The sequence below is a fragment of the Engystomops pustulosus genome, chromosome 6, assembly GCF_040894005.1.
Source record: "Engystomops pustulosus chromosome 6, aEngPut4.maternal, whole genome shotgun sequence".
Lineage (NCBI taxonomy): Eukaryota > Metazoa > Chordata > Amphibia > Anura > Leptodactylidae > Engystomops > Engystomops pustulosus.
This window is the reverse complement of record NC_092416.1, coordinates 149,181,814-149,325,992: the sequence shown is the minus strand read 5'-3', so window position 1 is coordinate 149,325,992 and position 144,179 is coordinate 149,181,814. Positions and strand designations below refer to the sequence as shown.

The 144,179-nt window shown below is 42.8% G+C and overlaps 2 protein-coding genes across 3 annotated transcripts; one reads left to right on the top strand and one right to left on the bottom strand.

The window, feature by feature from the left end:
* The first annotated feature begins 31,604 nt into the window (after positions 1 to 31,604).
* On the top strand, positions 31,605 to 68,301 carry EZH1 (enhancer of zeste 1 polycomb repressive complex 2 subunit). 2 transcript variants are annotated; one of them, XM_072111745.1, is made up of 23 exons: positions 31,607 to 31,885; positions 36,577 to 36,685; positions 41,081 to 41,201; positions 42,273 to 42,401; positions 42,719 to 42,838; positions 44,360 to 44,480; positions 44,761 to 44,871; positions 47,750 to 47,914; positions 48,602 to 48,706; positions 50,212 to 50,314; positions 51,299 to 51,462; positions 52,145 to 52,236; positions 52,587 to 52,755; positions 53,588 to 53,784; positions 54,303 to 54,394; positions 58,387 to 58,427; positions 60,123 to 60,248; positions 60,517 to 60,695; positions 60,787 to 60,882; positions 60,973 to 61,054; positions 61,592 to 61,672; positions 63,413 to 63,497; positions 64,640 to 68,301. In XM_072111745.1, exons 2-23 carry the CDS (start codon positions 36,642 to 36,644, stop codon positions 64,698 to 64,700), a joined length of 2,484 nt encoding a protein of 827 aa, XP_071967846.1. In that variant the 5' UTR covers positions 31,607 to 31,885; positions 36,577 to 36,641; the 3' UTR covers positions 64,701 to 68,301. The 2 variants fall into 2 exon arrangements, with proteins under 2 accessions (XP_071967847.1, XP_071967846.1); XM_072111746.1 differs by lacking the exon at positions 44,761 to 44,871 and having other exon boundaries at positions 31,605 to 31,885.
* Positions 68,302 to 73,404: 5,103 nt separating this feature from the next.
* On the bottom strand, positions 73,405 to 138,755 carry CNTNAP1 (contactin associated protein 1). Its single transcript, XM_072111744.1, has 24 exons — positions 138,508 to 138,755; positions 117,995 to 118,096; positions 117,694 to 117,890; positions 115,288 to 115,435; positions 114,765 to 114,968; positions 114,471 to 114,655; positions 113,020 to 113,160; positions 110,941 to 111,202; positions 109,298 to 109,447; positions 100,637 to 100,808; positions 100,270 to 100,376; positions 97,881 to 98,000; positions 96,890 to 97,093; positions 94,828 to 94,984; positions 94,168 to 94,295; positions 93,865 to 94,038; positions 92,651 to 92,869; positions 91,969 to 92,208; positions 91,245 to 91,472; positions 88,696 to 88,826; positions 87,953 to 88,046; positions 81,352 to 81,582; positions 80,990 to 81,034; positions 73,405 to 79,962 (listed from the first exon to the last, which is right to left on the bottom strand). The coding sequence occupies exons 1-24, from the start codon at positions 138,569 to 138,571 to the stop codon at positions 79,772 to 79,774; spliced, it is 3,894 nt and encodes a 1,297-aa protein (XP_071967845.1). The 5' UTR covers positions 138,572 to 138,755; the 3' UTR covers positions 73,405 to 79,771.
* Between the last annotated feature and the right edge of the window lie 5,424 nt (positions 138,756 to 144,179).

The window sequence follows — 144,179 nt, the reverse complement described above, 5'->3', positions numbered from 1 at the left end:
AAGGCCATAGATAACAAATATAAGAAGATCACCACAGTCACGGTGCCTGGATCTAAGAATAAGTTTATCATGGCCGATTTTGATGGTAGATTTCCCTTAAGGAGATCGTAAAGCGAAAACCTTTTTTTTTTTTTAAGAATGCAGTTTTCATCAAAGAGTTTGCAAAAAATATTTAGATGATTAAATTACAAAGTACTTGAATGAATATCACAGAAATATTTCTCATGATCTTTTCATACCTAGGCCTGTAATCATAACTTGGGCTCCAGACCTAGAGCATCAGTCTTCTCTTTGGGTAGTCTTGACAAGCGTGTAGAAGGAAATGCTAGTATGGAGCTGTTCACGGACTAGAAGCCTTCAGAATATTAGTTTCAACAAGGACAGATCACCCTTATTCTATTTTTGCCATAAACATCTTATAAACAAAGTGTCAAGAGTGACAAGAACAAGTAACTTCTTCTAATTTTAGTTCATGGTAGATTTCTTTTCTCACCACTGTCCTGCTCTCCCTCTTTATGATTTAGTTGGTCTCTGATGTGAGATTTGGAATATAAAGTCTCTGGATTAATAGACCACAATGTTAATCCATCCGGGTTTAGGGAATCTTGTAGCACACGTTTCCTCATTGTGATAAGATGTGTCTATTTGCAGTTCTGTTCCGTTTGTCATCCTGGGCTAAATAGTTTAATGTTCCTTGGTGCTGATATTTTCGTTCTTATTCACCCAGAATACATATCATGGAAAGACATTGGGGGGAATTCATTATAAAATTCCCCCTGCTGGCGGTTGTGCACCCTTTTTCACTAAGAGGTTTCGGCGCAAACTCTACCAGTTCGGATCTGTAGACCAGGGTTTTTTGCTATTGCCAGTTTTCCTCCGTGAGCCCCACTCCCCCCGCCAGTCTCCGGCCCGACACGCTCAAACTGGTGTATGGGTCAGACAGAAAACTGTCGGGGAAGGGGAGATTCATGTGCTTTCTCCACCAGAAGGTAAGTGTTAACTGATATTGGAAAACATTAAAGGAGTTTCCCACGAAGAAAAGTTAGGCCCTCGGCAATTTCCGTCAGAGCCAGGGGGGTCTGAGGGAGGATCGTGGGACCCCTTGTTTTCGTGATCTGCAGTGGTCTCAGCACGGAGACCCCCACTGATTAGCAAGTTAGGCCCTATGGCGTGGATAGGGCCTAACTTTTCTTTGTGGGAAAACCCCTTTAAACTTATGTTAATCCAATATTAATCTTAAAATAAGATAATTCTTTAATAGTCCCACAGTAGGGAAGACCTAACATGTTAAAGTGTGGGTTCCACCTCATTTATATTGTTGGCCTACACTTGCAATATCATATACTGTAGGTTTGTAGACCAGCACAAAGTTTTTCTCTTTACAGTGGTGAATCTGTGTGACTGCAGCTCAGCTCCCATTAGCCTGAATTGGAGGGAGCTACGGTTACCCATAATGACCAAATCACATCCATATTGTGCATAGATATGCTTACACGGTACATCTGTAACTGATATGTTTATATTAAAGGGATTAATTCACCATTTTCTGTAAATAATTGTTACTGTTTGTAAAATAAATAGTTATACAATTTTCCAATATACTTTCTGCATCAATTCATGATGGTTTTCTAGATCTCTGCTTGCTGTTATTCTATAGACAGCTTCTATGTTTACTTCGTGAGAATGAAAACAGGTCCCTGGTCATGTGATGTCACACAGGTGCATGGCTCATTATAACACACAGGTCTGATTACTCGCTGTGATGCTATTGACCCGTGCACCTGTGTGACATCACATGACACTGGCTTTTAGCTATGGGAAGTAATGAAAGAAGCTTCCTATTGAATCACAGAAGCAGAGATCAAGAAAAAAAGAATTGATACAGAAAGTGTATTGGACAATTGTCTAACTGTTCACTATACAAACAATAACATTTACTTGCTGATAGTGGATAACCCTTATAAGGCATCTCAAAGATGACAATGACCCTTAAGTCCAACTGCACTTAATAAATGGTCTAATGCTCATTAATTCAAAGGGTTTTCCCACATTTAGCTTTCTACCTCTGGGATTCCCAAGCCCCAGTGTGAATATGGTAAAAATGGTGCATACTCAATGCCACACTTTTCCAATCTTTGCCATTGATGAAAAAGCCAACTGCACCATTGACTATGTCCATCAATACCATAGACTTAACATAAAGCACCAGTATGAATCTGTAACTAACATTCCATAAATTTCCATATAAAATCTTTGTTCTCGTTAAAAACAGCCTCCCCCCTCCCCCCATACAGTGGAACAAAACTGAGAGATTGGCATTTAATGTAATAAAGGTTGTATGTCAATAAGATTTGTAGAAAAATGATAATGTGCAAAGTACCTTGAGAATTTACAGGCGGTCCCCTACTTAAGGACACCCGACTTACAGACAACCCCTAGCTACAAACGGGCCTCTGGATGTTGGTAATTTACTGTACTTTAGCCTTAGGCTACAATAAACAGTTATAACAGTTATCACAGGTGTCTGTAATGAAGCTTTATTATTAATCATAGTCCTTATTAAACATTTTTAAAATCCAATTGTCACAGAGACCAAAAGAATTTGTCTGGAGTTACAATTATAAAATATACAGTTGCGACTTCCATAGAAATTCAACTTAAGAACAAACCTACAGAACCTATACTGTACGTAACCCAGGAACTGCCTGTATAAAGCAATATAGAAAGAACCTAGAAATATTAAAGAAGCTATATAGAGTGGCAGTTCATATACTAGACCTGCTGCTCGTTTGGGGTACAATCCCCCCCCCTCTTCTTTAAGGGTCCCCACTAATTAGCATGTCATTCTCTTTTCAGCGGATAGGGGGAAACTTGTAACCAGTTTACCCCTTGAAGGTAAGATTTATTTTTAGAGAAACTAAATATATTGCTTCGGACATTTGGAAAATGACTAGAAATCCACTTAGCAAGTTAATATTCTTGGAAATTATTTTAACGTGATGACAGCTGTGATCCTAACAGGATGATTGATCAATAAGATTTTCCATATTTTGGTGTGATTCCACCTGAAACTGCATGCTCTGTGCCAGGAGACTACTCTCTGTTGGTAACAAATGTGTATATGTTTCTGAGGGCTCATAAATCATCTTGTGGTGTACCGTGTCTCACAATGTGTTGGGTTACAACCCATATATTGCTTACACACGGCTTGCTGTATTTTCTTCCCAGAGATCCCATCTAGTTAATGAAAGTAAACAAATGTAAATTTGCACCATGGACTGAATTTTGGGATATTTGATCTATCAAACACCAGAGGAATAGAAATTAAACTTCTTTCTGCAATTCAGAAACTCAACTCTGCATTTGTTTTGGCTCAGGCTGCTGGCTCTGTAGACTTTGGATTGGATAGAGAAAGCCTATCCATTTCTTCTCCAGTTACCAAGAGAAGGATTCAACAATGATTAATTCTACTCCCCGAGTGCTACTTTCCCTTCCCTCAACATATAAAACAATATCAATTTAGATAATTGACCATCCTATCCCTATTTTAATGTATAACAGACGCTTCTATCAACTCCTACAACGCCATATCCAATTATATGTGTCTACCACACCATGTTTTATCATAGACATGACCCTGATGGTTTGTCACAATCCAGGAATTATAAACTATGAAAAAGTTCTTTCACTATTCATGTAAAGGAAATAGACTTAAAATGGCCATAGGGAAAAAAAATTGAAAAGCACCTTTTACTTTGAGGGGGGGGGGGGGGTTCAACATCTCCTATTGTTCACAATCCTTCACTGTAGCTGTAAATTCAGTTCTGAAGGTCCCTATTACTACCAAGTGGGGTATATGGAATATAAGGGAATAGGTGAATTAGAGTACACAAGCATATTGCCAAGTGTGGGCTTAATAACCCCTTCCCGCCGCAGCCCTTTTTCATTTTTGCGTTTTCACTTTTCACTCCCCACCTTCAAAAATCCATAACTGATAGCACATTGTAATGAATGGGTTAATACAAAGCGACGGATCGCCGCTCCCCGATGGCGTCATGGGGACTTCGCCTGTGCCGATCGGCGGGAAAACACCCGGTTGTTACCGGTAAGCCTTTGCTGAAATATGCAGCAAAGACTTACCGGCTATGGAGAGGGCTCCGCCCATGACGTCACGTGTCGGTAAGGGGTTAAACCTGGTGGCTGTGGGATAATTTGAATGCAACATAAATGTCAAGGTAGGGACATCCTATGAACTTGCCTACTTCCTCTCCCTGCACTAAACTGACAATTGTATAGTGGTCTTCACCCTAGACAAGTGCATAGTACAGTGAGACAGACAAACAAAGACACAAGACACCAAGATGATGAAAAGGTACAAAATCATTAGGCAGAAGAGTAGTCAAGGTACAGGCAAAAGGTCATAATCATAGCAGAATAAATCAGAAAATGACAGTGGAACCAAAAGATCATGTCAATAACAGGCAAAGCTATAATGAACAAACAGGTATATATGGAGTGATAGGGTACCACCCAAGAGGCAAATTGGCACAGATAGCATCATAAGCAATAGCAATGATAGCAATGTTAATGTCAAAATAGGGAACAAGTGCACTTAGCTTCCCACAACCTATGGACCTGCCTACTTCTCCCTTCACTAAACTGGTAACTGAGTAGTGGTCTTCACCCTAGACAAGTGCATAGTACAGTAAGACAAACAAACAAACACACATGACACCAAGATGGTGACAAGGTACAAAATCATTAGGCAGAAGAGTAGTTAAAAGGTCATGACCACAGCAAAATAAATCAGAAAATAACAGTGAAACCAAAAGATCAAGTTAATAACAGGCACAGGTATAATGAACAAGAAGGTATATATGGAGTAATAGGGCACCACCCAATAGGCAAATTGGCACATGAACCAGCAGGTGCTCAAGGAATTAAAAACAGTAATTGGCAGACACTAATTTCCAAGGTTTAAGGTTTCCTTATGGATAGTATATGTGCCACAGTACTGGCGCATAGCAAATGCTGTGCCAATATAAAAAAAATGAGACAGTAACTTTATACCTGTAAGCCTAAGCTCTGCAGTAAAAAAATATTTGAGAAAAACATCTCTATTGTTAGAACATTGAATTTGTATGGGTCTGTTGTGGATTTTATCTGATCCACCTCTAGGAGGTAAGTTGCAGACATAACTGAAGAGAGAGCTATGGGTTTTGTATGTGTGGACTATCAATTTGATACTGCACCACAAAAAGGTGGCATATATAATATGAGACTGCTGGGACTAGGGAAAAATATTGTCAGGCTGTGAGGTTGTGGATCCTCTGAACCACTGCGGACGATGACACAAGCCACTACCTGGGACCGGAGTCTAAGTGGTACCCGGTTTTCACCAGAGCCCACCGCAAAGCGGGTTAGACAAGCTGCGGCGTGGTACCACCAGGTCGTTCCACCGGCGTGACTTGTCCGCAGTTGCAGCCAAGATTGAGGTACAGAAACGGCAGGCAATCTCGTAGTCGAGGACAGGCAGCACAGGATCTGAGTCAGAGACATAGCAACAGGTCAGGGCAGGTGGCAAAGGGGCGACCCTTTGAGTCACAACGGGAATTCACAGGAAGAGCACAAGGCATCAGAAAAGCTTTCTCTAGAGCGCTAGGCATGAAGATCCGGCAGGGGCTTGCAGGAAGAGGCAGGCTTAAATAGATTTAGCAAAATGGCCAGCGTCAATTAATGGCGCGCTGGCCCTTTAAATTTCGAGAAGTGACCGCGCGTGCGCCCTAGCATTGGGAGCGGGCCAAGATCTCCCAAGATCTCTCCTCTGGTCCAAACCCCTTCCAGTCAACCAAGAAGAACCGCTTCCTCCTTACAGTTTTCATGTCCAGGATCTCCTTTACCTCATAGGTGTCGGTGGAGTCCGCCACTGGAGTGGGGGGAGGAACTTGCCTGGAGAAGCGGTTCAGGAAGGCGTAGCTTATAGGCCACGGGGTTAATGCACTTCAGCACCTCAAATGGAACCAGATAGCGGGGACCAAGTTTGTAGCTGGGAATCTTCAAGCGAACATATTGGTGCGAGCAGATGCCTGAAGCAGGGACTGATGAGTCTGTTCCCAAATAATCTTAAGATCTGCTACCAACTCCTCCACAGCTGGGACATCAGCAGACACGGAGACTGGTAGAGGTGGACGTGGATGTCTTCCATACACAATAAAGAAAGGTGAAGCACCGGCAGACTCCGAGTCCAGGGAGTTATATGAGAACTCTGCCCATGGTAGAAGAGCTGACCAATCGTCCTGATGGGCAGAGACAAAGTGACGCAGGTAACAGCCCAAAGTTTGGTTAACTCTCTCCACTTGTCCATTTGACTGCGGATGGTACGCAGAAGAGAAGTCCAGTCTCACTTGTAACTGATTGCACAGGGATCGCCAGAAGCGGGAGACAAATTGGACACCATGGTCCAAGACGATGTGCAACGGAAGTCCATGCAAGGAAAAGATATGGGTGAAGAACTGGCTGGCAAGGTGTGGAGCAGACGGCAGACCTGACATTTTTGAAAAACGGTCGGTTACCACCCAGATGACGGTGTTGCCTGATGAAGGCGGCAAGTCTGTGACAAAGTCCATCGCCACGTGAGTCCACGGGCAGCTGGGTATCGGCAACGGTAGAAGAAGACCAGCAGGCTTGAAACGTGATGGCTTATTTCGGGCACAGAAGCCCACAACCCCCGAACATCCTTGGCCAGCTCTGGCCACCAGTAGAATCGGGAAATGAGGGAGAGAGAGCGCTGCACCCCAGGATGCCCAGCCACACAAGAGCAATGTCCCCAAGACAGAATCTTCCTCCGTAGAGCAGGTTTTACATATGTCTTGCCAGGGGGAAGCTGACAAAGAAGGTGTGACCAGTACCAGTCGATTAGGAGGAATGACATGCTGAGGAGCCGGTTCCTCCCCAATGACATCCGAGGCACGAGAGAGGGCGTCTGCCTTGATGTTCTTCTCGGCGGGGCGGAAATGAATAAGGAAGTCGAACCGGGCAAAGAAGAGTGACCAGCGAGCTTGACGAGGATTGAGTCGCTGAGCAGTCTGGAGATAGAGAAGGTTCTTATGGTCCGTATAGATGCTGACCGGAAACCAAGCTCCCTCCAGAAGGTAGCTCCATTCCTCTAAGGCGAGCTTAATAGCCAACAGTTCTCAGTCCCCTATAGAATAATTCCTCTCTGCAGGGCAGAATGTCTTGGAAAAAAATCCACAAGTGACGGTTCGGCCTTTGGAACTTTTCTGTGTCAGCACTGCACCGGCCCCTACTGAGGAGGCATCTACTTCCAGATGGAAAGGCTTCTCAGTGTCGGGACGCACCAGGACTGGAGCAGAAGCAAACATAGACTTTAATTTTGTGAATGCCTCTTCAGCAGACGAAGGCCAGAGACGGGCACCCTTCTTGGTGAGCGCCACAATAGGAGACACCAGCGAGGAGAAGTGTGGAATGAACTTCCGGTAGTAATTTGCGAATCCCAAGAACCGCTGTATAGCACGCAGTCCTACTGGACGGGGCCACTGAAGAACCGCATACAGCTTTGCAGGATCCATCTGGAGACCTCTATCGGAGATAATGTAGCCAAGAAATGGAATACTTCGCTGATGAAATTGACACTTTTCAAGTTTGGCGTAGAGACGATTGGCCCTTAGACGATTGAGAACCTGCCGTACATGGACTTGGTGTGTCTCTAGGTCCGGAGAGAATACCAGGATATCGTCCAGATAGACCACAACGCAGACATAAAGAAAGTCTCTAAAAATGTCATTTACGAATTCATGGAAAATAGCTGGAGCATTACAGAGTCCAAACGGCATTACCAGGTACTCAAAGTGTCCATCACGGGTATTATGCCCTTCGAAGGGGACCGCGGGACCACCCGTGACAAATATATGTATTTGAAATAACAATGGAGGTCATTTACTAAGGGCCCGATTCGCGTTTTCCCGACGTGTTACCCGAATATTTCCGATTTGCGCCGATTTTCCCTGAATTGCCCCGGGATTTTGGCGCACGCGATCGGATTGTGGCGCATCGGCGCTGGCATGCACGCGATGGAAATCGGGGGCGTGGCCGAACGAAAACCCGACGGATTCGGAAAAACCACCGCATTTAAAACAAAAAAATGTGTCGCGAAAACTACACTTACCTTCACCAGGTGAATTTCAGGGCATTCCAGCGCGCCTCCGGGGAACTTCAGCGCAGCGGAGGAACTACCTTAGTGAATCCCGGCCGGACCCAAATCCACCGCAGAGAACGCGCCGCTGGATCGCGAACGGACCGGGTAAGTAAATCTGCCCCAATATGTTTAGTAATAGAAAACAGAGTGTTGTCATAGATGGTACCAGTGGTATGCCACAAGGATTAGAATTGTGTCCTCTTATTATTGACTTCATAGACAGCTTACAGAGCAGAATTTGGACATATGCAGATAATACTAAGCTCTGTAAAGTAATCCTATAAAGGATAGTATATTATTACAGATGCATTTTTGAAAGCTGTAGGCTGATAAAGTTTAATAAAGAAAAATATGCAAAAGACAAAAAGTACAACTATGTATTATTTATTAAAACGGTGTTTGAAATTGCAGTGCACTTTGAGGGATATTGGTGAACTTTAAATGTACAGTAACTTGAGTCATCAGTGCTAGGCAGCTGCTGCCAAGGCAAATACAATTATGGTATGCATCAACAGAAACATAGATCATCCATGATAACATTATAAAAGACCAGACTTGGAATATTGTGTACGATTCGCTGTCGCTGGTCTAGTTCATGGTTTAAACACTAACACGTTCAATGAGATTTTCGGATGGGATGTTCATTATGCAATATTTACACTACGATTGGACAACTATTTCGCTTTGCTTTAGATCAACATTGGGATTACAGATTAGACTTGATGAACCTACTTCTTTCACGAAACAATGATGCAGATGGTTTCACTGTGTCATAGATAGGGGTTCTTTACTGTAAGAGCACTGAGACTGAGAAACTCAATAGACAAACCAATCCAACAGGTCATTGTATTGAGCCTGGGGTAATAATAATTGGTACAGAACTTGCCAAATCAGTCCCTGTCCCCAATGGGGTTCACAATCTAATCAACCTACCAGTATGTTTTTGGAGTGTGGGAGGAAACCGGAGGACCCGGAGAAAACCACACAAACATGGAGAGAACATACAGACTCTTTGCAGATGTTGACTTGAATGGGACTTGAACCTAGGATCCCAGTGCTGCAAGGCTGTAGTGCTAACCACGGAGCCACCATGCTGGCAACTGGGTTAGGGATCCATGACACTTCTTGGGGCCTCTTAATCTAACTTCTATTTGTACCTATTAAATAAAAGGTCAATTTCAATAATTGTGAGAATTCCACCAGTCAATTGTCCTGTTATGTTTGTTCTATGTTATAGAATTAAGCATTTCTCGTGTTGATTCCCATCGGTCTAAGACCTTTCCATGATGTGACATTTTGTGGCAGTCTGCCTCCTTTCATTTCAGTGCCATCAGTCATTTTAGACCAAACAAACACAGGATTTTCCTTTTCTTATGGTGCCAGCGCTATCATTGGTGAAATCTTTGTACCCCTAATGACTGGACAAAAAGTGAAATGAACTTATCTTAAATTCTCCTTAAGTGCTGTTTATGTTTCCTTTCTGCTTTGCTGGTGATTGTGACTTTCATGTTATTACTTCAATCATATCATTCAAGTCGATCATGTTCAGTAACAAGTAAGACCTTATCTATTATGTTTTTGTCCCTAATGTTATAATAGCCATTCAAAGAGCCTTTTCCATATATTTCCTTTTTACTGTGAATCACATTTTTTGCATTTGGCACAACACCAGGTAAAGGCTCAAATGTTTCTTTATAAAAAAAAAAAGACTATTATATATACCAAGTTTTTATGTTAACCATATTTTTAAAGAATTAAGGAATTTGATTATCCCCTTCGCATTTTAATATATTATTATACGTAGTACATTTTACTACATTGTATAATATCTTACTGAATGCTTATTTTCATATTCTAGAATATTTCAAATGGACAGTTCAATGCAGAAAACGCCAATATTACATCACTACCGACAATAGATGATGTCACAGCTTATCCCCTCCCCTTCCCTGTACAATGACCTCTATATAGATAACACTGACCCATCATTACATCACACTGACAATAGATGATGTCACAGCTTATCTCCTCCTCCATGTACAATGACCTCTATATAGATAACACTGACCCATCATTACATCACTACTGACAATAGATGATATCACAGCTTATCTCCTCCCCCTCCCTGTACAATGACCTCTATATAGATAACACTGACCCATCATTACATCACTACTGACAATACATGATATCACAGCTTATCTCCTCCCCTCCCTGTACAATGACCTCTATATAGATAACACTGACCCATTATTACATCACTACTGACAATAGATGATGTCACAGCTTATCTCCTCCCCCTCCCTGTACAATGCCCTCTATATAGATAACACTGACCCATTATTACATTACTACTGACAATAGATGATGTCACAGCTTATCTCCTCCCCCTCCCTGTACAATGACCTCTATATAGATAACACTGGCCCATCATTACATCACTACTGACAATAGATGATGTCACAGCTTATCACCTCCCCCTCCCTGCACAATGACCTCTATATAGATAACACTGACCCATCATTACATCACTACTGACAATAGATGATGTCACAGCTTATCTCCTCCCCCTCCCTGTACAATGTCCTCTATATAGATAATACTGACCCATCATTACATCACTGCTGACAATAGATGATGTCACAGCATATCTCCTCCCCTCTTCCTACTTGCACAATGACTACTAAATAGCTTTGTAAGTATTTGACTTTTTAATTTGTCACCCTTTTTGTATGATAACCCCTTTTTGTGTGTAAGCACTGTCATTTTTTGATATTACAATTAATAAGAGCCTTCTTGTGTTCTAATGATTCCATATCTCAGAAGAGAGATATTGGGGCACATTTACTTACCGGTCCAGGGGAGTTCACCTAAAGTGCATTGTCCATGTATAATGCGCTCTGCCACGATTCACTAAGATCGTGTGCCCGATATCCTGCATGTGTTGCTTCCCAGCTCAGCTCCGCCGGAGTTCAACTTCTTCTTCCCGGTGCATTTAAGTGCCTTATCTTGTTACACAATTTGAAAGTTAAATCCTGCGCTCAGTCGAAATCCCTCGGTTCGTCAGACGGCACGCCCCCCGATTTCTGTCGCATGAAAGGCTCGTCATTGTTATACATGATGATTGGCGGCAGATAAAATAACTCAGGTTCTAGAGGGCGAAAAGCTGTCAGAGGGCGACCCAGCGTGACTCAATAGTCTCCTGAACCTTCCTGATGAAAGTCTGTAATCCTGGCAGGTGCCATCACCGATCATGGGTGTTAATAGAGTTTCATCAAATTTTCATGTGTGGATAGATGGAAGCATTTTGATATTTCTTTTTCCATTATGCCAACCACGTTATGGTATAACCATTTTTTATTTGTATTTACATTTAACCCCTCAACGACCATTTCATTTTTCACTCCCCACCTTCAAAAGTCTATAATATTTTGCATTTTTCCATTTAAAGAGCTATGTATGGGCCTATTTTCTGCCTGACAAAATGCACTTTATAGTGACGGTATTTATTATTCCATGCCATGTACTGGGAAGCGGGAAAAAAATTCTGAATACAGTGAAAATGATGAAAAAATGCATTTTCGCCATTTTCTTGTGGGCTTGGATTTTACAGCTTTCACTGTGCGACCCAAATAACATGTATTCTTTATTCTTTGGGTCGGTACGATCACGGGGATACCAAATTTATATACATTTTATAATGTTTTCATACGTTTACAAAAATTAAAACCTCCTACACAAAAAAATGTCTTCATTTTGCCGTCTTCTGCCGCTAATAACTTTTTCATACTTTGGTGTAGGAGCTGTGGGTGGTGTCATTCTTTGCGACTTTTGATGATGTTTTCAATGCTACTATTTTGAGGACTGTATGATTTCTTGAGGACTGTTGATCACTTTTTATTTTATATCTTATATTTAGCAAAATGGCAAAAAAGTGGCATTTTCAACTTTGGGCACTATTTTCTGTTATGGGGTTAAACAACAGGAAAAAACCCTGAATTTTGATAGACCGGACTTTTTGGGATATTCGGCAATACATAGCATGTTTATGATTTTCACAGTTTATTTATATTTATATCACTTCTAGGGAAAGGGGGTGATTTGAATTTTAAGGTCTTTTTAATATAATTTTTTTTAAACTTTCCTTTATTTTTATTATTTTTCAGCCCCATAGAGTACTTTAACCCTAGGTTGTCCGATTGATCCTACCATATACTGCCATACTACAATATCTGGAGAAATCACCTGGAGACCTCTTCCGGAGTTCTTAAAAACCCCAGATGTAGATTAAGTATCAAAGACAGAAAAAAGACAGAAAGCGCTGTCCTAGTGTAGCATATCAGCTTTAGCGATCAAAGTAAATTAATGGTTATGCTCTCACCTTCTGGCGCTTTCTAAGCGCTTTATGTGATGTCTTTAGGGTGGCTGCCAACTTCCACTTCCTAGCGATAAACTGCTCCAGGAGGATCAAACTCGCTATCTTGATGCAGTGAAATCTGTCTGGAAGTGTAGAGTGTGGTCGGCGCTCAAGTCAGATTCTCTAAAAGCGGCTTCGACAGGATTCCGAGCCGAAACGCGTTGCCATCGCTTAATACACATATTCAAAGGAAGACGCTTTTGGAGAATCTGATTTGAGCGCCGACCGCACTCCACACTTCCAGACAGATTTGGGCCGTTTCACTGCATACTACAATATGGCAGTATTTGGGGATTTTGCACATCATCTATTACAATGTGCAAATTGCACATTGTAATAGATAGCCTAAAACAGTGATGGCGAACCTTTTAGCAGCCGAGTGCCCGAAAAGCAAATTCAATTACAGCAGTAAGTTATTGCTCCCTGTTCTTCAACAATCATATTGGCCTCCTGAGGACAGCAATACAAAAGAAAGATGGAAAATTTGCATCATTGTAGCTTCTTTCCAGTGTCCCTCTGTACACAGAGAATCCTGGGGCCAGCAGAAGGTCCTCCAAAGATAATTGAATGTCTATTCATTCTCCCTCTTCCTGCAGTCCCAAGTAGCAAAGTAAGTATCCAAATATGACTGAAAGCAGCATCTTTTAAGTTCCCGGAACTGCAGGAAGATTCTTTGAGTCCTGTCTGGTGTGCTGGGGCGATGGCCATAGGTTCGCCACCACTGGCCTAAAACATGATAGCCTTTGTGTGACCAGCCGCTCCCTCATGATGTCACGGGGAGCCATGCAAGCCATTTGGACATTACTGTACATCCATTAGCAGAGGGGGGAGTATGAAGCTGGCTCATGGGCAGAGCCCTCTTCATACTCAGCGGGTGTTTACTGCACAATGGAGCAAACACCTGTCGCTAACACCCACCATCCTTGCTCCACAGGTGATGGCAAAGCTACTAACGGCATTAGCGAGCCGATGGCGCGTGGTCGCCGTCGTTTTGGCTTGCATTGTTTCTCCCCGTAACATCATGTTTTAGGCTATTACAATGTGCAATTTGAACATTGTAATAGATGATGTGCAAAATCCACAAATACTACCATATTGTAGTATGCAGAAAAAACGGCTCAAATCTGTCTGGAAGTGTGGAGTGCGGTCGGCGCTCAAATCAGATTCTCCAAAAATGTATTTCTTTGAGATGTGTATTAAGCGATGGCAACGCGTTTCGGCTTGGGATCCTGTCGAAGCCGCTTTTAGAGAATCTGACTTGAGCGCCGACCACACTCTACACTTCCAGACAGATTTCACTGCATCAAGATAGCGAGTTTGATCCTCCTGGAGCAGTTTATCGCTAGAAAGTGGAAGTTGGCAGCCACCCTATAGACATCACATAAAGCGCTTAGAAAGCGCCAGAAGGTGAGAGCATAACCATTAATTTACTTTGATTGCTAAAGCTGATATGCTACACTAGGACAGCGCTTTCTGTCTTTTTTCTGTCTTTGATACTTCTGATACATCTGGGGTTTTTAAGAACTCCGGAAGAGGTCTCCAGGTGATTTCTTTACATACTGTAGTATGGCAGTATATGGTAGGATCAATCAGACAACCTAGGGTTAAAGTACCCTATGGGGCTGAAAAATAATAAAAATAAAGAAAAGTAAAAAAAAAAATAAAAAAAAAAATATATATATACATATATATATATATATATATATATATATATATTAAAAAGACCTTAAAATTCAAATCAACTTTTTTTTTTTTTTTTTTTAGCAAAATGAGTCTTGCTCTACTAGGTCTGCTCTCCCCGCCAGTGTTCATTGCATTATCTGCCCCGCTGGCCACTTTGGGCGTGTTGGGGTGCGGGTGGTTGGGGATTCAAGCCCCTGCCCACCACATTTGCTATAATCTGTGCTGGAAAATCAGTGGGAGCTATAACATAAATTTTCACCAGGTTAGACCTGGAGAGATTGCATCCTGCTGGGGCAAATTTCAGCCTGTCATTTAAAAAAAAAATGTTCCTAATAAATTGCCCCTTTATGTTATTTATAGGACCTGTTGAACGGTGCAAAATTTGTTCTTCAATTTCCCCAAAAATATTTACTGTACTCGATAATAGTATAACAAACATACACTGCACATAAAAACCCTCATACAATGATAGAATGATACAGTAGCAAAATCTGCAACTATAAAAAAAAAATAAGGCAAAAATTTGCACTTGTAATAAAGCACCTTTACTACATTTTTGCTGTCCCTCCAGGTTTTACTGTGATTTCCATCTGTAAACCTTCGGCTTGAATTCTTCCATCAACGACTCGTCAGTTTACACAGGTTGCATTAGGAGAATTAGGAGAAGCCGCGGGGCTGCCATTGTTTCCAGTAATGTTTATCTCCAGTTTTATCTGGTACTTGTCTAGAGTACTGTTTGTTTTACAATTGTTCATGGGTAGAATATCTCCAGTTCCAGCGTCAGGCTCCCTCATATACCTCACCCATCCTGCTGTTTCTTATTTGTAAAGAGCGATTGGCAGGGGCGCTGCATTGCTGCCAAATACTTGGTTTATTACATTAGGAACATAGTGGACCATTTGTAGAGGGGTTGAAAATTATTGCTATTACTCTAAATAGATTTATCCCAATTCAGTTTAAATAACTTTACAATTTGATCTTGTTTCTTTGGAGACCAGTCTTGCTTAACTTTTGCCCCTATGGGTGATAGTACTTCCGCATCAGTACGGGCTCTGTACAGGAGTACAGTTTTTCCTTGACTTAAGGACACCCGACTTACAGATGACCCAAGTTAGGGTCCTCTCTGCCCCCTGTGACCTCTGGTGAGGCTCTTTGGATGCTTTATGTTAGTCCCAGGCTGCAATGATCAGTGGTAAGCTGTCTGTAATGAACCTAATTGATAAACCTTAGATTCTTAAATTTAAAATTTAACAACTTCACGCACCAGGACGAACTAAATCGTCCTAGTGTTGCGGTGGGTGTATAGAGAAAGCTCATGGGCTGCTGGTGTTGGCTGTATAATATAGCTGACACCCACCTGTTACTGCCGCGGTCGGTGCTAGCACCGATCGCGGCAGTTAACCTGTTAAGTGCAGTGGTTAAACCCGACCTCGACACCTAACTGACCATTACAAGGGCGCCACCATCTTGGATCAGTTGCCATGACAGGCTATTAGAAATCATCGTAATTTTGCTATATACTGCAATACAGTAGGTTTGCAGTATATAGTATTAGAAATCAGACCCTGCAGGGTTAAAGTACCCTGGAGGGTCTGAAAAAGTGGTAAAAAAGGTAAATTGTTTTTAAAAATTTTGAAAAAATATTAAGGAAAGTAACAGTTTAAATCACCCCCCTTTCCCTAGATCACATATAAAAGTAAATAAACAGTAAGAATCATAAACATGTTGGGTATCATCGTGTCCCAAAATATCCGATCTATCAAAGTATAATAACGATTTTTCCCAGTGTTTAACACCGTAGCTGGTAATAGCGCCCAAAGTCCAAAGTGCCACTTTTTTTACATTTTGAAAAATATTAAAAATTCTATAAAAAGTGATCAAAAGACCGTACAGTCCTAAAATGGTAGCATTAAAAAGGTCATCAAAATAAAAAATTACACCACCCACAGCTCCGTACACTTAAATATGAAAAAGTTATTAGTGCCGGAAGATGGCAAAATGAAAAAAAAAAATGATGTAAAAGTATGAAAACCATTATAAAACCTATTTAAATTTGGTATCCCCGTGATCCTACCGACCCAAAGAATGAAGTAGAACTGTCATTTGGGGCGCTCAGTGAAAGTTGTAAATTCCACGCCCACAAGAATATGGCGCAAGTGTGTTTTTTCATCATTTTCACAGCATTCATAATTTTTTTCTGCTTCCCAGTACATGGCGCGGAATATTAAATACCGTCACTATGAAGAGCAATTTGTTGTGCAGAAAACACTTTAAGTAGAAAAATGAAAAAGTTATAGATATATGAAGGTGGGGAGTGAAAAATGACGGGGTAATACCCTGAATTGGTTAATAAAGAAAGAATTAAAGAGTTTTAAGAGCATGTTTGAAGATTTGGAAGTTGGGTATTAGTCCGATAGACCAGGGTAGGACATTCTAGAGAATTGGTGCAGCTCAGGAGAAGTCCTGGAGAAGTGAGGGAGAGAATCGAATTAAGGAAGAGAATAATTTAAGATAGCAGGAGGATCGAAGAGCATGGCTTGGGTGATAGACTGAGATAAGAGGAGAGGTAGGGAGGTGCAGCATTATGCAGAGCTTTGAGGATAAGGGTGATTAATTTAAACTGTACTTGGAAGGAGACAGCAACCAGTTACCAAAGGTTACCAAAAGTTTAGGGAGTACACTGTAAGCACTTGAATTAAGTGGTTGAAAAGTAGAAATCAGGTTCCACTTCCTGAAAAAATGAATGTAGGAATGAATTCACATAGGTGAAAGGTCACTGTTCAGACCGTTGCCTTCACAAAATGATAAGACGTTCAAGAACCTTATTATTAAAAGTAGACTTATGTTTAGAAGTATTATATTTAATTTTTATGTCTATTTTCCTTCTACTTTATAACCTTGGTCCAACTGTTATTCAAATGGATGCACCTCCCCACAAAAGTTTCTTGCTCTTTCTATCTTTATACAGGACACTCGACTTACAGATGACCCATAGTTACAGACAGACCCCTCTTCCCACTTTGACCTCTGGTGATGCTCTCCAGATGCTTTACTATAGTCCCAGACTGCAATGATCAGCTGTAAGGTGTCTGTAATGAGGCTTTATTGATAATCCATGGTCCAATTGCAGCGTAAAATTTTGAAACTCCAATTGTCACTGGGACAAAAAAATTTGGAAAAATATACAGTTTCGACTTAAGAACAAACCTATGAAACCTATCTTGTATGTAACCCGGGGGCTGCCTGTATATGATATTTAGAAATCTGACCCTGGTCACACAGGTGCACAACTCGTTATAACACACATCTGATTACTCACTAATACTAACGAGCCGTGCACCTGTGTGACCATGGTCAGATTTCTGTCCAATAGAAGTAAACATAGAAGCTTTCTATAGAAGGACAGCAAGCAGAGATCTAGAAAACCCGTGAGAAATTAATACAGAAAATATATTGGAAAGTTGTATAACTTCTCATTACACAAACTATAACATTTACTTGCTGAAATTGAACAACCCCTTTAATTGATTGGTAGAAGTACCACATCTGGCACCCCTGCCCATACCCACACAAAGCTACACTGAGGAAGACACCTCTGTCTGTACAGTATTGTACATTTCCTATGTAAAGTTTATGTTCCTATGTAGTCTTTGTCAGCTCAACATTAAAAGACAACTACAAAATTCTATTTACATGCGGTGAATAGTGTGTTCTTTTAGTGCTCTTTCTTCACCATCATCCCCAATACATGGGATTTAAAAACCCAATCAATATTTAGTTGGAAAAATGTACAAAATTCAGGGCCCTCCGGCAGCTCCAAAAGAAAACCTTTCATCATGTAGTATACATATAGCGCCGGAGCCTATAGCCACATTATGCAGAAGTGTTCTATTAATGTCAACCCATTGTGAGTAGACCCTACACACGGTTCACATCATGAATGATAGAATAATCGTGTGTTACACTGACCTCTAGGGGTAATACAGTGTACAGCTATTCACGCAGTAAATTATTTTTCGGTTTGGTTGCCAGCAGATAATAAATGGATATTAAATGACTTATAACGTGTGTTGGCAGTAAGTAGAATCCTCTTCATTGTCTTGCCATCATATTGGTGTTACGCTCACTATCTGGCTATCGCTTAGAGATAGATATTACTTACTAAAAGCCTTCAATAGTCTGTAACGAACAGGATATTTTGCTTTTGCAAAAAAAAATTTGTGTTTAATCCAAAGATCTACAAACAGAAATAGAACATGTTGTGTGCACTCTATTCATTTCACATATACAAGTTATTTTTGTGCCTTTTCACCAGCGTTTCCAGCAACATGACTTGTCAATGCTATCTACATTGTCTATAGAAACTCTGTATAGCATTCACATCTGCTTTACTGAGATAACAACTACAGGCGGTCCCCTACTTAAGAACACCCAACTTACAGACGACCCCTAGTTACAGACGGACCTCTGGGTTTTGGTAATTTGTTGTACTTTAGCTCTATGCTTCAATAAACAGCTGTAACAGTTATCACAGGTGTCTGCAATGAAGCTTTAGTGTTAATCCTGGTTCTGATGACAACCCAAAATTTTTCAAATCCAATTGTCACAGAGACCGAAGCAAGAATCTCTGGTGCTACAATTATAAAATATACATTTCCGACTTGCATACAAATTCAACTTAAGAACAAACCTATGGAACCAATCTTGGACATAACCTGGGGCCTGTCTGTAGACTGTACATACCCATCTGCTGCTGAAATGTGATAGAAGAAAAAAAGTTATATGAACATTACACAGTCAACCGAAGTTTTTTCTGAAAATTGTATAACAAAAAGTAAAAAAAAAAAAAAAATTTGTAGAAAACATCCATAAAAAAATATAAATACAATTTGTATACTGTATTTCTATAAAGCAAAACCAAATTCTGATATACACCAATGAACAATGTCACCAAATGACAATGTTCAGGTATCCACAGAAATCAAATTTCTTTGTTGCAAAGGACACAATGGGGCAGATTTACTTACCCGGTCCATTCGCGATCCAGCGGCGCGTTCTCTGCGGTGGATTCGGGTCCGGCCGGGATTAATCAAGGTAGTTCCTCCGACGTCCACCAGGTGGCGCTGCTGCGCTGAAAAGCATCTGAACGCACTCAAGTTCACCGGGCCGGACCAAGTGAAGGTAAGCGCGTCCCAAACGACACTTTTATTGTTTTAAATGCGGAAGTTTTTCCGAATCCGTCGGGTTATCGCTCGGCCACGCCCCCCGATTTCCGTCCCGTGCATGCCGGCGCCGTTGCGCCACAATCCGTTCGCGTGCGCCAAAATCCCGGGGCAATACAGGGAAAAATCGGCGCAAATCGGAAATATTCGGGTAACACGTCGGGAAACCGCGAATCGGGCCCTTAGTAAATGACCCCCAGTATGGACCATCACTGGATCAGGACCTCCATACAAAAACCAGCCTTTGGTTACCCTTAGTTCACCTTACAACTGTTAGGCTGAATTCACACAAACGTATGCCTACCAATTTGTAGCGTAAAGAAGGAGGGGTGGCATGTCCTATCTTTTTCCTGTGCAGTGCAAATCTGCCTTTCTGCTTTCTCTAAGCATTTGCATTACAATATAATTGTGTGTTATAACTCACCATGGATCCTGACAAAATCCTGGGATAGTCACAGGGGTTGGGCTTTGGTTTGGATGCATTTCAAAAAACAACATGTGACCTGTCTGTGCTGCAGACTGCTCAGCTCTTGGCCCCCACCTTTGTGCTCCTGTACAGGGACAATGTAACATTCAAAAAGTAAAAATGAATAAAGTTTTGAGTAAAAAAATAATAAAGTGCAAAAAAATCAGCAAACAAAAATACCCCCCCTTAAAAAAAAAAGTAAAAACACAAATTTTGTACCTCTATGCCCGTACCAACCCAAGATAAAAAAAAAAAATGTACTAATATTAATTCCATACAACAAAAAACAGTTAGAAGGGTACCTGTTACCAAGAGACCCATTTTAACACCCCCAGTGCCCACAGAGAATGGTACATACACTGCCAAAGAGTTTTTGTTTAAAAAACGTTATATAGTACCTTTCAATGTCAAGTGCTGTGTGACTGGGCACTTGTCACCTGGGAGTGACTATAGAGGAGCAGCCCCCCCCTACCTGTTTTCATATATTTGAAAAGGACACATGGAGGAGTGGTTTCCCAAGGGTGGGGGGAACTGCTCCTCTATAGCCACTCCCAGGGGACGAGTGCCTAGTCACAGAGCACATGGCATTGAAAGGTACTATATAACATATCTTTTTTTCTGTAAAACCTAATATTTAAATAAAAAAACTCTTTGGCCTTGTATGTACTATGCTCTATGCTTCTGGTGACAGGTTCCCTTTAAAAAAAAATAAAGGAAAAACAATGCACACATTTACATTTAAATTATTCATCACACAAAAAAAATTGCAATCAAAAAACTTTATGAACCCCAAATGTTTACAAAAATATTGAACAGTCTTTTCGTAAACTATAAGCCCCTATACAGCCACATCAACAAAACAGCCACAAAAAATCTCAAAAGTTATGGTGCTGGGAAGGTGGCGATGCAAAATTTTTTTTTTGGTGACAAAAATTATTCCATTCTGCGAAAGAAGCCTATAAATTTGGTATCGATGAATGTGTATTAACCCAGAGAAAAAATTATGATGTTATTTAGGTTCGACGATGTAAGCAGAAAATTCTTATTAGAAACAATGTCAGGCTTGCTTTCTTTTTTTATATATACTGCACAGAAAGAGTTGTTATATGAAACCCACAATTATGCCATTAAAACTGAATCTTGCCCCCCTTTCCCCAAAAAATGAGACACCAGATAGTTAAAGTAACAGAAGAATATCAAACTTATAGCTTGTGGAAGGAATTGATGAAAAAAAAAACTAAAAAATGGCCTGGGCATTACAGGACATCTACCAGCAGGATGAAGGATTATAAACCAAGCACACTGACATAGAGGTGTGTGCACCCTCTGGCAGGATCCGCTCTTCCCTAAGCTTTCTAAAGACTTTAAAAAATTATACAAATGAGCCCGAGGGGTTCCAGGCCCCTATGGAGACCAGAGCCCCTTAGGTTATACTCGAGTATAAGCCGAGGTGCCTCATTTTACCACCAAAAAACCTATTGACTTGAGTATAAGCCTAGGGTGGGAAATGCATTGGTCACAGCCTCCCCAATACATAGCCAGCCAGCCCCTGCCCCCCCCCAGTATATAGCAAGCAAGCCTTCAGTGGTTTATAGCTAGACCCCTATAATATATAGTCAGCCCCCTGTAGTATATAGCTAGCCCCCTGTAGTATATAGCCAGCCAGCCCCCTTTAGTATATAGCCTGCCAACCCCCTTTAGTATATAGTCAGCCAGCCCTTTTTAGTATATAGCCTCCCAGCCCCCTTTAGTATATAGCCAGCCAGCCAAAACACAAAAAAACAGGGCATAAGCAGATAAAAGAAGAGCAGCTCCTGCCAGTGGGGGCACACACCAGTATGTCAGTGTGCCTGGTTTACAAAATTGCAAGCAGAAAAGCAGCACTCCGTGGTATTCAGTGTTTATTCACAAGTGGAAAATACAGTGCAATGTTTCGGCTAGCTCAATGTAGCCATCTTCAAGCCTGGTGGTAGATGTCCTTTAAAGGAAATCTACCATCATAATCCAGCATGATAAACCAGGGACACTTACTCCTAGATCTAGGCACTGTAACTGTGGTAATCTTCTTATATTTGTTATCCATGGCTCCGTTATCTAGTTTTAAAATTATGTCAATGAACCAGAAGGGCCCCAGAGCCCCCCTCCTGCTGTAGCTTCACAGCAGTTGTTATATTCCCCTCTGCATCCTCAGGATTTCCCCCCTCCCTCTGCCTGATGTAATCTCACAGCAGCAGAGGAAGTTTCAGCACACAGTGGGAGGGGGAGTGTAACAGCCTGTGAAGCTGCATCGTGGTGGGAAATGACCCTAGAGTCCTTGGGGATAACAAAGCTCCTGTGCCAGTTTTCTTCTTAAATACATGTGCAAGCAGTTTGGTGCAAAGTCCAACAGAAAACTGGTGTACGGCCCTTAGTAAATGTGCCCCAAATTTATCATAAATGTGCAGTTTGCCTGTGGAGGGTGCAGTGTGTGACAAATTCATGAATCGCAGACACTTTATAAATACATGTGAGAGCAGTTTGCACCAAAAAGAATGTGCGCCGGGGCTTTAATAGGTCTGGGCCAATATGTATAGTCTTGGGCAAACCGGGAGACTATTGCAATGTTTTTTGTACCATAGTGGGGGATTTAAAAAAATATATATATTTGGAAATGTAAATGTATTTTTATTAACATTTATTAATATTTGTGTATGTGTGTTTTTACTTTATACGTCTCCCAAGAGCTCATTAAAGACCCCACATTTTCAGTGTTTTTTTTCTTTTACAAATTTTTCCCTGTAACTGGGTCATCTATAAGAGTCACAGTTCACAGGAAAACGACCCCGTGACTGCTGATGTTGGTCACAGCTGTACGGAGTATCAGCTCCGGCGCTGCTCCACTCTACTTCATTGCGATGCTGTGAGGAACGGAGAAATCAGAAGGAATAATAAACCTCTCCCGCACTCTCCCGCATTCTCCCGCGGGTCCTGGGGTTCCAACACCTGGTCCTGCTCCAGTGACTAGCGCAGGAGCAGAAGACTATCAAGTGATTCTAGAGAGAAATGTGCTGCCCAGTGTCAGAGCTTGGTGTCGGATCATTACTGTAGGTCCTCTAACGGCATAATGACCACAAAGACAGCTAAAAACCATAGTCTGGAGAAGACACTCTTCATATCTACGACAGCTGGGACAGTATACTCTGTGGACCGAGAAGGTGGATGTTAAATAGCTCAATGTAAAGATCTCAACAGTGTGAGGACATAACACCAGTGCAGTTGGAGCACCTAAAATCCAAGTCAAGTTTTAAGTCAATTTTTCACAGCCCTGCTGCTACTAACAACACACCTAAAATCTATGGTTACACATCTCTCCAGCAGTGCTACCTAACATAACAATGTATGAGGACATTGACAGCACAATGGGGGTCATTTACTAATGGCCCGATTTGCGGTTTCCCGAAAATTTCCGATTTCCCCTGAATTGCCCCGGGATCGGGCCAAACGGAAACCCGACGGATTCGGAAAAAACGCCGCATTTAAAAAACAAAAAGTGTCGCAGAGCTTGCACTTACCTTCACTGGGAATAGGCCGGTGAACTTGAGTGCGTTCCGATGCTCTTCAGCGCAGCAGCGCCACCTGGTGGCCACGTCGGAGGAACTGCCTTAATGAATCCCGGCCTGACCCAAATCCACCGCAGAGAACGCGCCGCTGGATCGCAAATGGACCGGGTAAGTAAATCTGCACCAATGTGTATGCAATGATGGTCAACACCTTCCTGTGTGGGTAAGACCAGCTGCATATGAATCCATTGTCACATCATACATTTTTGGTCAAGAAAAAACATTTGACTTTGATGCCTGATGATGTTGGTCCTATTGATGTCCAATTTTGTAATTCTAGTGTCATTCGAGTTTTGTAAGATACCAACCTCATGGCCCTCTCCTTCTCAAACATCCCACACCTCCTGTAGTACACAGCCTCCTCCTCTACCTCACACCTCCTGTAGTACACAGCCTCCTCCTCTACCTCACACCTCCTGTAGTACACAGCCTCCTCCTCTACCTCACACCTCCTGTAGTACACAGCCTCCTCCTCTACCTCACACCTCCTGTAGTACACAGCCTCCTCCTCTATCTCCTGTAGTACACAGCCTCCTCCTCTACCTCACACCTCCTGTAGTACACAGCCTCCTCCTCTACCTCACACCTCCTGTAGTACACAGCCTCCTCCTCTCCCTCACACCTCCGGTAGTACACAGCCTCCTCCTCTACCTCACACCTCCTGTAGTACACAGCCTCCTCCTCTCCCTCACACCTCCGGTAGTACACAGCCTCCTCCTCTACCTCACACCTCCTGTAGTACACAGCCTCCTACAATACCTCACACCTCCTGTAGTACACAGCCTCCTCCTCTACCTCACACCTCCTGTAGTATAATACAGCCTCCTCCTCTAACTCACACCTCCTGTAGTATAATACAGCCTCCTCCTCCTCTACCACACACCTCCTGTAGTACACAGCCTCCTCCTCTACCTCACACCTCCTGTAGTACACAGCCTCCTCCTCTACCACACACCTCCTGTAGTACACAGCCTCCTCCTCTACTTCACACCTCCTGTAGTACACAGCCACCTCCTGTACCTCACACCTCCTGTAGTACACAGCCTCCTCCTCTTCCTCACACCTCCTGTAGTACACAGCCTCCTCCTCTACCTCACACCTCCTGTAGTACACAGCCTCCTCCTCTACCTCACACCCCCTGTAGTACACAGCCTCCTCCTCTACCTCACACCTCCTGTAGTACACAGCCTCCTCCTCTACCTCACACCCCCTGTAGTACACAGCCTCCTCCTCTACCTCACACCCCCTGTAGTACACAGCCTCCTCCTCTACCTCACACCCCCTGTAGTACACAGCCTCCTCCTCTACCTCACACCTCCTGTAGTACACAGCCTCCTCCTCTACCTCACACCTCCTGTAGTACACAGCCTCCTCCTCTACCTCACACCTCCTGTAGTACACAGCCTCCTCCTCTACCTCACACCTCCTGTAGTACACAGCCTCCTCCTCTACCTCACACCTCCTGTAGTACACAGCCTCCTCCTCTACCTCACACCTCCTGTAGTATAATACAGCCTCCTCCTCTACCTCACACCTCCTGTAGTACACAGCCTCCTCCTCTACCTCACACCTCCTGTAGTACACAGCCTCCTCCTCTTCCTCACACCTCCTGTAGTACACAGGCTGCTCCTCTACCTCACACCTCCTGTAGTACACAGCCTCCTCCTGTTCCTCACACCTCCTGTAGTACACAGCCTCCTACTCTACCTCACACCTCCTGTAGTACACAGCCTCCTCCTCTACCTCACACCTCCTGTAGTACACAGCCTCCTCCTCTACCTCACACCTCCTGTAGTACACAGCCTCCTCCTCTACCTCACACCTCCTGTAGTACACAGCCTCCTCCTCTACCTCACACCTCCTGTAGTATAATACAGCCTCCTCCTCTAACTCACACCTCCTGTAGTATAATACAGCCTCCTCCTCCTCTACCACACACCTCCTGTAGTACACAGCCTCCTCCTCTACTTCACACCTCCTGTAGTACACAGCCACCTCCTGTACCTCACACCTCCTGTAGTACACAGCCTCCTCCTCTTCCTCACACCTCCTGTAGTACACAGCCTCCTCCTCTACCTCACACCTCCTGTAGTACACAGCCTCCTCCTCTACCTCACACCCCCTGTAGTACACAGCCTCCTCCTCTACCTCACACCTCCTGTAGTACACAGCCTCCTCCTCTACCTCACACCCCCTGTAGTACACAGCCTCCTCCTCTACCTCACACCCCCTGTAGTACACAGCCTCCTCCTCTACCTCACACCCCCTGTAGTACACAGCCTCCTCCTCTACCTCACACCTCCTGTAGTACACAGCCTCCTCCTCTACCTCACACCTCCTGTAGTACACAGCCTCCTCCTCTACCTCACACCTCCTGTAGTACACAGCCTCCTCCTCTACCTCACACCTCCTGTAGTACACAGCCTCCTCCTCTACCTCACACCTCCTGTAGTACACAGCCTCCTCCTCTACCTCACACCTCCTGTAGTATAATACAGCCTCCTCCTCTACCTCACACCTCCTGTAGTACACAGCCTCCTCCTCTACCTCACACCTCCTGTAGTACACAGCCTCCTCCTCTTCCTCACACCTCCTGTAGTACACAGGCTGCTCCTCTACCTCACACCTCCTGTAGTACACAGCCTCCTCCTGTTCCTCACACCTCCTGTAGTACACAGCCTCCTACTCTACCTCACACCTCCTGTAGTACACAGCCTCCTCCTCTACCTCACACCTCCTGTAGTACACAGCCTCCTCCTCTTCCTCACACCTCCTGTAGTACACAGCCTCCTCCTGTTCCTCACACCTCCTGTAGTACACAGCCTCCTACTCTACCTCACACCTCCTGTAGTACACAGCCTCCTCCTCTACCTCACACCTCCTGTAGTACACAGCCTCCTCCTCTACCTCACACCCCCTGTAGTACACAGCCTCCTCCTCTACCTCACACCTCCTGTAGTACACAGCCTCCTCCTCTACCTCACACCTTCTGTAGTATAATACAGCCTCCTCCTCTACCTCACACCTCCTGTAGTACACAGCCTCCTCCTCTACCTCACACCTCCTGTAGTACACAGCCTCCTCCACTACCTCACACCTCCTGTAGTACGCAACCTTCCCTCTACCTCACACCTCCTGTAGTACACAGCCTCCTCCTCTACCTCACACCTCCTGTAGTACACAGCCTCCTCCTCTACCTCACACCTCCTGTAGTACGCAGCCTCCTCCTCTACCTCACACCTCCTGTAGTACACAGCCTCCTCCTCTACCTCACACCTCCTGTAGTACACAGCCTCCTCCTCTACCTCACACCTCCTGTAGTACACAGCCTCCTCCTCTACCTCACACCCCCTGTATTACACAGCCTCCTCCTCTACCTCACACCTCCTGTAGTACGCAGCCTCCTCCTCTACCTCACACCTCCTGTAGTACACAGCCTCCTCCTCTACCTCACACCTCCTGTAGTACACAGCCTCCTCCTCTACCTCACACCTGCTGTAGTACACAGCCTCCTCCTCTACCTCACACCTCCTGTAGTACACAGCCTCCTCCTCTACCTCACACCTGCTTTAGTACACAGCCTCCTCCTCTACCTCACACCTCCTGTAGTACACAGCCTCCTCCTCTACCTCACACCTCCTGTATTACGCAGGCTCCTCCTCTACCTCACACCTCCTGTAGTACGCAGCCTCCTCCTCTACCTCACACCTCCTGTAGTACACAGCCTCCTCCTCTACCTCACACCTCCTGTAGTACCCAGCCTCCTCCTCTACCTCACACCTGCTGTAGTACACAGCTTCCTCCTCTACCTCACACCTCCTGTAGTACACAGCCTCCTCCTCTACCTCACACCTGCTTTAGTACACAGCCTCCTCCTCTACCTCACACCTCCTGTAGTACACAGCCTCCTCCTCTGCCTCACACCTCCTGTAGTACAGAGCCTCCTCCTCTACCTCACACCTCCTGTAGTACACAGCCTCCTCCTCTACCTCACACCCCCTGTAGTACACAGCCTCCTCCTCTACCTCACACCTCCTGTAGTACACAGCCTCCTCCTCTACCTCACACCTCCTGTAGTATAATACAGCCTCCTTCTCTACCTCACACCTCCTGTAGTACACAGCCTCCTCCTCTCCCTCACACCTCCTGTAGTACACAGCCTCCTCCTCTACCTCACACCCCCTGTAGTACACAGCCTCCTCCTCTACCTCACACCCCCTGTAGTACACAGCCTCCTCCTCTACCTCACACCCCCTGTAGTACACAGCCTCCTCCTCTACCTCACACCCCCTGTAGTACACAGCCTCCTCCTCTCCCTCACACCTCCTGTAGTACACAGCCTCCTCCTCTACCTCACACCTCCTGTATTACGCAGCCTCCTCCTCTACCTCACACCTCCTGTAGTACACAGCCTCCTCCTCTACCTCCTGTAGTACACAGCCTCCTCCTCTACCTCACACCTCCTGTAGTACACAGCCTCCTCCTCTACCTCACACCTCCTGTAGTACACAGCCTCCTCCTCTACCTCACACCTCCTGTAGTATAATACAGCCTCCTCCTCTACCTCACACCTCCTGTAGTACACAACCTTCCCTCTACCTCACACCTCCTGTAGTACACAGCCTCCTCCTCTACCTCACACCTCCTGTAGTACACAGCCTCCTCCTCTACCTCACACCTCCTGTAGTACACAGCCTCCTCCTCTACCTCACACCTCCTGTAGTACACAGCCTCCTCCTCTACCTCACACCCCCTGTAGTACACAGCCTCCTCCTCTACCACACACCTCCTGTAGTACACAGCCTCCTCCTCTACCTCACATCTCCTGTAGTACACAGCCTCCTCCTCTACCTCACACCTCCTATAGTACACAGCCTCCTCCTCTACCTCACACCTCCTGTAGTACACAGCCTCCTCCTCTACCTCACACCTCCTGTAGTACACAGCCTCCTCCTCTACCTCACACCTCCTGTAGTACACAGCCTCCTCCTCTACCTCACACCCCCTGTGGTACCAGCCTCCTCCTCTACCTCACACCCCCTGTGGTACCAGCCTCCTCCTCTACCTCACACCTCCTGTAGTACACAGCCTCCTCCTCTACCTCACACCTCCTCTAGTACACAGCCTCCTCCTCTACCTCACACCTCCTGTAGTACACAGCCTCCTCCTCTACCTCACACCTCCTGTAGTACACAGCCTCCTCCTCTACCTCACACCACCTGTAGTACACAGCCTCCTCCTCTACCTCACACCTCCTGTAGTACGCAGCCTCCTCCTCTACCTCACACCTCCTGTAGTACACAGCCTCCTCCTCTACCTCACACCTCCTGTAGTGTAATACAGCCTCCTGCTCTACCTCACTCCTCCTGCAGTACACAGCCTTCTCCTCTACCTCACACCTCCTGTAGTACACAGCCTCCTCCTCTACCTCACACCTCCTGTAGTACACAGCCTCCTCCTCTACCTCACACCTCCTGTAGTACACAGCCTCCTCCTCTACCTCACACCTCCTGTAGTACACAGCCTCCTCCTCTATCTCCTGTAGTACACAACCTCCTCCTCTACCTCACACCTCCTGTAGTACACAGCCTCCTCCTCTACCTCACACCTCCTGTAGTACACAGCCTCCTCCTCTCCCTCACACCTCCGGTAGTACACAGCCTCCTCCTCTACCTCACACCTCCTGTAGTACACAGCCTCCTCCTCTATCTCCTGTAGTACACAGCCTCCTCCTCTACCTCACACCTCCTGTAGTACACAGCCTCCTCCTCTACCTCACACCTCCTGTAGTACACAGCCTCCTCCTCTCCCTCACACCTCCGGTAGTACACAGCCTCCTCCTCTACCTCACACCTCCTGTAGTACACAGCCTCCTCCTCTCCCTCACACCTCCGGTAGTACACAGCCTCCTCCTCTACCTCACACCTCCTGTAGTACACAGCCTCCTACAATACCTCACACCTCCTGTAGTACACAGCCTCCTCCTCTACCTCACACCTCCTGTAGTATAATACAGCCTCCTCCTCTAACTCACACCTCCTGTAGTATAATACAGCCTCCTCCTCCTCTACCACACACCTCCTGTAGTACACAGCCTCCTCCTCTACTTCACACCTCCTGTAGTACACAGCCACCTCCTGTACCTCACACCTCCTGTAGTACACAGCCTCCTCCTCTTCCTCACACCTCCTGTAGTACACAGCCTCCTCCTCTACCTCACACCTCCTGTAGTACACAGCCTCCTCCTCTACCTCACACCCCCTGTAGTACACAGCCTCCTCCTCTACCTCACACCTCCTGTAGTACACAGCCTCCTCCTCTACCTCACACCTCCTGTAGTACACAGCCTCCTCCTCTACCTCACACCTCCTGTAGTACACAGCCTCCTCCTCTACCTCACACCTCCTGTAGTACACAGCCTCCTCCTCTACCTCACACCTCCTGTAGTACACAGCCTCCTCCTCTACCTCACACCTCCTGTAGTATAATACAGCCTCCTCCTCTACCTCACACCTCCTGTAGTACACAGCCTCCTCCTCTACCTCACACCTCCTGTAGTACACAGCCTCCTCCTCTACCTCACACCTCCTGTAGTACACAGCCTCCTCCTCTACCTCACACCTCCTGTAGTACACAGCCTCCTCCTCTACCTCACACCTCCTGTAGTACGCAGCCTCCTCCTCTACCTCACACCTCCTGTAGTACACAGCCTCCTCCTCTACCTCACACCTCCTGTAGTACGCAGCCTCCTCCTCTACCTCACACCTCCTGTAGTACACAGCCTTCTCCTCTACCTCACACCTCCTGTAGTACGCAACCTTCCCTCTACCTCACACCTCCTGTAGTACACAGCCTCCTCCTGTACCTCACACCTCCTGTAGTACACAGCCTCCTCCTCTACCTCACACCTCCTGTAGTACACAGCCTCCTCCTCTACCTCACACCTCCTGTAGTACACAGCCTCCTCCTCTACCTCACACCCCCTGTAGTACACAGCCTCCTCCTCTACCTCACACCTCCTGTAGTACACGGCCTCTACCTCACACCTCCTGTAGTACACAGCCTCCTCCTATAACTCACACCTCCTGTAGTACACAGCCTCCTCCTCTACCTCACACCTCCTGTAGTACACAGCCTCCTCCTCTACCGCACACCTCCTGTAGTACACAGCCTCCTCCTCTACCTCACACCTCCTGTAGTACACAGCCTCCTCCTCTACCTCACACCTCCTATAGTACACAGCCTCCTCCTCTACCTCACACCTCCAGTAGTACACAGCCTCCTCCTCTACCTCACACCTCCTGTAGTACACAGCCTCCTCCTCTACCTCACACCTCCTGTAGTACACAGCCTCCTCCTCTACCTCACACCTCCTGTAGTACACAGCCTCCTCCTCTACCTCACACCTCCTGTAGTGTAATACAGCCTTCTGCTCTACCTCACTCCTCCTGCAGTACACAGCCTTCTCCTCTACCTCACACCTCCTGTAGTACGCAACCTTCCCTCTACCTCACACCTCCTGTAGTACACAGCCTCCTCCTCTACCTCACACCTCCTGTAGTACACAGCCTCCTCCTCTACCTCACACCTCCTGTAGTACACAGCCTCCTCCTCTACCTCACACCTCCTGTAGTACACAGCCTCCTCCTCTACCTCACACCTCCTGTAGTACACAGCCTCCTCCTCTACCTCACACCTCCTGTAGTACACAGCCTCCTCCTCTACCTCACACCTCCTGTAGTACACAGCCTCCTCCTCTACCTCACACCTCCTGTAGTACACAGCCTCCTCCTCTACCTCACACCTCCTGTAGTACACAGCCTCCTCCTCTACCACACACCTCCTGTAGTATAATACAGCCTCCTCCTCTACCTCACACCTCCTGTAGTACACAGCCTCCTCCTCTACCTCACACCTCCTGTAGTACACAGCCTCCTCCTCTACCACACACCTCCTGTAGTACACAGCCTCCTCCTCTACCACACACCTCCTGTCTGTTTTGGCAGTGTCCACACTCTGCAGTTTCTTCCAATATAACCGCAGACCTTCCAGTAAACTTCAGCTTTGCCCCTCCCAGCCCTGAGTCTGGTCACGTGGCCATGACATCACGGAGGGCCTTCACCCACTGGGAAACACATCTGCCATGGCTTCTGCTGTCACCGAGCTCCAGTGCCTGACAAGCACGCAGCTGGGAATAAGACAACATGGCGGCCGCGCCTTAGTGACCCTGACAGACTGGCTGCACAGAGCCTGAAGCCGCGCTGCGAGCAGGAGGAGGCGGAGGTAAGTAGTCACTATGTCTGTGTGTGACTGCTGCAGCGTGTAATGTGCAGAGGGGGAGGAACCGCATCATGTGCATGACAGCCCGGACCACCTACCTGAGGATTGTCTACGCACCTGCATCATGCCCTGACACATACCTCTATAGCTGCACACAGTGATGGATAGCTACATACCTGCATCATATAGAGATACTTACCTATATACCTGCATTATACAGTGATCCTCACCTATATACCTGCATCACACAGTGATCCTCACCTATATAACTGCATCATACAGTGATCCTCACCTATATACCTGCATCATACAGAGATACTTACCTATATACCTGCATCATACATGGATACTCACCTATATACCTGCATCATACAGAGATACTTACCTATATACCTGCATCATACATGGATACTCACCTATATACCTGCATCATACAGAGATACTTACCTATATACCTGCATCATACATGGATACTCACCTATATACCTGCATCATACAGAGATACTTACCTATATACCTGCATCATACATGGATACTCACCTATATACCTGCATCATACAGAGATACTTACCTATATACCTGCATCATACAGAGATACTTACCTATATACCTGCATCATACATGGATACTCACCTATATACCTGCATCATACAGAGATACTTACCTATATACCTGCATCATACATGGATACTCACCTATATACCTGCATCATACAGAGATACTTACCTATATACCTGCATCATACATGGATACTCACCTATATACCTGCATCATACAGAGATACTTACCTATATACCTGCATCATACAGAGATACTTACCTATATACCTGCATCATACAGAGATACTTACCTATATACCTGCATCATACAGAGATACTTACCTATATACCTGCATCATACAGGGATACTTACCTATATACCTGCATCATACAGAGATACTTACCTATATACCTGCATCATACATGGATACTCACCTATATACCTGCATCATACAGAGATACTTACCTATATACCTGCATCATACAGAGATACTTACCTATATACCTGCATCATACAGAGATACTTACCTATATACCTGCATCATACAGAGATACTTACCTATATACCTGCATCATACAGGGATACTCACCTATATACCTGCATCATACAGGGATACTCACCTATATACCTGCATCATACAGGGATACTCACCTATATACCTGCATCATACAGGGATACTCACCTATATACCTGCATCATACAGGGATACTTACCTATATACCTGCATCATACAGATATACTTACCTATATACCTGCATCATACAGATATACTTACCTATATACCTGCATCATACAGGGATACTTACCTATATACCTGCATCATACAGGGATACTCACCTATATACCTGCATCATACAGAGATACTTACCTATATACCTGCATCATACAGAGATACTTACCTATATACCTGCATCATACAGAGATACTCACCTATATACCTGCATCATACAGAGATACTCACCTATATACCTGCATCATACAGAGATACTCACCTATATACCTGCATCATACAGGGATACTCACCTATATACCTGCATCATACAGAGATACTTACCTATTTACCTGCATCATACAGAGATACTTACCTATATACCTGCATCATACAGAGATACTTACCTATATACCTGCATCATTCAGAGATACTTACCTATATACCTGCATCACACAGTGATCCTCACCTATATACCTGCATCATACAGGGATACTCAGCTATATACCTGCATCATACAGAGATACTCAGCTATATACCTGCATCATACAGAGATACTCAGCTATATACCTGCATCATACAGAGATACTCAGCTATATACCTGCATCATACAGGGATACTCAGCTATATACCTGCATCATACAGGGATACTCAGCTATATACCTGCATCATACAGAGATACTCAGCTATATACCTGCATCATACAGGGATACTCAGCTATATACCTGCATCATACAGGGATACTTACCTAAATACCTGCATCATACAGTGATGCTTGCCTATATACTGGCATCACACACTGACGCGTAGCTGTATACCTGCGTCACACACTGACACGTAGCTGTATACCTGCGTCACACACTGACACGTAGCTGTATACCTGCGTCACACACTGACACGTAGCTGTATACCTGCGTCACACACTGACACGTAGCTGTATACCTGCGTCACACACTGACACGTAGCTGTATACCTGCGTCACACACTGACACGTAGCTGTATACCTGCGTCACACACTGACACGTAGCTGTATACCTGCGTCACACAGGGATACTTACCTATATACCTGCATCATACAGGGATACTCACCTATATACCTGCATCATACAGAGATACTTACCTATATACCTGCATCATACAGAGATACTTACCTATATACCTGCATCATACAGAGATACTCACCTATATACCTGCATCATACAGAGATACTTACCTATATACCTGCATCATACAGAGATACTTACCTATATACCTGCATCATACAGAGATACTCACCTATATACCTGCATCATACAGAGATACTCACCTATATACCTGCATCATACAGAGATACTCACCTATATACCTGCATCATACAGAGATACTCACCTATATACCTGCATCATACAGGGATACTCACCTATATACCTGCATCATACAGGGATACTTGCCTATATACCTGCATCATACAGAGATACTTACCTATTTACCTGCATCATACAGAGATACTTACCTATATACCTGCATCATTCAGAGATACTTACCTATATACCTGCATCACACAGTGATCCTCACCTATATACCTGCATCATACAGGGATACTCACCTATATACCTGCATCATACAGAGATACTCAGCTATATACCTGCATCATACAGAGATACTCAGCTATATACCTGCATCATACAGGGATACTCAGCTATATACCTGCATCATACAGGGATACTCAGCTATATACCTGCATCATACAGGGATACTCACCTATATACCTGCATTATACAGGGATACTTACCTATATACCTGCATCATACAGAGATACTTACCTATTTACCTGCATCATACAGGGATACTCAGCTATATACCTGCATCATACAGGGATACTCAGCTATATACCTGCATCATACAGGGATACTCAGCTATATACCTGCATCATACAGGGATACTCAGCTATATACCTGCATCATACAGAGATACTCAGCTATATACCTGCATCATACAGAGATACTCAGCTATATACCTGCATCATACAGGGATACTCAGCTATATACCTGCATCATACAGGGATACTCAGCTATATACCTGCATCATACAGGGATACTCAGCTATACCTGCATCATACAGGGATACTCAGCTATATACCTGCATCATACAGGGATACTCAGCTATATACCTGCATCATACAGGGATACTCAGCTATATACCTGCATCATACAGGGATACTCAGCTATATACCTGCATCATACAGGGATACTTACCTAAATACCTGCATCATACAGTGATGCTTGCCTATATACTGGCATCACACACTGACGCGTAGCTGTATACCTGCGTCACACACTGACACGTAGCTGTTTACCTGCGTCACACACTGACACGTAGCTGTATACCTGCGTCACACACTGACACGTAGCTGTATACCTGCGTCACACACTGACACGTAGCTGTATACCTGCGTCACACACTGACACGTAGCTGTATACCTGCGTCACACACTGACACGTAGCTGTATACCTGCGTCACACACTGACACGTAGCTGTATACCTGCGTCACACACTGACACGTAGCTGTATACCTGCGTCACACACTGACACGTAGCTGTATACCTGCGTCACACACTGACACGTAGCTGTATACCTGCGTCACACAATGATAGGGGCATTTTTTTAATAAAAATTGATACAGTGACCCACACTGCCTCCCTAAATAGGAGTCTGAGGTCACTACATATTTAAATGTATAACAACATATAACTTTGAATACATCGCTCTAATGAAGACAATAAAACCCCTTAGGCTGCTTTTATTGTATCTACTAACTGCTTTCCATTGAGGCACTTAAAGGGAACCCCCCCCCCCAAACTTTACCTTCTCTATGTATGCCCCTTGTGACTAAAGATCCAGTCGTGGAGGCGGGGGAGCTCCAGCATACAGTCAAGATACCCCACCTCCTACCTGACACTTCAATCCCTGCCCCTCTCAGGAAAAAGGAAGGGGAAATAATGGAGTTTAGAGAGACACTGGCGGCTGTGTGTGACTCGTTGCAGTGAAATCATCTCCGTCATTCACCCCTCCCTCAGGAATTCTCTTCAGCCAGGTTAGCAGTGTCAGCATAGGGGAGGAGGGCTGACACTGGTAATGTCCTTTCTTTTTTTTCTTTTTTTTTTTATTCACTATTTAGCGCAGTTACCACCTATCTGAAAACTCATGGAGGGAGATTTATTAGATGTGTCTGAAAGCAGAACTGTTCTAGTTTTCCATGGCAACCAATCAGAGCTCAGCTTTAATTTTACTAGCTGCTGGGGGAAAATGAAAGCTGAGCTCTGATTGGTTGCCACGTGCAGCTAGAACTGTTCTGCTTTCAGATATTTCTGATAAGTTTCCCCTTTTTTTCCTTCTTTTTCACTTTTGGCTCCTTTCATGGAATGTTTATTCTAATGATTTTACATTTCTGTTTAACACTCTTCAGGTTTGGAAACTTATCAGAAAAACTCAATATTCTTTTGTTGCTGGGAAGAAGTTACTATTTGTGAAATGAGATCTGTAACCCTCAAGGACTCGGCCAGCTCCTTACCGAGGTACAGGCAGATACACTGTATACACTGGATTTGTGGAATTGTTGCAGTTTTCTTAGCCAAGTTTTTAAACATTCTCATAACTTTATTGCAACATGACTGCTAAACATCATTGTTATTGCTCCTCTGACTTCTGAGGTTATTGATGGCCCCAGCGGTCGCCAACTCGGAAGAGGGGTCTGCAGCACCAGAAGGGGAAGTCAGTACAAGGCGATTTTATGTGTGTGTGAAAATATCCTAAAAGGCAAGGTTATTGTGTAGTCCTATATCAATCCTAACATGAGTAAAATATCAGTATTTTAAGCTAATTTAATAAATTGTGTATCTCCTAAAGCATAGAATAGTAAATGCTATAATTGTAAAATAACACAGATCAAAATTACAGAACACTTTCAGATATGTGCAAGTTATTGGTGTTAATCTTGCATTTTGTGCTAATTTCCTTCATTATTTGACAAACCCTGTTTAACTGGTAGCCTAGTTGCTCCCCAGTTCAGTACTGAACAGGCTAGACTTACCTTTGCTGAGGAGTATGTTGTGCGGACAAATGTGCTCCATACTTTATTCTGGTGATGAAAGTAAGTTTAATTTATTTGGATCTGATGGCAAAAATTTTTGCCGGAAGACTTGCCGAAACTTGGAAAAGACTGAATCCAAAGTGTGTAAAGAAGTCAGTGAAAGATAGGGGAGAAAGTGTCAGGATTTGGGGAATGTTTTCTGCAGCATGAATTGGACCTGTTTACAGCTACAAGGCAGAGTGAATGTAAGTGTGTATCAGAAACTTCTTCAACAACTTGTGGTTCCTTCCTTGCGTTCTTCACTCAACCAGCCTACTATTTTCATGCAGGACAATGCCCCCTGTCACACAGCAAAATGGGTAAAGCAATTTCTCAAAATAGAAAACATTGAAATAATGAAGTAGCCGACCCAGAGTCCTGATCTAAACCCAATAAAAAACCTCCGGAAAATCCTTGGTGGCAAATTTATGGCCAATAAACCCACAACAATCACAAACCGGTGCAAGAGACTGGAACAAGAGGGGACCAAAATCCCAGCAGTCGTGTGAGACACTAGTGATGTCCTGTGGCCAGAGATTTGATGTCTTTCATAGTTAAGACCTGTGCACTTCTTACTGATTGGTGACTGGTGTAAAATATTTTGCCTTTTCACCTATAGGTGAACAGATGAACAAGCAATCAGGTGACAGTAAAAAAAAAAATAAATTATATAAAAATTAACTAAAGGCCCCTAAATGCCATATAAACGTCCAAACTCTGAATCTAAAAAAAGGAAAACACGACACAAACAATACATGTACATTGTCACGTCCGTAACAATCCAGTGTAAAAAATAATAATAATAAAGCACACCAAAATTTTGGATTAATGTGCATCCAGCCAAACAAAAAAAGCAATAAAAAGTGATCAAAAAGTGACATTAACCCCACAATGATTATAAAAACATCCAACTAAGCCAGTAAAATGTAAGCCACAATACAACTAGCAAAGAAATCTATATGTTATGCCTATTAGAAGACGACAATGCAAAAACAAGTGATTTTTCTCTCCAAATACATTTTTTTATTTATTTATTTTTATTCTGCACAATTATTCAAACACAAAATATAAATGGGATATTACTTTATCGTACTGACCCATAGAACATAAATAACAGGATGGGGGCCCGATTTGCATTTTTCCGACGGGTTATCCGAATATTTCCGATTTGCACTGATTTTCCCTGAATTGCCCCAGGATTTTGGCGCACGTGTCGGAAATCGGGGGCGTGGCCGTAAAAAACCCAACAGATTCGGAAAAAACGCTGCATTTAAAAAAAAAAAAGTGTCGCTTGACACGCGCTTACCTGCACCCAGCGGAGGACGGTGAACTTCAGTGCAATCCGACGAACTTCAGCACAGCAGAGACACCTAGTGGACATCGGGGGAACTGCCTTAGTGAATCCTGGCCGGACCCGGATCCTCCGCAGAGAACGCGCCACTGGATCGCGAATGGACCAGGTAAGTAAATCTGCCCCGATATCTTTGCTTTAAAAAAAAAAAAAAAAAGTTAACCCCTTCCTGACATGGAAAAAAATGCATGTCCAAGTTAACGGGTAGTTCCCGCACCTGGATGTGGATTTTCGTCCTGTAAGCGTGACAACTGTAAACGCACATATGCTTTTGTCATGTTATGGGCTTTTGGAACGTGTTATTAGTGTAAAATAGTGTGTTGATGACCGGTTCCCTTTAAGGGGTTGTCTGGAGATTAAAAAACATGGCTGCTTTCTGCCAAAAACTTTGACACACCTGATCATGGTTTGTACCAGTATACAGCTGAGTTGCAATACCGACACGAACCATGGTCAGGAAGCAAGCAGCCATGTTGTTCAACCTCCAGACAGCCCCTTTAATTAAAGGCTTTTATACACCTGACAACTTCCTTTATCTCTTGGTGATATTCATGAATTGTGATCCCACAGATGACATGCCACACTCAAAGAATATTACTGCATGTACCGCCATTCCTATATCACCCAAATTACCCCCAATATACTATAACCAACTGTGTCCCCACTTACTCCATCAACCTCAACAATTTGTATGCCTTGAGGTTGGTGAAGCAGGTATTAGCTCCTCTACTTTGTGTGTTCCCATTCTGTATACTATGACTCCCTGCATTGCTCATCCTGTAGTTTGACTTTCTCGGTAACTGTACACCCTGTATGTTAGCAAATAATTTATATTGTTTGTGAAATGAAAAGTTATACAATTTTCTTCATCAATTCCTCATAAGTTTCTAGATCTCTGCTTTCATTCAACAGGAAAATTCATTGCTTACTTATGTGGCTAGAAACCGATCCCTGGTCATGTAATGTCACACGGGTGCACAACTCATTATAGCTCATGTCATATAATGTCACACAGATGCACATCTCATTATATCCCGGGTCATGAGATGTTACACAAGTGCACAACTCGTTATATATCCCTGGTCACACAGGTGCACAGCTCGTTATATATCCCTGGTCGTGTGATGTCACACAGGTGCACAGTTCATTATATTCCTGATCATGAGATGTTACACAGGTGCACGTCTCATCATACCCCTGGTCATGGGATGTCACACAAGTGCACAACTCGTTATATATCCCTGGTCACACAGGTGCACAGCTCGTTATATATCCCTGGTCGTGTGATGTCACACAGGTGCACAGTTCATTATATTCCTGATCATGAGATGTTACACAGGTGCACGTCTCATCATACCCCTGGTCATGGGATGTCACACAGGTGCACGGCTCATTATATATCCCTGGTCACACAGGTGCACAACTCGTTATATTCCTGGTCATGTGATGTCACACAAATTTGCGTCTCGTTATATCCCTGGTCATGTAATGTCACACAGGTGCACAGCTAGTTATATTCCTGGTCATGTAATGTCACACAGGTGCACAGCTAGTTATATTCCTGGTCATGTAATGTCACACAGGTGCACAGCTAGTTATATTCCTGGTCATGTAATGTCACACAGGTGCACAGCTAGTTATATTCCTGGTCATGTAATGTCACACAGGTGCACAGCTAGTTATATTCCTGGTCATGTAATGTCACACAGGTGCACAGCTAGTTATATTCCTGGTCATGTAATGTCACACAGGTGCACAGCTAGTTATATTCCTGGTCATGTAATGTCACACAGGTGCACAGCTAGTTATATTCCTGGTCATGTAATGTCACACAGGTGCACAGCTAGTTATATTCCTGGTCATGTGATGTCCTGGTCATGTTATATCACACAGATGTCATACCGGTCTCCACTGGAGGTAAACATATAAGCTTAGAAGGACAGCAAGCAGAGATCTAGAAAACCAAGAGGAATTGATATAGAAAGTATATTGGAAAATTGTATAACTTTTCCTCAAACATTATTAAATTGTTTGCTGAAAGTGGACAACCCCTTTAAATATCTCTACCCACAAGTCCCATAGAAATTGGTTAAGTAACAAACTTTAATACCTTTTCTATATACTTTTATGCACCATTTTCCTAATAACTATAGTCTCCCTCCTCTGTGCCTACTGTAGTCCAGCTATGTCCTTATACACTAGAGCCCAAAAATTGTACACAGGACTCCTAGTGTGATCCGTTATGGTTGGAGAAAGGTGGAAGGAGCGCAGCCCCTTTATGTACATAGGTCAGTATTTATTCAAGTAAGAGAAGAGATGCAGTAACGCAACTTATCCACTATGTTGAGATCTGTTCTTCCAGCTCCATCCTCTGGTTGTGATTGCCAAGCTCCTACCATATATATATTAACTAGAAACCTATGGTAAAAAATGATTACTACCTCCAGCGCTGTGCTAATAATCATTAATATATCTGATTTTACCATCTAGCACAATGGAGCCTCCTAATTCCCAGTATAATAAGTCTCTGCTGTACTGGAAGAAGAAGGTTCGCCTTGAGTATATGCGTCTGCAACAACTGAAGAGATTACAGGTCAACCAGGCAGCTCAGGTGAGCAGAGGAGAAGACAAGTCATAGTCGGATCTGGTAGTAATAGAATTCATCCTAGAAGCATAGAACACCAATTTGTATTATTTCTGTAATGTCTTTGTATCATAACATTTTAAGATACCCTATAATAATGCATTTTTTTATACTCAGCACCTAAATACTCAGGAGACATACGTGTAGTACTTACTGCACTTCATATAGAAGGCTAAGGGTGATGTTATACTTGGTGTTTTTTGGGCCGTTTTTAGTATCATAACAAACGCATGCGTTTTTGTCTGGTTTTCCAATTTGCGCAATTAAAAACGGAGACAAAAAGCATCAGTTTTTAAAAACCGCATACGTTTTTACGATCTGAAAACACACTAACTAAAAATGACCCAAAAACAGCCCTAAAAATGCCATGTGTGACATCACCCTTAATAGGATCTGACAGTGCTCCTAACAATGTCAGCGTTGGTAAATACATGAACTGTATATCCTATAGTATAATAATTCTGCACCACCATTTCTTGGAACGTGTTGCGATGTCCCTCTAGAATGCTGATTTCTCTTCAGTGAGTCACACACAGCCAGTGTCTCCCAACCCCTTCTTTCCCCTCCCTCAGGAATTTCAGCAAGTCACACATAGTCAACTCTCTAGCAATAAGGGAGATAATTTTTTCTGCAGCGAGGCACACAATGCCAATGCTTCTCTCTCTCAACCCCCTCATTCACCCATCCCTCAGGAGTTCAGTGACTCCTAAACAAGCTCCTTGTGACTTGGTGTATCCCCTGGCAAGGGGCCAGCACTTTTTTAAAACAGATTTTAGTTAGATCTAAACTATTGTTTTTTATGTAAAAGAAAGAATTTGGTGCAGTATGAAGATTTCTGTGTGAACCTGTCATTCGGTTTAATGATGAAAATCTGATGACAGGTTCCCTTTGATAAAATACGAGACCTGAAGCTCATTTCATTTTTACAAAGGCTGTAATATATTTACTTGTCTGTTGTATATTGATTCATCCTAGGTCATTTTGCTATTTGTAGGACTTAGTATTTTGTAAGGTTTTCCTTCTCTTTTTACCAATCAGGCGTGTTACGTGGAGAATATCATGAAGATACACGAGAGAACAGATCTATTAAATGAGCAGTGGAAAAAGCTAAGGCTGCAGCCACTGAAGATAATGGATCCTTCCAATACGCATCCTTTTCTTAAAAAGGTAACTTTGTGCCCCTAAGTATGCAAAAATATAACTTATCCTATCCATGTGACAACCTATTTCACAGACCAAAAAATGGGGGTCCCATAACCCCTTGTTTTTAATGGGGCAGTGTAGTACATTGGGTGTGCTGCTGCAGTATATGGTAGAGTACATCCCACAATCCTATACTGATTTACTGGAGCGTCGCTGCTCTACCATCGCTCGCAAACCCCATTCTTGGCTGTCCTTTGAATAGGTGACAATTTTCACTTTCACTTAAGATCTCTGCTACATGTCATATAACAGCGAGTCACATATCATTTTTCTCTTCCCAGTGCACGGTTGAAAGTTCTTTCCCTGGTTTTGACGTCCAGACTGTTTATAGCCGATCCCTGAACACGGTAGCTCTCGTACCCATTATGTACTCTTGGTCGCCCCTCCAGCAAAACTTTATGGTATGTTCTGTGACATCTCATTAGTCTTCTAATAAAAGGCTACTTTATTCATTTTACATGTTCTGTGCATGAATCTGTATGAAGAAACCTGGTAATTTATCTTATTAGAGCAATTGTTCCTCCTCCCACTGAATCCTGCTGTAATCGATCTGCCATGAAAGAAGGGGACAGATTTTCACTGTTCACTGAGAGATCAGGTTACAGCTGAGAAGAGATTTGCCTAATTACATTGCTGTCAACATTGCGATTATGTGTTGTTTACACATTTTAACAAACAGATGCGTCAATACATTGTTACCATGTAAACATCATGTTAACACTTGTGTTTGTTAACACTATGTTGTCTTCAATGTAATTGGGCATATCTCCTCTTCTCGGGTGTTGTGATTTGTTTGAAAATGCATGCGTTAACGTCATGTGTGATATCCTTTGTACCTCTTCTGTGTCTGTGTAGCATCTAGTCTCCACCTTCTAGCTCAGGGACCAATGACTATTAGATTTGGATCCTACAGAGGGGTAAAGGATCACTTGCTACACTTTCAAGGGAGTCTATAAGTTCCTAAATGGCTTATAAATCAATAATATTATGCCGTAGAAACCTTTAATTGAACCAGAGCTGTCAACCTTTGTCTGCATTGCACTTTTAATCTGTAAAAGTGACATTTATATAACAGGGTTTCAGAATAGGACATTTTATTAGCTGCTTTGGTAAGATAAACCCGCTTTTACAAGTGAGATTCTCGAAAAAGAAGGATCATCTGAATTGATCCATAAAGTTGTTGTACCTTTCTTCCCAAGGATCATTACTTTTGTATGACACAGTCAATAAGGTAGCACGGTGGCTTAGTGGCTTGCTAGCCACTAAGCCATCTGGGTCAACATCTGCAAAGAGTTTGGATGTTCTCTCCGTGTTTGCGTGGGTTTCCCCTGGGTCCTCCCATTTCCTCCCACACTCCAAAACATACTGGTAGGTTGATTAGATTGTGAGCCCCATGGGGACAGATACTGATCTGCCAAGCTCTGTGCATCGCTGCAGAATCTGTTGCCCCTATATAAACAAAGGAATTATTATAAAGGAATTAACCAAGCGCAGTAGGCATCTCCAACATGTGCTTCCAGTTCAACTTAAAGAATGTCTGAAACTGGGTAGTACTATAACATCAGAGACATAGAATGGCACTTACCCCTCCTCGTGATTCAATCAATCTTTATTCCAGCTTGTTAAGCAATCACGGCTTAGGTAAAGGGAGTGATGCAGAAGTGTTGTACAGGCAAGCGACGGTCGTTTCCAAAGCTGGGTAGTTCCTCCAGGATTGAGCAGGTTGTGATCCTGTTATATGGATTGCAGGGGGTTCTCTGCCTTCATTTATATATGGATAGGGGATAAATGTGGCATTTCAGCAAACTCAATTTTACAGTAAATAAGATTTGCCTCTGTGAATTGTTTCATTTCTTGAGCACAATTTCCAAATAAATAATGGCATGCTTTTACCAGTTTTACTTCTCCACATAAATTTCTAGGTGGAAGATGAGACTGTATTGTGTAATATCCCTTATATGGGAGACGTAGTGAAAGAGGAGGATGAAACCTTTATTGAGGAACTGATCAATAACTATGATGGGAAGGTCCATGGAGAGGAAGGTGGGTTTTGGTCATAGACCTTTAATTGCAGTTGAGATTAAAGGGGCGCTCTTACACGAGCATCGGTGGCACTGCTAACGCTTGCTCTTTACTGTCTATTGTTGCGTTGCTCCTGGGCATGTATCTTATACTAATGTCATATCCAGGAACATCCCAACAATTCACTGTACGTCGCTGCTCACTCTCGGGTAAGAGCGCCCTACAGATGTTCAGATAGCGAGTACATTGTAATGTTACTGTTGATTGTTCATAGTGCATTTAATTTGTTTCCCAATCACAGAGGTGGATTTTCCATCTGCAATGACTTCTAGTCCACGCTTACATGAACGTGAGCGTCTCTTTATGTACGGTCACTCTTTCTCGGCCGGGCGCAACAGCACATCAAAAACGGGTATGCATCCCTTTGTCACAAAGAAGCCAAAAGGATCATGCTGATAGTACAGTTACCGTTTTGCTTATATAAGGTTATCTAATAATGCAGTATTGAATGTAAAATCAAATGGCAAAATCATACAATATGCAACAATATCTTGTATTTCATCCCGTTCTTGGCACGCTTTAAAATGTCTTTTTTTTATTATTATTATTATTTTATTTTTGCCTTTTTCATCATGTTCTTATAATGCTTCCCACAGCCTTGCATGCAATGAATTGCTGCTTACTTTTTCAGCTTCACATGCGACCCCACCCCAAGTAATAAGCTGACTACCAGGGTCCGGCAACTTGTACCCATTAGCCATCAGCACCATAGAAATGAATAGAGCAGCAGGGTGCAACTGGCTTCTCTATTCCTAAGGGGTACAACGGACCCCCATTCTCGTCACTGTGGGGGATCTATCTCCCCTGTAGAGAGGAGGCCGCTTAATGATCAGCAAGTTAGCCTCTATACCGGGGAGACAACCCCTTTAAGACACTGCCATAAGATGTGTTAAAGCTGAAGTGCACAGGTTAGCGTTAAAACAAAAAGAAAAGTTATTACATTTTATAAAGAAAAAAGGCAAAACACAAATTGTTCTTTTTACCAATTAAAATGTTTTCTTGCTGTACACAATAAAAACAGTACACGTAATACAAATGCAAGCCAGCATAATTCATGCTTAACCGTAATGTAATTACTTTGGTTGGGCTGGGGGGGAGGGGGGGGGGGTTATCTTACATTCATCAGTTCCAAAGTTCCAAAGAACCAATGAAAACATCAACTCAAATCGCAAACAGGAAAACCATCAAATTGCAGAAAAATAATGAAAGGTTGTTTTTTTTGTTTTTTTTTTAACAAAGTCAATCAATTAAACTTTATGTAAATCTATACGGTACCATTAAAAAAACAATTTTTTTCAATGACTTTTGTAATGTAAAGATGTATACAATTGCCTGGTGTGTAAGGCTCAAAGATGAATGGGGCTTGAGGGGGTTTAAGGAAATCTACCATTTTGTTTAATAAATTATGAACCAAACATATCTTGAGAATGCTGTAGGTACACTCATGCAGGCACATATCTTGTTAATCCCTGTGATGAGTGGTTATGCTGAAAAAACAATTATAACTTTCTGGGAAAGCTGGATTGCTTCAGACTGACATTAATAAAGACATTACACAGAGCTTTCTGAACAGTCCAGACAGGATTAATCAACCTGAGCTGGATCACTCATACACAGCAGCCGTGGGGGGGGGGTGTTGCAGCGATTGATTACATCTGCCTATCAGGGATAGGTACGACTACCCGTACTGAAGGTGACGTCACCAGTACCACCGTTCAAACAGATCTAGTGGAGCCGCCGGCCGGGGCTTTGTACACTGATCTGCCACTACGTGGATTTACGAGGAGCAGGAGCGTTTATCAGCAAAAATTACCATCTATATCGTTATCTCCAACGGTCCATGTATAGAGGACTGCCGCAATAAAAGCACAATAAGGAGCACGCTTGGACATCACTCCGACACCACTCCGACATTTGGTAAGTGCTGCCAAACAGAGGTTAGTCCACTACATGAACCAAATATTCAGACTGCTATACAGTAGGCTCTTTGTACCCAAAATTTGTATGCCATATATAACTATAACATTCTCAAGGTGTGTTTGGTTCATAATGTATGAAATCAAATGGTAGATTTCCTTTAAAGTTCAAGTGTTACTTCAATGACCCGTTTTTTTCCCCACTGGTCTGTACTTTATATATATATATTCCTTGGTCTTTCTCAAGCCTTGCATGTAAGCTTTATTAAAATGAAACTCCAGTCTCCCCCTGCGCTGGCTCTAAAAAACACTTAGCATTTCTGCACATCTTCCACATTTCCTTCGATACACAGGTCTATGCCACTGCATCAAAAAAGGCCCCCTGCCATGGCTCAGTGATCTGGCTAATAATCAATCAGGATTTCTATAGTTATCTTCTATACGTAAAATATCCTTCACCTATTCTTTGTTGTAGTTATTATCACCACCAGTGGAACAGATTGCGATTCATATGTAAAATGTCAATTCAGAGTATTGGCAAGAAAAAACTCAAATCTTATGGCAAGGTGAGAAATGATGTGCCAGCCTATTAATGGGTACAAACCTGACTTTTCTCCCAAAGCTTGCTTGAGAGTTCAGCTTTAAAACGCATTAAGAATGGTCTAATGTGCCGATTTTCATGCTTAACTTGCTTCATGCTGTACACATTATATATTTTGTGGAAAATTGTAACTTTTAATGTAATCATTTTTAGATAGAGCTCATATTATTGTACTTTTATTCTATGGTGAAAGTAACCTGGATGTCAGGATTTTCAGCATGTGCAGCATCGAGTAGGGACTTTTCCTATGGATTTCCTCACTGAGCTTTCTGCTGCTTAAAATTCAAGGTATATAAGATTGTAAAACCTTAAATAAGAATATTCAATTGTGTCTTAATTGGTCAAGGAGGCGAGGAGCAACTTCATGTAATCAGGCATTTATAGTGCTAAATAACACAAGATTGTGGCCCGCACCAGATCACAGAGGGGTGAGTAGTGCTCTCTTCTAGGTTCTGGTCAGGCGAGCACATGGTTGAGTTCACGAGTCCTGACAGTGTGGGACAAGTCAGTTACACCTCACAGGGTATGATTGACCACTATAGGACCAGATAAAGATGTTCCATGCCCCCTTGACTAGTTAAGATATCTTGGCATATGACGATTTATGGTTTTACAGGCTTGTAACTTGATGCTGCACATGGTTGGACCAGCTTAAGATGGACAAACCACCGGACAGGTTCCATATAAGAAAGCTGTGCCTTGGTTCTGTGCAGGTTCCGGCATTCTGGATGATGGTACCTTTCTGGAGCTGGTTGAGGCTCTTCTTCAGATAACCGATGACACGGAGAGTAGGAACAGTGACTCTTCGGGTGGAAAGGTTGAAGAGGTAAAAGGCGACGGACCCATGACTCGAAAAAGAAAGAGAATAGCAGAGGAAGGTAGGAAAATGGTTTAGAGATCCCTTATTTTAAAATAATCTTTTAGTAATTTCTACAATGAAACTATCTTATATTGAAATTGGTAATTGTTTTGCCCATCTACAATATCATTAAGTTCTGTTAAAGACTAAGGATACCATCGACATGGAAGATGTCCCACCCTACCATGTTTACATTTAGCAAGCAAGTGATTCCTAAAAAAGAATCTCTCTGCAAAAATTGCACATGGTCTATTAAAGTAAATTTACCACCAGGATGAAGGATTGTAAACCAAACACACTTTTAGATTCTTATGCCCTGGTTTTAAGAAAAAAATGCTTTAAATTTATGTAAATGAGCCTGAGGGGCTCCAGGCTGCATAGCTGTTAGTTGAGCCTAGAGCCCCCAAGGCTCATTTGCATAACATTAAAAGTCTTTTTTTCCTAAAAACATGAGTATAAAAAGCTAAAAGAAGAGCCCCTCCTGCCAGAGGGGGCGCACACCACTATATCAGTGTGCTTGGTTTACAATCCTTCATCCTGGTAGTAGATTTCCTTTAAGTGTAGTTTATACTTTGCCATTGATGTCATTATTAGCCATAGCCTTCATTTATTTCTTCTGTCCTGTTCTGAAATTATGGGGACAGCTAGCACTAATGTGTCGTTTTAGCTATTAATAGTTTTACATGTGTTTCTTTTTATTGTCCAGGTGAGGGACAGGTAAGCGGAGGAAGTAACTCTGCTTCCACAAAAAGCTCAGCGGATACTAAAGCAGAAGCAGAAGATAAAGTCTCTAATCAGAGCAAAACAAGAGGTTAGGAATATTTTTTCTGTAATTCTGTGTTTCATCCCCATGTACACTGAATAAGTACCGTATATACTCGAGTATAAGCCGAGGCCCCTAATTTTACCACAAAACCTGGTAAAACCTATATTTTTTTACTCGAGTATAAGCCGAGTTTGGGGTTTCAGCACATTTTTTTATGCTGAAAAACTAGGCTTATACTTGAGTATATATGGTAATACATGTATGATCAGTAGGATCATTGATACAAGTTTGATACAAAATGAATGGCAGCTATGGAGTTAAAAGTGAAGAAGTTGTTGTTAATAATTTATCCAAGCAGACAAAAACATTCTACAATGGGCCAAGAAATCCGATGTAGGCCGCCACTTGGCCGAGCAACAATGAGCAACCAATAAAAGCTCTTCTGATTTAATCATGTGTTTATGAAAACAAGAATCAGAATAGTGCAGGCTACATTGTTTCTGTGACTTCATGGTTATAAAAACTAAGCCTTAACAGAATGAAATGGGCAAATTATAGATGTCTTTAGTGTTGACAAAGACTTCTAAGAATGCTGTGGTTTAATGCTGATTTCATCAGGCTTTGCTTTTACTTAAAGGAAATATACCACCAGGATCAACTATTGTATACCAAGGACACTTACATACTGGTGTGTGCCCCCTCTGGAAGGATCTGCTCTTCTTTTAGCATCTTATGCCCTTGTTTCTACAAAAAAAAGCTTTAAAATGATGCTAATGAGTCAGAAGGGCTCTGTTTTTTTTTACTAGAGCCCCCTCAGTGCTGCAGATTCACAGGCAGGAAGTGCAGGGGAAGGGATCTACGTTGCACTAGAAGTAAGAATAGTTTATATATAAATATCCAGTTCACCTATTTTTGCATATGGGTCACCTCTGCCGTTTCTACCTATTTTTAACAGGGAGCATTCCAGCTCATTTTTTATCATGGCTTTTGTGTTATTTTTTGAATTTGCATAATATAGATTGAATAAAGAAAATGCAATTTTAAAACTATTTTTCACGAGTGCTGGATCCATCTACGTTGTACTAGCCTGTAAAGCTACAACACAGAGGGGCTCTGGAAACATCCTGTCAGAGCCTTTAAGGCTCATTAGCATAATTATAAAAGTTGATTTTCAGTAAGAGATAATCCTGGCGGTTCCTCCTCCAGAGGCACAGACATGATGAATGGAGGAGGTTAATGTGTGATTACACCCAACTCCCGTTAAAAAAAGAAACCTCTGCTGAGGTGGTGCTGCCTAATGCAAGAGGCTCAACTCACCTTGTGGATGGAGCAGCCCTGCTGCTATTCCTAATGTGTAGTATGTACAGTACACTGTACTGTAGTTTTAGGCAAAATTAGTTAGGTTAGAAACATTTTAATTCAAGTTAAACCTGTAAAAAGAGGATATTTTATTATTAATCATTAAACATTGCAAGTTAATGAGAAATACATATAACATCAATGTGTTCTCTGATCAGCAAAGTTATTGGTTTGGATTGTGTTCCTGTTAGGAAGCAAGAGGAACACAAAAAGCCCGCTGCCCAGTGATCTCATCTTCAATGCCATCTCTGCGGTCTTTCCAGAGAGAGGCTTTCCAGAAGAAGTGAAAAAAAGGTAAGTGATCCATACTGATATTGTTTATACCGACTCGCCAGACTGTTGCACTTGACTGGACCAGAGACAATATTACTTCTTTATTATGTTTGGACTTCTTTGGGCAAGTAGTGTAAAAATACCCAAACCAGGCAACCCTATTTCTCTCGGCTATGATTGGGCATACAGTGTTTCCCCGAAAATAAGACCGTGGGGAAGATTTATCAGAAGTGTAAAAAGGTAGTTGCCTAGTTGCCCATGGAAACCAATCAGAGCTCAGCTTTGATTTTAAAAACTGCTGTGGGACGTTGAAAGCTGACCTCTGATTGGTTGCCATGGGCCATTAGAACAGTTCTGCTCCCAGACACTTCTGATAAATCTCCCCCAGTGTCTCCTAAAAAAGGCACTAGGTCTTATTTTCAAGATGTCTTATTTTGACATGAGCAACACTTTTTATTGTTGAACAAAAAATCTACTTCTCTAAGATTCTTATAACTGGCCAAACTCTAAACTTCGTGCCTACTCCATTTCTATTGGAATCATTGGCCCCAATCTTTTCTTATGTTTATTAATAGCATTTTCCTTAAATGAGCCCTTCTTCTCCTGGTGTCTGCTTGTATCACATTTGCAGAGCAACAGTCAGTGATTTCATACCATGAATTCTTCCCCCATGTCATAACCTTTTACCTTTAACCTGATCTACTAATACTGATGTATGAGGTAGGGGGCGCTGTAGCACTGACTTCCACTAGGTCTTATATTCAGGGAAGTCCTTATATTTCTAAGCTTGAAAAAAGTTTTACTAGGTCTTATTTTCAGGAGGTTTCTTATTTTTGGGGAAACCGTATGAATGCAGTTTCAAATGTTCATTCCCCAAGATTGGCCAGTGTATGGAGACTATTGTGCAGTCCACAATGAATGTGGGGTAAGTTAAAATCTCAAGTTCAACAAAAAATGAGATAGCAATCTTTTCCCTTTTGCTTTTCTCCATTAAAATGTTGTCAGGTACAAAGAGCTTACTGTGGCATCAGACCCCAACACGCTGCCGCCACAATGCACTCCAAATATTGATGGACCTTTGGCAAAATCGGTGCCACGAGAGCAGTCCTTGCACTCCTTCCATACTTTGTTCTGCCGACGCTGTTTTAAGTATGACTGTTTCTTGCACCGTAAGTAGCATGACGATATAATGTAGTTGTATATAGAGTTTTCAGTAAACGGTATATAGTAAACTTAGCAGTGCCAGGGTCATCAGCACAATGGGGAAGATCTATTCTGCCAGAAAGCTGGAGAAGAAGGCTTGAAAATTTTCCCATCTCCACCAGTTTTCCTGCTTTTTCACCCAACATGTTTGGTGGGTGCGCTGCATAATGAGTGATTGGGCCCACCGCAAAAGGAGAGGAGACTATAGAAGAAATCTCTGCCTGGTCAGACGTGGTCTAAACAAATCTGGCCTGGTGGAGAATGCTTCTTAATAGATACGGGACACTGATGGTGGATATTAAGAATGGTGGTTAAAGTCTTAACAAATTCCCCCAGATGTGCTTTTAGATGGAGCTGGAAGACTGGGCAAGACCACACTGAACTTATATATTTACACGCTGAGCAAAGTGAATATGATAAGTCCAAAAAAATATTTGTTAAAACCACAAAGGGAAGGGTAATAGGCCTTATATACACATTCATGGACAACTCGGATTTAGGTCCAACCCACATCTATCTAGTGTACAAGCGTCCCCATACTCTTATTGGAGTCACACATAAGATAAGATGGCAAGAATAGCATAGCATTTGGTGTAGTCTTTAGTGTTGTGATCAATATAAGATTTGTTATCTTTCTGAACCTTGTAGCATTTCGTGCAAGTCCAAATGTGTGTCGGAGAAGAAATAGAGAAATTAAGATCGAGACAGAACCATGTGGAAACCAGTGCTTCTTGTGGCTGGTGAGTGTTGATTCTTCACTTATATTACCCCTAGTAATTTAGCTTTAAGCCTGTGGTGCTTTTTTTGTGGTCTGTATGTCATCCGCATGTGAGCGGACCGGATGGCTGCAGAAAAGACTGTCCAAGTGCACTGTCTAACAGGAATAGAACTTGCTCTGAGGTTCCTGACTTGGGTGGTCCGCTCGTACATGGGGCCTTGGAAACCATAGCTGTGTGTACGAGACCATAAAATACATAAGACTGTGTGCTAACCATTTTAAGCAATGACTAGAACATGGTCAAGAACAACATTCGAGGGCAGGGGCATAAAGTAATAGGTTAGCAGTCTTCTTTTAACCTTCAACTTTCAGGATGGAGCTAAAGAGTACGCCATGATGAACAATCCCAGACTCAAGTGCTTAGGGAGGCGTAGAAAAAAAACCTCCACAGTTGCCGGTGCTTCCAGCTCAACAGCGACTGAGGCCAAAGAAGGAGACAGTGATCGAGACACAGGGAATGAAGGTGCTTCCAGCTCTTCAGGTAAGGAGGACTTGCTTTCCTATGGCATCGTGAACGTGAGAGACACTTTGTGTGACTTCTTCCCACTCCCAACTTTCTGCAGATAAATTCAGCTACATTCATACGACCGTTGGGGGGCGTATGTACGGCCGCCGTTTATACGTCCCTCATCGGCCGGCAATGGTTGCACAGAACGGTACAGTGCAGCACACGTGCGCCATGCATTGCTATGGAGAGGGGTGTGGGCGAGCAGCACTCTCCCCCCTCTCCCGTGCCCCAATGTGTGGCCGCCATGATATGGCACAGCAGGCACCCTTTCCTCAGAATGTAGCCATAGGGGGGCCTGGTTCGCGGTTTGCCGGCGTGTTACCCGAATATTTCCAATTTGCGCCAATTTTCCCTGTATTGCCCCGGGTTTTTGGCGCACGCGATTGGATTGTAGCGCATTGGCGCCGGCATGCACGCGACGGAAATCGGGGGGGGGGCGTGGCTGAACGATAACCCGACTGATTCGGAAAAACCGCCCCATTTTAAAAAAAAAAAGTGTTGCGGGACTCGCGCTTACCTTCACCAGGTATAGGATGGTGCATTCCGGCAGACCTCGGGGAACTTCAGCGCAGCAGCGACATCTGATGGACGTCGGAGGAACTGCCTTAGTGAATCGCCGGAAGACCCGAATCCACCGCAGAGAACACGCCGCTGGATCGCGAATGGGCCGGGTGAGTAAATCTGTCCCATAGTCTTACTTTCTGTACTGTAATCAGTCAAATAATTTTCAAAGTAATTGTATTGATACCATTTCAGTGTAAACTTAAGGATTTTGCTATTACATGCATGTGTTACCTCTAAACAGAAGGAAATTCTCGCTGCCAAACCCCCACAAGGCAAAGGCAAGGTAGCATAAGTGGAGACCTCCCAGAGGGCTCAGACACCAGCGAACCAGTGGAATGGTCTGGAGCCGAGGAATCTCTCTTCAGAGTCTTCCATGGAACATATTTCAACAACTTCTGCTCCATTGCCCGACTCATGGGCACCAAGACATGCAAGCAGGTACAACATGGTTAAAGGAAATGTTTGACGGGACTGAAAAAGCACCAGTTATATACAGGCGGTCCCCTACCTAAGGACACCCGACTTACAGACAACCCATAGTTACAGACGGACCCTTCTGTCTTCTGGTGAAGCTTTCTGAATGCTTTATTATAGTCCCAGACTTCAATGATCAGCTGTAAGGTGTCTGTAATGAAGCTTGATTGATATTCCTTGATCCCATTACAGCTAAAAGTTTAGAAACTCCAATTGTCACTGGGGCAAAACATTTTTTTTGTCTGGAACTACAATTATAAAATATACAGTTTTCGACTTGCATACAAATACAACTTAAGAACAAACCTCCGGAACCTATCTTGTACGTAACCCGGAGACTGCCTGTACATGTTTTTTGTTTTATGCTTTCTCATGTTTGTGACCACATAGTGTACTAGACCAGTTCTAATATTGCAGTGACATAGTTGTGCATGTACAGCACTAGCACATTGGGCCTAATCTTTTACTTGCTTTTTATAAAGGTTTTCCAGTTTGCTGTGAAAGATTCACTTATTCTGAAAGTTCCAGCCAAGGAACTGATGAGTACAGCACAGAAGAAGAAAAGAAAGCACAGGTATAGTTATCAGCCTGAACATGTCTCCATCACCATAAAGTCATATGGATCACTGACCACAATATTGATGACCTTTATCTGTTCTAAAGGCAAAATTTGCTTATGATGTCACAGCAATTACCTTTCTTTTCTGAAAGAAAAATACTTCCAATGTCACAGAAATGTTCGCAGGCAAATGCAGGTGTGATGTCACAGGAGTTCCCTCAGAGAAACACAGTTGTGATGTCACAGGTTTTCTCAGGGTTATACTGTTGTGATGTCACAGAAGTTCTCTCAGGGAAACAGTTGTGATGTCACAGAAGTTCTCTCAGGGAAACAGTTGTGATGTCACAGGAGTTCCCTCAGGGAAACACAGTTGTGATGTCACAGGAGTTCCCTCAGGGAAACACAGTTGTGATGTCACAGGAGTTCCCTCAGGGAAACACAGTTGTGATGTCACAAGAGTTCCCTCAGGGAAACACAATTGTGATGTCACAGGAGTTCCCTCAGGGAAACACAGTTGTGATGTCACAGGAGTTCCCTCAGGGAAACACAGTTGTGATGTCACAAGAGTTCCCTCAGGGAAACACAATTGTGATGTCACAGGAGTTCCCTCAGGGAAACACAGTTGTGATGTCACAGGAGTTCCCTCAGGGAAACACAGTTGTGATGTCACAAGAGTTCCCTCAGGGAAACACAGTTGTGATGTCACAGGAGTTCCCTCAGGGAAACACAGTTGTGATGTCACAGGAGTTCCCTCAGGGAAACACAGTTGTGATGTCACAAGAGTTCCCTCAGGGAAACACAATTGTGATGTCACAGGAGTTCCCTCAGGGAAACACAGTTGTGATGTCACAGGAGTTCCCTCAGGGAAACACAGTTGTGATGTCACAGAAGTTCCCTCAGGGAAACACAGTTGTGATGTCACAGGAGTTCCCTCAGGGAAACACAGTTGTGATGTCACAGGAGTTCCCTCAGGGAAACACAGTTGTGATGTCACAAGAGTTCCCTCAGGGAAACACAGTTGTGATGTCACAGGAGTTCCCTCAGGGAAACACAGTTGTGATGTCACAGGAGTTCCCTCAGGGAAACACAGTTGTGATGTCACAGGAGTTCCCTCAGGGAAACACAGTTGTGATGTCACAGGAGTTCCCTCAGGGAAACACAGTTGTGATGTCACAAGAGTTCCCTCAGGGAAACACAATTGTGATGTCACAGGAGTTCCCTCAGGGAAACACAGTTGTGATGTCACAGGAGTTCCCTCAGGGAAACACAATTGTGATGTCACAAGAGTTCCCTCAGGGAAACACAATTGTGATGTCACAAGAGTTCCCTCAGGGAAACACAATTGTGATGTCACAAGAGTTCCCTCAGGGAAACACAGTTGTGATGTCACAGGAGTTCCTTCAGGGAAACACAGTTGTGATGTCACAGGAGTTCCTTCAGGGAAACACAATTGTGATGTCACAAGAGTTCCCTCAGGGAAACACAATTGTGATGTCACAGAAGTTCCCTCAGGGAAACACAGTTGTGATGTCACAGAAGTTCCCTCAGGGAAACACAGTTGTGATGTCACAGAAGTTCCCTCAGGGAAACACAGTTGTGATGTCACAGAAGTTCCCTCAGGGAAACACAGTTGTGATGTCACAGAAGTTCCCTCAGGGAAACACAGTTGTGATGTCACAGAAGTTCCCTCAGGGAAACACAGTTGTGATGTCACAGAAGTTCCCTCAGGGAAACACAGTTGTGATGTCACAGAAGTTCCCTCAGGGAAACACAATTGTGATGTCACAGGAGTTCCCTCAGGGAAACACAGTTGTGATGTCACAGAAGTTAAAAACACAGTTGTGATGTCACAGAAGTTCCCTCAGGGAAACACAGTTGTGATGTCACAGAAGTTCCCTCAGGGAAACACAGTTGTGATGTCACAGAAGTTCCCTCAGGGAAACACAATTGTGATGTCACAAGAGTTCCCTCAGGGAAACACAGTTGTGATGTCACAGGAGTTCCTTCAGGGAAACACAATTGTGATGTCACAAGAGTTCCCTCAGGGAAACACAATTGTGATGTCACAGAAGTTCCCTCAGGGAAACGCAGTTGTGATGTCACAGAAGTTCCCTCAGGGAAACACAGTTGTGATGTCACAGAAGTTCCCTCAGGGAAACACAATTGTGATGTCACAAGAGTTCCCTCAGGGAAACACAGTTGTGATGTCACAGGAGTTCCTTCAGGGAAACACAATTGTGATGTCACAAGAGTTCCCTCAGGGAAACACAATTGTGATGTCACAGAAGTTCCCTCAGGGAAACGCAGTTGTGATGTCACAGAAGTTCCCTCAGGGAAACACAGTTGTGATGTCACAGAAGTTCCCTCAGGGAAACACAGTTGTGATGTCACAGAAGTTCCCTCAGGGAAACACAGTTGTGATGTCACAGAAGTTCCCTCAGGGAAACACAGTTGTGATGTCACAGAAGTTCCCTCAGGGAAACACAGTTGTGATGTCACAGGAGTTCCCTCAAGGAAACACAGTTGTGATGTCACAGGAGTTCCCTCAGGGAAACACAGTTGTGATGTCACAGGAGTTCCCTCAGGGAAACACAGTTGTGATGTCACAGAAGTTCCCTCAAGGAAACACAGTTGTGATGTCACAGGAGTTCCCTCAGGGAAACACAGTTGTGATGTCACAGGAGTGCCTTCAGGGAAACACAGTTGTGATGTCACAGAAGTTAAACACAGTTGTGATGTCACAGAAGTTCCCTCAGGGAAACACAGTTGTGATGTCACAGAAGTTCCCTCAGGGAAACACAGTTGTGATGTCACAGAAGTTCCCTCAGGGAAACACAGTTGTGATGTCACAGAAGTTCCCTCAGGGAAACACAATTGTGATGTCACAGGAGTTCCCTCAGGGAAACACAGTTGTGATGTCACAGAAGTTCCCTCAGGGAAACACAGTTGTGATGTCACAGAAGTTCCCTCAGGGAAACACAATTGTGATGTCACAGGAGTTCCCTCAGGGAAACACAGTTGTGATGTCACAGAAGTTCCCTCAGGGAAACACAATTGTGATGTCACAGGAGTTCCCTCAGGGAAACACAGTTGTGATGTCACAGAAGTTCCCTCAGGGAAACACAGCTGTGACACCCTGCCTGTCTAATGCTCATTGGTTATATTATAGTAGTTTGCATGGATAAATAGTTGCTTGTATTCATAGGCAGACATTACTAATGGACGTCTGTACACAACTAGTATATAAAACTTCCAGCTCCTTATATAGACAGCGGCGCTATTAAATAGCATATACATTCTTTTGATTTGAGTGGGCAAACCCTGATCCCTATAACATATTGGGACACATTTATTTACCCGGTCACTCGAGTTCACAGAAAGTGCATTGTCCGTGTATAATTCTGCGTGCAGCGATTCACTAAGAATGTGCGCCAGAAATCATGAATGTGTCGCTTCCTCACTCAGGTCTGATAGAGTTCATCATCTTTTTTGTGGTCCACCTTTAACATAGGGGGTGCAGCATAATTTGAAAGTTAAATACAGCGGTCGGTACGAATCAGTTGGACCGTCCGACGGCCCGCCCGCTAATTTGTGTGGCATGGAAGCCAGCGCAGATGCGCCACAAAAGGGTCACAATAGCAGCGAAGACACTTCTTAAATACCTGTGCAAGTTGTTTTAGCTACAGTATGAAGAAGGTGCACAGTCTAGCTAAAGTACAGTGCAAAGCCCTTGGTAAATGTGCCCCATTCTCTAACGCATTTGGTCAATTAGATGTGATTTCACAACCTAGGCAAACATTTAGCCCCCCTATTTTTATGATCTCTTTTGTCCCAGAGCAATCATAAACTTCTTCCTTATCCTGTCAATATGGGGTAAGTATTTACAGTGGCATAACCTCTTTAACTTTACTTTTATAGGACAGTAATCGGTTACGTATATGGCTGACATAAGTTATGGGCCATTTATTTATCATATTATTTTTTTTCATATTATGTTTCTATTTTAGACTTTGGGCTGCACACTGTAGGAAGATTCAGCTTAAGAAGGGTAAGTTGTGAACAACATATCTGCTAGTATAAAAAATGCTCTTATTTGTCTGCTCAGCTCCTCCTGGATAGGACACTGTGTTTAATCCAGTCAGAAATGCTGCTTGCTAATAGGACACTATGGGGAATCTGCTCAGCTCCTCCTGCTCTACAACATGCTGCCTGCAGATAGGACACTGTACAATCTGTGCAGTGCCTCCATCTCTATAATGTGCTGCCTGCAGATAGGTCACTTTTTATGATCCGGTCATCTCCTCCTTTTTTTATTATGCTTCCTGCAGAAAGGACACTATGTACAATCTGGTCAGCTCCTCCTGCTCTATAACATGTGTCCTGCAGAGGGGACACTTTTCATAATCTGTGTTGCTTCTCCTAATCTATAACATGTTGCCATGATATAGGTCACTTTTTATGATCTGCTCAGGCCCCCTTTCTTTATATGATGCTGCCTGCATAGGTGTTCAGCGGTATGCAACTTTAGTAGCAGAATTTTGTGGTGTGGCAGACACAAAACTGGCGCAGACACTTCATAAATACATGTACAAGCAGTTTGCACATTCTTTTTAGTTCAAAGTTAGACTGGAAATTGGCGCAAACACTTTAAGAAATGTGGCCTAATGTGTACAATCTTCTCAGCCTCTCCTGCACTATAACTTTCCTCCACTGTATAGGTCACTTTTTATGATTTGCTTGACTCCCCCTGCTCTATAATATGAATGTATAGCATGACTTATTCTTGTAAACTAGACCATTGAAGTTCAGTACTGTTATCTTTGTCCATCTATTACATGATTATACCCATATTGTTAGAGGTATAAAAAATTATGTAACGATAGGCAATCAATTTAACAGTTACCTTTTCCCGCAATAAACAAGGCCTTATTACCCTCTTTTGATAAAGGAATTGGACAAATGCGGTTTCTTTAAAAAGGAGTTTTTATTTGGTAGTAGTAAAATCTAAGAAAACCTGAGCATCTTTCGTATCTCCTTAAAGGAAACCTACCACTTGTAGTGGCAGGTTTCCGATGGAAATACCGGGCACCAGCTCAGGGTGAGCTGGTGCCGGAGCTTATTTTAGTTAGTGTTTTAAACCGCGGTATCGCGGTTTAAAACACTTTTTAAACGCTGTAGCCGGCGCAGGCAGGTACGCGCTCAGCGCTTACCGTGCACGCGGCTACATAGGAAGTGAATGAGAGCCGCGTGCACGGTAAGCGCCGAGCGCGTACCTGCCTGCGCCGGCTACAACGTTTAAAAAGTGTTTTAAACCGCGATACCGCGGTTTAAAACACTAACTAAAATAAGCTCCGGCACCAGCTCACCCTGAGCTGGTGCCCGGTATTTCCATCGGAAACCTGCCACTACAAGTGGTAGGTTTCCTTTAATCGTACCAACCTATAGAATTAATGTAGCATGTTTATTATACTGTACGGTGAACTGCGTAAAAGTTTTAATTTCTTGTACGGTTGCAGGAAAGAGTTAATAAATTTAAATCATCATGCTATTTTTATCATAAAAGTGTACCCATTGGAAAATATAAATCTTGTTGCAAAAAACAAGCCCTCCTATGCCCATGTCAGATAAAAAATAAATTTGAGCAGGAAAAAAAATTTGAAAAAGGTATGTGTCCTGTAGGCCATTTTAGGCTGTGTCCTTAAGGTGTTAAACAAAAAAGTTGTTATTGTATTTTTGGAAACAGACAATTCAGCAAATCAGGTGTACAACTATCAGCCGTGCGACCACCCAGATCATCCTTGTGACAGTACTTGTCCCTGCATCATGACACAAAACTTCTGTGAGAAGTTCTGTCAGTGCAACCCTGATTGTGAGTAATCATGCTTTTTTAAAATTTTTAAGTTGGATTTGTTATATTTGTCATTCTTTATATACTGTGGGCTGGAGGGATTTCAACCTGTGCCAGAAAGTCCACTCTATGTCCACTAGAGCCAACAGCAGCAAGAAGGCCACATATTATGTGCTTAATAAGTATAAGAAGATAGTTATAGCAGAGCTGGTCAGTATGGTGTCAGTATTCAGCTTCTGAGTCCGAAATATATAATTCATTACACCTTCATCATTTGTTCCTGCCATAGGTCAGAACCGCTTCCCGGGTTGCAGGTGTAAGACCCAATGTAACACCAAGCAATGCCCCTGTTACCTGGCTGTCAGGGAATGTGATCCAGATCTTTGTCTTACCTGTGGGGCTGCTGAGCACTGGGACTCTAAGATTGTGTCCTGCAAAAACTGCAGCATCCAGCGGGGCCTTAAAAAGGTAGGTCACATGTTGGGAAAGTTTTCAGTTAAGGGGGTACAGGGACCCTTACTCTGAACTGGTGTAAGAACCTTGCATTTTATTTCTATAGCACTTGCTTTTGGCTCCATCAGATGTTGCTGGATGGGGAACTTTCATCAAAGAGTCCGTCCAGAAGAACGAGTTCATCTCTGAATATTGTGGAGAGGTAAGTGACCTGACTGAAGGTAAAAAGAATAAACACATCAATGGGGCACTTTGTCTATTAATAATAATGTGTAATATTCTTTCTATTCAGCTGATTTCCCAGGATGAAGCAGATAGAAGAGGAAAGGTTTATGATAAATACATGTCAAGTTTCTTGTTCAACCTTAACAATGGTAAGTTCTGAGTTATGTAATTGGTAGCGTGTTGTGCAAACATTGGGCGGAGGACTCCTGTAACTTTTCTTTGTGCAGTGTTATTTCTAAATAAAATTGAATATTATTGTTATAAATGCAGGATATTAACCCCTTGCCATACATTGATGTATTTGTATTGAAAGTTCAAAGGTAGATAGAGCTGCTTGACCTTTATTGTCTCAATGATCACACAAGCTAATAGCTTCCATAGCTGAATGCCAATAAGTCTGTAGCCAGTTTGCACAAGAACATGTGCATTCACTAACCCGACATGAGGTGTGTCTTTACTTAAAGGAAATTTAAAATGCAAATCAAGCATGATTTATCGAGATATATGAATAAATATCCTTAGATCCAGGAACTGTGACTATGATTTTATAGCCTATGATTCATTCTAAAATCAAATTATGCTAATGTGTCTGAAGGGCTCTACCACAGCCCCTCCTTGATGTAGCTTCAAAGGCTGTTGATTTTAAGTTTCATATTGATTTCATTTTTGTTCATTGTCCTGGGCAGATTTTGTTGTGGACGCCACAAGGAAAGGAAATAAAATCAGATTTGCCAACCACTCGGTGAATCCTAACTGCTACGCTAAAGGTGTGTATTGTGACTTCTTAATAAGCCTGGATCAGGTATCTTAGGTTGGGTTCACACCTTGTTATTAGTATATGCCTAGCATGTATATCGGGAAAGCTCCCCACGTATACAATTAGCGTACCCATTGATATGGGTAAGGAGTTACCATGTGACGTATTCCACTGTATAAGCATACAATGGGATACGTCTGTGCTATGTATGTCAAAAAACGAGTGAACTCAGCCTTACATATGGTAGGAAAACGCAGCCTTTTTTCCATTATACCGTAGTCCACTGCTGCATTTACATTTCTGGTGCTGCCATGGGAAATACGCTAGTAGACTGCTGTATAATACCTGGTGATAACATTTTTATATTCTAGAGTGCATATCATCTGAGAAATCTGAAAAAATGCTGGGAGATCACCTTGTGATCTCAGAAATTGGCACAGGGGGCAGAGCTACACAATATAGCCGGAAGAAGATTGCTTTCTACATTGTATAGTGGCAATGGCGGGTTATTGCACTTCAGTTTCCATTCACTTGAATAGGGTGCTATGGGGTCCCCATTGATCTAATCGCACCACTATTATGACAGCTCCTCCGAGAATATTTAAGGGGATTAAAGCTATCCTCTAATCTAGCTGTGCACAAGCCTTTTTGGTTCTAGAGGCTGCAACAGTAATCAGGAACGTAGTTGCATCAACAGCCACAATACAACAGAAAAATCCGCCCCTAAAATGATAATACCAAAATACAGCAATAAATACAAATCCAGATACCAAATGTTACAATCAGACAATAACTAATACAGACTCCAGAACAGGCAATAGATAATAATACAGACCCCAGACTAGCCAATTAATATAACCAAACCAGAAAATGACTAATAGGGACCCCAGAGCAGACAAAAGATAATAATGAAGACTGTCAGAGCATGCAGTAACGGAGACCCCCAGAGCAGACAAATACCAGAGACCCGAAAGCAGAGCATAATAATGCTGGAGACACCTTAGTGCCATCCAATAATATTGGAGCCCCCTTATATTACTGTAAGTCCCTAAGAGCTCCACTTAAAATAATGGAGACCCTCCAAAGCCCCCTAGTATTGCTGGATACCCTCCAGAGCCCCCTGATAATACTGTAGCCCCCTAATGATAGTGGAGCCCCCCCTGAGTCTCTGTTATAATACTGTAGCCCCCTAATAATATTGCAGACCCCTTTAGCCCCCTAAAGCTGGAGCCCCCCCCGAGCCCCCTAACCATACCGGAGACCCCCTCTAATATTTCTGGAGACCCCCTTAGCCAAATAAATAAATACCCACCTTCCTTTGGCTCCTCTTCTCCCCCTGCATACACTGTAGCTTCTGCTCTGTGTCCTGGTGCTAGTTATATGCGCCAACAGAGAGGCTCCCCAGGAACAGTGAGTGAAGAACAGATGATATTTACTTCTAGCTCATGGCAAAGTTTTGCTGGGTCCTGACACCGCCGCTTACAACCAGCGTCAGGATCCGGAGGAGCAGCAGGAAAGGCCCCCACAGCGGTGAGGACATGTCAGGTGTACTCGCCACTACCCAGTCACTGATGGAAGCGCTGATTGGTCTCTACCCAGCAGCGACTGGGGGCCGCAGCTAGAAGCTCTGCAGGCTGTGGGTTGTGCACCCCTGCTAATTCATAATCTTCATCTTGAATGTTTATACATATTTGCTGAAGATATTGAATAATTCACATATGTAACCCTTTTATTTTTATGCTTTTTGAAGTGGTTATGGTGAATGGAGACCACCGCATAGGAATATTTGCCAAGCGAGCAATTGTGGCCGGAGAAGAGTTATTTTTTGACTATCGGTGAGTTTTGACACAGAATGGGGTGTGGCACTCAGTGTTCCTATTGGCTTCCAATACCAGAAGCTGTAAATGGGTGGGACACTACGGAGAGAAGATTGCTCAGTGCAAGGTGTAGCAATTGTAGCTTGAGTACTGCAGCCCAGCTTCCATTAAAAGTGACAATATAGCTGTCCCTAAATTATTCTTAAAGGACATCACCAGATCAAGGATTGTAAACCAAACATACAGACATACTGTTGTGTGCCCCCGCTGGCAGGATCTGCTCTGTTTTTAGCTTCTTATGTCCTAGTTTTTAAGAAAAAAGGGTTTTAAAATAAAGCAAATGAGACCCTCAGGCTAATTTGCATAATTTTTAAAGGAAACCTACCACTTGTAGTGGCAGGTTTCCGATGGAAATACCGGGCACCAGCTCAGGGTGAGCTGGTGCCGGAGCTTATTTTAGTTAGTGTTTTAAACCGCGGTATCGCGGTTTAAAACACTTTTTAAACGTTATAGCCGGCGCAGGCAGGTACGCGCTCGGCGCTTACCGTGCACGCGGCTCTCATTCACTTCCTATGTAGCCGCGCGCACGGTAAGCGCCGAGCGCGTACCTGCCTGCGCCGGCTATAACGTTTAAAAAGTGTTTTAAACCGCGATACCGCGGTTTAAAACACTAACTAAAATAAGCTCCGGCACCAGCTCACCCTGAGCTGGTGCCCGGTATTTCCATCGGAAACCTGCCACTACAAGTGGTAGGTTTCCTTTAAAGACCCTTTTTCTAAAAAACAAGGGCATAAGAAGCTAAAAGAAGAGCAGATCCTGCCAGAGGGGGCACACACCACTATGTCTGTATGTTTGGTTTACAATCCTTGATCTGGTGATAGATGTCCTTTTAACTTTTATTTGAAGAGTAATTGCCATTTCTTGATATATGTTACAAAATTGGTGGTGGTAAATTCCATCGGATTGAAGTTAGCTATGACTTACATTGGGATGTGATAATCGTAGACATTCTGTCTTGTCGTGAGGAGACTGGCACAACCCAGCAGTGGCAACCAAGCTCCATATTAGTTCCCAATCTTCTAGCTGGGACTTGATATAGGCCATAGACAGCACTTATCATTTTGTAAGGTAAAGTTTTATATTCTCAATTTATTTTGCAGATACAGCCAGGCTGATGCTCTGAAGTATGTGGGAATAGAAAGAGAGACAGATATCATCTAATTCCTAGCTTCTGACCCTCCAAAGCAATGGCCTATTTGTCCTGACTCTACGTTGTGAAATAGTCCTCCTTTGTAAATGTATTGGTAAGGCGGATCAATGGAGGAGTTTCCTATTTCTTCCATTATTTGGTCCAGGTCTTAAGGTGATCCTTACATATGTGACATTGATGTGTGTGAACATTTCTTAAATGCTTGTTCAGTTACATTTATACTGTATACTACGTTGTGGGTCACATGCTGTTAAAAGCACAAACTCTTAAAGATGATCTACCTGTTGCAGTTTGCAAATTTCCCTTTCGTGCAAATTTCAGTTGACCTGTCAGAAGCACAAAATGGCACCGTCCAAATTTTGGGCAGAACCAGTTTGCCAGGAAACAGTAGTTTTGATGAGACAATTATTATAGGGGGTTATAGATCACTGGGGGTCTCACCCTAGGCACTCCAGGGATCAGCGATTTCAGTCGGGTACAGCAACCAGGCCTCATTATTGTTACAAGGGTCACAGGGGATGGTAAGTGACTATAATAAGTGTAAGTGGACCTGTGTATACGATGAAGAGGTTGAAGCGCTGTGACCCCTTTACACAGCTGATCTGATCTGATCTGATAGTGAGGGCCTGTCCTTAGAAAACCAAATAACATTATAATGTTCGTTAAACATATTTTCCAGGAATCTGGAAAAGGGGGCTGGGGTAGAAGAAAAGAGAAGGCAAACTCAACCTGCTCCGGCTCTTGGTACTGCTATAGCTCCAGTACTTCCACTTATAGGTGCAGCCAGTAATTCTGGGAGTAAAGGCGGGGGGGGGGGGAGGGGGGTCACAGGACTCCTAGGACTAAAGGAGGTCACTTCCTTTGGTTCTTGGAGGACACTCATTGGCTGAAGGCCCATGATCCTCTAGAATTAAAACTGGAAATACTGCTGAGCACCCGGAGCAAGGTCAGTATACTTTGTTTTTTTTCTTGTCCTGCCCATCTAGGGATTTTTCGGATTCTTGGAAAACCTTCCGTATGTTGCACTCTTTAAAAAAAAAAAAATGGACAAAGTTCCTCACCTGTTATGTGTAGGAGACAGGTGAATATCTAAGGATATGTGTAATGGCATTACTGTAGGACGTTAACCCTTGCCCTCCTTATTGATCAGTAGTGCACATTCCTTCTAGGAACGTGATCACTACTCACCTTCCGGTTACAGGGTGGACAGTCCTATTTCCTTGTACTCTTTATGTAAGGCAGATGAAGCGTTTCAGCAGTGGTATGTATACTACATTCATGAAAGCTTCTATTATTATGTATGGTTATAGGTGTATTCATGTCAGTGGTACAGATATTATTTTTACAGATCTATTTATAGATGTATTCCCACCTTTAAGGTGAAAAGAGTATCAGGCAGTTCCAGGGAGTTTTACGGTCTTGGATTTCCAATCAAATCATGTTTTGCTGTGATATTGTAATCACATGTGTTTCATTATGCTGCTCAGTGATTCCTTATGAACTCCAATTGCAGTATGTATTGCATATTATATACAGGATTTTATGTATTAGATTTTATGTACTATATGGTCTTGTACTATATGTTTCTGAGACTACTCAAAATCTAAGAACACTTGCAGATGCACTTTAAACTGAACAGACTTGCATCCTCTGGCTTGTAAACTAGTATTCCACGTTCTACCATTGAAATCCATTTTACAGTTTATACATAGACATTCAGTGCTTTAGTTATCTTGTACTGATCTGTTTATATTGTTACTGAACAATATATAGCCGGTTGTCATAATTCTGCAGGCTTCAGTGCGGTAATCTGTTAGCAATCCTTCCTGATCCAATATGGCAGGTATAGTAACGATGTCTAATATTTATCTGGTCATTATTTGACTTGTAATCTTGATTTTCTAACAATTTTGCCCTATGCAATTCCTGTTTGTAAGATTACAAGTCATTTTATCAACTGCATGGTGGAGACCTAGCTGCTGTGACTCACTGTTCCCCTCCCCTTTGCATAGAGCTGCTATGTAATCTGACATTTTAGTGAGCTCATGTCCTCCTTGCTAGCAAGAGGGAAATAAGCTCACATTGTTGAGTGAAAAGCAGTTTACTCCCTTAGTTGTGTAAGGTGCAAACAATGTCTAATACAATTAATATAGAGGGTCCAGAGCACCAGTTTTGGGCCAACTTTAATTATTTTCATTAAAGGGGTTGTCCACTTTCCAGAAATAATCGACATGGTTCGTGTATGGAAAACTTACACAATTTTCCAATATACTTTCTGTATCAGTTCCTCAATGTTTTCAAGATCTCTGCTTGCTGCCTTCTATAGAAAACTTCAGTTTACTACTAGTGGATAGAAATTTATCCATCTTTGTGTGACGGACAGGCAGGAGTTTGAGCCATTATATCACACAGATCTGACTACTCTGTGATAATAATAATGGCTTTTGTACCTGCCTGTCCGTCACATGAAGATAGATAAAGGTCTATCCACTGGAAGTAAACATAGAAGCTTTCTACAGAATGGCAGCAAGCAGAGATCTTGAAAACTGTGAGTTATTGGTACAGAAATAATATTGGAAAACTTTTTCTTGAGCAACCATATCGGTAATTTGCTGAAAAGGTACAACTCCTTTAATCAAAAGTGCAAATAAAACTAAGTAAAAAGGAGGAGTGAAGATTGTCAATAGCCAGTGATTGGTTTTCTGCTGATGTTCAGGGTGGTTCCCCTAGTGATGTAAGTATCCTGTGAAAAGTGATATTTCTGAAGACCTCCCTGTAGCTGAGATATGTATATAGTCAGCGGAGGCCGGTGCTGGATGCAATATTTTGTGTCCCTCCCCCATGGGTTGTAATGACCTCCTCTGAGTATATACAGTTATAGATGACAACGGGCTATGATACAGACTGTTACCCCAGATCAGTGCATTTACTGGGCCTTGAAATATTTTTCTTTATATGTATGAACTGTAAAATATTTCCGAACCTCAGCATTAACTGTATAACATCACACAGTTGTGGCTCGCGGCAGCATGAATATAATAGTCCCAGTGCTCATGCACCTCTTGCATGCTGATAATACGTTTTAAGCTTTATTCTCTGCTTTTCCAGTGACTGCATTAAGATAACACTCACTACAGACTTTACAGCATCATAATAACATCATAATATATTGTGGTACAAAGTGAGGTTATATTGTGTTACTAAATAATAACAATGCTGTATATTATAATGATAACTGTTATAACAGCATTCCACCGATTGTATATTACGCAACCATGTTTGTGTTATGTCCCAAAACTTGTGCAAAACTCAAACTAACAATTTATTGTGCATGAAGTGCGTGGGACATCCACAATACATCCATTTAGGGTGGGAAAGGTTTTGTCAAAATAGCATCTAACCAAGGACTTAATAGTAGGGGGGGGCTGGACCAATGGAAGCCCAAACAGATCACAAGAAGAGCTTGTTGCATGTTCCTACTACTAAATGGAGCAGTGTCCTACATTTGGGATTTCAGATATGGGGGATAAAAGTATAGGGCAAGTTGGAATTAGAGTGCCCAACCCTTTTGCTAGTAGATAAGCCACTGTCATTGGTGTCAACAGCTCTCTCCATCCATACAGTGCCATAGGCAGGGGCGTAACTACAGTGGTAGCAGCCATAACAGCTGCTTTGGGGTCCACAGTGTCAGGGGGGCCCCAGCATCCAGGATATAGGATGTGTATATGCTGTATGTCTGTATATGGTATTGTATGTATGTATGTTTGTATTTTGTGTGTGTAATATATATATATATATATATATATATATATATATATATATATATATAATTATATGTGTATAAGTATACAAATATTTATATATTTTAAAGGGGGAAGAGGGCCCTTGGGGCTCTGCCTCTTCTAGTTACACCCCTGCCCTGTGGAATGAATAGAGCAGCAGAGGTCGGGCCCCCACCTACCAGGCACTTAGATTATTTATTCTACAGATGAGTTGCTTTATATATGAGGTGTACGTACACATGATAGCAGACCTTATAGTATTGAAGTGTATGAGAAGCGGGCAAGTTGGCATCACCCTGACCTGGTTAATACCATGCCACTATATAACCTCATGCATTGTAGATCGCTTGCACCAAACTACTATATCTGAGATCTTATTACACACTCGATAACTCTTTGATGGTGTATTTGTGCTCTTTTATAATCAGAAATCATTGCAGAAATTCGGTAACGGCTCGATCCTGTTAAAGTATAATATTGTGTCTTACTGATCCGAAGACTGTTACCCACGTTACGTCATTATGTAACCTGTAACCTGTCTGACATTTCTTAATGCAAAAAACGTGTTGTTAAAAGGAGCAATAATGACTTTAGAGATTATTGCTGGTTGTATGTTACTCGTCATGCTGGAAACAGTTTGTAGGCTCATAGGAATTAAAGAGGTCGGTAGAGTAACAGGGATTTTATTCCCAATCTAAATGTGGAAATATTTTACAAAACTGCCTTTGGGCAGTCAAGATTAACCCATATCCGGACAAATGAAAAAATAAAGTAAAACATCACTTTTATTAGGGATTCTCAAAAAAGATTGCACTATATTACAAGCTGTTGTGGCACAAACCACTAGATGCACAGGACAAACAGTGGATTAAAAACACAGTGTGAACTGAGTCATAGGCAGTTTGCAGGTGGTCAGTGGTATGAAACGTGAGATAGTGGGCACAATACGGGGTCCATATCCACCTATAATAATTGCTATAAGTCCACTATTGGCCAGATAAAGAGGACTGTCCTAAGCAGTATTGTCTGCTACAGTAATGTGTCTTATTGTATGGATTAGAGCCCTAAAATGACCACCTAGACCATGAATAACAGTGTTGCCTGTACTGCCCCAGCAGGGGCCGCTGTGGTAGCAGGCTGTATTGTTATAAATACTGTATGGAGATCCTAGTCCTATCGTTAGAGATATAGTGGACTGAACGGTCTAGGTGTGATCTAGGTCTGATACTATCTATCCCTATTGCAACTGATGGTATTATAATTATTGCCACTGCCTGCCTAAGATTCTACCACACTGCTGATTAAAATTTTCCAAACATTAGCCCCCTAATGTTTGGAAAATTTTAATCAGCAGTGTGGTAGAATCTTAGGCAGGCAGTGGCAATAATTATAATACCATCAGTTGCAATAGGGATAGATAGTATCAGACCTAGATCACACCTAGACCGTTCAGTCCACTATATCTCTAACGATAGGACTAGGATCTCCATACAGTATTTATAACAATACAGCCTGCTACCACAGCGGCCCCTGCTGGGGCAGTACAGGCAACACTGTTATTCATGGTCTAGGTGGTCATTTTAGGGCTCTAATCCATACAATAAGACACATTACTGTAGCAGACAATACTGCTTAGGACAGTCCTCTTTATCTGGCCAATAGTGGACTTATAGCAATTATTATAGGTGGATATGGACCCCGTATTGTGCCCACTATCTCACGTTTCATACCACTGACCACCTGCAAACTGCCTATGACTCAGTTCACACTGTGTTTTTAATCCACTGTTTGTCCTGTGCATCTAGTGGTTTGTGCCACAACAGCTTGTAATATAGTGCAATCTTTTTTGAGAATCCCTAATAAAAGTGATGTTTTACTTTATTTTTTCATTTGTCCGGATATGGGTTAATCTTGACTGCCCAAAGGCAGTTTTGTAAAATATTTCCTCTGAGTCTAATCCCTGCCGTGACAATAAGGTCCATTGTTTGTTGTATACAATCTAAATGTGGAAACTGGACACCCCCTATGAGAAGGTAGCACTAGAGTCCACTCTGGCCACCTACCTCAGTACAAAATGACCATCCAATGCTGGAAAGGTTTATGTGTATGAGACAAGTCGATCCATGTACTGGCAGTATTTTCCGAACCAACTCTCGATGCAGCGAGCTCCTGAACATCTGAGGTTTACTGTACGGATCTAACGTGCAGCTATGGAGTTGGTACAGAAACGCGCCAGCCATTCTTTATTATGCACTTAGTCCATGGCCTTGGTTCGTCCAGGAAATGCAGCTGGTATACAGACCATGTTTCTGGAATGAAGGCGACTGTGTGAAACCAATGGAGGTTTAAAAAGGCATCAGTTCTTGAAGATGCAAAGATTATTGGGCTTTCTCACATGTTCTTCCCGATTGCAGCCACGTGCAACCATACACAGTGAAAGCCAATTTTTTGTTACACCAACTACTGCAACAGGTTTGTTCCAGATCTCTGTAGTTTTTGCATTTTGAACTTGCATTTGTTCTTGTCTTAAGGTAATGTATGTGAACTCCTTATTGAATGTACAACATCATGGGATTAATAATTTACAATATAATAATCGTGACCTGAGGGCATTCTAGTTGAACAAGAACTCTTTAAAGAGGTTGTACAACGAATACAGGTAAGCTGTGACAGCATCTACATAGAATAGCAGCTAGATTAGGTAATTTAATGATTGAAGCCACAGATGATAAACAACTCCACAACATATCGGATATACCATTAACTGAAGTACCTGAACTCGGCACAAATGTTTTCCAGTTCAGAAAACCCCTTTCAACCATCAATCACAACAGTGATAATTTTTTTTTCACAATCTTTTATCATTTAGGACAACTGTGCCTATTACATTCAACAGTATCTGTGCTATCCTCCTCAGTTTAGCCCATCAACAACAGTTTTCGTCTTCTCTGCCTATCTGTGTTTTTTGTGTATTTTTGTGAAACCGTAATTTCACAGAAGAAATTCTACAAACAACAAAACTGCTAGAAGGGAGGGGCATCTGTTCCCTGCTAGTTTGGATGGAGGGGGTGTGTCATGTGATGCTGCTCTGTGCTTTTAGCAAGAGAGCCTTGTGTCGGTGTAACTTTGAAAATTCAAATTTCTGCTTCAAAGAAACAGTAGGGGTGGGAGGAGGTGGTGGCTATCATTCCCTCTATTTTAATCTGTTATTTTGCACAACTTTATAACTGTTACTTTTAGAATCTCAAGTTTTTTTTAGGGAATCTTCACTTCTTCAACCAAGCTCCTGCTCTGAGGACACTATCTTCAAAGCAAGGACGCTCTTAACCCTTAGTACTTACACAGCACACATTATACACTTTAGCTAATAGTTTAACTGCTGGTTTCTACTACATATTGCATGATTCTCTGTGTAATGAAAGCTGCCATCCTGTATGCACAAAATTACGGGATTATGTTACAAAATTCAATGGCTTTTACTTGTTGGAATCTCATTGCATTTATTTCCAAGTTACTTAATGACAGAACACATGGCATTTTTGGAACTTTGGGAAGGGTTTGATCGACTCAGGTGAGGGAAATGACAGGAAGAAGTTAGGTTCATTTCTCTGATGCAGAGGAGGATTTCTGACAAGCAGCTTTAGAATAGAAAATGGCATAGCTCTGGAAATATAAAGGTGAACAACACAATAAGTGTTGGCATTGGTATTTCCGTTTTGAAAGGGGGAATCACATATGACAATTTGGTAAAACTCATTATGCACCCGGAGTTACACTTTAAAGAAGCCTTGTTCAAGATGAAGATGTTTTGTCCCTTATGTCTTTAATCTGGAGAAGTTGGTGCAATAAGATGATGGCTTCCACTGTGTACGGTAAAATAAAAAAGATGATGCATTAGGCTGTTACTGCATATACATTTTATAAAATTAGGGAGAGAATTAATTCCTTTCACTGTTTTGGACCTCAACATCGAGAGTCCTCCTGATGTTAAAGCACTAATTTTAAGTACTGTTTATGAGCCTATGATTGGTTAAACCTAATGTCTGTTTTATTTGCTTTTTATAGAAGAATATTATATACAAATATGTTAATGAGTATGCATGGTTACATCACCATCATTCTATACATCTAACAATTGTATGCACATTTTAAGAAATTGTACAGTAAAGATGTATTGTGAAGAGTATTTTATACTGTTGTGTTGGGTGGACTGCACTGTTGTGTGAATTTGTGGCACCCATATCTTTAAAAAAAAATATTAAAGGTAATGCCTCTTAAATTCTTTGGATTTTTCAATAATGTAAGAGCACTTTAGGACAATACATGAATCATGCACTCCAAAATTCTAGTATACAATTTCACAAAACAGCTGATTTGTGCAAAAATTAGATATGTTAATGAACTTTCTACACTACTCACTACATTTTTGAATGGGCATGGGCAGTTTCTAGATGTGGTACACCCAATACTTTTTTTTTTTACAAAAGTTACAAAAATGATAATATTAGACCAGTAGGGGGTTATCCCACATTGTTTTTAGCCCTAAAGATGTGGCAGATTAATCAACAATAATGCAGCTTTGATAGAGTTGTAAAACATGCGCTCTCCAACAAAACTAAATGATACAATTTCCTTGAAGGAAATCTACAAAATCAAGCATAAAAAAATCAGGAACACTTATTTATAGATCCAGGCATTGTGACTGTGGTAATCTTCATATATTTGTTATTCATGGCTAAAATCAAGAGAGGTGTCAGCAGAATGTTGACCAGTTCCTCCACAATCAATCGGTGGGTTTAGCCAGCCATCATCTGCTGTGTATTTCCAGCTTTAATATGGCCATACTCATTAGACAGCAAAATGTTTTAATACAGTACAAAATGATCTTTAGGAAGGACAAAGACACATAAAATGAGCACACACATTCTAGAAGTATCCATCATACAGTTTTTATTCCGTTGGGTCTTGAACAGAACGAGTTTGTAAAAATACATAGTTTTGTCTGGTAACAGGTGTAAATATGGGTTTGTATCACCATATGCCATTCTATGGAGAAGAGTGGACTTTTCTCATTTTGACAAAATGCAAATGAAATCCTTGTTAAAGTAACATAAGCAACGGGCACAGCCCCTCACAGACCACAAGGCGGGGGTTAATTCTAGTGAACGTTATTCTCCCGTTGTAAATGATTTCTTACCGTGTTCAGTACATTTCCTAAAATGATCCCCCCTTATTTATAATGGAAGCACATCTCAGAACATTGTGTCTCTGGTTTAGGAAGTGATATGAATAATAGAAATACCCAACCCATAGACATTTATCACCAGTCTACAAAATAAGGGGTAAAAGATACATCTCAGCCACCCAACCAATAACTAGGACACGGAAATGGAGACCCCTGTATGTCCTTAGAAGCCTCACTATCCAGACTCGAATTGGAGGAAACAGGTTTTACTGCTGAAGTGTAATGCAGGGGTAGGTGTGTATGTCCAGTTTTTTATGTTACACCCCCCACTCACAATCATATAAAGACAAATATACAAAACTAACAATTGAAGTAAATGAAAATTATTATATGGAATATGTGAACTCAACTTGTCAACGTGGTGTCATATTCTCTGTCAGCATGTAATGAAGCAGGTCACATTGATGTATACATTTGCTGGGTTATTCAGTGCGTGGGGCCTTCCCTCTGCGTGAATACATTAGTATCGTGCAGTCAGTGACTGAATAGGACATTCTAAGTAAATTCAATTAAATCCAAGTTATACTGAATAACGCCTGCTCCTTGATTTACACAGGGATTGACACCCCCCAAATAGATAGATGCACCAGAAGGCCATTACCAAACAATGGTACACCAAAAGGAAACAGGAAAGTTATATCTGGAAAGCTTATAAAGCTTCCTAAATAATGCAGCTGGTACACTACCATTTACCCCACAAAAGTAGCCAGCTCCATATCCTGTAATGAGCTGCAAATAGCGCTGTCTACTGTTGGGGATTTGTTCCTTCTGAAATAGATAGACTGGTTTTGCTTTTATCTCGTATCATGTCATGAGATTTCCTGAAAGTCATTCTTGATGTTAAGGGGGCGCCATACAAGGTAACTAAGAGACAATGGGAGGGGGGTATTTAACATGACTTGTACACCGGAAAACAAGTTGTGATTTCTCTGCCCTCTTTACCGGTTGCAGGAGGCGTCCCGGGCCATGCATTGGACTGGTGCGGGGCGATCCTCCCCCAAACCTGTGCACTACCTACAGTGCAATTCTACGCCAAGTCAGACCGAAGCCTCTTGATAGATCTGGTGTGGGACGGGGGCACCATTATACAGTGGTACACTTACCACTTGTGTATGATAAATGGACCCCAATGTAAAATACATTTGCATATTTACTAGAATCCCCTAGAAGTCCTTACACGACGTCAAAGCTGCCTTAATTGTCAAAGTCTCTCTCCTCGCTCTTCCTGACCCCACAAAAGTAGACCCCAATGAGCACAGCAGCACCTGCCGTGCTACATGCTACCGATAGATCGGACACTACATCCGGTGTGACAGGCTGGCATTGAAGGGCAATTAAAGATCGTTCATGGTTCAGTCATTCAGTGTTATAAGGTATATATATCTGTTTTACCAATATGCAGTATTATCATAAAAGTGTGTATACAGTGTATAGCCAGGTACTCAATAGCATCTTGGCTATAATAAAATAAATTGTATAACAAAAGCCAAACGTTTTAGCTCAAATATAAAGAAAAGAAAGAGAAAAGATTGTATTCTGATTGGTTGGGGTTGGCTGGTTAACTCCTATATTCTCTTTCAGTGTATGATATAAAGTAGCACCATTTCCTTTACATTATCTCTTCCTTATGCAGATATGGGTGGCACAACATATAAAATCAAACTATTATCTGTATGCGAGTGGTTCATAGGACCAGCCAGTGACATTAAGAGACATGTTTGAGTCATAGGTAACCATCCTTCAAAAACTAAACCTACGATACCTAACTCTGCCTCATGATATCAGATACCAGTCCCAGATTAGTGGGCAAGATCTAGATACCCTATAGCAGTGGTGGCGAACCTATGGCACTGGTGCCAGAGGCGGCACTCGGAGCCCTCTCTGTGGGCACCTAGGCCATCACCCCAGCATGAAGTTCACCAGACAGAACTCAAAGAATCTTCCTGTAGAATCTTCCTACAATAATAGACAAATTTGCCCTCCTCCTTTCAACTGCGTTGGTGTCTTTAGGAGGCTGAACGATTGAAATTGTCAAAGAACAAGGAGAAATACATTACTGCTTAAATTGCTGTGCTGGCACTTTGTAATAAATAAGTAGCTTTTGGTTAAAGTTTGGGCACTCAGGCTCTAAAAGGTTAGCCGTCACTGCCCTATAGCATCGAGTCCTCTTCCCATTACTGAAACCCACAGTAGCTTCCAGCATACATACATACTGGGCATAAAAATATAAAAAAGAAAAAACATTGTAAAAAAACCATTGCCTTAAATTTGGGTTAAACAGAAAGAGAAATCACATGTTCTGAATGTCATCATTATCCCAATAATTAGGTAACACCCCGAGACACGTGCGCTGACTGCTAGGAGCAAAAAATAAACCTGTTACACATTGGAATAGAAAGTTTTTTTTGCATACTCGTGTATAATGTGAGATCTACAATACCTCTGCATTCCCATATACGTATAAAGCTATATATTATTGTAATAGATAGGAGTTGACAAGTCTCATACTGAATGTATTGTCCTTGTTCTGGCAGTGTTGTTGAAGAGTGTTTTATGTCCAGTGTGGACAGCAGCCACCGAAAACTACAGGGTGGTCGTGGGATAAAGTCCAGACCTTCTGTGCTGCCCACTACAAACTGACCTGGTCCTTCCATCCATTTTATGTTTCTTATAAAACTATGGGAAAACCATTTAACAGTCACGTTATTGCAGTTAAAGATGAGGTCCATGTTTAGAGAAAGGTGTCTGCTTCTTTCCCTCTAAAAACAGCTCTGCTCTTCTCCGTGGACTGTTTATGGGTTGGTATTGTGGCTTGGCCCAATTAACGTGCATGGAGATGAACTACGATGCAATTTCCTTATTATGACACCATGTCATGGTACTTTGCTCTGCTTACAGAGCGTCTGCAGCTGTGATATTGTTCTAGATCCATATCCACAAGATTAAAGGCGATATCACATGCGGGAGCCATTGGCTCCCACTCTCCTGCTGGGATGAAGCAGCAGCTTGTGCATGTAGTTTGGTGCTCCACTCCAGTCTAATTGGGACTATCTGACTGTTGTGGGTGAGCATTGCCATAATGAAAGAATGGACTAGCAGGACAATGCAAGCGCTGATGGTGCCTAAGATCCCCGATCTCATGGCTGGTGGGTGGTCGCTGTTCCCCTTACATGTTAATTCCTGTGCTGTGAATAGGGATTAACATTTAATATTGAAACAACTACTTTAATGTCTGACAGATTAAATTCCCTGACCAAACTATTCACCCAACTCCCCCATCCCCGCATCCTTAAAAAGAAATTTTGGACAACTAAAATGGCAAAGCTTGTTGCAATTAACTTTTTATGTAAACCCTTAGATTTTGATGGTTTCCACAATCTCTGCCACTTCTGGGTTTAATGGTAGGAGCCCCTGGTAGGACCCCTATACAAGCCCCATCGGACATTGGCCCATATTTATCAAAAGTAGTGCAAACTGTACTAGGTGTAGTTTGCCTCTCTATTTTGCAGGGTGCTGCAGATTAGTGAATACTGGGGCACATTTACTAAGGGTCCGCAGCCGCGAATCTGTCGGGTTTTTCACGAATATTTCCGCTTTGCACTGTATTTCACGGGATTGTGGCGCACGCGATCGATTTTTGGCGCAATCGCGCCGACTTTCGCGCGACAGAAATCGGGGGGCGTGGCCACCGGACAACCCGAAGGATTCGGAAAAACCGCAGAATTTAAAAAGCCATTTGTGTCGCAAGATCAAGCACTCACATACACCAGAAAAAAGCAGGTGAACTTCGGTGGACCTCGGCGCAGCAGCGACACCTGGTGAATATCGGCGCACGGACCTTAGTGAATCCCGGCAGAACCCGAATCGGCGTCGGAGAACCCACCGCTGGATTGCGACTGGACCGGGTAAGTAAATGTGCCCCACTGTCTTCAATTATCAGGTGCTCGAGAAGTGTGGACCATCTGTTTTTAGGTGCACCTTTAATATAGAGCGTGCAACACAATTCTGTTGTAATTCTGTACTGGAACGCCCCTTTAGGTGCAGAATTTTGTTGCACAGCGGATATATTGCAGCCTTTACACAATACTGGTGCAGACACTTCATAAATATATATACAAGAAGTTTGTAGGTTCTTTTCAGTGCAAAGTCTGGCACAAATGCTTTAATAAGTGTGGACCATTATGTTGTACAGGCAGTGTCCAGGATAGGTTCTGTAGGTTTGTAGGTCGGAACTGTATACTTTATAATTGTAACGCCAGGCAAAATTTTTTTGGTGTTTGTGAGAATTGGATTTTAAAACTTTTGGGTCATCATAAGACCCAGGATTAACAATAAAGATTAATTTCAGACGCCTTCGATAACTGTTACAGCTGATTATTGTAGCCTAAGGCTAAATATAGTAAATTACCAACATCCAGAGTTCTGTTTATAACTAGGAGTCGTCTGTAAGTTGGGTGTTCTTAAGTCTGGGACAGCCAGTACACCTTTCAAGTCTGAGATGGGAATACTAAGAATTCTATAGTAAATGCATTTTATGTATGTGTGATCTGCTGTTCCAGGGCTATGTAAGACTTGTCAGATACAGGCAGTCCCCGGGTTACGTACAAGATGGGATCCGGAGGTTTGTTCTTAAGTTGAATTTGTATGTAAGTCGAAAGTGTATATTTTATAATTGTAGATCCAGACAAAAAATTTTTTGGCCCCAGTGACAATTGGAGTTTAAACATTTTTTGCTGTAATGGGACCAAGGATTATCAATAAAGCTTCATTACAGACACCTTACAGCTGATCATTGCAGCCTGGGACTAAAGTAAAGCATCCAGAGAGCTTCACCAGAGGTCAGAGGGGTCTGTCTGTAACTATGGGTTGTCTGTAAGTCGGGTGTCCTAAAGTAGGGGACCGCATGTATATACATAGCGCCAGATAGCTTTTATATAACTCAACTTGCATCATTTTCCCAGCATTCCTTGGAGAATAGTCATGCATATCATACACTCCTGGGATCTCTAGATTCATTGAGGCACATTTTATTTTCCATTTTTTTTAAGAGACCAGACACTTTTGTGTAGTTGACAGATCAATAATGTAGGTTCAATATTGGAAGATGTGATAAGTACAGACGAGATAACTGGTTACAGGTGAGGATCTTCATATAATATTGACTAACTTGGAGTGGATTATTCTTATAAAATCTCCATTACAGCGTATTTCAGGACCGATTATTCTAAAGGTTTGTACTAAATTCATGTTTTTTCCAGTAGAGCATCCAGGTGTTTCTACACAAGTCAAAGGTTTGGTGATATACGGTACTGTAACTATTAGTAGCACAACACAAAGCTTCCGAAACCCCTGGAAACCTGGTATGTACCCCCTGGGGACATGTTATCAGATTTTGGTGTGCCTTTAGATAATTGGTCCTGGATGTTGCCTCCTTGCTAAATAGAAGCTAATGTAACTATTCAGGTAATGAGTACTATATACTCTATGCCCTGGGTGGATTTGCACATAGGGGGAGATTTCTCATAAGTCTCTTAGAGCAGAACTGTTCTAGTTGCCCATGGCAACCAATCAGAGCTCAGCTTTCATTTTCCCACAGCTGTTTATAAAATTAAATCTGACCTCTGATTGGTTTCCATGGGCAACTAGAACAGTTTTACCTCAGAAACTTGATGATAAATCTCCCCCATATTGTAGATTTTAAGGTGGGGTCCGCTCCACTCTTATAATGCTTTTCAAAAACACCTTAGTTCTCTAGAAATGTAAACCTTTTACAATGTGGATAGTTATTTATCAGGATTATTCTGTAATGATATACTGGAAGATGAATAATATACTCGCTCCTCAGAGAGACTGTTATCATTGACTGCACTGCCAGATGATACTTGTAACATAGTCAGGTCCAATATTTTTTTATTTCTCTGTGGTCCATCCTCACCCCCAACCTCAATTTTCCACAAAAATAAACAGGGCCTATAAGGTTTTCCAGTGGTAAAGTTCCCATACTTCCTCTGAACAGATGGCTGCTGCTTCCTGGAGATTACTACCACAGTCTCGGCTATTCTGCTCTAGCCTCTTCTTCCTCAATTTGGGGAAGGGGCTGCTCTTTTCTCGCGGAAGACTTTGGAGCGCTTGGAGCGTCTATAGCTTTTGGTTCATTGGTGAGGTAAGATCCTTTATACCGGTGAAAATAATGATAAACCAAAAACAAACAGGCAACCGCCAGAAGAAAGAGGAAAATCACCACAACTAAATTTAAAAAAAAAAAAGAAGAGAGATTAAAAACGATAAGTAAACTTTAAGTATAACTTATTTTTCAACAAACTTTGCAGGCATCAGTAATCCAGTGTGTGTACACGAGGAGTAACACAGATTCTGGGCTTTTTCTGGCTTACTCCTAGATCCAGGCACCCTGACTGTGGTAATCTTCTTCTATTTGTGATCCATGGCCTCCTTTTCTCTAAAGTCAAGCTTTAAAATTATGCTAATGAGCCAGAAGGGCTCTGGGGTGTTACCAGAGCCCCTCCATGCTGCAGATTTACAGGCTGTTACACTTTACTAAAAGCAACTTAATGAGACTTTCTATTACTTGCTAGCAAGACACAATTTCAATGTGAAAACAAGATTTCCAGACGAAGAGGGAGGAAGAGAAGAGCCAAAGTAAGTTGAGAAAGAAGCATTTTTAAGTAGGCTTTTCATCATTGTGGGGAAAAGATCCATTCACTGCCCTACCCCTGGATCTATATACCCTCAATGTAAAGTGGCTTGTAGATGATTCCCCTTCCAAATACCAGTACCCAGGTGACATGTCTTAGCCCTCTTTGCCCGTCCCCCCAACTACACTAACTTCTGTCAACAATATGTCAGCTATAAAGTCTCCTTTGGCTTTCCCATACTTTATAAAGGTAAGGGTGATTTTTTTTTCACATCACTGATTTTCCACTGAACCCATTTCGGTTTATGGTCACATACAGATCGGTTTCCTCTTCCTGGCTTCAGTGATTTGTCACTGATGTCTTACTGACCCATTCTTTTCAATGGGCTTAAAAATTTGAATGTGGAAATTCTGCAGATCCACATCAGAACCAAAATACAAATAACAGAAATCTTCATGAAATACACATAATAATAACCGAATGAATATGAGTGTTCCAGTTAAAGGTATATATAATATATAATACACACATATATATTAATAATATATATATTATAATAGTATATAGCTAAAGGGGACATTTGGGGAGAATAATTGATTGAAAGAGAAAACTGTACTCACATGCAATGATTCCTGCAAGACCATCGTCATGTACATGAGGAAATACTACAAAACAGAAGAGAAGATTGGGGTTTTCTATACTGAAGGGATAAAAAATACTAGAAGCTAAATCACACACACTAACATTTGGCCTTCTACATATTGATTTGACCAGCGCTATGGTCTATGAGAAAATGTTGGTTAAAAATTAGGGCTGACATTTATGATAAAGGTATTTTCCCCACATATACTTAAGTCAGGCCATAAATATTCTACAGATAAGTCTCGGCTCTAGAATTTATATAGACATATCATACAATCTCAGAGATTGGACCATAATCACATTGCAATAGTCGATTCTGAAAAACCTTCTCATCCCTCACCTCCTCCCATGTACCATGGGTCCAGTTCGTATGGTATGTGGTACACCTTGAGCGGCATGGCTCCGCAGTTTGATTCTACCAGATTTCCCTTCACAGTGATGAGTTCCATTGCTCTAGAAGACCGGAAGACATCTCGTATTGGGGTAATGTTGTTGAATCGTACATCTGCGAGGCATCCTATGAAGCCTGGAGTGTTAAACTTATGGACATCTGGATCCATTGTTCCAGTCTCTAACAACATGACAGAATAGAATATTATCAGAATAACATTATCATGAGGAAACTATAGGAGTGAGGGCCTCGCTCTCAAGGGCTTACAATCTATCAATCTATGGGGGACATTTATTGCACATTTATTAACGGGGTTGTCCGAGAGTTATAAAAAAATAGCGATGTGGCTGGGGGCTGCATAAAAGAAGAAACATGTACTTACCTCCTTGGTCCTGTGCCTCGTGTTGTGCTTTTGTTGTGCCCCTGTTTGATTACAAGGGCATTAAAGCTCAGCTCAGACAGCTTGTCCCAGTGATGTATCAGGTGCTGGGATATGGTGAAAGAGATCAAGTTCACGTTGATTTTTTTATGCAGCTCCCCCAGCCACATGGCTATTTTTTATAACTCTTGGACCCCTTTAAACAAGTGAAGTGATTATTTGCATGGGGAATACAGAGCGGGCGCATGCACAACTACACCACGAGAATGTTTAAAGTGAATTTATGGTTTTTGAGCAAAACTACACTAAATTTCTTTACAATGGCCCTTCCTTCTTATCACACTGTTTTAGAGTCAGCCCCTGACTGCAAAGTTCTCCCATTTAAAAAGATGAGAGAGACTTGTAATTGACATCATAGGTAGATCTCAACTATGAGAGAGAAAATGAGAAAACAAATCCAGAAAATCACATTGTCTGATTTTTTTTTTAAAGAACTTATTTGCAAATTATGGTGGAGAAGAAGTATTTGGTCAATAACAAAAATTCACCTCAATACTTTGTTATATATTCTTTGTTGGCAAAGTTTTCTGTAAGTCTTCACAAGACTGGTGCACGCTGTTGCTTAGAGATTCCCCCCCACACTCTGGAATCCTACACTCACCATCACTGGGTGATAGGAGCTAAAAGTAAAAGCGGAGTAAAATGTCAAAGTAAGGGGCAAAAAATAATCTTTTTTAGTGTAAGCATCGCTAGCAAATTTTTATTCGAAATAGCGAAGGTTTGAGAACTTTGTTTTAAGGGCAAACCTCTTAAAACAGAGGGACATATCTGGCACTGCAGGATCTAAGTCCTTCTCAGTGTACTGTGTTACTGATGGTCGCTTTTGTTAGGTTGGTTCCATCTTTCTGAAGGTCATTCACTAGGTCCCGCCGCGTTGTTCTTGGATTTTTGTTCACCGTTCTTGTGATCATTTTGACTCCACGTGGGTGAGATCATGGCACCAAGCTGCTGCCTACTGCAGATTCAGTCTTCCCAGCCTGGTGCAAGTCTATAATTTGTTTCTGGTGTCCTTCAACAGCTCTTTGGTCTTCACCATAGTAGAGTTGGGAGTGTGACTGGTATACTAATAACAAGTTCACACAGGAGCCATTACTACAGGTAATGAGTGGAGGACAGAGGAGCCATTACTACAGGTAATGAGGGGAGGACAGAGGAGCCATTACTACAGGTAATGAGGGGAGGACACAGGAGCCATTACTACAGGTAATGAGGGGAGGACAGAGGAGCCATTACTACAGGTAATGAGAGGAGGACAGAGGAGCCATTACTACAGGTAATGAGAGGAGGACAGAGGAGCCATTACTACAGGTAATGAGAGAAGGACAGATGAGCCATTACTACAGGTAATGAGGGGAGGACAGAGGAGCCATTACTACAGGTAATGAGAGAAGGACAGAGGAGCCATTACTACAGGTAATGAGAGAAGGACAGAGGAGCCATTACTACAGGTAATGAGGGGAGGACAGAGGAGCCATTACTACAGGTAATGAGGGGAGGACAGAGGAGCCATTACTACAGGTAATGAGAGGAGGACAGAGGAGCCATTACTACAGGTAATGAGAGGAGGACAGAGGAGCCATTACTACAGGTAATGAGGGGAGGACAGAGGAGCCATTACTACAGGTAATGAGAGAAGGACAGAGGAGCCATTACTACAGGTAATGAGAGAAGGACAGAGGATCCATTACTACAGGTAATGAGGGGAGGACAGAGGAGCCATTACTACAGGTAATGAGGGGAGGACAGAGGAGCCATTACTACAGGTAATGAGAGGAGGACAGAGGAGCCATTACTACAGGTAATGAGAGGAGGACAGAGGAGCCATTACTACAGGTAATGAGAGGAGGACAGAGGAGCCATTACTACAGGTAATGAGAGGAGGACAGAGGAGCCATTACTACAGGTAATGAGAGAAGGACAGAGGAGCCATTACTACAGGTAATGAGAGAAGGACAGAGGAGCCATTACTACAGGTAATGAGAGGAGGACAGAGGAGCCATTACTACAGGTAATGAGGGGGGGACAGAGGAGCCATTACTACAGGTAATGAGGGGAGGACAGAGGAGCCATTACTACAGGTAATGAGGGGAGGACAGAGGAGCCATTACTACAGGTAATGAGAGGAGGACAGAGGAGCCATTACTACAGGTAATGAGGGGAGGACAGAGGAGCCATTACTACAGGTAATGAGGGGAGGACAGAGGAGCCATTACTACAGGTAATGAGGGGAGGACAGAGGAGCCATTACTACAGGTAATGAGGGGAGGACAGAGGAGCCATTACTACAGGTAATGAGGGGAGGACAGAGGAGCCATTACTACAGGTAATGAGAGAAGGACAGAGGAGCCATTACTACAGGTAATGAGGGGAGGACAGAGGAGCCATTACTACAGGTAATGAGTGGAGGACACAGGAGCCATTACTACAGGTAATGAGAGAAGGACAGAGGAACCATTACTACAGGTAATGAGAGAAGGACAGAGGAGCCATTACTACAGGTAATGAGAGGAGGACAGATAAGCCATTACTACAGGTAATGAGAGGAGGACAGATGAGCCATTACTACAGGTAATGAGAGAAGGACACAGGAACCATTACTACAGGTAATGAGAGGAGGACACAGGAGCCATTACTACAGATAACGAGAGGATGAAACAGGAGCCATTACTAGAGGTAATAAGTGGAGGACACAGAAGCCATTACTACAGGTAATGAGAGGAGAACAGAGGAGCCATTACTACAGGTAATGAGAGGAGGACACAGGAGCCATTACTACAGGTAATGAGAGGAGGACAGAGGAGCCATTACTACAGGTAATGAGAGGAGGACAGAGGAGCCATTACTACAGGTAATGAGAGGAGAACAGAGGAGCCATTACTACAGGTAATGAGAGGAGGACAGATGAGCCATTGCTACAGGTAATGAGAGGAGGACACAGGAGCCATTACTACAGGTAATGAGTGGAGGACAGAGGAGCCGTTACTACAGGTAATGAGTGGAGAACAGAGGAGCCATTACTACAGGTAATGAGAGAAGGACAGAGGAGCCATTACTACAGGTAATGATGGGAGGACAGAGGAGCCATTACTACAGGTAATGAGAGGAGGACACAGGAGCCATTACTACAGGTAATGAGAGAAGGACAGAGGAGCCATTACTACAGGTAATGAGAGGAGGACACAGGAGCCATTACTACAGGTAATGAGTGGAGAACAGAGGAGCCATTACTACAGGTAATGAGTGGAGAACAGAGGAGCCATTACTACAGGTAATGAGAGAAGGACAGAGGAGCCATTACTACAGGTAATGAGGGGAGGACAGAGGAACCATTACTACAGGTAATGAGAGGAGTACAGAGGAGCCATTACTACAGGTAATGAGAGGAGGACAGAGGGGCCAATACTACAGGTAATGAGAGGAGGACAGAGGAGCCATTACTACAGGTAATGGGAGGAGGACAGAGGAGCCATTACTACAGGTAATGAGAGGAGGACAGAGGAGCCATTACTACAGGTAATGAGAGGAGGACAGAGGAGCCATTACTACAGGTAATGAGAGGACACAGGAGCCATTACTACAGGTAATGAGAGGAGGACAGAGGAGCCATTACTACAGGTAATGAGAGAAGGACAGAGGAGCCATTACTACAGGTAATGAGAGGAGGACAGATGAGCCATTACTACAGGTAATGAGAGGAGGACAGAGAAGCCATTACTACAGGTAATGAGAGGAGGACACAGGAGCCATTACTACAGGTAATGAGAGGAGGACAGATGAGCCATTACTACAGGTAATGAGTAGAGAACAGAGGAGCCATTACTACAGGTAATGAGAGAAGGACACAGGAGCCATTACTACAGGTAATGGGCGAGGACAGAGGAGCCATTACTACAGGTAATGAGAGGAGGACAGATGAGCCATTACTACAGGTAATGAGAGGAGGACAGAGAAGCCATTACTACAGGTAATGAGAGAAGGACACAGGAGCCATTACTACAGGTAATGGGCGAGGACAGAGGAGCCATTACTACAGGTAATGAGAGGAGGACAGAGGAGCCATTACTACAGGTAATGAGAGAAGGACAGAGGAGCCATTACTACAGGTAATGAGAGGAGGACAGATGAGCCATTACTACAGGTAATGAGAGGAGGACAGAGAAGCCATTACTACAGGTAATGAGAGGAGGACACAGGAGCCATTACTACAGGTAATGAGAGGAGGACACAGGAGCCATTACTACAGGTAATGAGAGGAGGACAGATGAGCCATTACTACAGGTAATGAGTGGAGAACAGAGGAGCCATTACTACAGGTAATGAGAGAAGGACACAGGAGCCATTACTACAGGTAATGGGCGAGGACAGAGGAGCCATTACTACAGGTAATGAGAGGACACAGGAGCCATTACTACAGGTAATGAGAGGAGAACACATGAGCCATTACTACAGGTAATGAGGGGAGGACAGAAGAGCCATTACTACAGGTAATGAGAGGAGGACAGAGGGGCCATTACAACAGGTAATGAGAGGAGGACAGAGGAGCCATTACTACAGGTAATGAGAGGAGGACAGAGGAGCCATTACTACAGGTAATGAGAGGAGGACAGAGGAGCCATTACTACAGGTAATGAGAGGAGGACAGAGGAGCCATTACTACAGGTGATGAGAGTAGGACAGAGGAGCCATTACTACAGGTAATGACAGGAGGACAGATGAGCCATTACTACAGGTAATGAGAGGAGGACAGATGAGCCATTACTACGGGTAATGAGTGGAGGACAGAGGAGCCTCTTAAAGAATAAGTTACATGTCTGTGAAATCCAGAAATTTTGCTTGTTTGTAGGTTACCAAATACCGTATATTCCGGCGTATAAGACGACCTGGTGTATAAGACGACCCCCCTACTTTCCTGTTAAAATATAGAGTTTAAGATATATTCGCCGTATAAGACTACACCTTTTCCAACAGCCAGCTCCCCCTGTATATTGCCAGCCTGTACCCCCAGTATACAGCCAGCCCCCCTGTATATAGCCAAACTGCCCCCCCCTAGTATACTGGCAGCCTGTACCCCCAGTATACAGCCAGCTATTATACAGCCTGGCGGCCCCCAATTGTGCAGAATGCCGGCTCCCCCAGTTTGCATCTTTCCGCCTCCCCCCTCTATATAGCCAGCCTGCTTGGCACACTAATAATAAAACAGCTTCTCACCTTTCCCGCGATCCACCGAAGCTCCGCTGCTACACTCCGGCCGGCGGTGACAGCTCATTGAGCGCTGGAGGCTCACAGAATATGACGTCAGCCGCGTGCCGACGTCATATTCTCTGCGACGCCGGCACCCACGTAGCTGTCACCGGCGGCCGGAGCGTAGCAGCGTAGCTTCGGTGGATCGAGGAAAAGGTGAGAAGAAACATTACCGGCGTATAAGACGACCCCAGACCAGACTGAAGATTTTTCAGTCTTCAAAAGTCGTCTTATACGCCGGTATATACGGTACGTGCTTTCCACCATAATTTGCAAATAAATCCTTTAAAAATCAGACAATGTGATTTTCTGGATTTGTTTTCTCATTTTTTCTCAGGCGTCCCCAGCACTGCTTTGTGCGCACCATCTTTTTTTTATGCTTTTTTTAATATACAGCGTGTGACACAATTCTGTGGAGTCACCTTATTAATTGTGTCACAAACTCGGAGTAAGCACTTACACGCCCCTTTAGGTGCACATTTTCTCTGTCTTTTCGGACACAAAACAGAACTGACACAAAACTGGCGCAGACACTTCTTAAATACACGTGCAAGCTCCAAAGACTTTCTTTTCAGTACAAAGTACGACAGTAAACTGGCGCAGCCAGAATAATAGATCTGGCCCATTGTTTGGGGTGGAAATTGAAGTTGACAGCTGAACAACTCCTCCTGTCTTTTTTTTGCAGTAATAAAGATAATTTTTTACTATACATTTTTTGGTGACAAGCTTCAATCTTTTGTGTTTTTGGTTTAGTGATTTGTAAAGAAGCTGAGTTGCTGCATATAGATCTATAGATATTTGGCATCCTTGTTTTTTTGGTACAACACCGGTGTGTTTGGCCAGCCTCAGTATTTGAAGATAAAAACTTACCAACAACCCTTCCAAGATAAATAGCTTTAGGAGAATCAAACTTTGGATCTTCCCACAACAAGAACTGTTTCTGTACCAAATCGTAATAGTCCACCTAGAAGAGAGGTCAGTGTCAAAACCTTTCCCTATTTGGTGAATATCAGCTATTTTTTATATGTGAATATTTTATTTGTGTTCTGCTTGCGCAGAGGAGAAGGGCCATAGAGGAATTATGAAGGTTCATAATTATGAAGGCTACTACTGGGGGCATGTAGTAGCCTTCGTCCCTGGAGCTGTCTCCGGCAACTCCACGCCCCCAGTAGCCATAAAATTAATTTGCCTATTCCATCATTAAACTTTATTTCTGCAGCGGCTGCATCCCTGAATGCAGAATCTCCAATGCTGCTGCCTGGATGGGGAATATCTCAGAAAGTAGATTCCCTATGGTAGATTTCCGTTAAAACTCAACAATAAAAGATTATGTAAAAGTAACAAAATATTCAGCTGATCACCAAATGTCTGCATCAACAAAACCTTTTAAAATAATTAAAAAAAAAAACCTTGAACATGAACCAGAATGTACATGCACTGTATACATGTATATAAATGCAAATGTGTTCTTAAAATTGGAAGCTGCAGGTAATTGATGATTGACTAAATAATAATAAGTTCATTGCTGAGTGACCAATACAACATGGTACTAGGGTAAGTTCTACTATACAACATGTAGAAAATTTAAGAGAAACCTTGAAGCTTCACATTACCTGATAGTAAAGCGTTCGGTAATCTCTGGTGACATTAACCCTGTGAGGTCTGCCATCTGTCATGTTTTTCTTGCTGAGTTGGAAGACATTTTGAGTGTTGCTCCGCAATTGGTAATTTAGCTGCAGTGTACCTGTGATAATAATAGAGGCACAGAAATTTCAATGTATATATCTGTATAATGCAAGTCCTTCCTTACCTTTACTCTTGGCTGGACATGTGCAGTTATTTGTGTAATGCGATTTTCAGCTTTACAAAACCACATGATTTTTATGGTTATAGGAAAATTGATGTCCTTAAAGTGCAACTCTGATATTTTCCTTTTAACAAATCAATAGCTCTTGAAATGTAGAAAATAATTTGCCTATTATCTTGATCCCTTATATGCAGCAGTTTCTTTGCTGTCCTCCTCAGTTTAGCCGGGCTCTGCACTAGCGGTGTCTCCTGGTTGTGCGGATTTCTCCTGTGATTTCGTAGAGTTGTTTTAGAGATACGGTTTCAAAGATGGAAGGGCTAAGAGAAGCTATTAAAGAGTAACTGTAAAGGTTTTCCCACAAATCAATAGCTCTTGGGATGTAAAACAACTTTGTCTATTATCTTTGTTACCTATATTCAGTAGTTTCTTTGCTATCCCCCTCAGATTGCCTCTGTGCAGCAATCTCTGCTTCCTCTCCATGTGCTGATAATAACCAATGAGTCCGTAGCTTGTTTACACATTGTTTCTGGTTGTTTTCATGGGAAGGGAGGGGAGGAGCTGCTGCTCCCTGCTCACAGAGGAGGAGGTCAGGTGACAGTGAATGTAGCAGAGCTGAAAGTGTACAAAACAGTGGATACAGATGTCTTCTGCACAGAATAGTGAGGTACAAGATCTCCCTGTTACCTATCAGTCCCTCAATCCCAGTCTGTAATTCTACAGAACTTTCTTAATCTCTTTCCTCTCCTTATGCTGCTCTCTTCCCCCACCTTGTCATCGGCAGCATCAGCTCTGTATAGATAAGTTATTAACCCTGATTGCTCACACAGCACAGGTATAAACTTCATGTACTTATGATTTCTTCCATTTATTACATGTTCCCTGCTCCTCCATGTGATGGAAGCTACGAGGCTGGTCACCATATACATCCTGTATGTGCGCTGTGCAGTGTTCACTGGATTTACATGTGGGAAACAAAATGAATTTAATACTAAATTACTTTTAGAGAGAACACAAGGCATCATGGCATATGTGGGCAAGCTAACTGGCCCCAGCCTGAGGGCATAGACTTACAGATATTAGTCTTCGCCCACTTCATCTTTTATTCAAACACTTTTAGAACAGAAAAGGACATAACTTTGGAAAGAAAATGGCGAGAAGCGCAAAGTAGGCATCGTACTGTTTGTTTTCAAAGGGGGATTCACATATAATAATTTGGTAAATTCACTATAGCTTTACAGTTACACTTTATACCTTGGTTCTCACACAGCACAGAATATACACAATATGTAATTGTTTCACTTCTGGTTTCTACTACTTAATACATATTGCATCCACTTCTACCTTATTAGATTCAATAAGAAACAAGCATCATATACTTTGTACACACAATATAAACCATAGACCAGCACACATTGGACACCCATTCGATATACTCTTGTTACCTGATACAAAAACTTTTTTTTTTTTTTAAGATATTGTCAGTGTATACTCTGAGTGTATCCATAGACATATAGAGGGTTATTTAAAATTGGTTTTGCAAGTCTTTTGTGGTGTAAAAAAGTCTCCAAAAAGTCACTGCTTTTCACTGCTAAATAGTCGCACAGGACAATTTCCGCCAGTGCACTATAACAAAGAACTACTGCTAGAGCCAGGCTGTGCAAAGCCAGACTCATGACTTGCAACTGTTTAAAAAAAGTCAACTCCAGTCCCCTGCTGGTGTATGTGCTGGGACTTCTTATGCACCAGACAGCAAGTAGAGCATACAAACATTTATTAAAGGGCCAAAGCCACTTCAATGAATCTGACAGGCAGCGGAGAGACAGCAGACAGAGAACTGTCCCAAGGAGCCGCCTAATGATAAATCTCCCCATACTGTCAGATGGAGGCATTCCTTATGACACTATCTAACCAGTATTCATTGTATCCTTTAGGAGACGGGATGGAAAGACGCAGCAACTTGTATCATAGTTTCATAGTATCATAGTTTATATGGTTGAAAAAAGACACTTGTCCATCAAGTTCAACCAATGTAGGTAAGGGATTGCATGAGATAGGGATTTAGGGGAGACAATTCTATATAACATAGTCATCAATGTTATTTAGGTGTAAAAAGGCATCGAGACCCTTCTTGAAGCTCTCTGCTATCTCTGCTGTGACCAGCACCTGAGGCAGGCTATACCACAGATTCACAGTTCTCATAGTAAAAAAGCCTTGACGCCTCTGGCGATTAAACCTTGATTTCTCCAGACGGAGACAGTGCCCCCTCTTTTGATTGGATTTAATCTGAAACGACTTACCACCATATTTTTGAAATTTTTAAATACAGTGAAAAATTGGTATCAAAGCATCACTCACCGTCTGGCCTGAGCAGGAATGCTATATAATCTGATGAGAAGGAGCTGATGTACAGTAAGACGGCTGGTGCAGAGGTGGTCCTGAAACTAAACGAAATTTCTTCACGGGTTAAGTTGCTAACAAACAGTGGAAGGGACACAACTTTAGCAAACTCCTTGGCTGCAACCATACTGGCCGACAGGATATTGTGACGTAGCCAAACCCCTGCCTCAAAATAGGCACCAATGTCTGTAAAATGAAAGGAAAAAAACAGTGTATTTAAAAAAAGCTCCAGACCCAAAATAATGATAAAGCTTCAATCTCAATGGGAACCTCATTTATAGGATTATGTAAGTCCACCAGATAAAATTATTCTTTACCCTTCTTTGCGACCCAGGAAACAGACCCCTGTATCCTCCAGATTGAGTTGTCTTCTGCTGGGGCTCAATATTGGGTTAGAGTGAGGGGCTTCAAACTCTGGTTACATAACTGATTGGGGTTCAGATTGTCAGAACCCTACCAAGGATATACTTATCACTGATATCACTATCCCAGAATATCCCTTTTACTTTCTCAATGTGTGTGCAATGATTGCATGATAGGCATCAGTGTTGTTTATCTTGAACCACGCATCTCAAACAGGACATGTCTATATGTTCTTCTACTTTGAGATCGATTGTCCATGTACGTGTATTGGCTCAGCTGTGACGTAAAGCTGTACCACTACAGCACTGTGACAGATTACCTCTGGTGCAGAATGGTCCTTCGTAGCCCGTTCCGTTACAGTCACAGGTGTAGTGGCTGTATCTCTCCACACAGCGGGCTCCGTTCTGACACTCCATCAGCGGCCTCTCACAGTGACCCGTGCAGTTGGTCCTCACTCCGATACTTTCATTCGCCTTGCCTTCTAGATTGAGCGTCACACCGTTCATCCGAAGTCCTCGAAGACATCCAATGTAAGGTTTCATCCTGTAGTCTGCTGATCCTAGTGCATAAAATACGTCCTGGTAATTCCAAGGTCATATAGAAACTAAATATATTTCAATGTAGGTGATTCTATTGAGCAAATCAGTTGCCTGAATGCATAGAAATCTTTTTTTTTCTTTATATACAAATCAACATTTTGGTACACCTTGGGTGTAGGTTCGGTGCACTCCATCTTGCTCTGATTTACAGGGGCAGCAGAGCACAGTCATTTTAGGCTTGGTGGGAGCCACAGGCTGGTAAATTATAACATCTCTATGGGTTGTGTGCAATATGGCAGCTCTCATTGCAATCCCATTCTCTTGAAAAGCTGAGCTTCCATACTAGACACAGCTTAAGGACATGTGAAACAAAAACTTTGCAATCTGCAGTCTATTTTCACTCATGGACCTACCTTTTTAGGGTTACACATATGATACCACTTATAACCTCTGTCAACTCACCTACATAAAGGGGACGATCATATGAAGTATTGAGGTATGTCTGGAGGGGGAAGTTGCGGATCACCCAAGGCATCTTGTCCACCTTCAGACGTGCGAGCTTGACGTTCATTTCTGCTTTAACCTCGTGCCATTCATTATCATTTAGAGGAAAAGGGTATTTCACAGTCACGTTTTCATGGCCGTTCCCAATGTCATAGATAAACACAAGATCTCTTGTTGCTGGAGTATAAAAGAAATCATCAAGCTGTGAGTTGTCCCAGTTTCAGTCACATAACACTTTAAAGGAAATCTACCATTTGTTTTTATGCTTTGTGAACCAAACATACCTTGAGAATGCTGTAGCTACACTGATGCAGAAACATATCCTGTTTAATCCCTGATGCGAGTGGTTTTGCTCAAAAAACAATTATATAATTCAGGACCTCGAAAAAACTAGGTGCCTACATAAACACATTGTACACAGAGCTTCCTTTACTGTCCAGAGCTGAGCTCATAATAATGTTGGAATCTGCAGCAGAAATCTAAAGCTGACCCCTGGATTTTGTGGTAGCCTCCATGATTTTCACCTCCATAAATTCCATGTCCCTTGTCGATAACCTCAATTCCACATGGATTAAATACATGGCATTGTGGATAGAATGCAATGGCATATGGATTTGATGTAGATTTGACATGGATTTTAACTTGGAATAAACCCAGAAACCTAAGTATTAATTACATTTTGTAAACATACTCTTAGAAACATTGATCAGTAGAGGTGCATATGGAATGATCTAAGGCAGCCATGGTAAACCTTTGACACGGAGAGAAGTTTTTGCAAACATTCAGCAAACTGACAGCATCCAGAGGTGAGGTACCTATCCTGCTGAGAACACGGCACATTGCCCTATACTAATAAAGGTGCGGTAGCCGCCATTCCCTCACCTCTAGACGGCTGGACCCAGGCCCATTCCGTTGACTACATGGATGAAAGGAGAGTCATGTCAGGCGTGTTTGTACTCTACACCCTGGCCATTATTTTTAAGAAGCTACAAAAATCTCACCCTCCATCCAGAGCTACAAAGTCATGCTTGTTTTTTTTATGACATTCAACAAATTCTCTAAACTAGGGTTCTTAGTAAAGAGAAAAGTCTGATCTTAAGTTGTAACACAAGCAAAAATAATATTTTTCATATATAACCTGCCTGGTCATACAGAAAAAGAGCAGAACTCACTATTCAGCTCAATCCTGATGAAGATGCGGAAGTCACTTGCCATGTTTTCGAGAAATGTCCCAGACAACGAAGTAGTCTTGAAGTAGAAGGAGACGTCCATGCTCTGTTCTGGCTGGAAGGTTGGATAAATGAGGCTAGCAGGTTTCATAAATGTCACTGTGTTCCAGGTATTTCCTACCATCAAATAAAATAGAAACACAGTCAGCAAACATTAAATATAGATGACAGTGAAAATATCTACCCAAAATCCAATGAATTTCAATGAGAGGTCTTTTGAAATATTGGGAAATATGCAACTCTTACTGTCTCCATAACAACGTAGAGGTCCCACTGAAAACCAAGCCTCGGAGCTGGACCGGTTTGTGTCCCCCACAACGACTTGGGTCACAGGTAGATGATCTCGATATGTCAGGAGGCCCTTGTCATATCTCCTAAGAAAACATTTAAAAGTATTATAAAATGGGGTTTTTTTCTTACTAAAATGTTGTTATTTGAACTGCCCATCTAGGTGGTGTTGAAACCATGATTTGTTATAGGGATGGTAGTTGAACTGCCCATCTAGGTGGTTTTAAGAACCATGGCTTGGCATTGAGATGGTAAAGTGTCAGAACAAGCTAATGTAGACATAGGGGAACAGTCAAAAACCAGAATGTTAAGCTTAAAGTGGAAATGAAGAAGAAAGAAGAAACCATAGAACACCATAGAGAGTATTTAGAAAGGCTAATACATCCACATCTCAATGATGCCCATGTATTTTGCTATGGTAGTCACAGCCTTGGTATATCTCTTCCAGGTAGAATACATGTTTGGTTTTTTTGACATGTCTTTTAATTTTGTTAACATACCCATAAAAGTTTAAGGTCAAAGTTATCAGGAAGGAAGAGTTCTCATTATGGAGATTAAGGCCGACTGTAGGTCAAAGTTATGTCATTTAATACTTCAGTCAATTATCCTTTCACGTACCATGTAAGATGGTCAGCATCACAATTACAGAAATAAGCCGGATCAGCGCAATTCTTTTCTATACCACAGGCACATCTCTGAATACCAGGGTTAGAGCCACCCCAGTAAAAATGTCTCTCATTATACCGTCCCATCCAGAAGCTGTATGGTAATCCCACTGTTAAAACAGAACATGGTGGTAATCAAAATCTACTATAGTGTGTGTCTCCTTAGTCTTTATGTGCCTCCTTCCTAAAATTTTCTGTAGCCAAATAGACGGTGTAAGTGACTCATGGCACATAATCTAAGCATATGATTTAGTGCCCTGCATCATGTGTTTCTTGAAAAAAGTCTGAATCCAGAGAAATCCAACTCAAGAGCATACGTGGGCACTATTATTTCTGGTCTATTGGAGCACTGAAAATAGGCTCTCTATGCTTGCCTATTTTTTTGTGCCCTAAGACTTGTAGAGTGGCCACTCATTCATGGCATAACTCTCTATTCAGCTAAGTCACAGAGAGAGGGTAAGCTGACCCCCATTCCTGATATACACTCACTGGCCACTTTATTAGGTACACCTGTCCAACTGCTCGTTAACACTTAATTTCTAATCAGCCAATCACATGGAGGCAACTCAGTGCATTTAGGCATGTAGACATGGTCAAGACAATCTCCTGCAGTTCAAACCGAGCATCAGTATGGGGAAGAAAGGTGATTTGAGTGCCTTTGAACGTGGCATGGTTGTTGGTGCCAGAAGGGCTGGTCTGAGTATTTCAGAAACTGCTGATCTACTGGGATTTTCACGCACAACCATCTCTAGGGTTTACAGAGAATGGTCCGAAAAAGAAAAAACATCCAGTGAGCGGCAGTTCTGTGGGCGGAAATGCCTTGTTGATGCCAGAGGTCAGAGGAGAATGGGCAGACTGGTTCGAGCTGATAGAAAGGCAACAGTGACTCAAATCGCCACCCATTACAACCAAGGTAGGCAGAAGAGCATCTCTGAACGCACAGTACGTCGAACTTTGAGGCAGATTGGGTACAGCAGCAGAAGACCACACCGGGTGCCACTCCTTTCAGCTAAGAACAGGAAACTGAGGCTACAATTTGCACAAGCTCATCGAAATTGGACAGTAGAAGATTGGAAAAACGTTGCCTGGTCTGATGAGTCTCGATTTCTGCTGCTACATTCGGATGGTAGGGTCAGAATTTGGCATCAACAACATGAAAGCATGGATCCATCCTGCCTTATATCAATGGTTCAGGCTGGTGGTGGTGGTGTCATGGTGTGGGGAATATTTTCTTGGCACTCTTTGGGCCCCTTGGTACCAATTGAGCATCGTTGCAACGCCACAGCCTACCTGAGTATTGTTGCTGACCATGTCCATCCCTTTATGACCACAATGTACCCAACATCTGATGGCTACTTTGAGCAGGATAATGCGCCATGTCATAAAGCTGGAATCATCTCAGACTGGTTTCTTGAACATGACAATGAGGTCACTGTACTCAAATGGCCTCCACAGTCACCAGATCTCAATCCAATAGAGCATCTTTGGGATGTGGTGGAACGGGAGATTCGCATCATGGATGTGCAGCCGACAAATCTGCGGCAACTGTGTGATGCCATCATGTCAATATGGACCAAAATCTCTGATGAATGCTTTTAGCACCTTGTTGAATCTATGCCATGAAGAATTGAGGCAGCTCTGAAGGCAAAAGGGGGTCCAACCCGTTACTAGCATGGTGTACCTAATAAAGTGGCCGGTGAGTGTAGGTATCGGTTCCAGGCGTAGGCCATGATCATGTATCTACCATGCTTTTAAAATATATCTTGTGGGTATATAATAAATATTAAACATGAGGATATGACTTTGAGAATAATTGATCAATAAAAAAGTAATAAATAATCCTTTTAAGTAATAAAGAGCAGCCATTCATATCAATGGGTTTTTTGCAGTTTCCATTATGGCCAAAATTAAAGTGAACAAAAATTCCCTAAAAGTTGTTTGCAAGTCAGAATAATCTTATCAGTCTAGTCTTATCAATTTTCCTGTTTCTAGTATATAGCGTGGATGTTGCTTACTTGGAGCATTGAGCAGTCTGGATCTGTAGCAGGAGAATTCTATTCTCTGTTCACAGTATTCAGATCCATTCGCCAGTGAGGACACTTCCCCCCACGATGCATTCCAGTAATTTACCTCCCCCATAAACGGCTGGTCAAGACTGGAGCCGACAACTTTGGTCCGATAGTACCGATCATTTTGTACAGTGGTCCAAGCTCTTTCCTCTGATAAAATAAAAAAAATACATTTATGTGATTTAAATTTGATTTCAAACACACTACATAACTTTGTCATGTAATTGACAATCAAGACCGTTCCCTCCCTACTAAAACCTCCTATTGGGCTAGATATATAGTTATTACTAATAAAATGTATGTAAATGTAGCAGTTGGTGCACCCCTGCCTTCGCTGCTCCATACCAGCGCACCCCATCCCACCCCAGCCCTATATCAATGTGCAAGGAGAGAGAGGATGAAGAAAAGAGTGTTGCTGAATAGAGATGAGCGGACCCAAACTTTATATTCAGGTCCGAGTGCAACCTGCATGACGCAGACATATGGTGTCGCCCCGGGTTACAGAGTATATATTTTTTGTCCCGCCTAGCCAATCGCAGCAACTACGAGTAGGTCGGGCCATTCATTTGCCAGATTAGCTGCATGGCCACCAATCCCGCAATTTGTCTGGCATGCACAGGCTGTACCTGAACCCCTTACCCGAACTTAAAAAGCAATCTCAAGTAATTAGCAATATCCAGTTGTTAATAAATTAATCCTATTCTAAAATAAATTACACATGTTCCACTACAATTATAATCTGGGCGATGCTAGTATTTCTCAAAAGAGACACATCAGGGGAGGTGGTATTCTCTAAAGAAAGGAATTACTGTCCCCTGGCAATACTCAGCTAGACTCACAGTAAATCTGTTCCTATATGGCAGAAAAATGGCAGCAAATTTTCCCAGAACATTTTCCGATACTACTTGAATGGTGCCAGTTGTTGTGATTACATTACCAGATATGTCACAGTAGACTGAAAAAGGCTTTAAAGGGCCACTGCCATCAGGATCCACAGTGTAATTGCCAGAGTACTTTCCACTGACTCGGTAGGCGTCACAGTTTTCCTTAAACAGAGCTAAAAACCAAAAAATAATAGATTATTTGTAGGTAAAAAAAAAAAATTTAACAAAAATCTAATATTAAAAACTAAATAAAAAATACTCTTTGGTGGAACTTAAAGGGAACCTTTCATCACATCTCTCACCCAGAAACCCACAACACTACCTTGTAGTGCAGTCGACGGATATGGGGATAGCTACTGTGGCTGGTTCAGCGCTTCTCCTAGCACGTGGGTTATTCACTGCAGGAGAGGATGATGTAAATCACCGGGTTCTGCCTGAAGGCAGAATAATCAATTGCTGCACCATCCACCAGCTGCTGTGTATGAGTGATCCATCTCAGCTTGATTAGTCCTGTCTGGACTAAGCCCTGTGTGTAATACAAGCCTAGTGTAACTTGTGCAGTCATGCACACCAGCTTTCCCAATGTCCTGAATGTTATAATTGCTTTTTCAGCAAAACCACTAGGGATTAACCAATATATGATCTTGCATCAGTGTAACTACAGCATTCTCAAGGTATGTTTGCTTCATACTGCATCAAATCAAATGGTAGATTTCCTTTAAACTGCTATATACTAAATTTCCAAATTATAAAGTACTTAGACCTACTAAAGAGAACCTGTCAGGTCCTGTTGGATCCCTAATCTGTCCAGATACTTTTATGTAGCTGATATCTTGGGTCTCAAACCAATTTGGTTCCTCACTGCAGAGATAAGAAAGGGTAATGTTGGTGGGGCTAAGACCATTTGAGCCTGCTTCAGCCTTCCGGCTCTTTTAAATTTTTAAACATATTTTATTTTAATTAGTATAAGATAACAAGCAATGAATCCAAAAGTGGAAACAATCTTGATATATATCTATACCACCCAAAAATCACGCAGTAATCATTTTAAAACATTCTGTAACCGTGGAAGTCAAATTGGAATTTTGGATCTCAGCAGTACTAGATTATTAATTGATGCTTTTTTCATAACTCTACCCCCACCCCCACAAACAAACAGAATTCCTCCTCGCTCTACCACCAACTTCTCCTCCACCTACGGCCTCTAAAAGTCTCTAATTCATAGGAGAACCTTAATCCAAATGCGCCATTTTTTGATGAGTGGGGTTGGTGAGATTCGGATTCACACTTTTTAACTTTAGCAAATCCCTCTGCCAAGTGGAATTAATTATTTTCCCCCAAATCTGATTAGTCCGGGCCTCCTTAGCTATCCACTTTTTAACTATAGAGAATCTAATAATCTATTAATTATCCATTATCCATTATCCCCTTCCCAAATTCCCAAAAAACATAACAACATAACTAAAGATTGGGCTAAAGAGAAGGATGACAACATTTCTCCATATCAGTTACATCAGTTACATCTACCAAATGTATGGGCTACATCTGCTCCAGGGCTACACACACCATCAGACTTGGAAAACTTAGCTTTTATTTGGGGTGTAAAATATATTTTCTGTAAAATAGATCACTGAGCCAAACAATAAGATGGGTTTTTAACTCTACTAATAACCCCACACGTATTGGACCATAACTGTTCTTCAGGAACCCCTACCTTCTCCATCCATTTATCCACTGTCCTATATACATAGGATCTATAGGGGTTATTTATTATAAGATCAGCTCCTTGGGTCAGTTCTATGTCTATTTTTGGAGCTCCGGCGACCATCACATTTATTAAAGTGGCCCTTTAATAAATGTTCTTATGGTCTATTTTCTGTCTGGGATTTTTTTTAAAGTCTCAAAATGCTTAAAGAGTCTCAGCAGGGGACTGGAGTGACTATAAAGCTTGTCACAAGTCATGACTCTGGCTTTGCACGGTGTTGTAAACGTAGAACTACTGCGAGTACATCAGATTAATACGAGAGGTGGAAATAGTCCTGTGAGACTTTTTAGCAGGGACAAGTCTCAAAAAGCCTCAATGTAACTACTTTGAGACTTTTTTAAACCAAAAAAGCCCAGGAAAACCACTGAGTAATAACCCCCTAAGTAACTGAATGGCAAGTCAAGAAACTTTTCTGTAAATGAAACAGATTTAGGCTATTTTCCCAGGGAATGGAGCGGTACGTTGCAGCACCGCTCCGTAGCATTCTGTGCGCCCATAGTTGGCCCATCGGGGACATATATATACGGCTGCTGTATATACGTCCCCCAATGGTCGTGTAAATGTAGCCTTAGAAATGTGAGGCTAGTTCAGATTTCAGTGGTTGTGATTTACCAATACTCTGGTAATTGAGGAGATTTGGATAGATTCCTGAATATAGATATAAGATGGGAACTCACGTTTATGGCAGGTTTCTCCTTTGTAACCAGTCATGTCACAGTAGCAGAAAAAGTCATCCCAGGATTGGTAGCATCTCCCCCCATGTTCACATAGATTTGGCCTGCATCTGTAGTTGACAAGACCCAATAGATAAATAAATTTGACACATATCAATATTTTATGTAAGAAATTGTATGTATGTAATCAATGGGTAATCAATTTTTCACATCAAAAACTCCTACTTTATGGTGTGTCTGAAAATCAGTACAGAACGCATGCTGTCCTTGATTTTCACTGAACCTTTGATGATTGTGTGAATAGTCACCAAGAGTGCAGCAAAAATAAAACTGTTGTTTATCCCAAAATCCAGCAATAAGTTCTAACTACCTGTCAGCAATTGCACAGACATTAAACATGACTTCTGAGAACCTCCCCAGCCACCCCAGCTGCATACGATGAAAGTCCACCGGCTGGCCGTCCACATTTATCAGTTGCATGCAGCCATGAAATGCTGTTTGGTTGGAATAGCAGCCAGAGCCCGCCGCTGGTTTGGGACAACCTGGGAGAAGAGAATAATATTGGTAGTGAAATAATATCTAGAATTTTGAAAAAAATTAGGAGTTTTGTTTCTTGATTATCTGTTTCAATAATATTCAATGAAACAATATATGTATGCTTCACATAGTGTAAGAGATTCCTTGTACATGAAGCAGACATGGATTGGTAATTTTGGCAAAAAATACAACAAGCTGTATCCCCTTCAGAATGCAACACATTACAAAAATTACAGCTATGTCTTAGCCTACCTGTACAAGAACATTGCTTGTGGCCGGTGTGTCATTGGCGTGTTCCACTCACGTGCTGATGATAGTATAAAATGACTACCAAGTGGCAAAGACAGGTAGGAATAGGGCCACGCAATAATTTGCAGCCCAGGCAGTCACCTCGCCCTCAATGCCATAGAAAAGCAATGCAAACGCCCCCCGGGGTGTTTTAGGATGTTTAAATGTAAGACATTTAAATGCAAGAGCATGTGATCTGTAAATGCTTACAGATCACATGCTCTTCAATGGAAACATATATGTGATCAGCCTGAGCTCTGCCCCCAGGTGTTTTCATTGCGTTTGTAAATGCAATACAGACACCACATGTGGGTGCACCCTTATTGGGGACACACCATTCTTCAGTCACTTGGGCATTGCCACAAACGCCACTCAGGCCTCCTCCTGCAGTCCCAGCCACAACACATTCTTGGTTGTCTGAGCCTGCAGGGTGAGTGAGAAGGTGTGGACAGGGCTGGTTATCTACTGTGATACCCTCATTTCTTCCTGTCATCCAGGATGGATGCTACAAAGAAAATTTTAATTTTTTAACTTATTGGCATACTCAGGGCTGAGACAGAGCAGTTACAAATAAGCTACTGCTTAAATTTCCATGTTGCCACTTTACAATAAATACGTTTTGCTTCTAGTTTGGGCACTCGGTATATAAAAGGTTTGCCATAACTGCACTCGGAGAAATAAGCCTACTAAACACCAAATTTGATTGCTTGACCTCTGTGGTGCTAGAGCCTGGGTTCTCCAGAGGATCCTCTGCTGGTATGGTGGGCCAATCCAACCCTGAAAATGCCCTTACAATCCACAGACTCTGGCACCAAACACTTTATCAATGACTTACCCCGCACTGTACAACAAGTAGCATCAGGATTTAAAATGCCTGCTGTTTGGAACAATATATTAATAATAATTCTTTATATAGCACGCACAGATTACTAGAGATGAGCGAACATACTCGTCCGAGCTTGATGCTCGATCGAGCATTAGTGTACTCGTAACTGCTCGTTGCTCGGACGAGTATTTCGCCCGCTCGAGAAAATGGCAGCTCCCGCCGTTTTGCTTTTTGGCGGCCAGAAACAGAGCCAATCACAAGCCAGGAGACTCTGCACTCCACCCAGCATGACGTGGTACCCTTACACGTCGATAGCAGTGGTTGGCTGGCCAGATCAGGTGACCCTGGGATAGACTAGCCGCTGCCCGCGCTGCTCGGATCATTCTGTGTCTGGATGCCGCTAGGGAGAGAGCTGCTGCTGGTCAGGGAAAGCGTTAGGGTGTTCTATTAGCTTACTGTTAGGCAGGAGTGATTATACAACAACCCAACAGCCCTTCTTAGGGCTACCATAACGTTATATTTTTTTTTTTATTTGCTTGTGGCTGGGCTTGCTGGCACTAGTAGTGCAGCTAGTACCATATTGTGAGGAATTAGCAGGGGGACTTGCTACCGTTGTGTTTAGCTCTTAGTGACACGCATATCCACCTCAAACACCAAAGTGGGAAAATTTATTAGGGGTTTGATTTCAATTAGGCACAGTCTGCCATTTCCTTTTTTATTTTACGTTTATTTTTTTCATAACTCAGCGTCATCTCATCTGGCATAGTAGTGTGCTTTAATACTTGGCTAGAAAATAGCCATAGCAATAGGATAGCATCGTTTGGTTTTAAAAACTAAAAAACACACAAAAAAAAAAAACACAAAAAAAAGTTAAAAAAAAATTTAAGTTATAACTCTCATTTTCAAAATGTTTAACCCGAGGGCTAGGGGTAGAGGACGAGGGCGGGGACGTGGGCGTCCAACTACTGCAGGGGTCAGAGGCCGTGGTCCTGGGCGGGGTGAGACACCACCTGCTTATGAGGGAGCAGGGGAACGCCGCAGAGCTACACTCCCTAGGTTCATGTCTGAAGTTACTGGGACTCGTGGTAGAGCACTGTTGAGGCCAGAACAGTGCGAACAGGTGATGTCGTGGATTGCCGACAATGCTTCGAGCAATTTGTCCACCAGTCAGTCTTCCGCGCAGTCCACCCATGTCACCGAAATCGGCACTCCTCCAGCTCCTGCACCTCAGCCTCCTCCCCCCCAGTCTGCCCCCTCCCAGCAAAATTTGCCATTTGAACCGGCATACTCTGAGAAACTGTTTTCTGGACCCTTCCCACAGTCACAAACCACTTGTCCGGTTGCTGATGAGCAATTTTCCGATGCCCAGGTTTTCCACCAGTCGCAGTCTGTGGGTGATGATGACCTTGTTGACGTACTGGAAGAAGTGTGTAAAGAGGTGTCCGACGATGAGGAGACACGGTTGTCAGACAGTGGTGAAGTTGTTGTCAGGGCAGGAAGTCCGAGGGGGGAGCAGACTGAGGGTTCGGAGGATGATGAGGTGACAGACCCAAGCTGGGTTGAGAGGCCGGGTGAACACAGTGCTTCTGAGACGGAGGAGAGTCCTCCACCAGAACAGGTTGGAAGAGGCAGTGGTGGGGCCAGACGGAGAGGCAGGGCCAGAGCTGGTGCATCAGCGCCAAATGTGTCAACTAGTGAAGCTCCCGTGGCGAGGGCTCCTGCGGCGAGGGCTAGATTTTCAGAAGTCTGGAGGTTCTTTAAGGAAACACCGGATGACCGACGGACTGTGGTGTGCCACATTTGCCAAACCAGGATCAGCAGGGGTTCCACCACTACTAGCTTAACTACCACCAGTATGCGCAGGCATATGAATGCTAAACACCCCACTCAGTGGCAACAAGCGCGTTCACCTCCGGCCGTGCACACCACTGCTCCTTCCCCTGTGTCAGCTGATAGTCAGCCCCCTGCCCAGGACCCTGCCACAAAAACCCCATCGTCGCCTCCACGATCCTCCACAGCATCCACCAGCGTTCAGCTCTCCATACCCCAGACGCTGGAGCGGAAACGCAAATATAGTGCAACCCACCCGCACGCCCAAGCCCTTAATGTGCACATCTCCAGATTGCTAAGCCTGGAGATGCTGCCCTATAGGCTAGTAGAGACCGAGGCCTTTTGCAGCCTCATGGCGGCGGCCGCCCCTCGGTATTCGGTCCCCAGCCGCCACTACTTTTCCCGATGTGCCGTCCCAGCCCTGCACCAGCACGTGTCAGACAACATAATCCGTGCCCTGACCAACGCCGTTTCTGACAAGGTCCACCTGACCACGGACACGTGGACGAGTGCTGCCGGGCAGGGCCACTATATATTGCTGACGGCACATTGGGTTAACTTGGTGGAGGCTGGGACCGAGTCTGACCCTGCGGCTGGTCATATACTGCCGACGCCGAGGATTTCGGGGCCTACCTCGGTCCAGGTGTTTCAGGCCTACTATGCCTCCTCCTCCTCCCACCCCTCCTCCACCTCCTCCTCCTCCGAATTACCATCCGTGGGCATGGCGCCATCAGTCGGTAGCTCTAGGCACAGCAGCAGTGCCGTCGCTAAGCGACAGCAGGCGGTGCTCAAACTGCTGAGCCTAGGTGATAAAAGGCACACCGCCCAAGAGCTATTACAGGGCATTCCACATCAAACTTGTTAACTTTGTCGCCACCGTGCTGTGTAAGCCACAAAATATACTGGAAAACTTTTTTCATTTACGGATATTATTTCAGCGCTTCTTGCGCAGATGTTTACATTCCCCTCACCCGCCATATCCCAAACTTATAAGAACGCTACTACACTTGATCTTATACAAAAGGTTCTTAGAAGTGCTGTTTGGGGAGTAGCCTAGAGACAGGGGCTTGGATTGGCGAAAGCTCGCCTGGCAGCGGAGCGCCAGCTCCATGCCAAGATCCAACTAACATAGTTTTAACTGCAGCACCTTTAATCTACTACTAGTTCACTGCCTCCATACATGGTCCCCTTATCAAACGAGCTGTGTCAGGCAGAATTTTGGGTTGTTTTCATGGCTTCCATGTTAACTTTGTCGCCACCCTGCTGTGTAATCCACAAAATATACTGGCAAACTTTTATCATTTACCGATATTATTTCAGCGCTTCTTGCGCATCTGTTTACATTCCCCTCACCCGCCATAACCTAAACTTATAAGAACGCTACTACACTTGATCTTATACAAAAGATTCTTAGAAGTGCTGTTTGGGGAGTAGCCTAGAGACAGGGGCTTGGATTGGCGAAAGCTCGCCTGGCAGCGGAGCGCCAGCTCCATGCCAAGATCCAACTAACATAGTTTTAACTGCAGCACCTTTAATCTACTACTAGTTCACTGCCTCCATACATGGTCCCCTTATCAAACGAGCTGTGTCAGGCAGAATTTTGGGTTGTTTTCATGGCTTCCATGTTAACTTTGTCGCCACCCTGCTGTGTAATCCACAAAATATACTGGCAAACTTTTATCATGTACCGATATTATTTGAGCGCTTCTTGCTCACCTCCTTTGGTTCCTCTCTGCCACCCATTGGTTTGAAGCCTGAGTCCATTTAGGGTATGTCGCCATGCCACTCTCTAGCCTGCCGCTGCTGCCGCTGCCTCTGCATGCCGTCCCCTATAGTGTCAGGGTCAATTATTGGATGTTTTACATGCTATCTAGCTTCATTCTGTCACTCTGTCATGGCCATGCTGTTGCCCATAATTTTGGCATAATGGTGCGTTTAAGCAGCCTCAGAGGCATCCATGCATGCTGCCCCTGCTGTTTCCTGTCCATTTCCGTGGTGTTTCCATCCTTTTCTGAGGTTCCCAGGTGTTTGGCCAAGCTTCCCTGTGCAGAGCCTTGGTCCCCTTGAAAAATGCTCGAGTCTCCCATTGACTTCAATGGGGCTCGTTACTCGAAACGAGCACTCGAGCATCGGGAAAAGTTTGTCTCGAATAACGAGTACCCGAGCATTTTAGTGCTCGCTCATCTCTACAGATTACGCAGCGCTGCACAGAGCTGTCCCAAATGGGGCTCACAATCTAATCAACCTACCAGTATGTTTTGGAGTGTGGCAGGAAACCAGAGGACCTGGAGGAAACCCACGCAAACACGGAGAGAACATACAAACTCTTTGCAGATGTTTACCCAGGTCCCCAGTGCTGCAAGGCTGTAATGCTAACCACCAAGCCACCGTGGTGCCCAAATATAAAGAAAAAAACAAAACGTGGACACATCCAGACCCTTCAAAGTTTCTGTGATTTTTTTGTATTAATACTGAAATAATTCACTTAATGAGTAATATACTGACACCACACTTAGTGAGACTGCACGCTGCATACTAACAAGATGCCAAATCATTGCGTAGATGAAACTAGACAGCAGATTTCACATCCGTAATGCAACTGCGAGAAATGTCTGTCACAGGTCTAGTGAAAAGCCGGTGAATAGAAGCACTTCTGACCGAGGGAGATAAAAAAAAACCCATCAGGATTTTATTAAAAGATAAAGGTCAAATACCACAATCTGATATTTCGTAAGTAAAATGTAATGTGCACTCTGTCTCCTCATTCATGTATTAATCATTACTTTGCCAATAACTCTTAATGCAGGAGAACATGCTCATCATTTACCAAAAAGGGGGTGTTTCTACAATCAGGTTTTCTGAGGTTACTTTACTTAGGATGTGTTCAAACTTGGCATTTGCACAAATGCAATACAAACACTGAAATGCACAAAGTACACAGTGCTTGTTGCCAACTGCCCGTGTTTCACTGGAAACGCAGTTGAGATCACTGGTCAATGGGGCACATTTACTAAGGGTCCGAATCACATTTTTCCGGAATTTTTCCGATTTGCGCCGAATTGCCCCCGGATTTTAAAGCACAAGATCGGATTGTGGCGCATTGGCTTTCACGCGATAGAAATCGGGGGCGTGGTCGTCGGAAAACCTGACGGATTCGGAAAAAACGCGGAATTTAAAAAAGAATTTGTGTTGCAAGAATAGCACTCAAATACACCGAGACGTAGGAGGTGAACTCTGGTGAACTCCGGCGGACTTCAGCGCAGCAGCGACACCTAGTGGACATCGGGCGCATGACCTTGGTGAATCCCAGCAGAACCCTAATCAGCGCCGGAGAACGCGCCGCTGGATCGCGACTGGACCGGGTAAGTAAATCTGCCCCATTGTGTTTGTAAACATGATGCAAATGCCATGTATCAACTACTACAGAACTAGACTGAAAGCATAATTAAAGTCCTGTCCCCCATTGGTAGGCAGTTACTCCTTGCATCATATCTAAATAAGATATTTGGAGTCCCTTCCCTGGGGAAGTGTTCAGACATGAAATGCACCAGCAGCTTGTCCATGAAACAAACAAATCAATCTTTATTATATGTAATCACTCTTTGGGCAATAGTTCAACTTAAGCTGCATTCACATGAACGTATGGGGGGGGGGGGCGTATATATGGCCGGTGTATATATGTCCCCCATACAGTTCAATGGGAGCGGTATGGTGCAGCACATATCTTTCTATGGAATATGGCACCGTGTGCTTTTTATTTTTATGGGGAGGGGCGGTGGTGAGCAGGGCTCTCCCCCTCCTCCTCTCCCCGGTGCCGATGTATGCCCGCCTTACTACAGTATGGCCTTAGACAGGATCTTTCCTCAGAATCTTTTCAGATGTCTTCACAGACAGATGTGTTCCCAGTAAGTTATTCTACACTTTTAAAATGAAGTGACTGCTGCTAGTGTGATAGACCTTGCATGTCTCATAATATGTGACTGTTACTGGTGACACAGACCCTGCAAGTCTTACTATAGGTGACTGCTGCTAGTGAGATAGACCCTGCATGTCTGATAATATGTGACTGTAACTAGTGACACAGACCCTGCACGTCTAATAATCAGTGACAGCACTTAGTGAGAATTTGATCTTGAAATTGTCTTCACTTTCACTGTAATAAAGTAAGAAACTACACATAAAACAACATAAAACTGATAGAGGGTGGTGACACACATGGCGTTTTTAGTCCGTTTTTGGGCCGTTTTTAGTTAGTGCGTTTTCTGACGGTAAAAAATGCATGTGTTAAAAAACGCATGTGTTTTTGAAAAACGCATGCAATTTTTGAAAATGCATGTGTTTTTGACAGGTTTGACCAATTGTCTTAATTCAAACTGGTCAAAACCGCTTGCGTTTTCAAAAACGCATGCTTAAAGATGATGGGGCAGATTTACTTACCCGGTCCATTCGTGATCCAGTGGCGCGTTTTCTGTGGTGGATTCGGGTCTGGCCGGGATTCACTAAGGCAGTTCCTCCGACGTCTACCAGGTGTCGCTGCTGCGCTGAAGAGCATCGGAACGCACTGGAGTTCACGAGCCATCCTGGATGAAGGAAAGCACGTGTCGAGCGACACTTTTTTTTTTAAATGCAGCGTTTTTTCCAAATACGTCGGGTTTTTTCACGGCCACGCGAAACCCCGGGGCAATACAGGGAAAATCGGCGCAAAACGGAAAAATTCGGTTAACCTGTCGCAAAAACGCGAATCGGGCCCTTAGTAAATGTCCCCCGATGTCTCTCAAGCTTTTTCCATCTAAAAAACAGTAAAACTGTATTCCTGATTGTCAGAGATTTACCAATGTAAACTGAAGAAAGTTTTGTGACGTTTGCAACATTTTTGCAACATCAATTACTTAAAGGGTATCTACCACCAGGATGAATGACTGTATGCAAATGAGCATGAGGGGCTCCAGACTCCATAAACACCCATGTGTCACACGGTGTGAATATTCACCGAAATGCCCTTTTACATGCAGAAATTTGTGTCAGGTATAATGCAGCCACGAGACAAATTAGTTGTGTGCAAGACATATGTGGTGTAGACACTTCTTATGTACCTGTGCAAGCAGTTTGGACTGAAAAGAACATGCAAAGTCCGACAGAAAACTGGCGCACGGAGCTTTGTAAATTTGCCCCAATGACGGTCATGAACTGTCATTGTTACACCTGTTTCGTTAAGATGTTTCACTTGTAAATTAAGGAAAAAAAAACAAAAAAAAACCCCTCAATCACACGGTTAGGTACATTGCTGTTGCAGCCTCTGTCTAAAGGTAGAGACAGGTGGTGGATTGCGCTGGAAGTAAGGAGAGAAGTAAATAAGATGTCCACCATTAAAGCTGTGTGAGGTTGTTTTTTGCAGAAGGAGCAGTAGTTATTACCTGATTGATTTTGTATGTCGCTTAATGGATTTTGCTCAGTGTACTTTGGATATGCATATATTAAGCTGTTCGTTCTACTTATTTAAATTTTTAACTCTACTACTGATTGACTTCTATTGAGTCAAGGAATGTGTACCTCCAAAATAATAAGTATCTCCTGACCGAAGCTGGAACTGGTAGTTGATTTTGAACTGTGCGCCTTCATCTTCATCAATTATAACCACAGCGGAGTTCTCCCTGGCCACCAAGGACACAGAGTGCCAGAAGCCATCATTTAGCCGGTAGCCTGAAAGAAAAATCATATTTACAAACTTTGATGCATCTGCTGAGCTGTGGAATCAACTATACAGAAATCCATAAATTCTATAAAGATTCATATTGCTAGGCTTGAAGTGGCCTGCTTACAAGAGGCCGGAAATTGGAATTCCTGACCAGCCCTAACTGTTCAACCATGTGGACTTGCCAGCAGTCCCACGTAATTGCCAGGATTGTCCTGAGTTTTCACAGACGGCAGCAAGTTTGCCTTGTCTTGTAATCTCTGGCAATTACCTGAATGTCCCTGGTTGAGCACAGCAGTTTTCACACATTGGGGGATATTTATCATACGCTGGTGCTCGTGCGCCAGCGTATGATCGCCCCGCCGCTGCAAAATCTGCCTCTTGATGTATCGGGCTGCCAGCAGCGCAGCGTTTATCCTACGCCAGGCAGGGCCTGGCATAGAAAAAAAACGCAGCCGGCAACTTCTCACGTATGAAAAGGCGCCGGCTGCAGCGAGTGCGCAGGCGCGGGGACAGTAACGCCCCGCGCCGGCCCACTCCCGTCCGGACACCCCCCCCCCCTCGGCCGGCCGCGCCCCCCCTTCACGCCCCTTCACGCCCCACTGGCGTGAAGGTGGCGGATTGGGGAAAATAATCGCAAAAGCTAGCAATAAGCTAGCATTTGCGATTATTTCAGGGCCTCTGTGCCACTGGCGGTGCGCAGAGGTCCTGATAAATATGCCCCATTGGGTCTCATTTACTAAGGGGCCGAATCGCCAGGTTTCCTGAATTTTACCGTTTTGCGCAGTTTTTTCCCTGTCGCATAGGTGCCGGCTTGCATGCAACGGAAATCGGGGGTGTGGCCGTGAGAAAACCTGACGGATTCACTTACATGCACCGGGAAGAAGAAGGTGAACTCTGGCGGACCTCGGCGCAGCAGCGACACCTACTGCATATCGGGCGTATTAGTGAATCCGGGCCAGACGCGAATCCACGTCGGACAACGCGCCGCGGGATTGTGAATGGACCGGGTAAGTAAATGTGCCCCATATGAATTGAATTCTAAAATGCAATTCAAGCACATTGGGGGGATTTGCTGCTAAACACAGACCTAAACGCTTGCGTTTCGGAACTAGCAGCAGATTTTCTGACTTGTTTAGCAACAAATCATTCATTGCCAGTTTCCAAATACAAGCATTTAGTTCTTAACTGTGTTTGGGTGTAACTTCTCCCAGCTTGAATTTGCATATAAAGTACAAAGTGTGAACGTGGTTTTATGGGGGAAGTGTCTTTTAAAAGCACCTGACCCCTATAACACTGAGAGATTCTTCTTTTTTTTACTGGAAACAAAAGCTACACTAGTATTGGTGGCCAATATTAATGGGATCAAAAGTTTTAATATTGGGCTCAAAGTTTTTTATATATAAAATAAAATGGGATCGTTGCTAAATAGTAAAGGAATATAGATGTTAGAAAAAAAAATATAGAAATTTAATATAGAAATATTAGATGTACTACTTACCAGCAGCAAACACCAGCTTCTTTCTGTGTGGCTGGGAAATGGTCACATTGATTTGACCTTCGCTTAGAGCCATTTCCAATGATCCCATAGAACCAGCAAAGTTGGTGAACATCAGAAGACCAATGGTGTCCCATGTCCGAAATTTAAAGCTCACCATCACTTTCAGATTGGCAGGAACTCCCGGAACCATTAGATAGTTGTTTATACCAGCAAATGTGACAGGAACATAGGGCATCTCAATACATGAGAAACGAACCCTGCCCTGTGAAGTGATCCAGATAATTTTCATTGTATTAATTTTTTATATTGCCAACATATTCTGCAACATTGTATAGAGATTATCAACACACATATCGGGTCCTCTGCTTCTCCAGCCACAATGAACATGCGCTTGAGAACTCAAGAGTAGAGATGAACAGACCGAACTTATAGTTCGGGTGTGACCAGTGTAACCCTGATATTGGCAGATGTGCAGCCCCTCCAGCAAAATTAACGCCCCTACCTACTAGCCATGGCTGTGATTGGCCTGGGGTGTCCTGCAATAGGTTTGGGTCATGTGGGACACACCTGAACCACTGACGCAAACTTAATGTTCAGGTCCACTCATCCCTACACAAGAGGAGTCTCAGTGGTTGAACCAAACCTGAACCCTACTAGTATTATCTTTATGTCCACCTATTCCTGGAGGCAGTAAGTTATACAGATTTGGGGTTCTAAACCTCAATTGTATAATGGTATACTGGTAATTTAGTTTAGTGGTTCCCTTGAAATAAACTTTACACAGTACTTTATTCATGCATATTCATTTCCGTAATATTCAAAATGTACAAAAGACAAACTGCATAAAGGCAGAGAATTATTGATTCAGCCTGGAATTCATTAGCACTTTTGCTTCTGAGTGTAAAAGTAGCTGCAGGCATCTGTAAACTAATTATCACCCCCCTCCATCGCCTCTCATACAGGACAACTTGCCTCATCCCAAATTAACGTCATCAATGTACGGTATAAGGGACTTTTTAGTTACAGCAGTTTATAGATATACCACTACACTGAACCCATTTACTTTATGATGTTTTTCTGAATTTTTAAATGATACAAGTTGTGTTAATTTATTTGAATATGTTTGTTTTAATTTTTTTTTTTGGGGGGGGGGTGCACAATGAGAATAAACAGACCGTGATCAAAACATCTATGAGAGATAAAAATTTTTGTTTTCTTTTTCACATTAAATGGGTTTTCCACTAATATATGATCAGTGAGGGGCCAAAACCCAACTATCACAAAGATTACCTGTAACAGATAACATAGGGGCTCATTTACTAAGGGTCCGTCGGATGCATTTTTGTCGGGTTTCCCAACAATTTCAGTTTTGCATCGAATTGCCCTGGGATTTTGGCGCACGCGATCGGATTTTGGCGCATCGGCGCCGGCTTGCACGCAACAGAAATCGGGGGGCGGCCCGTCAGACAACCCGACGGATTCGGAGAACGTGCGGGATTTAACAATTAGAAATGTGTCGCAAGACAAGCACTTACATACACCGGGAAGAAGCAGGGGAACTCCGGCGGACTGCGGTGCAGAAGCGACGGATGCAGGAACTTGGGCGCTACGTGAATCGCGCCGGACCCAAATCCTCGTTGGACAACGCACCGCGTGATCGCGACAGGACCGGGTAAGTAAATCTGCCCCATAGAGTCGAAAACAAGGTCCAGCATAGCCTGACACCATCACTATAGATGAACAAACCCATAGTTTTAGTTTAGCGGAGCTTGGTGTCGAGACCACAATGACAGATATTATTGCCTACCCATAGAAAATTCATGGAGAACCCCTTTGATCACCATCGTTCTGCCAACTGAAAAAAAGTCTTCTGAATAAGCCTTAAACGAGCTTTCAAAAAGCAGAGTCGGGTGTCATTAGGTTACAAGATGCAGGGGCATTAATGTGATATTGTGTTGACAACTGATGTGACAGGTATTATGTGGGCAAATATAGCAATCAATACAAATATTGGCCTGCCATCACATTAGCTGACTCTTGTTTTCAACAAATCCATGTTATACCCAAATTCAGACTTACCACAAAGCGAATAGATGATTTATTCCTCCTCGCCAGGTCAGCAATGTGCACATTATTAAAGACGATGTTCTCCAGGCAGCCACGAAAGTTCTGCTTGTAAGTGATGGGCTTTCCTTCATGTAAAATGCCAGCAAAAAATATCTGCAAAAACACAAACATCCTAAAATATACATGTATACAATTTATCACAGCCTGGCAATGGCACTTATATAGATCACTGGGGCATATTTCCTATTAAATAAATTGGCATACATGTTTAACAACACAGTTTCTGTGTTGTATGGGGTAGGGCATGTTGGGCTGGAATAACAGTGTCACACCGTGACTTTAAAAGGCTTGAATCTTCTGGACACATATTTCTGTAATAAATAAGACCCCTGCCATAGAGATTCCTTTAGAGCCAGAGTGGAGAGCTCCACACATCTGGCATTTCTCATTCATCCATCAAATGTTACATTCAAAGGGCAACATACAGTGGGTATGGAAAGTATTCAGACCCCTTTAACGTTTTCATGCTTTGTTTTATTGCAACTAGTTGGTGAAATCCAAAAAGTAATTTTTTTGCTTATTAATATACTCTGTCTATTTGCTGTCTGCTGTCTATTTCCTTCTGATCATCCTTGAGATGGTTCTACTCCTTCATTGGAGTCCAACTGTGTTAAATTAAACTGATTGGACTTGATTTTAAAAGGCACACAATTGTCTGTACAAAGACCTCACAACTCACATTGCATGTCAGAGCACATGAGAATTATGTGGTCTAAGGAACTGCCCAAGGAGCTCATAGACAGAATTGTGCCAAGGTACAGATCTGGTCACGGTTACAGAAAAAATTCTGCAGCACTCAAGGTTCCTAAGAGCACAGAGGTCTCCATAATACTTAAATGGAAGACGTTTGGGACTAGGGACCTAAGGAGAGCGCTCATGCATATTACAGGAATGGGGGGACTAGAATACAATGACAGATTACTAAACTTTGGCTTATTCAGCTTAGAAAAAAGATGCCTGCGGGGAGACCCCATTACAATGGCCAGTACAAGGATCTCTCGACAGATCTCTGTATACCTAGGCCTGTGGCCAGGAAAAGGGGACATCCCCTACACCTAGAGTAGCGGAGGTACTACCGTAACTCTTTACTGTAAGAGCAGTGGAGACTATGGAACTGTCTGCCGCAGGAGGTTGTTATGGAGGATTCTTTGTACACGGATGCCTTTCTTAAAAACAAAAATAAACACCTCACTGGTGGACTTTATTTTGACTTGGTATTGAGAAAATTATCCTTATGAAATTAGAATAAATGGTCTATGACTGGGCTCATGTTGTAACAAAATTTAAAAACAGCCCCACCATTTATTCTATATGCCCACCTGTATTACAGTATAAGACTATCCTAGTAGCACCAAAATGTATTATGAAACATCAATAATACCATGAAATGTAAAGAGTACTACCTCTTTATCCAGATCCAGCTGGTCAAAATGGCCTTTTAGTCGTAATCTCTGTGTCTCACCATCCAATGTTATGTTGAGGTTTTTTAAATTTCGACGGATATTTACTGAGTGCCAGTGCTGATCATCTAACAGGCTTCCCAGTGTGGCAACTGTATGGCTATCTATGGGGTGGAGAGGGCTGTTTCCTATAAGGAGTGGGAATTACAGAAAGAAATCATAAAGAAACATTTAATGGAAATGGAGATTCTGTCATTGCCTATTACAGAAGACAGTACTATTAGGCATTGTACATACCTAAACTAATTCGGAAGATCAACTGCGCCTTATGAAGCTCCAATGTAATGTAATCTCCCTGAGAGCCTTCTGCATGCATCAGCAAACCTTCCTTCTCCAAGGTCTTAAAATTGAAAGAAATGTCATCTTCTAAAGTCCGATTGGTCTTTCTTCTGAATTGATAGGAGATAAGGTCGTCCCCATCAAAAGATAGGACATCATGGTCTGAGGATTTGAAGAAAATTGTGAACACATGCAAATTTAAGTAGGTTACTAAGAGAGCTATTAAGTTTTTCAGAGGAATAAATATTGATGTATGCTTAACTCATAGTAGATAAACTTTAAAAAAAAAAGGTCCTTCGCCTACAACCTATGATCCTACAGTGTTGATTGAGAGGAATGCAACAATTGATGCCATTTGGCCCATAGTAGTGACAAATTCCTTACCAACCCCATAGAACTCCTTGCATCATCATATTTTTTTTCCCGATAACCTATGATCAGTGAATAAAGTTTTTATCTTGGCATCAAAAAGAAAACTTACTGCTTTCACAGCCATAAAGTCCAACCCTAAGACCAATCTTTCCCCTAGGATTCCAAGCTACAGGAATAAAACGAATATATCGAGCCTTGATTGGGTAGTGGAGACGATGTTCTGTCACCCCTGATGAATTGACATTGCCGAAGAATGTCTGGTGAAACAAAAACACAGAAGAAAAAAAATGACGACATTCAGTAATCTAAGTATTTTAGTATAACGCACCATATATAAGCCGCGTTAGTGAATTCTCAGTACACGTTGATGTACTTAATTTATTCACAAGATCTCCAGTATTAAAAAGGGAGACAGCAATTATCCCATAGCTGTAACCTATGGTAACATCCATGCTGGCGACATCATCTGTTTGTGAAGTACAACTAAGGATGCGCTGATTGTGTCATTGTGTTTCACTCTGTAATTGCTTGTGTGAACACTGGTTTATGCTTGTTGCTAACTTGATTGATTTGCAACACACCCATCAGTCTCTGCACCAGTTCATCAATAGGTAACCCACTGTTATTGAAATACTTTTCCTTCACTCACAATACTCCTTTGGTTGTCTTGCTTAGATTTCAGATCAAATGCCTTGATAGGGGTGGGATTCTGAAATGGCATAAGAAGTCTGTCTGCCCTAAGCTTTTTTTTTCCTGCTACAGACTTAGTTCAGACTTGGTAGATCCTGGTATTCTGTTATTTCTGCTATTTTGAACCTTTGCTTGTGTTCAGACATATAATTTTGCCTTGTGATTTTGTACTGCATCTGTCCTCTTGGTTTTGACCTGGCTCTTGTGACTAATCTTGATTGTTTGTATTGTCTCTTCTTTGTCTCCATGTTTTGCCCTGACCTGGCTCTTGTGACTAATCTTGATTGTTTGTATTGTCTCTTCTTTGTCTCCATGTTTTGCCCTGACCTGGCTCTTTTGACTAATCTTGATTGTTTGTATTGTCTCTTCTTTGTCTCCATGTTTTGCCCTGACCTGGCTCTTGTGACTAATCTTAATTGTTTGTATTGTCTTTTCTTTGTCTCCATGTTTTGCACTTTTGCACAGGAAGGGACTAGTTGTCCCTAACCGCTTAGTGTCTCAGGGCCCACTTTCAGATCCTGTATAACACTTGTATTGTAGTATGGTAAGCTAACTATTACATTGACAAACTCTACCACCCATTTTTCTAGTACATTCAGCAATCATTTACATCCCCCAGATTCAGTCTTTTTATTAATCACATTCATTCTGTGCTTCCAGATTCTCCTTCCTGTGTATTATACACACTCTTTATGGATGCCATTGCTAAATCATGCATAAGAAGTGAATGCACACAGCACAAACCGCAGGGTAGTAATGTCTAGATAAGGCACCACAAACGGTAGTTAGTTGGTTGCTACATGCTACATGAATACTTACCTGTGTTCCACTTCACTACTATCACATTGATAAATAATGGTCCCCTTTAGACTCTATGCTCTTTTCTCTTATCTATTTGGACATTTCCATCTCATCTCTTACTCCGCAAACTCATGAATACAGCAACTTTTCTGGAGCATTCAATCCCAAGGAGTAAAGACATCATCAATGATCCCAAAGAAGCAATTGTTGTTGCCCAACAATCTGCAAGGGGTTTTAATAGAATTTCCAATCAATGCTGGAAAGAGTGGTCCGTAATTTCTCCAGAACAATGTAAGCTATACAGAGACCATTGACTTTAAAGGAATCCTGTCATCAGAAACTGGCCTAATAAACTATTAGCAGTATGTTGTCAACCAGCTGAACAGCTTCTCAATCATGCTTCTTTCATGGCCGAGTTTAGTGACATCATCAGGAAAATTAACTTTGAAGTTCGGTGTTAAGCTCCACCTCTGAACACCTCCTGACATGAAGCGCCGGACTTCAGGAGATCTGGTCAATGATGTCCCTGGACGCAGGACCATCAATTACAGCGAAGGGGGCGTCTGAAGTCATGTTTCCCTTGCCTTAGGTGTTAAACTCTCCGCCTCCTTGACTTAACAAAAGCAATTTACACCTCACATCGAAGTTGATTTTCTAGATGATGCCACCACACGAGGCCATGAAATAGACATGTTCTAGAAGCTGCTTGATAAAATACTGGTAGTGCTTTATTTGGACAATTTCTTATGACAGGTTTGTTTTAAGCCATATAGGTGGTTATTCAGGTTATTGATATATGTGGGTACATACTGTAGTTTGGTATTTTGCCTTCAATGACGCAATTCAATCTGTATTAGTCTTTTTAATCTGAGTATGTATTTATCTAAGACCTTCAAAGTAGCAGAGCATTTCTTTGTAGTTCCAATTTATTGTATTTTTCTCATGATGGTATATATATGTATATTACACATAAATACATTTGATGCATTCCCTAACATGCATTTAAGTTAAGCACATGTCTTACCCAGTTAGTGCCCAGCTGAAAGAATGGTTTCCAAGTATCAGGGCGGTCACCAAACAACAAAATGTACTTAGTGACCCAGTCATAATAAGTGTTATGTGTACCCTGAGTTGCAACTCCCATAATTTTGTATTTCCTCTTCAGGTCTATTTGAAGCCATGGATTTTTATCCCCAGGGTATGGAGACCAACCACTGCTGCCTGCAAATAGAGAACATGAGGATACAGGATTACCCAAGCACAAGCCAAATGTAACTAAAATACAATACAAAGATACACAGGATGGATGACCATATGTGCCTTACCGTAAAGTCGTGCAAAGTTAGCTGCATAAAAAATATTGTATCTTGAGGAAGACTCAAATGATGTAAAGTACAAGGGGGAGATCAGGTCATTGTAACAATATTCTGGGGGGAAAAAGAAAAACATTATATTTATTATAAAACCTAGAAAAAAGGCATCCAAAATCACAGACGATAGGAAATCCAATCACATCACTTCAGTTCTAAATGGTAACAGAACAGATTGATTTGCATAAGTCAGCTATATAAATATAATATACTGGTAATCATCTATTATGATGCTAAGGATAACATCACCATAGTAATAAAAAAAATCCTGAGGACACCCTCTCTGCAATAAGACATGACACCCCAGGTATAGGATCCCAAAGCCTAATGAAAAATATGGCACTTATTGCACTACTGTTGTAGTCACATCACAGAAGCATGTCCTCCTTACAAGCTATACATTATAGCTATGTGGGGTTTACATTTACATTTCAATACTGCTTAGGTGTTTTTAAATGAAAAATAAAAAAATATAGAAGGAAAAAGATATCATGCCTGAAAAGATATGCAAGACCTATTTACGACCTTTAAATCTGTGATGTTTCTGCACAACGCAATTTACGAGTTAGTGTAATTCAGTAGATTTCTGGATAATCCTATTGATAAACCTTAAATAACATAAAAAAAATTGTGTCCCCACAGGAATAAAATAATGGGGTGTTTCAATTGTAATTAGAAATTAAGGTAAATTCATGTAGTTATTATTTTTGGACTGTCTAGCTAATTGGTGTATATTCTTGAGTAATGAGGATTGACACAGGTGCTCCCGTGACCCACATTTCAGGTTGCGGGCTTACCTGTGTACCTCCCTGTCCGCAAGTGCCAGCACTTCTTACATGTTCTGCCGATCCTGACCTTCTTCTATGTCCCTGACTTTGAGCCGTGCTGCCTGTCTCAAGCTCATGCCTGTCCCCGACCACGAGTTGCCTGTGGAACGACCTGGTGGTATCACGCCGCAGCATGTCCAACCCACTTTGCGGCGTGCTCTGGTGAAAACCGTGTGCCATTTAGACTCCGCTCCCAGGTTCCAGCTCACGTCATTGTCCTCGGTGGTCCAGTGGGCCCACTATCCTTGGCACTTGACAAGGATCTCTTAGACATTTGCATAATCTATTTTTTTAACCTATTTTTTTTTCAAGACCTCTAAAGAGATGGAAGATGTTATTGACTTCTAAATTTTCCAGGGCTGTGACCATAAGATGAAGCTCATCAAGCACCCTACCGATATACCCCTTTTTTGACGGTGATATGCATTGTATACCAAGTTCTTATTTACCAGATATCTTCTTAATGGTACCACAGGCAGTCAACTGGTTATGTACAACATACAACCTAGGCCCTATCTACAGGAACAGACACGCGCAACCGTCTGCTCTAGTCATCCTGGGGAGTCTTCAAATGTGCTCAGCCCGCAGGCTGTATAAGCTGGGGGGCTGCAGGACTGGCCGTGCTCTTCTCCTTTAAGGGGCACGGTCCCTCCTGCTCTCCCCCTCCCCTTTCCTCCTCTGTTTTAATTTTCATTGGTGGCCAGCGAGTTCCGCTGGCCACTGGGGGGCAGCGGGCCAGGATATTTATTCTTGAGCGCGGAGCTAGCCAGCCTCTTTGACTGCTCCGCGCTCAAGAGAAACCCACCCACCCTCCCTATGTTAATATTGTATATTATTGGTTTGTTAATATTTTATTCTTTGCTGTTTGTTATTGCGTTACTCATGTTGTTGTTGGTAGTCACAGCTTGGCCTGTGGTGGAATCTTGACCCTCTCGGCTGTTAGTTAAATCACCTGACGGAACAACTAGGACATGCCCCCGCGGAGGCGGGGCCAGGCATGCAAGGTGAAGTTAGGGTAAGGGTCAGGGTTCTTCCCACAGGTCGCTTATTTGTTATGTAAATAATAAAGCTGTGGCCGACCCCCAGTTTTTTATCCCAAAAATTGTATTTGTGTTGGTTTCTTGGAAAGGGGGAGCGGGGTACATTTTTTGTTGGGTTGAACGTTAATACGGTCAGTCTGGGGGTCTCATCACTATGACCCCAGCTGCTCAGCATGTTGATCCTATCCTGTGGATAGGGCCTAACTTGTTTGGTGGGAAAAACCCCTTTAAAGAAAATCTACCATTTGATTTCATGCATTATGGACCAAACATTTAGTTGTTGATGAGATGTTCTCTTTTGGAAGTAGTGAAGCTGTTTCTATACAGTATCTGAATGTTAATGTAGACCTTGTGGTCACGTTTTGCCAGGAGCTGCCGTTACCTCATGATTTTTTTAACTTTCTAGTAAATGGGAAAAATCACTTTTTTAGTTGGACTGTTCACCTTTTTTGGGGCTAAAACATCTTGCTGGGATTGTGGCGCACGCGCTCCTTTTTGAGGAACCGCTGCCATGCGACACAAATTAGGGGGGGTGGGCCATCAGACGGTCCGACTGATTCGGACTGAGCGCGATATTTAACTTTTAAATAGTGTTGCACGCCGTGGGGCACATTTACTTACCCGGTCCGTTCGCGATCCAGCGGTGCGTTCTCTGCACTGGATTCGGGTCCGGCCGGGATTCATCAAAGCAGTTCCTCTGACGTCCACCAGGTGGCGCTGCTGCGCTGAAGTCCGCTGGAATGCCTCGAAATACACCGGCCTATCCAAGATGAAGGTGAGTGAAATTTTCGCGACACAAATTTTTTTTTAAATGCGGCGGTTTTTCCGAATACGTCGGGTTTTCGTTCGGCCACGCCCCCCCCATTTCCGTCGCGTGCATACCGGCGCCGATGCGCCAAATTCCGATCGCGTGCGCCAAAAACCCGGGGCAATTCAGGTACAATCGGCGCAAATCGGAAATATTCGGGTAACACGTCGGGAAAACGCGAATCGGGCCCTTAGTAAATGACCCCCCATATCTTTAAAATGCACCACAAAAAAGATGGTGAACTCTGTCGGACCTGAGCAGGAAAGCGACACTTTCATGATTTCAGGCGCACAATCTTAGTGAATCGCTGCACCCAGCATTATAGACGGACAATGCACTGTGAACTCTGGTTACCCTCTAAGTAAATGTGTCCCATTAAGTTGAAAAAAAAAATGCTTCAAGATCCTGAACTTCATACAAAATAGTTTCATTTATCAGTCATGTCAAAATATTTTATGATCTATTATGTAGGCCATTAGCTTCCAAAAACAGTGATCTAGTAGAGTAGGACACAGAGGACGTTGTTTCTGGTAGAGTAGCACAACAACTGCATCTAAACTGCTAATGGAGAAGATCTTTGTAAAGGCTTATGCCAGTAGCCCACGAGAGGAGGTTATATATCAATTTCCAGAACGATTGATTCAGACCCAAACCCAGTGGCGTTACTTGAATCTGCAGGGCCCCAGTGCAAAGTCTGTGCCAGGCCCCCTGACTATAATGTATGGTACTAGTCTTCTCATATGAGAAAGTGACAGCTTATGGGCCCCTAAGCCTCCTGGGCCTGGTTGCGATCGCACCCTCTGCACCCCCTCAAGTTACGCGCCTGCCCAAACCGTTTCTGGCAAAGCTTCTGCAAATCAAATCTTGAATGATTCGCTCATCTCTAGTCATTATCCAGACTTATTCAATTTTATTAAGCCAACAGCAACAGGATTAATCTGTACAGGCATACATTTTAGCTACTGTTTTGCATCATCCTGGTGTGATATCTAAAGACAAGATCCACAGCTCTGGCTGTACCATAAAAAGACACCAGGAAAGTATACATTCATTGTGTGCAAAATGTATCAATAGTGAAACCCTCTCAGATGGTGAGGCCAGCAATAGCAGATGTTTTGAAGCTGGTGGAATCACTCTAATAATTGCAGTTATACATTATCCGAGTTAATCCTTATCCAAGACATCCCCCACTGACATCTGTCCTGCTGCCTCCACTCTTTCTGTCTTCAGTTCTATCTAAGCAGCAGATTGATATGAATTATTCCTCTGACAAATGTCTGCTTTCCAGGTTTAAATACCACATCCGCACATTTCAAGATAGCCAGCCCACATAGGACTTGTCAGGGATGCAGCAATTACAAACTCCTACCTGCGCATAGTAACATTGCCATTTTTGTCTTTGTTATATAATGATCACGTGTTGAGAAAAGATGCAGTTCTAAGCAGTTTTACCTCCAACCATAAAGCACCTGATTGCTCCCGAGAAAACAGTGTCCTTGGTAAGGGTGTATTTACATTTAATAATAATTCCTTTATTTATATAGCGCACACAGATTACGCAGGGCAGACCTTGCCAAATCAGTCCCTGTCCAAAATGGGGCTCACAATCTAATCAACCTGCCAGTATGTTTTGGAGTGTGGGAGGAAACCGGAGGACCTCGAGGAAACCCACGCAAACACAGTTGTTGACCTGGATGGGACTTACATTTATAGTTACAGTTTTTTTGATACTGATGACCTACCCCCCCAGGATTGTATGTCAATATTAGATTGTTCTTAGCGTCTTCAAGTAGCAGAACTATACAGTGTATGGAGCCAGAAGCAGAAAGTCCATTCCACTGGATATCTTACACTGAGCTGCAGTCCTTACTCCAGCCACTAAAGAGGGGACAAGGCTTGTTGCTTCCAGTTCTGTACACTGAGCAACCAAGAACAGCTGATCAATCACACATCCTAAATATCACTCTTCAACAGCTACTCATCTTCCCCGCAGAAAGAGCAATAGAACTGAAGTATATGTAATGGAAAGTGGGCTATAATAATGCACCCTATATACTGCTATAGCTTTATATCATTACAGATCTGTTCAAAGTAATCTACAATACATATTTTACTCAAGTTGATGAAAAATTGACAATTTCAACCAATAACTGATAATACTCTAATGGGATTGCTATATCAGCCTTTCTTCAAAACAGAAGCCCACACACTCAAAATATGCTACGGACAATAAGACAAGGTCTGAGGCTACCCTTACCTTTTCACCAGAGTCCATACAAAGGTAGGTTGGACTTAACTACTAGGGATCCAGTCGGTTTCTGAGGAGTGATGTGTCAAACTACAGATGAGAACTTACAGACTGATGTCCAGACCTGAAGACTCGAAATCGGAGTAAAGTAGCCAAAGTCAGAAACTAGAAGAAGTGGATTCATCCAAATCAGGAAACAAAGAGTAAACTAAGTGTACAAGGCACAGAAAGGTTAATGACTCTAGCAGGATAGAGAATTGGATTACTTGAGCACACACAAGAGCCGGGAGAAATAAAGATTCACCAGAACATTTCTGTGCCAGAGTCAGGTATTAACCCAACTCCATTAGACATTGAACTAAAGGATTTATTCTATCAGTTTTCCAAGCTGCTGTTTGGGAAAGCCCATTCAATGCCAGACTCATTGTCAAGCAACCTTATAGGCTTTTATCAAGTCTGATTGTTTTGCCCTCCCATTCAGTCATAGAGCCAACAATCACCATCCAAGCCACGCAACGCAGGTTATCAATCTGTCAACGACAGAATTATGTTGTAATCTGCACCAAAATGCCACATTTATCAGGTCTTTAACACCATTTTTAGAGACGTTTATCACAAGTCCTACAAAAGGGTCTCTTAAAAGGGTGTGGCTGAGATGGAAACGGTTCAAAAGTACCAGGATTTTGGAACATTTTCTAGTGTAAACTAACCCAACTACATTAAGACAGTCTTAAACTAGACCTTTTTGATAAATGTTCTGCACTATTTTTGTGTCCATGAACTCAGATGTTGTAGCACTATCCAAACTACACCTGTTCCCTTAAAGTGGCCACCCCACTGTCCCGCTCAAGTGTAAGCCAGGCAGAATGATGGACATGTTAAACATGATTTATGCAAAACAAATATTTGATCAAAATAATTTTTCTTTGCACATAACTCCAGGAACTAGCCCACCTGGGACCGGTGCCTGGCCAACCAGCCTCATAGGCACAAAGAGCATGAAACATTTCTGGACCTTTTTATGGCTTCAAACTCATAAAAATCTTATAATGCAGTGTCACACAGAGCACCATAGGCACACACTTCTAGAGGGGAAGATTTATCAGAAGTGTCAGAGTGCAAAACTGTTCTATTTGCCCATGGAAACCAATCAGAGCTCAGCTTTCATTTTCCCATGGCTGTTAATAAAATTAAAGCTGAGCTCTGATTGGTTTCCATGAGCAATTAGAACAGTTTTGCTCTCTGACACTTCTGATAAATCTCCCCCTGAGTCAGAGTGCCTACAGCTTCAAAGCTGCACATCTCCATGAGGTCTTACAGATCTCTATTTAGGATTCATTCCTAGTTTTTTTAATAAAAACAAAGTACCAGACTAACAAGAACTGTAGCGTGTATGCCCAGACTTGGCATAACTACAAATCAGCTTAAGTAAACCCACAGTAATGTTCCTCTGAACCAACAACGATGCATTAAATGAGATTTTATCGGGCTGTGAAGCTCCATATCTAGAAAAGGTTCCAGCTGACTGTACAAGATTTACCATTTCCTCTCTGGCAGTCGTCTAAATGGTTCTGACAGAGCACAATTTTTCTGAATTTGTGTCTGGCAGCATGATACAAAAATGATGACAGACAGATATGAAAACCAGAGAAAGATAACAACTTTTCAAGTGAATTTAGTTAGAGGCACTGCAGTATTTCTAATGCTTAAATATACACCAACATATTAAATATGATTGTGACAGTAATTATCTTATTTAGAGACTTCTTTATATGATATTATATTATTTGGGATATTTGGTCTAGTGGTGACCTGCTGTGAAATACAAGCTTCTCTGTTGTGTCATTATCTCAGGAGCCAATCTCTCTGGATGACAGAACTCAATGGACCATACCACGCAGACTCTCCACAGGGGGAGCATAAACTCCAATTTACAATACCCTGATGCTTGGACAGGCTCCTGTCAGATACTTATAAAAAAAGAAGACCACATTGTAGCCTCCAAGGATGGAACATTTAGTTAAAAACTCTAATATTTTAATGGAGAATATGAAGAGAAGGATATAGACACTAGTCCCTAGCAGCTAGTGATGGTAATGTCTCTAGTTGCTCATGTGATGCTGTACTGAGACATCAATGGATTGATAACAGACAGCATAGCGAAAAAAAAGTCTGTACATGAAAATGGCATGTGATCAGGGCATCTTAATGTGTAGTTAACAAGAATGGAGGTTCGTTGTACCGAAAATTAATGGGGTGGCAGGTCATATGTGCAAACTTCCAGCACTGGGCACTGCTGGCGCCAGCACTGGGCATACCTGGGCAAGTGCCACGCCCCAGAGCTGCTGGGGGGGCATATAAGGTTGTACATAAGGAATCCATGTTAGAAAAGAGGGCTATAAATAACTAGGAGGTGTCACTATTCGTAGGGATGAACTGTCAGAGAGTCTCTTAGGGAAGAGTCTGTGGACACTCTGAACCACCACGGGAGATGATGGTACTAGCCGACTCCCGGGATCGGAGTGACACCTGGTCTTCCCAGAGCCCGCCGCAAAGCGGGATGGTCTTGCTGCGGCGGGGTGCCACCAGGTCGCTCCAAAGGTGCGTCTAGGCCAGCGGGGGCACCCAAGGTAGTACAGAGGGAGATGCAGGACACAGTCCGAGCCAGGGATGACAGCAGGGGTACAGCTTGGAAGGGTGAGCTGGGACTCACGGCAGGACCACAGGAGCTGGCACACGGTACAGGCAGGCAGGACACAGAAGAACACTGGAAACACAGAAACGCAAAGGTACACTGGTAACACAGCAACACGAAGTGTTTCACTTAGCAGGAAATGATGCTGAAGATCCGTCGAGGCAGGAAGGGAGTTGCCGGATTATAAGGGTGAGCCAGATTAGCCAGCGCCAATCAGGAGGACGCTGGCCCTTTAAGTCCAGGAGAGCCGGCGCGCACACCCTAGGAGCAGGATTTGCGTGGCCTAGTCGGGAAGCAGGAGCGTTGGAGAGGTGAGTCCGGGCCGGGGAGCAGGACAGCGGCAGTGACAGCGGGGACCGCGGCATCAAGAGGGTCACGAGGACACCCGTGACAGGAGGGAGCTGTTTAGGATGATAAACTAGAGAATATTTTAGAGACTGTTTTAGTGTCTGAATTTGTAATGCTGCCTTCACTGCAAAGGGGCCCACTGAGGCTCTGTTGCCCAGGGGCCTACTGAAACTTGGAGCCAACCCAGCATGCTTGCACTCCATTCGCTGTCTATGGCACTGGAAGAAGTAGAATATTGTCCTCAGCTATCTCCGTCAGCACCATAGAGATAAATAGAGCAGCATGGATATCTTCCACCTGCTGCTAGGTTCTTCTGAGGGTACATCGGACCCCTTTTTCCATGATCCATGAGTCACACATCCTGTGGATAGAGGAAAACTTGATGTGCCTGTGCAAATCCTATAAAATCACTGACTTCTCCATGTCCATGTGAACATTGATTGTGCAGTGAATGATTATCACAACCCATTTGATGGATATTACTAAAGAAACCCTTTAAAATTATTGTTATGCCCAGGCCAAATATTCATATTTCTAAGTAAAAAATATATATTTCTGTAAATCATATATTTGTATTTAAAATACATATTTTTTTTTTCATGACAAGCTGAAATGTAAAAAATGGAAGGTAACAAGAGGAAAGGAGGTCAATAATGGCTGAGAATTGCAGCAGTCATTGTATACTCTGCAGTGCTTGTTCATGCTCAGTCAGCATTGTCTACATTCTGCTTATTCAGTGTTGGGAAGATGCAGAGTCCTCGCTGACATGATACTTTCCTGCACTGCCCTTCCAGGAAACAACGGCACCCATTCTCCTTAATGCAGCACAAGATCCATAGATTGCACTGCATTGTCCTATCTATTAAAACTCTCCCATGGTGGAACAACTTGCATTATCTTATTCTTTCAAGACATGAAACCCAGTAATGCACCATTAATGTAGCATGCACTAAAAGGTATTATTCAGAAATGCAGGCATTTTTGCCTTGGCATGCTTTTGCACTTATAATAAAACATATGTCTTGTGTTACTTAGCTTGAATGCTTAAAGGGATACTGTAATCAGCTTCAACACCACTACACTACCAGCCCCCTTGGGTAGGGTATGAAATATCCTTTCTAGCAACTCCTCTTTTATATTACATCTCACCCATTTACCTATAAACTTTGCCTTCAAAGTTATATGCAAATAAGCTGAGAAGAGTCACTTTTACCTCAGATAAGTCACTTTTAAAGGTTGGAGTGGAAAGCATCACTTCAGAGTCCCCTATTTTGAGCTCTACAGTACCTAGAACCAGGGGTGGGATCCAGCCGGCTCTCCCTAGCTCGGGAGAACCAGCAGTTAAAATCAGTCGGCTTAACAAGTCTGGGAAAAGCACTGAAGAGAGCTGATTCCTAGTCCTGCATCTGATGGTGTGTGCAGAGGACTCATCTGATTACCTCATCTGATTACCAACTGGCTGCCTCTCTCTGCCTGCAGTTTCAGGCAGTCCAAGTAGTGACCCATCCTGTGCTGCCTAGTCCTGTCCGAAGAGTGAGAAGGTGTGGACAGGGTCGGATTGGAGCTCAAAGATTCTGGTAGCAATAAGTTTGTTACTGCCTAAATTGCCATGTTGGCACTTTGTGAAAAGCTTGTGTGTTTTAGGTCTCATTTTGGGCACTCGATCTCTAAAAGGTTTGCCACCACTGTTCTAGTGGGACTGTAGGCGACGTGCAGTCTCCTCCACTTCAAGACCCAGGCAATAGAGTGGGAAGAGCTGCACCCTGTTTGGGGTCAGGCACTGTGACTGGGGACTTCTGTAACTGGGGGCAGGCACTGTGACTAGGGACTTCTGTAACTGGGGGCAGGCACTGTGACTGGGGGCTTCTGTAACTGGGGGCAGGCACTGTGACTGGGGGCTTCTGTAACTGGGGGCAGGCACTGTGACTGGGAACTTCTGTAACTGGGGGCAAAATTCTGAATCCCATCCCATTTTGTATCAAAATATAAGATTTGAAATATTTGCCTGTAAAATGATACCATAACAGCATGTGCCTATGCACTATAAATCCCAAAAAAGGGGCAACTAAACTGACTGCTATGCCAATATCTAAAAGCGACTAAAAGTGACTCTTCTCAGCTCATTTGCATATGACTTTGGAGGTGATTTTTGATGAAATCTACAAAGGGCATTTCACACTCTACATGAGTGCTGGTGGTTCCAACTGTTTGACCTCCAGCTATCTGTAACTCATGTCCTATGGTGTCATGGGACAACCTATTGCCAATTCCTTGGTGAGGAAGGAATTTCCAGTTTCCGAGGATCAAAACAAAACCTTATTAACATTATTTACCAAGATTTTGGAAGTGATATTTTGTATTGGAATGGTGAGCTGAACTTCAGAGCATGATAAAATAATGTGATATCACTCAAAAGAGAAAAAGGTTACGTGTTTACCTAGATATGACGATAATGGGGCACATTTACTAAGGGTCCGAACGCTGCATTTTCGTCGGGTTTCTCAATTTTTTCCTTTTTGCGCTGAATTGCCCTGGGTTTTTGGCGCATCTGCGCCGGCTTGCATGCGGCAAAAATCAGGGGCTGTGGACGTCGGACAACCCGACGGATTCAGACAAACCGCGGCATTTAAAAAGCAAATTTTGTCGCAAGATCAGCACTTACATGCACCGGGAAGAAGAAGGTGAACTCCGGAGGACCTGAGCGGGGAAGCGACAGATGCAGGAAATTGGACGCACGATCTTAGTGAATCGTGGCAAACCTGAATCCTCGTCGGACATTCCGGATCGGTGGCGGACAGGTAAGTAAATGTGCCCCAATATCTTATAATGCGTTGTCCTTTTAAGATGTTGCTAAGCAGAATGTGGATCCCCCTCCTCAACTAGTTAAAACCATATTTCAATCGTTAAGTCTTAAAGAGTAGCACTTTCCTCTAAGAGGTTCTTTGAGAGCATTTGTTACTTTTTAATTACTGTACATTCCTTTGGGAATATGTAAGTAAATGATGTATTTTATTTTTAGTGTCCTACTGCATCACTTTCCAGTGGATTTTAATGATTTGCAAAATACTTAAAGGGTTTTTGGGGGGAATTTCACTTCCTTGGCACTAGGGCCATATAAAAGGAGAATAGGAATGTGAGTAAATCTTATTCCCTCTTGTACTCTTGCCCCAGTGCTTCTCTGGTTAGCCTGAAAATCCCACTCACTATTTCTGAATGACAGCTGTGTAATTTACCAATCTATTCTATATTCAGTGTGCAATGTGCTAAATGATGTCGGCTTCACTGGACGGAGGAGAAACATACAGCTGAATATTCATGAGGAGGCAGTTTCATTAAGAAAAACAGATTAAAACCATCAATATCACTATATCAGATAAGTAAACTAAGATAAATTAGAAGCAGGCAGTCCCGGGTTACATACAAGATAGGTTCTGTAGGTTTGTTCTTAAGTTGAATTTGTATGTAAGTCGGAACTGTATATTTTATAATTGTAACCGCAGCCAAATTTTTTTTGGTCTTTGTCACAATTCAATTTTAAAACTTTTGGGTTGTCATAAAAACCAGGATTAACAATAAAGATTAATTGTAGACACCTTTCATAACTGTTACAGCTGATCATTGTAGCCCGGGACCAAAGTACTGTAAATTACCGTACCAACATCCAGAGGACTGTTTGTAACCAGGGGTTGTCTGTAAATCGGATGTTCTTAAGTAGGGGATTGCCTTCCCTATGTCTTCCTCATGGAATAACGTGGCTTGTGGTATAATTTCTAACTAGCATCACAGATGTCCTGAAGCCGGTGTCATTCTGCCTGCACTGAGATGTTGATGTCCTGCCTGCGGTCCAAGTATTTAAAGTGACAAAAAAGTAGTCATCTACATCATGCTCTTCGGGGCGAATATTGTTGCCTACCTCGATCAGGGGCAGTCAAAATACAAGTACAGTTACTATGGCACAATAAATCCAAGGGGAGCACAAGAGGAAGAATAAATACATGGGATCCATTCTGGCTCGCAGTGCAGTGGTGTCAAGGTTAGTGGACAGTGTAAAGAAACAGCAGATTTTTCGTCTTCAACAGCCATTGTGATAAATCCAGTAATGTAGCTATAGGGGTCATGTGGTCTTGACGGGTTCCCATCAAGTGATAAAACTAGGGCCCTGTTCCACTTCCATCTCTTTTTACAGTACATGCTGTTTGAATACTAATGTAGAGATATGACCAGGCTATTTAATAATATCTAATAATAGCATCTTTTAGCCGCCAATATGATTGGTTATTAGCACAGCGTAGCAGTTCTGCCTTCCTCTTCTCATGCTGTTCTCCCAAATAGGGAATGATAAAGCTCAGGTAGCACAATGGCATCCTGACAATGTGAAACAATACATATAAATCATATTCAATATGGGGAATCTATTATGGGGGTCACTATATATTAATTGATCAGGCCACTACATAAATCTCCACTCTAGGAGTACTATAATAAAGATTACTATCAGGATCCCAATATAATTTCTTAGAGGGGGCACTAAAAATAAATAATTGGGGGGTACTCTGTAGCTTCCTGTCCCAACATAACTAATTAAGGTGGAAGGGCAAGCTGTATATAATATAATTCAGATGTGTAAAATTCACAGTGTATATTATTTTTTGTAATATTGAGGGCTCGCAGTATAAGGAGGTGTTGTAAGGGGTATATATTGTTTGGGAGCATAGTGTGGAACATAAGTGTTATCCAGGGAACACTGTACTGGAAGTGACTGTAGTATTTTTAGGAATACATGGAGATGTATTGCAAAGCCAAATATATCTAAACAAAAAAGTCTGCAGTGATATGTTATGGCCAGGAGAAGGCATCATGAAGTGCTGAACCAGATTGAGCAGAATTATCCCTGTGAGTTACTAGACACTACTTTTGCCGTCTTGTGTCACAGAGCAAACACGTCTTTTGAAATGTGGACTGGTGGTAGCAGGCTTGGGGTGTCATCAGTTATGAATAATGTTGTGACCATTTATTAATTAGATTTTGGGGGGTGTTTCCATCTGAACTCCAGGCCCCAAGGGCTCTAAGCTAAGCCCTGGATTGGCAACATTTTTTTAGATTCTCTAGTGATTGTTTGTCTATATGATAGAGAGTAACTGTAGTAAGTGTGCAATTTTGCATATGTCCTATAGTACCCAATAAAGGGCTGCATCTTTAATCAAGAATGGGGAGTCACTGCACTGAATATAATAATTTTATTATGTAGGGAAAGAAAAAGAGGGATGCTTATATCAAATTGATAAACAAATTTTATTAGATATCATCAAATACAAAAAAAAAACCCATTAAAAAACACACTATGGGGTCTTCATATACATGATGATATGGGCACATGCGGACTGGGGATACACTACATTTGGTATACAAAGGTAAATAAATGTGGTATATAATAAGTAAAACCAAGCTGTATATTGTATAGCCCAAAATATTGCAATCATAATAATAAATAACACAACTTGGATGTACAATATAAAGTGACAAGTAATAGAGCAAGTAGTAATACCACCAATATCTAAGTGCTTGCTAAGAAATATTATTATTATGATTGCAATATTTATATGCATGGTTATATTATAAACTGAGATTGAGCCATGTGGGCCCCCCAGCAAGACTAAACGACGGACATTTGCTTGTTTGTAGGGCATTGAAAAGCTCACATGTTTATAGTACCCCAAAGGAAACCACTAAAGTCGCCTGACCATCTTATTGGTCGTGTACTGACTCTTCATTGGTGCCTAGACATGTGTGTCTGCCACAGGTTAAAATGCATTATGTGCTACAGCTGGGTTCACCTTATTCAGCACGCTCCTCCAGCTGGTATCGGGGTGTGCCAGTGTGGGAGGAGTGGCATCGGACCTCCACCTCACCCAAGATGGCTGCCAAGCATGCACACTTAGTCACAACTCTGCGACTGGCAGGGCAGGGTTACGGTGAACCTCACCTCCCTAAAGGCGTCACCCCGTCCCAGGATACAGTGGGGCACATTTACTAAGGGTCCGTCGGACGCATTTCCGTCGGGTTTCCCAAATTTCTCCGATTTGTGGTGGCGCATCGGGGGCGTGGCCGTCGGACAACCCGACTGATTTCGGCAAACCGTGGAATTTAAAAATCAAATTGTGTTGCAAGATCAGCACTTACATACACCGGGAAGAAGAAGGTGAACTCCGGCGGACCTCAGCGGGGAAGCAACACGTGCAGGAAATTGGACGCACGATCTTAGTGAATCGCGGCAGCTCTGAATCCTTGACGGACATTCCGGATCGGCGATGACAACGGGACGGGTAAGTAAATGTGCCCCAATAGCTCCACAAGCAAGGTATACAGCAGCTTTGAAAACAGCAATCGCTGCCTATGAGTGTTGTATCCAATGATTTATGCCGCAAATCGCCATATTATAGATTGCAGCAACCACATTAGAATCCACTTGTCTTCTTTTTGTGACAACAGCCTCTGCTGATCGCCCCCTGTTTTTAAAGGGGGTCATATTCTATCCCTCTTTAGGCACCTAGGATCTGAGTTGTGCCACTTTCTTATGTGTTCAATAAGCCTAGGTGCTCCGCTCCCTGACTTTAATGACCTTAAATGCTCACTGAACCGTACATTTAGGTTACATATCGTTTTACCTATATAGAACCTGTTACAGGGACAGAAAATTATATAAACCACATGGTTTGTTCTGCATGTTATAAAGTGTCAAATGGGAATATCATGGCCACCACATTGTATCCGTTTGGTTTTTATGAATTGCGTCCAGTAGTTACAATTGCCGCACATAAAATTGCCTTTAGGTAAACTAGCTTTTAGCCAGTGGTCTTTGTTAGTTTTACAACCGCTGGTTACCAATTCTGTTCTCAGGGTTCTACCGCTGCGGAAAGTAATAAGGGGCCCTTTATCTATTATTTCCTTCAAATCCTTATCCCCTTGTAGAATATGCCAGTTCTTTTTATAGCTGATTTTATATGTTCTGTTTGCAGGAAAAAAAATAAAGGAAAAATTTTTTCTTTGTTATATTGGGATTTGTGATCGCTCCGTCATATGCTTCTTGTATGAGCATATCAGGATAGCCTCTCGTTTTTAGCCTTCTTTTCAGACCGTCTGCCTGTGTGAGTAACCTTTCATGAGTGCTATTAAGGTTATTTATTAGCAGTATAATATCGGTGTTTCCCATATTAGTAGGATAATACTGTAGGTTCCAACCTTTAGCTTTGTAATTTCCCTGATATAATGCTTTATACAAGCACCCAACAACACTAGCACCCTATATAATACCAGGCAGGAAGTGGTGGTGATATGCCCCAGACATGGCTTAGCAATGGATTTAATAGTAATAAATAGTGTCATTTGGGTTATCGGACATTAAAAAGTTCTTGTGGTTTGGGCCCATAACGGAAGTACACATATGCAAAGTCACTACATATCAGCAATAAAATGAAGCAGTGTATTACTGGGAAAACTCTCAGTGGCTGATCAATAATGTAACAAGAAATGATTAGATGACTAGGGAGGCCAAAATCGTGTTGGCAGAATGTCAGAAACAAGACCGGATAGGCTCAGGATGATGGGGCTGAGAGCAATTATTAAAGACCCACTTAATGCTGGTCAGAGGGACATACTATACATATTATATGGATGAGCATGGCACAAACTGGAATTAACCGGTTCACGACCGCCCGCCGTGTATTCACGGTGGGCGGCGGGTCCCGGTGCATGGAGATACTCACGGCTGAGCCCTCTCCATAGCCGGTAAGTATTTGCTGCATATTGCATCAAAGACTTACCGGTAACACCCGTGATCGGTGCCAGCACCGATAGCAGGTGTTATCACAGTGATCACTGCCGGCAAAGCTGCCGGCAGCTTCAAAAAGACAGCCGCACATGGGCGCCATGACAGCTGTCTCATTTTAACCCCTTCATTACAATGTGCTATCAGTATATGATAGGATCAATCAGACAACCTAGGGTTAAAGTACCCTAGGGAGTCTGAAAAATAGTAAAAATAAAAATAAAAAAAAGTTTTAAAAAAAATTATAATTAAAAAACCTAAAAATTCAAATCACCCCCCTTTCCCTAGAACTGGTACAAATATAAATAAACAGTAAAAGTAATCAACTTATTAAGTATCAACACATCCGAAAATGCCCGATCTATCAAAATATAATAACGGTTTTTCACTGCTTTTAACCCCGTAACGGAAAATAGCGCTCAAAGTCGAAAATGGCACTTTTTTGCCATTTTGAAAAATATTTAAAAAATCTATAAAAATTGATCAAAAGGTCGTACAATCCTAAAAATGATATAATTGAAAATATTATCAAATGTTGCAAAAAAATGACACCACCCAAAGTTTTGTACAACAAAGTATAATAAAGTTATTAACGCCAGAAGATGGCAAAATCCCCAAAAATGTTAAATTTTTGTAAATGTATGAAAAAATTATAAAACCTATACAAATTTTGTATCCGCGTGATCGTACTGACCCAAAGAATAAATCAGACATGTCATTTGGGGCGCACAGTGAAAGCCGTAAAATCCAAGCCCACAAGAAACGTTTTTTCACCATTTTCACTGTATTTGGAATTTTTTTCCCGCTTCCCAGTACACGGCGTGGAATATTCAATACCATCATTATGAAGTGCAACGCAGAATTACGCAGAAAACAAGCCATCACACAGCTTTTTAGGTGTAAAAATAAAAAAGTTATAGATTTTTGATGGTGGGGAGTGAAAAATGGAAATGAAAAAACAGGAAAGGTCCCGGTCCTTAACCGGTTAAATAGGTAGACTAGTACTAAGACAGGAAAAGTAGAAAGCAGAACCAAAACAATCACTTGATGATGAGGTACAAATGAGTTTTAGCTTCCTTTAAGACACATAAAATAATCATTAACCATTACTTCTAGAAGGACCACCATTCCATTTCATCTATTTGGGACCTCAAATAATCCACCTTAATGGGTAGATCAACAGTAATACTACTAGTTTATCTAATGGTCTCTTGTATGTCTTTTTAGTTACCCATGGTAGAGGGCCGGATACAAGTTTCAGTAGGCTCCTGGGCAACATGAGTCCACATGGACTCATGTGGTGGCATTAAGACAATAAAACAGTCCCCTGTTCCCCAAATTTTTCCTAAAAGCCCCCTTACGGTAATTTTATATGCAGCCTCCTCTTAGTTTAGTTATATACAGCCTCACATGTTATATTATATACTGAGATTGAGCCATGCGGTCCACCCCCAGCAGACCTGGGCCTTGGCAGTTGCCTGGGAATGCCTGGTGCTGGTGTCGGCCCTGCCAAGGCAGATCAGTAGCAGATTTTCGGAGCAGGATTCACACTGATCTACAAGTTAAGGATAGTTCAACACATGTAGTTGGGGCCAACTATATCTCCCTAACATGCAAATAAAACCCCCCAAAAATTAGTAGTCAGTTTTCAAAATCTCCATTTACAAATCCTACAGATACAGTTGTTTTCTGCAACCACGTGTGAACACAGCCTTAGATCTCATGCATACGTATGGTCCCCTGTGACATAATCGAGGGCATGGAACCGTTGTTATGACACCAGGGACACTCAGCAAAGGTCCCATGCCTGTCACAGTAGCATCTGTAAAGGAGCCTGATGTCTGCAGGCTCTTTCACTGACACATTGATTTTACAATATACAATATATATGTATTATTGCAGTTTATTTTATAAATGATTAGGCCCCCTATGGTTCAAGTACCCTAGAGGGCCTAGAAATTTAGTAAAAGAGTTTAAAAACCATTCAGTTCAAATCACCTCTAGACCACAAATAAAATAAACATAAAACATGTTAGATATTGCCGCATCTCAAAATGCAAGTTCTATCAAATTATAAAAACGTTTATTCCCGTTGCTGAACCTTGTAACAGAGAATGCCGCCCATATGTTGCCCCTTATTGCCATTTCGCAACACTTATAAATTTGAATAAAAAGTGATCAAAAATTTATACAATTCAATAAATGAAAACATCAGTTTGTCCTGCAAAAATGACTCCTTACACCAATGTAAAAGGTATTTGCTTCAGAGTATGGCAAAGCTTTTGCGAAAAAAACCTATATAAATTTGGTTCCCTAGTGTTCAAACCGACCCAAGAATAAAAAGCAGGTGTCATTTGTAGCTCATAGTGAAAGCCGTAAAAAAAAGAAGCCCACAAGGAAATGGTGCAGATGCATTTTTTTTGTAAATTTCACCACATTTGGAATTTTTTCCAGTTTTCCAGTCCAGGGCATGTAATATGAAATACCACCACTAGGAATCTTAATTTGTTACATAGAAAACAGACCCTCATACAGGTCTGTACACAGAAAAATAAAAAGTTATGGAAAATGGAAAAAGTCTATTGGCAGTAACGGGTTATACTCTCTGTAAATTCCAATGCTGGTTTTGGCATAAAAATACTAGGTGGGGTAGGGCGGGAATGCCTTGGCCTAGTAGATTTACTGTGCCCGGGACCTCTCACTAGAATTATTAAGATTGGAACATCTCTTGCCTGTGGAGGAATGGACTAGGACTGGTGTGAGATGTAGCAGCGTTGTGTCTGTATCTGATAACCAGGCCTTCTGTAGTAACTGGAAGAACATACATCTAAACTATGACTAGGTCTTCATACACCAGAGCCAACCAGGCTTTTTTACTATGAGAAGTGTCAATCTGTGAAATAGCCTGCCTCAGGCGCCGGTCACAGCAGGGACAGCAGAGAGCTTCAAGAAGGGTCTAGATGCCTTTTTACACCTAAATAACATTGATGGTAATGTTATATAGAATTGTTCCCCTCCCTATCTTGGTTGAACTTGATGGACATGTGTCTTTTAAACAAACTATGATACTTTATATCATGTATGTATGGGTCTTCCTATATGGTGACATATGGGGCTTTTGTGGGGACAAGTATTGATAGGTCAATAAATTATCAAATATACATTCACTTTTTTCATTTCATTAAAATAATAATTTACGAATTAAGCAATGTATATTTGGGAATAATATTTATACAAAAAACCTTAACATTATTCTGAAGTTATTGAAGGCTGGACAGATCAGCTCCACCCTATTGGCTTCCAGGCTAAGGGGAACTTCCCACATCTGATTCACTTACACAATGTGCATTACTGGATCATACCACATCCCATATTCTAGATAACAATATGGAAAGCTTTAGTGGAACATAGTGGTAGAAACGAGTTGTCTTATTTAGGCTGTAAGTGACTTAACCTTTAACCTATTCATAGGTGACATAGGGACAGAGATGAATTACTAGCTGATTTGGCTAAATCTCATGTAAAATCTTTATATGATAAGTGTGTACATATATACATGACTATGACATAGATTGTGCCAAAAAAAACATAATTTCATAAATATCAATCATACACCATAATTGCTACGTCACATATCAAGTCAATGGACTGAACTTTAAATGTAGGGTTCCTATAGTATCCCAGTCCAGATCTGCTATGTTGAGATCCTTAGTTTCCAATGAACACTGCTTCTGCCAAATTTCTGGAAGTCTCCTCTGTAAAACAGCCTCAATTTACATCAGACACAAACTGTGTCCTTCACCCAGTGAATGACAAGCTGACTTCTATCCGAACACAAGGTTATACCCAAAGGTAATGAATGCAGGTAAGGATGATGAGACTGATCACCCAGGGCAGGGTGGTGGCGGTACCGCAGTGAGGTCATATGTTACAAAGTTCTGCATTATAGTCCATTAACCCCTTCTCTGACTCAAGCAATTACCCACCCACTACGGCCTCTAAAAGCAGAATTCCTAAAAAGTTAAGGGGTTAATAAATCTCCCTAATAACTAAAAATGTAAATCAGCAGCCTAACTGTATCACTTAGCAGGGTTAACATTAATTACTCATACTGATCACTGCGATCTGAACGGTTCTGGTTGCTTAGCAATGTCATTTTTTGTTCTTCGCAGACATCTTTAAATACATATTAACAATTATTATGTGATTTCTCGAATTCTTGGACAGGACCCAAAAAAAGGAAAAAAAAAAAAAACACCCACAGACTGCAGAGCTGGCTGGAGACACTGCGGTAGGAAACCCCCCAAAAATCTATTAGATCATGTGTTTTAGAAGTCACAAAGAATTGATGTTTTTGGGATTTCCTTAAAAAAAATGTCATTTTTTTTTTGTTTTTGCATATAAGTAAATAGACTTGAAAAAGTGAATTGCGTGAGGCAGGGGTTGGGGGGGCAGCCTGCAAGATTTTTGACAAGGATGCCCGTGTTTGGGGGGCATTACCAAGGAAGGCTGGTGCATGGGATAAGGACTACTGCAATGCAGGGCAGAGTTTGGTGCCTGCATGTGCTCCCAGCACTGCATTGCAGATCACAACTTTATGATGCCAGCTCGCCACCCGAAAATAGCCAACATCAAAAATCACACTTTCCAAAAGTCATTGCTATATCCCCTCCTTACCTTCATGGTTTAGATATGATCCCTGCACTGCAGCAGCCCATGTGAGTAATAAGAAGGCAAACATCTTCCTTTCTTTCTTCCTCTGGGGATGTAGAAGCGAGCGGCGTGAGGCAGGAGCTGGTCCAGCGGCTTCTATAGATGCATGAAGCTGGGATACAGGAGGGAGGATCAGCTTCCTCCGTACTGAAGCATCATAGCAGCGCAGAGCTCAGAGTGCTTAGTCTATCATTCCCACACTGTGACTCTGAGCATCCCAGCCAGGCTGGGGGGAGATCACATGACAGCCCGACAGCGAAGCCTGCAGGAAGACATCTTTGTTATGGGCTAGTTACTTTTAGTGATAGTAACTCATGCACTTCATATTAATAATACAATAAAACAAATTAATATAAGATTACTATCTAATATATAAAGCTGAGTGTGAGTTGAAGGAGTCTGTACCGTCGTGTTTATAGTCACCAAATTTTGCACAGCCGCTATGTGCGACTCAGGGAACGTTTGGTTTTGAGCCAAAATTTTCACCCTGCACTTTCCAAAATCCACTTATTAACCACCATATACAGGAGCCATTGGGGCTCATTTACTAAGGGTCCACGGACCGCATTTTCGCCGGATTTCCCGATGATTTCCGATTAGCACCGCATTTAACAGGGGTTTTTGGCGCAGGCAATCGGATTTTGGCACATCGGCGCTGGCTTTCACGTGACAAATCGGGGGTCGGGCCGTCGGGCGATCCAACGGATTTGGATAACGCGCAGGATTTAACATCGTAAATTGTGTCACAAGACACGCACTTACAAGCATTGGGAAGAAGAAGGTGAAATCCAGTGGACCTCAGCGGGGAAGCGACACATGCAGGAGCTCGGGCGCACTATGTTGGTGAATCGGGCCGGACTTCATCTTCACCGGACCATCCGGATCGTGGATTGCGACAGGACCAGGTAGGTAAATGTGCTCCTGCTTCTGTGGCAGATGGAAGCTGAGCTGTGATTGGTTGCTGTTCTGCCACAGGTCATTAATATGAGCTCTGAGCTTTGATTGGTTACTAAAGGCAATGAGTATAAGATGCTAATGTGTGATGTAATATGGATAGGGACACAGAAATAGGGTGAGATTTATCAGAAAAGTCTGAGTTAAAACTCTTCCAATTGCCCATGGAAACCAATCAGAGATCAGCTGTAATTTTATAAACAGCTGTGCAAAAATGGAACTTGAGTTCTGATTGGTTGCCATCAGACACTTCAAACACTTCTGATAAATCTCCCCATAGACAAAGTGACATTCGGAGACAGAGATTGTTGCTGGAATGAGACTGCCAGAGACAGTCGCTGGAATGAGACTGCCAGAGACAGTCGCTGGAATCAGAATGCCAGAGACAGCCGCTGGAATGAGACTACCAGAGACACAATCGCTAGAATGAGACTGCCAGAGACCGTTGCTGGAATGAGACTGCCAGAGACAGTCGCTAGAATGAGACTGCCAGAGACAGTCGCTGGAATGAGAATGCCAGAAACAGTCACTGGAATGAGACTACCAGAGACAGTCGCTAGAATGAGACTGCCAGAGACGGTTGCTGGAATGAGACTGCCATAGACAGTCGCTAGAATGAGACTGCCAGAGACAGTCGCTGGAATGAGAATGCCAGAGACAGTCACTGGAATGAGACTACCAGAGACAGTCGCTAGAATGAGACTGCCAGAGACCGTTGCTGGAATGAAACTGCCAGAGACAGTCACTGGAATGACAGGATCGAAAACGTTTATAAAAAGGGACGGTGGTAAGTGACAGAGATGGTCAGAGACAGTCTGAGACAGTCTAAAGATACATATAAAATATATTTTGTTAACCCATTCTATTTTGTTATAGCTAAGAGCAGTTATTTACTATCCTGGGCAACGCCAGGAGCTACAGCTAGTAAGATGATATAAACCAAAACTATAGATTTGATAATTGATTTTCCAACCTCAAAATTTAGGAAATTCTTAATGAGAAGGGCCCTTGTTTATTTTTGACAGCTTTTTACTCTGTATTGTCTTATTTTATTTGTATATCTCCTGCATAACTTGTAAAGTGCTACAGAATATGATGGAGCTATATAAATAAAGATCATTAGAATTTTTTGGGCTGGAAGAGATGAAATGGCAACCCTTGTAATCCAATCCCCATCAGTCTGCTTTTTACCCCCCCCCCCCCCCATCACGTAAAATAGGTGGCAATAACATTTGGCTTCACTGAGTAATGTGAGTAATGGTTAATACTTGTTATAAATATGTATTAACAATGATGTTTAATGACTATACTGTATATATGTATTCAGCTTTCTATTGCTATATTTGATTCTTTATTATATTAAAGGAAACCTACCATTTGATTTGATGCATTATGAAGCAAACATACCTTGAGAATGCTGCAGCTACACTGATGCAGGATCATATCTTGGTTAATCTGTGAGTTATAAACAATTATGACCTTGGGAAAGCTGGGTGAGGCTGGCTGCCTACATAAACACCTTACACACTGAGCTTTTCATTACACATGGAGTCAAGACATGACTAATAAACCTAAGCTGCATCATTCATAAACAGCAGCTGGGGGGTGGTGCAGTAATTGATTATTTTGACTTCAGGCACAACCCAGGGATTACATCATCCTTTGTTTAAGTGAATAACTAATGTGCTAGGAGACACGCTGAGCCAGCCACAGAAGCGAGACAGCTTCATTATCATAATTTTATATGTTTTTCCAGCAAAACCACTCAGCACAAGATATGATCCTGCATCAGTGCAGCTACATCATTCTCAAGGTATGTTTGCTTCATAATGCATCAAATCAAATGGTAGGTTTCCTTTAAAGGTATGGACGAGCTCATGGCCATCTGTATAAGGCCTAACAGTACTCTTTCACTGAACATCTGAGAGACTGCATATAGACTAACGCCAGGGTCGGGTCCAGGTTTCAGTAGACCCCAGGGCGACAGAGCTTCAATGGGCCCCTTTGCAGTGAACTCACATGGTGGCAATTAAAAATTCAGAAACTAAAACAGTCTCCCGTTCCCTGGTTTATCATAACAAACAGCCACTTCATGGTTATGTTATATAAGCCCCCCTCACACCCTATGGATTCATTTGATACAACCCCCCTCACCCCAATGGATTCCTTATGTACAGCCTTAGGTGCCCCCCCAAGCAGCTCTGGGCCCTGGCACTTGTCCAGGTATGCCCAGTGCTGGCCCCAGTCCTGACTAATTCAGTATATTCTCCAGTCTACCAAGCACAGTGCATAGTGGCTGTGCTCAGTACTGCAGCTCATCCTCATCCTTTTGAATGGGACTAAACTACAAATAGGCCATATGACCCGTGCTGATCCAGGGGGCTACCATTTGTCACACCATGGTCATTCTGGTATTGATGGCTGATATTAAGTCCTGGAATACCCCTTTAAGACAAGAAGCGAAAGAAAATAAAAAATGGGACAGGCATATAAAATGTCTATACAGGAGCCCGCCGAACATGTCTTTTTTTGGTTTTCATGTAAGCTCTGTAGAGGTTAATTGGAGTTAGGAAACAGTTTAACACAATGAGCTATCTCCAAAAGTTGTGAAAACAATAAAGCTTACTCTACATAACTATAATTCACTTCTATGAGAGTAGCAGAGAGCATAGAACAGCATTGTTAGGCTGTTTGTATAACAACTGCCTGGCATAAAGATAAATACTGTGAATGCAGCAGAGCTGGAAGTGAATGCAGATATCTCCTGCACAGAAAGGTGAGGTACAAGATCTCCCCTGTTCCCTATCAGTCCATCCATCCCAGTCTGTGATTCTACAGAAGTTTCTCTGTCTGTCTATGCTCCTCATGCTGCAGCCCTTTCCCCACCTTGTCATCGGCAGTATCAGTTATGTGCAGATGAGATATCAACCCTTAGTGCTCACACAGCACAGGCTATAAACTGCATGTAACTTGGTTACTTATTATTTCTTTCACTTATTACATTTATTACATGCTCTATCTTTTTGCGGTGTGTGGCGCGGATCGGTGCCATACATGTGTGGCACGGTACCGCCGCCGGGCCGCCATTGCCGTCAAATTTGCGGCCGCATGGACGTCCCCATTGACGGCCGTGTGAATGAACCCTTACAGTTACGCTTTCAGGGCTTTTACACCTCTGACTACAGGGGCAGGGGGCTGGCTAACTACAGGGACAGAGGGACTGGCTAACTACTGGGGCAGGGGGCTGGATAACTACTGGGGCAGGGGGCTGGATAACTACTGGGGCAGGGGGCTGGATAACTACTGGGGCAGGGGGCTGGCTAACTACAGAAGCAGGGGGGTGGCTAACTACAGGGGATGGGGGCTGGCTAAATATAGGGTCAGGTGGCTGGCTAACTACAGGGGCAGGGGGCTGGCTAACTACAGTCCCCCTGACTGGGGGCTGGCTAACTGCGGGGGCAGGGGACTGGTTAACTGAGGGGGCAGGGGGCTGGCTAACTGCTGGGATAGGGGGTTGGCTAACTACAGGGGCAGGGGGCTGGCTAACTACAGGGGCAGGGGGATGGCTAACTACCAGAGCAGGGGACTAGCTAACTACTGGGCCAGCGGGCTGGCTAACTGCTGGGGCAGGGGGTCGGCTAACTACTGAGGCAGGGGGCTGGCTAACTACTGGGGCAGGGGACTAGCTAACTACTGGGCAAGAGGGCTGGATAACTGCTAGGACAGGGGGCTGGCTAACTACTGGGGCAGGGGGTTGGCTGACTACTGGGGCTGGGGGCTGGCTGACTACTGGGGCAGGGGGCGGGCTAACTACTGGGGCAGTGGGCTGGCTAACTACTGAGGCAGGGGGCTGGCTAACTACTAGGGCAGGGGACTAGCTAACTACTGGGCCAGAGGGCTGGCTAACTGCTAGGACAGGGGGCTGGCTAACTACTGGGGCAGAAGGCTGGCTGACTACTGGAGCTGGGGGCTGACTACTGAGGCAGGGGGCTGGCTGACCACTGGAGCAGGGGGCTGGCTGACTACTGGGGCAGGGGGCTGCCTAACTACTGGGACAGATGGCTGGTTAACTACTGGGGCTGGCTAACTACTAGGGAAGGGGACTGGCTAAGTACTGGGGCAGAGGGCTGGCTGACTACTGGGGCAGGGGGCTGGCTGACTACTGGGGCAGGGGGCTGGCTCACTACTGGGTCAGGGGGCTGGCTAACTACTGGGGCAGGGGGCTGGCTAACTACTGGGGCAGGGGGCTGACTACTGGGGCAGGGGGCTGGCTGACTACTGGGGCAGTGGGCTGGATGACTACTGGGGCAGGGGGCTGGCTAACTACTGGGGAAGGGGACTGGCTAACTACAGAGGCAGGGGGCTGTCTAACTACTGGGGCAGGGGGCTGGCCAACTACTGGGGCAGTGGGCTGGCTTCATACAGAATATACATACACATACAGACTATACATAAACACACACAGCATACTCACACATACAATATATACACAGCATATACACAAACATACAGTATAAACATCAAATACACTTATACATGCATACAGTATACACAGAGATGACAACTTCCTAGTCCTGCAGTCCCCTTTTCAGCTCAGCTGCATACTATGAAAGATGTGCAGTGTTATATACATATAGTGCTGGTATAATGTGCAGCATAATATGGATATAATAGTGCACCTC

Bases quoted from the DNA above. Each gene is read 5' to 3' on its own strand.
- EZH1 (XM_072111745.1), top strand. From the start codon at position 36,642: ATGAGATCTGTAACCCTCAAGGACTCGGCCAGCTCCTTACCGAG. The intron at 41,202-42,272 runs GTGAGCAGAGGA...TTTACCAATCAG, and splicing joins AGGTCAACCAGGCAGCTCAG to GCGTGTTACGTGGAGAATAT. The intron at 52,237-52,586 runs GTGAGTGTTGAT...TTCAACTTTCAG, and splicing joins ACCAGTGCTTCTTGTGGCTG to GATGGAGCTAAAGAGTACGC.
- CNTNAP1 (XM_072111744.1), bottom strand. From the start codon at position 138,571: ATGTTTGCCTTCTTATTACTCACATGGGCTGCTGCAGTGCAGGGATCA. The intron at 113,161-114,470 runs GTAGTACTCTTT...GTGTTTTTGCAG, and splicing joins AGCTGGATCTGGATAAAGAG to ATATTTTTTGCTGGCATTTT. The intron at 92,209-92,650 runs GTGAGTTGACAG...TTTATGCACTAG, and splicing joins TGATCGTCCCCTTTATGTAG to GATCAGCAGACTACAGGATG.